The 104,729-nt window shown below is 41.5% G+C and overlaps 1 protein-coding gene across 1 annotated transcript; it reads right to left on the bottom strand.

The window, feature by feature from the left end:
* Nucleotides 1-3,393: 3,393 nt before the first annotated feature.
* On the bottom strand, nt 3,394-99,301 carry celsr3 (cadherin, EGF LAG seven-pass G-type receptor 3). The gene is made up of 37 exons (XM_061075260.1): nt 93,817-99,301; nt 73,810-74,153; nt 71,935-72,223; nt 58,211-58,433; nt 53,670-53,785; nt 52,802-52,890; nt 52,488-52,502; nt 51,943-52,100; nt 48,836-48,999; nt 48,239-48,364; nt 47,663-47,832; nt 46,041-46,226; nt 44,389-44,499; nt 44,023-44,191; nt 35,050-35,191; nt 33,472-33,592; nt 31,329-31,512; nt 30,271-30,372; nt 30,042-30,136; nt 29,126-29,335; nt 22,796-22,994; nt 19,775-19,963; nt 19,507-19,693; nt 18,402-18,569; nt 17,510-17,636; nt 16,643-16,849; nt 12,522-12,696; nt 11,555-11,667; nt 11,082-11,161; nt 10,466-10,592; nt 10,108-10,227; nt 8,772-8,863; nt 8,053-8,144; nt 7,583-7,756; nt 6,178-6,372; nt 3,859-4,903; nt 3,394-3,421 (listed from the first exon to the last, which is right to left on the bottom strand). The coding sequence occupies exons 1-37, from the start codon at nt 99,299-99,301 to the stop codon at nt 3,394-3,396; spliced, it is 11,817 nt and encodes a 3,938-aa protein (XP_060931243.1).
* Nucleotides 99,302-104,729: the final 5,428 nt, after the last annotated feature.

Here is a 104,729-nt window from a genome sequence, read left to right as displayed (position 1 = left end):
AGTTTTCTCTTATCTGCTTTGAGCCTCCAAAACGTCTGCTCTCATGAATATCAAACAGAACACAAACACACACTCACTCAGGAAAAATACAAACATACAGTCTTTGGAATAAGCGTTTTTTTTTAATGTCCAACATTTTTCTGCGGTCACAGGGTACAGCTGTTTCCTGCCATCGGCAAGGGGATGGCAGGATAGCGACATCCCATAAAGAACACACATGTCAACAAAGACAATCTCCCATCCCTCCTCCTCCTCCTCTCCCCGCTGTGCTCTCCCTCTGTTTCTTTCTTCTGTCACTTTCATTATTTCAGAGCACATCACAACCAGCTTGTCTCAGCTCAGTCTTAGTGTCTCCCCCACCTGTGACTCCTATTGGTCCAAACTATATTAACCTGAAGCTGCAGTGTTCACTGCCTGACGCGTGTGAAAGCAGGTAAGTAATTGGAATTTGTGCTTGTGAAGCTTCAGCCTTGGATCTATGAAAGTGAAGAGGAAGAAAAAAGGTTTGATTTGGGATAAAACGGCACCATTTACACCCAGAGTGAATCTGTCAGTACAGACGTGTTGACATTCAGTCTAGAGGACCAACAGGTGTTTCTAACAGCAGCCATTAAAGATGCTCCGCCCACTAATTAACTTCATTTGTTACCTGTAAAAAAGTTGCATAGTGTTGCTTTAATAAACATTTATTTTTTCGATGTTAAGGCCAATGTTTAAAAGCTCAGGGAGGATCTTATATCGCCACTGGTTTGTAAATCTGTGTGTAAATAGACACATTTTACCTTCACATTCTCCTCTTTTCTTGTCCTCAAACTCCAGATCCGGAGAAACATTAAATGTAAACAAAAGGAACATCTGAACAAAATAAATAACAAATACTTCTTCAACAACCGCCTCGTACAAAATGGCAACATAAATAATCAATACAATGTCAATAAATTATCGATAGATAAAATAAATCTCATGTCTGTACAAGTTAAAGGTTTGTCTGTTGGGAAAAAAAATGGATCGTGAAAAAACTAAAAGGAAATTAAAGAGTAAGAGGGAATGAATGTAGGATTTTTTTTTTAGGTGTGCTGATCATTTAAAGGACTAGTTGGCAGCGTTCCCCTGCAGGAGCACTTGGCAATAACACATTCACAAGAAGAGTCATCTGTCACATCCCAGAGGAATGGGAATGACAGATTTTCACTTCCTCTCTAGTTGCATTAGTGTTGTAACAAGTATTTTTTGACTGACACAACGCTCCCCTTTCGTTTAGACACAGGCAACACAATCTGACAGAGCCGAAACCACAATTTCCTTGAGTTTTAACCACCCACTGCATTTTTGTCTTTCATGAAAATATTTTCACGTTGTTCACAATCGCTAAATCCCTCTCAAGACTGGCGAGGACTGCCTGCCTGTCTCCTTTTGCTTACAAATGCCAGTGTAGTGTTACCTTCAGGCGTTTTCTCCATGCTCGCTCCAACAGCTGCAGCAGCTGCAGGTGGAGAGACCTGCATCTCAAAACCACTTAAGAGGCTTTTAGGGCTGACATTACTGACATCTCCTCTCCTCTCCTCTCCTTTCCTCTCTCCTCTCCTCTATCCTCTCCTCACTCCTCTCCTCTATCCTCTCCTCTCCTCACTGCAAACTGCTGCCGAGCTGCAGAAGCTGTCAGATCATGAGACCGGATCTTTGTGCACCGCCCTAAACAACGAAAGCTAATCTGTATTAATTTGTTCTGCTTGGGATCTCTTCATTGACGACATCTCATGTTGGAGGAGATCAAAATTAGCATTAGCTCTTATTCAACAAAATAAAGCCTGTGCCTATATTTTGAGAAATGTGTCAAATATAAAAGACATTCTGAATTAAATTCACAGCAGCCGTGTTCAGCCAAAAACATTCTGGGATGGCAGTCATGTGCTAGAGATGCGAGCTGATACTGTTACAGGTTGATACCATGCTGGATATGTACTGCAGGTCTCCGAACACATGAGCACACTGCGATTCATAATATCTTCCCTCGGAGCTGCTCTCCTCCACGTTGACTTTAGACATGTTTCAATGGTACAATTAATAAGAAATAAAAAAGGAAATCAAGATAGAAAACAAAACTGTGAATTACATCCATAACGTTCACACCCTGCACAGTTTCAGCTTCATCACAGAAAACTTAGGATGGTTGATGTTTTATAGTGATATTAAGCAGTTGTCCCTTTGGCTTGGATTTGCACAGAACCTCTGTTCGAGAAGCTTCTATAAATAAGTCTCCTGGATGCTGCTGGAGAGATTTGACGGGGCCTGCGGCTTCTCCTGAGGCAGGCGGAGTCGCGATGCATCCGAATGCAAAGATACCTTAAATGGTTGTTACGTGATACAGCCTCATGCAGAGAGGCAGAGAGATATCTACCTTCACCCGCCAGGTCCCCAGAACACCAGAGATATGTTGTTGTGATATCAGTCGACTGATATGGTCTGCTTCAGACAGCACCAGGCACAAACACGCACAGACAGGTGAAGAGGTCACATTCATATACAGTGGATCACAATACACAGCACAACCTTGTGAAAGAGCTGACACGTTGACACCTTTACAAGCTGAACTCTGAACCTTCACGTGTTGTTTTACCTTCTTCTGCCCATTTCATTCCATCAAATCTATTCTCTTATTATAATCCCTTCCTCTATTTACAATCACTTCTCACTACTTGATATTTTCCCTTCAACCACATTTCGTGGTTTAGATAATCTCATCAGATACTATTGCCGGGCCCCTGACGCTGTACACAAAGTTGACGTGTTTGAGGAAAGGTTTCTGAGGAAATGTGTTTTCGGGGGAAGAAATTTGGGGGGTTTTCTGCTTCCTTTTTTTTTCTTCAAGGGGGAAATCTCTCCCTCAGCCACAAACAAGACTGCACTCGCACTGACCTCAATCACAACCTCACATGGACACAATCATTTAAAAAAAAAGAAAACATCACAAGAGATTTTGTCTTCATCCCTAATGAAAAAGATACAAAATGTATAAAAAATGTTATTTACAGTCTTTTCTTTTTTTGTCCCTTTAGACCGATCTTGTCTGGAATAGGCTGAAGTTTGTGTCTGAGATCTGAGGAATTTGTGTTGGACAGTTTCAGGTAGTAGAGGTGGTTGACTCATCGTCCAAAGAAACGTCAGAGATTACTGTAGGCAGAATGACTCGAAAAACTTTTGTACAATCTGCCTACAAACGTCCTCTTATCCTCTCAGTCTTTCTATCCGTCTCTGTCTCCTCTGTCTTTAGCTTGTTTCCCATCCTCCGATGTCTCAATGAACCCCAGGTGTTCAGGACCATCCGTGACCTTTGAACTTGTCCCTGGTGAGCCGAGCTCAGTCGCAATGCATAAAGGGATACGGAGGCTGTCATCAAGACTGTCCTTCACTTCTGTTGGCTCTGAGGTGAAGAGAGGGAAAAATTACTCGTTGTTAAATTCATACAGCAGAGAGAGAAAATATCACAGCTAAATGGAAGTGAGCTCCTAAAGCCATAGGGACAACGAGAGAGGAGGGAGATGGTGCTGGAAAATAGAACAAAACAGACAAGGGACCTGACGATAAAGAAGCTGAGCAGGGAGTGGAACTAAGGGAGCTGAGGAAAGTTAAGATGAAAAGACAGAAACAGAAAGAGAGAAGAGGTAAATAGTTGGAGAGTGGACATGATGCTGCGGAAGAGGACGTCTAAACATAGAGGAAAAGGGAGCATACATAGGAAACTACAATTTATAAGGGTGTTTACAGAGGATCAAAGTTCAGTTACAGACAGATGTAAAATAGAGGGGGACAGATGGAGGGTGAGTCGATGTTGATTTATTTATTGCAATACAAACTTACTCAGAGTCTGGGGAGACTTCAGATATGCTGTGGGAGGTGGCAGACTGGGGGGGAGAGGGGGAGTGTCCGTGGGCAGAGCCATTGGGTCCCGGGTTAGAGACCCCGGGGGCCGGAGGGAGGACAGTGGAACCGAAGGACGCCAGGATGGAGGACAGAATATCCAGGTGTTCACTGGATTGCGGTCGACTCAGAGGGTTGATATTTGAACTCGCGACCTGGGGCACAGTCTGACCCTGATACCTACACGGAGGAGCTGAGTCCAGTCGTCCCCTGGCGTGAGGGAGCTGCTCGTGTGGAGGCTCCTCGGAGATCGGGGGAGGAGGGGAGGCCGAGGGAGGCTGGTCGGGGTGTGAGGGCTGACGGGGAGGCAGAGTGCGAAGCCACTCCCGACAGGGCTGAGCCGAGGATCCCCCGCCATTGGTGTCCAGCTCCTCCCTCGACCTACTGCTCATCGCCGACCCCGCCAGGTGCTCCCGGGATGAGGCCTGCCGCCGGGTCAGCGTGTTCAGCTGCGACCTCGACCCGCTGAGGTATCCCTCCATTCCAGCTCCACTCAAGTCCTCCCTTGAGGCGTGGACGCTGCCTCCGTGGTGGTTGTCCAGTCTGTCCCTGGATCCTGACAAATTTTCCCTGGATGATGAGACTCGCTGGTGCTCAAGCCCCAAGCCCCCTAACCCTGGTCCCTGCCCCAGGCCCAGCTCCCTCCTCCTGGGTAAGAGATCCAGGTTGTCTCTGGAGCCCCTGGAGTCCAGTCGGTCCCTCGACCCCCCAACCGTCTGCCTACCGAGTGGATCCCTGGATAGCTGCCTCCTGGCAAGTGAGTCCAGTTGCTCCCTGGAGGAGTAGCGAGAGGCTGGCTGGGACAGAGAGCCCGTCCCTCCTCCGGCACCAGCTGTGGCAGAGTACATGCGACCATAGGAGGCAGCAGGAACACCTCGATGGCCCAGGGTAGAGGTTCTGTACCAGTTGAGCTCACTGGGGACTCGGCCCACAGTGGACAGACCCTGGAGTGCTGGGGGACAGCCCATACGATTCTTCAGGATGCCTGGAAGTAGACAATATGAACATGAGAAAAAGAGAAAAGACGACAAGTGAAATAAAATGAGCAAGACATTTGAATTCATAAAAAACTAATGGGATTCTATAACCGGGGAGATTGGACAGAAGTGTACTAAAGGGGTTAAAGATGAGGGTGGAAAAGACGTTTGTCGAGTGAAAACGATGTCAGAAGAAGGGGAAGAAAAGAGACAGAAGTCACGGATGAAGAGGAGTAGGAGACAGAAGTGTTTTGGACTAATTTATGACTGAGGTTTATGTCTCCCTACATTCACTGTTTATATTTGATGAATCATAATACCATCTGAGTAATCTGAAAAATCCTGCTGACAGCTCCTTTTTCTGTGTGTGTGTGTGCGAGTGTGTGTGTCAATGAGTTGTATGTTTTTGTTTAGTATTACGTTCCCTAGAATGCCATTTCAGCTTCCAGGGTACTTGTGTGATCTCCTATCTTTCTTTTCTCACTCCCTCTGTGCGTGTCTTTGCATGTGTGCTGCACCTGAGCATACTGACTGCACAGTATATATAAAAGTGTCACCCACGGTTTTAGGGCCTGCGTTGTATAAGTTATGTTTTATGCAGACAGGCCACTCTGCTGATTCCAGAAATAGTCTGCTGTGTGGGGGATACACGCACTCCTGCACGGTTAGCACATGTATGTTGAGAGTGAGTCATGACATGCCAACCATCTTATTATATTCTGACTTTGACTTCAGACAAACATGCTCTGTTTTGCAGACCCCAGTAAGTGGGTGCCAGGTCAAATGGAGGGCGATCAGAAACAGTTAAAATCTATTGCCCCATTTCATCATTGCATCAGTCAGACATGATGTCTGGAGACCTTTTACAGGCCACAGTCTGATATTCTAAATGCACTTACAAAAAATTTGCCTTTGAAGACTCATATGTAACACAATCATAAAAGGGGGCACTGGTAGATATTTAACAACGTAAAAAAAGGGAAAACAACTAAAACTCAATGTGTTATTGGTAATTTTCTGTTCATTTTTATGAGCTACATGGTTTTCATAACAAAAATATCATGTCTGCTGTATCTTTGTTATCCAATTTTCCAAAGTAATTGTCATATCCACTACTCATGTGCCATTTAATTTAATGCAGAAGCAATGCCTTGGCAAACTACAAAAACAGAAACCTATGACTGATTTAAGAAGGATAAACTACAGATTAGAATATTTTAAAAGCAATTTCAAATTCAATGTGCTATGAGTATTTTTTTTTATTAATTTGAGTTTTTCTAACCCTTTCTGTGCCTGTGTGGCTGCGTGAGGCCGTTCTCATCCCCACTGGTCAGTGCTCCATCAAGCTGGTTGTTGTTGGCAGCATCCTTGCTGTAATCTGCTCCCAGGGGGCGCTCTGAGCCCCACTTTTGCAGCGTGTGCGTATCACACTCTTCCAAAGCTGGCCAATAGGACAGAAGGTCATTTCCATCTAGATCTGTCCAACACACACGCACACAAAACCACTTTCTGTTTACTGGAAGTTAAAAGGGGGAAATCTGTTCCCACACCAGGTACAACTGTATCGATCAATGACGTCTGATTAAAAGCTCATTAAGTCGAGGTAAAGAAAATAAAAAGCCGAAATTGTAAGAACTCACTATTACTGCTGCCATAGCTGAAAATATACACCAAAAATCTATCAATATGTTCTCTTGCCTGCTCATCTTTTTAATTTTACATTTACTATTAACAGATGCGTGTATCAAATACTGTAGCAGGTGTCAGCAGACAGATATCACATACTGTGTGTGCTGTACTGTATGTGTTGAGCATGTACAAAGTGATTTAAGAAAAAGGAGCTGATGAGGAGAGGTGTCTAGTCCAATAAGTGAATAAAAAACGTTTCATTATTGATTTTTCAGTGAGGTAAATAGATGGGCAAATATATTAAGGCTGTTACTTCCATTCCTTCCGTAATCAATGAATCTGTCAGAAATGCTCTCATGTGCTTTGGCCAATAACAAGTCTAATGGCCTCTTGAATAAAACCAAACTTCCCTCTATTAGTTTAACATGCAGATATGATCACTTGCTCAGTTGATGGCTCAACAGAATTGATGAGAGGGTTTCATGCTTTGTCACAACGAACAGGAAACTGGGACCCTTCAGTCAGAAGCCTGCTCTATTCTAACTCTTCACTTCGCCTGCACTGACCATCTGGATCCTGTCCTCCCCCATTTTGACAACATCAGTCAGCATTTCCCTCTAACTAGAGGTCATGTCATCCAGATGGCTTGATTAGCTCAGAATTGATTACTTATATGGATTTGTAGATTTCCATGTCTGGTCTTTTCTCACATTGAAACCTTACACAGACCCTGTGTATGCATGACATTTATATTACACACTTCCAGGTGCATTAGATATATATTCTCAATGACGTATTTCATTTTTGATAGAAGAACAACAGTTAATGACAAATTATTACTTGCACTGACATTTCCGCCTAATATATGTGTACACTGTTATTGTGCCCACACATGCTTCTACATATCTGAGATTCAAGATTGGACTTCTTCCTATAGCAGGAGACGACTGCTGTCTGGCAGGTTCATGCACGTTCTTATCAACTGCTCTCATCAAGTGCCTTCTACTCACAAAAAAAAGCCTTCAATCATCGGAATATCTAAGAAATTGCCTATCTACCTTTGGTGCCGTTGTGGGTGGGCTCGGTGAGCAGGCGCTCACTGTGATTAGAACGTTTGAATCGCCGCTGGATGCGTCCACGGAGCCGGACGTTGTCCTCGCTCTCAGAGGAAGGGATGGAGAGACTGCGCTCCTCCTCCATGGAGAGGTCAGAGTCTGAGTCTGAGTCCTCACCTGGAAGCAGGGAGGGAGAAGAAGGACAGAGAGAGAAGAAGACAGGTGAAAGGTGAGACGGAGACAAAGAATTATAAAACGAAAAGATAAGGATGATAAATTGGTCATGTCAGCTATAGCAATAGATTAAAAGAAAGAAGCAGAGGTGACGAAATTAAGAATGTGTTGTGACTGCTTGTCAAAAGTATTTTTTGTGTCCTATCTTATGGTGTGTGTGTGTGTGTGTGTGTGTGTGTGTGTGTGTGTGTGCGTGCGTGCGTGCGTGCGTGCGTGCGTGCGTGCGTGTGAGTGCTGACCTCCGTCTCTGTGGAACATGGCTACATCCAGGTCTGTCGCTCCGGTGTGGACAATGTTTTGTTCCAGAGTCTGACGAGCTAAAAGATTTTCTCTAAGGGGCAAAGACGAGAGCGGTGAGTGAACTCATGAACTCAACTACATGTGCATTTAAACACACTCATTCAGTGAGTTGTATGTGTACTAATACAGGCTGATACAAATTGAATAAAGAGAGCAGCCACATATACAATATCTACAACATGCGCCCACAAAACACACACACACACACACACACACACACACACACACACACACACAGAGTCACTGAGCCATATCAGCCCATCTTCGAGTATATTAGTGTTGCTCTACATACACTAAAGCACATTGTTCCATTCAATCTTCTTCATCTTTACCCCACTGACCCACAAAATACATGACATGATTTGTATTTGCAAGAGAGTTTCCTCCCTGAAGCATTCTCATCTCAGATCAGAGCCACAGAGAGACAATGAAACCGATTTCAGATTTCTATTTGAGGTTTGAGTCATCATTCACTCAAATATTCATTTGCCATTTTGATGCGATTGGTATTAAACCATTCACTCTTGAACTACTATGATGAAGCGTATTATTAATCTTCTCTTCCTGCCACAATGTGGAGGTTTACAACTCAAAAAGTTGCGATGGCTTCCTGTGTCTGTTTGAAGATTGTTGTGTTTCCGTGAGTTATATACTGTACCTGGCAGAGCTGACAGAGGAGATGGTGGAGGTGCCCAGGGTGATGCGATGCAGTCCGCTCTGCTCCAACAGAGATGCATTGTGATATGGATTCTGAGACAGGGACACATTGATTATTTATAGGAGGGAGAACCAAGAGTCTTTTTTGTCTATTGTTTTGAGCTGTTTTATGTAGATAATAAAATTGTCTTTTATTTAACATCACAAACCGCTTGTTACAAAGAGTCAAAATCCCAATTATATCATGGGCAAATCTTCCTCATTTATTTCTACATGAAGGACATCTTTATGACACTGGGGTTTTATGTATTTAGTATTTATATCAAATTATTGGGTGATAATAAAAAGTAATAGTTTGTGTTGGCATTTAAAAACTACAGCCCCCATTATATTTCAGTGTAGTTTCAAGAAAGGAAGCTTTTTTAAATGCTGGAAGCTGAAGAAAAAACAAACAGATGGAGGCATGACCTCAGCTTTCTCTGCTGTATAAGGCCACTTTATAAATAAGAAATGATACAGTATGAGTCAGATACTCAGATACAAAATGATGCTAATAGATGATCATGGTTTGCGAGTGAGTGTGTGTTGATGTGGTACAGTTATTTCACCCACTTGGGAAAGTTCTCTAATGGGTAGGAAGAGCATCGGAGGGAAAGGGTGTTAAAAGAGTAACAACTAACACACACGGATCTGCATGCATGTGCACATCTTACACACACACACACGTATAGGATACAGATAGAGAAGATAGAAGAAGGAAAGAAATGAAACCAGGGCAGGGTTACACGCACCCCCACACACACACACACACACACACACACACAAACACACACACACAAACACTCTCTCTCTCTGAGCACTGCACTTTGCTGTGGTTCAGTGTGGTAAAGGAGCGGACAGGGCTCCACTGGTCGGTATTCTGTTTTAACTGGGTCAGCAGAAAACCCTGAAGGCAGAAGGAGAGGAGAGAGGGAGGACGGGGAAGATGGATGGACGGAAGGAGGAATTGGGGGCAGAAGGACTTTTGTGCTGTCTAATAATGGACAGTGAGAATGTGCCTCCAGAAAAGACTACACTGTAGAAAAGATGCTAAATGCCTTTGGGATCCTGTAGTGAGTTGATTTAAAGCTTCATCAGGCTCTTAACCTTCAAATATGTATCATGTAATATGACAATTTCATTATAATATCATAACTCATGCAAATCATGACATTTGAATTATTTTGTATGGTATTTTTTACAAACTTAATGAAAGGTAGTTCAGGTCAAGATACAAAACCAGCTGAGAGCTTTTTGGGTTCAGAAGAGACGAGCTCCAGCGTGTGCGTGGGACTCACTGTGTTCTGAGGCGCTCTGGGTGGATCTTCTCCAGGACTCTTCTTACCGAGAACGGCGACTCTCCAGGCCTCCTGAACCTCTGAGTTAAACACTGTGAACACCAGCATCACCGACAGACCCTGGGTGAAGTGGAAGGATAGAGAGAGATGGTTTTAAGGTTTTAATCTACAAGACCCTTACACTACTAGGTCCTGCACTTCACAATCATGATACAATTACACATATAAAGTGAGCAATATTAACATGTGTCAAATTAACTGAAAGCAGTTACACAAAATATTGTTTGAATTACTACTTTTTTACTGTGAAATCTTATATTAGTTATTCCCTGACTACAAACATACACTGGGCTCATACCTGCACTAGGCAGAGGACATCAAATATGTAGTAGAAGGCAAGGATGCTGTTGTTCACAGCCATGAGACCACACAGCCAGGTGGCGGTGGCTACCAGCAGCAGAAGGACGGCATTACGGATAGTCGCACTGGATCCAGAGATAGAGAGACAGGGGAAACAAAGAGGGCAGTGGGGGAGTGCAAGGTTAAAATTGGATTTACCACGATGATGAAACACACTTCCTGTGAGCTGTGCTTGGATGACTGCAGAAACCAACAGAAAGTTAGATAAAGGATAAATTGTGAGACAGAAATGTGGCAGTGAGGAAAAGAGAGACAGACACCAAATAGCTTAGAGTCCCACTCCGTGAAAATCAGGTTTGGCCAACATGTCCGCCTGGTGCCTTTCATTTGGTAAAAGACACATTTTAAGTAAAATGGGAAGTCAACACCATGAATCATAACCTGCACCTTAACAGTGCAGTTTTGATAAAGAGTGTTAAAGGTGTAATAAGCAGCTGGACTGGGACCCTAAGTGATTTTCTTTTTTGCAGTTCTTGCAATTCTGATGAAAGCATGTGTCCACAGACTATTTCTATCTTCGTATCGTACTCTGATGCCAGTGGGTAAGAACTCACATGACAGGCAGCTTCTTGGTCTCCTTCTGTGATGGGTTGCATGACATCTTGGCAACAGTAGTGAAAATCCCTCCATTCACCTAGAAAGAATAGATCGATAGAGTCAGGCAACATTTTAATCCAATACTGCCACTAGAAACACAAGGCATGAAGATAAAAACATATATACATATGCAAAGATAAAGGAATAGTAAAGGCAAGTGTCAACTGATCATTTCAACAATACTAATCACTTGCACTGAAACTACTCATAAGCATCATAAAACCCGGCACACTTTTTTATCTAAGCAATGCTGTGATTTTGTGAAAGGACACTAGTTTGACGTGGGGAGCAATTCAAATTATGGTCCAGCAGTAATCAAAAGCAACATAAAGAAAAAATCACATCACTGATTAAGCAACATTACATTACTCAGGTTTTTGTGGACACGACATGAACTACAGCATATCAAGACAGTCAGAGAGACAGTTACCAATATGACGATGGCAATAGGTCCAGCGAAGCTCCAGATGAGTTTGTCATAGATGGAGATCCAACAAAAGTCTGGGTTCCCATAACCCTCTGGGTCTAATCCCACTGCCAGGCCTGCAGGGAGGAGACACAGGCACGACACAGATCAGACAAACAATCTACTCTAGAGATCTACCCAGAGAGACAGCAGTCAGAAAGGGTTTGACAATATAAGAGTTGTCATAATTGAAGAAATTACAAAGAATCAATGTTAGACATTAATCTTTTAATTCTTAGCACTTATTATACGATTAAGTAATAAATAGTGACAAAGCCACATGCTGGTTTATCACATGTTTTATCACAGCAACAACTTTTTGATAAATCCATCTCACATCGCACATCCACACCTCTCTTGAGCAGACCATTGACCAACTTCCATTAAGGTGCTGGCTGAGGTTGTAAGGAAATGTGTACATGAACATTTCCTGGTATGTCCTTGTTTGAACACTGTCATGGTTGTAACAGTAATTCATTAATATAGAATTAATTGAATTGCAAAAGTAAGAGAGTCACAAAAGACAAACACACCTCGGAGCCTGAGGAAAGAAACATACTGCCAGTGTGTGTGTGCGTGTGAGGTGTGTGTGTGTGTTTGTGCGAAAGACGGGAAGAAAGCAGACAGATATTACTTACTGAGTGTGTCAAGGAAGAAATTGCTTGCGTGTGTGTGGATGTGTGTCTGCGCTTTGCTATCGCTATATTAAAATGTCACTGAAACCGTCTTAATACAAGTGTCAATAGGACTCCTTATCTACACAACCAGACTCACTGGGAATGTGTGTGATGTGTTGGTGCATATACTGTATATACATAAATATATATGTTTTCCTATATGTTGTCATGGATGAGTAAATGTGGCAAGGAAAATGTTTTGACTCCGAGTATATAATGATGCATAGACACATTTGCCTGTGTGTGTGTGTTACCTGTGATAATGGCGGGCACGCCCCAACCGATGGCGTAGTAGAATCTCATGGCTCCATAGTTGATATTGCGCTGCTCAGTCTGCATGCGGTAGATATGAAGGCCCTCGACGAACATCCAGGCAAAGGTGGACATGAAGAAGTAATGGAGCAGGATGGCGACGACTGTACACAGAAACTGGAGGGAGAGGGAAATAAAAGTGAAGGAAAGGGAGAGGAATAGAAAGGGAAGGATAAGAAAGCAAGGGAAGGATCAGATAATTTGAGAGAGCAAAGGAACGAAAGATAGAAGGAGAAGGAGTCATAAAAAGAAGGAAAAAAAAGCAAGGAGGAAATAAGGGGACGGGCAGAGTGAGGCAGCAGGAAAGTGTCAAATAAAAAATTTGAAATAAGAAGGTGAGAGGAAAAAAATAACCTGATCCTTTATATTGATTTTGTGACAGTTGAGAGCAGACGTCTCGGCAAGAGACCAATACATCTTTATTACAGCACAGCAGGTGTCAGCCATGAAGGAACAGGCATGTATGATTTAATTAGCAACACGACTAATGAAGGGAATTTATGCGTGTTACAGTATATCTCCGGGAAATGCACAAAACAACTGATATGAATTCAAATGAATGTTGTTAATTTGCAGAATTATAGTAAAAACACTCAAGAGCCTGTTTAACTGTGATTATGGGCATGAAATTAAGCAGCATCAGAAGGAGAAAGCACAGAAAGTATGAATAAATGTCGAAATATAGAAATAAAGAAATGTTGAAATGTAATTACCCAGAAACAGAAAAAATGTATTAATGTAAAAATAAATAAATAAATTGAAATACGTACATACTGTAGGTTATTTAAATACTGAGTTATGAATTAACAAATGTATTATATTTTGTATTTTTGTATTCAAATTTTTTTGGGGGAATGCATTCATTCATTTATCTATTGATTTGTGTGTTAGTTTCAGAGTTTGGAAGTTACGGTCCTCCATATAAAAATATCATCTCACTGCATGTTTGCTTAAATTCATTGTGTTGTTTGAAATATTGATGAAACACTAGTGATACACATGGAGAACTTCGTCTTTTTTGTCATCGTCGTGATGCTGCTTGAATCCAGAGGACACGTCAAGTCATTGTTAAGTGATGCCGTAATCTGCTATAACTTGATATTCTGAGGTCATTCAATTGGTTTGACTGCACATCATCAGAGGTGACAATGACAATTACTGTTTTGTCAGGGCAGAGGAAACTTCCAAATAGCTTTTCTCAGTCAAGTTCTGCTGTTTGGTTTCGGCAGCAATGCTGAGCGTCCTCATGAATAATGCAGGAAATTAGCATTTAAGCTTTCTGTGAAATTACCCTCAGGCTGCCGTGAAGCCTGTTTGGAGAGGTTTATTCAGACTTCAGCCTTTGGTCTCTTCCCTTTGTTTGGCCTGTTGAGACGATGCCATTCAAACTCAAGTGGATCTGAAGTACAGCACCAATTTGTCTTGTCTGTGTTCGGCATTTTGGGTTCAAAGCCGAAATGATAATAACAGGCACTGTCTTCTATAACTGTGTTGTTGTTTGTCAGAAGGGAGAACAAAATACAAACCAACCACAGGGAATAACTTGAAAACACACAAGTTGAAGTAGACAGCTGCTGGCAACTATCAGCCTGTTTTAAAGGCAGAGTTTGAAGACTACGTACACTGTTACTTCCTGACTGCTTACCAGGCACAGATGGAAGCTTTAAAAGCCAAAGCAAACCACCCCAGAGAGACCACAATTAAAACTCTCCCTGTCTACCAGAATCTTCCATCCATCCACTATCTATATTGCTGATGCATAGAGGAAAATCAAACCCCAGCTGACATTGGGGGGGAGGTGGGGCACATCTCGGACAGCTGTGAACTCAGAACGTCTGCATTTATCACCAAAAGCTCTCTTGACGTCTTCGTCTGTGTCTTCAACGAGCTTCTCCTTAACTTTTTCATATTTTCAGTTTTGCCTCTGTCCCTTGTTAGAAACATCATCAACACGTCCACTCACTTGGGGAGAAACTTCCGAAGCACCTCCTGCTGTTTTGTCACATGAGCTCATAAAGACATTATCCAGAGTTTTAAAGGTTCAGTGTGTAGAATCTAGTGACATCTAGGGGTGAAGTGGCATGTTGCAGCTGAATACCCCTCCCCTCACTCTCCCCTTCCAAACATGAAAGAGAATCTGAGGTAGCCTTAAATTGTCGTAAAACTGAAAATGTGTTTAGTTTGTCCAGTCTGGGCTAGTGTAAAAAACATGGTGGCAACCATGTTTTTTTGTTGAAGAAATTCACCAATTTCTTCAACTAGATCCCTTTCACACTGGACCTCTAACAAGACGACTGGCAGGAGAAACTTCTGAGAAAGTCTGTAGTTTATCACCCGGACATTTGTGTTCTCACATACATTCCCTCTGGAGATTATCCAGAATTCACATTGTCCCCAGTCAACCTAACACCAATATGCATGGCTTTGTACTGTGGGATGAAGGTAGGGGAATCAGGAAGGAATCCGAACCATGGGAAATGTTCTTGCTGGGAGGACAGTGCTAACCATTCCACCACATATCAATTTATCAAAAATGTAATCTTGAATAATCTGACGAACAGGCATCTTGGGAATCATTTTGGGTTTATATAAGTTGCCTGGCTGCCAAACACAATAATTACCTGTTTGTACATAATAATTATAGAAATGCATCGAATTGAACTTTTCTATTCGCGCATAAGAAAACCACGGCAGCATCCCTGAGTTGTTGAAGGCATAAATGTTTCTGGATGAGAGCAGAGAGAACAATTGAAATGTAAGATACGTCTCTCAGCCTTCGTGGAGTCTTTGTGAAAAGAGAGAGACACTTCAGTCATTAAACACAACAGTTGAGCGATTTACATCTTTACGTTGCAGGAAAGAAATGTATAAGTCCCAGATTTTTAGGTTAAAAGGAGCTCAGAAGAAATTCCTGACAACACAGCCAAAGACGATACAGAAATAATTACAGCCTTGGCAGTGACAGAGCCAGACACTGAATTTCCCTCTCCCACTCACACAAACACTTTCACACATGAATATAACCACTTCAAGGTACACACACACAGATAGATAAGCTAAAATATGCACATTCACACGAAAACTAGTGTGCACACCAACACACACGGCCGCTGAGCACACTAACATGCTCTCCCAAGCATGATGAACACGAATTAGAGAACATATTGTTCAGCTAGAAGTAACCAGTTGCACTGAAAGAGCCATACAGTCGACTGTGTGGGGGTTCCAGCTTAATTAATTAGATTTCATGCTGAGTGAGGACATATTTGCACTTCTCTCTCTACAAGACTGCTCTGTAAACACACACACACAAACACATGCACACATTTGTGATGTAACCGAGACAGAAAGTGGTCAGAAGGACCGGGAAGGAAACAGGGAGAAGGATAACACGGGAAAGACAATGACACCAACCCAACTGTAAAGCAGCAAACATTTAATGATAAATATGAAAAAAATCGACTTTATCCCTAGAGCTGCACCAAAATTTATTATGTTTTATTGTTTGAGGAAATGCTCGAACGTGAGCACATGCATTGAACGGAAATTGAGGGGCTCTGTGTGAGAACGCAAATGTCCGCTGCTCCAGACCTTTTCCTGTCAGAGTGAGTGTGTTGATGACTTTTCTACCCTGAGATAGACGTTAAATTAAAAAATGTAAAAGATAAAAAGGTGAAAGTATGAAAGAGAAGTGCCAAACATGTAGATGAAGACTCAGACGAAGGTGTCGTCTTGGAAAGACAATGAAATTCGAGAGCTTTTGTTTTTTGCAGCCGTTTTCACATGGTCTACCCAGTCACCACCTCATGTCTAAATGTTCTGGATATTGTCATGTAATTGTGAGGCCGTCAGACCAAGACCATCTCCTGCTGTGTTCGTAACATGAGACAAAGTCTAGAAAATGTCCGTTTTTTTCCAGAGTTCATATCTAAAATGGCTTAAATCTGCACAATGACAGTCCCAAAGCAAATGTTGGCTCATTCAAAAAGCTGCAAGTTGGGAACCAGGGGACAGTGATGTGGCACAAAAAGAAAAAGACAGGAAAACTAAAGCCAAAACCTACCTGTTGTTCTGTCTGATTGACCCCGAGCAGGAACACCAGCTCCGACAAAAACATGGCCGCTGCAGTGTTTGAATGGATGCTCCTGGTGTTGGACTTGAGGCCTCGCAGGCAGGACAGCACCAGGACAGTTAGGAGGAGAGCCAGCATGGAGAGGCACAGAAAGGAGTATGTGACGAGCGCCAGCGTCTCCAGATCGCCCTCCAACTGCTGCTCGTAGGGAGATGAGAGAAGGGAAAAGGGTGGAGAGACGATATAAAGAGGTCAAGTCAAAGCTGTCAGAGGAAAGGAAGTAAAGAGAGTGAGCACGAGGTGAAATAAGGCAAAGAAAGAATCTAATGTACAGCATCATAAATGAGTAAAAATGTGGTACTTTTCTTATGATTCTGCCAGACTTATGATATTCAATAAATATTTTACAGAAGATCTAAATCCAGTATAAACCATGTACTTTCAGAGAAATGTACCACTTGAAAATCATCACAGCGAGGATTCCGACTCTACAAGGTTCCTATTCTCTCGTCGACAAACGTGAAGATCTGATACACATCGTTGCTCAGTATGCTGGTGTGCCATGGGCAGAGGGTTTAGCATTAAACCATGAAAATCTGCTACAGCTGTAACAAGACTTCCTTTAGCCTTCAAAATGTCATCAAATTTCTACACCGACTAAACCAAGAAATTACTAGTGAAGAGGGTTCACAAAAAAAATTAAGGAAAACCGAGGGCAGAAGTATTGATAGCAAATTTATAATGAATCCACTAAAACGCTTAATGTGATAAAGAGACCTACGAATGTAATAAAATGATTATAAGTGTGTGATTCTTATAGTAAAACTGTTAGTAGCTCTGCACTGAATGATCACTAACCTCTCTGTGTGAACTGTCCATCAGCACGCCGATGGTGCCCAGTCTGTGGCACTGACAGCGAACATGAGAGGTGTTCCTGTAAACCACCGTACAGTCCCTGACCGTCCAACAACCTCCTGCGTCATACCTGCAGAGAGAGAGAGAGAGAGAGAGAGAAGGGGCGGGGACCTTATGAGCAAAATGTCCACTGTGAACCATATCAGGCATTTAAGGTTTCTGTGTTACTATGTGTATGCAATATACACAATAATACTGTCTTAATAATTGAAATCAAATTATTCTGAACTGATTATTCAAATCATCTTATCAACAACCGGATACCATTTCTAAAGAGTAGAGGTCTACTTCAAAGTGTTTCCAAATATATATCAATTTTCACTGCTATACGAGATGCACAGATGTATTACATTGATAATGACTGTATTCCATGTAGGTGCCAGTGCTGGCTTACTGCAATAGCGTACTTGGATTTAAGAAACCGATCCATCATTATTATTACTATTAATTATAGTGTTGCTTTAGCTACTGTGTCAGGTCTGCAGAAAGGAAAGTGTATTATAAATGTGGCTGTACAGATATGTGCCTTTATTACACCGATGTATTTGATGAAGAGGACTTCATCAAATACATCGGACTAAAAACAAAAAGTGTCTCCATGTAGAGCCATAATATCTCCAATTATATATTGATTCATTCATAAATGCCATAAAACATAACAATACATAATAATATCAAATTTTATAGAATTATACCTGTATCAATACTTCAAGCTTCATACAATATCTCATGGTAGCAGATAATTCCAGGTCTGAAAATACAGCATACATATATGCGTGTCTCTGTGTGTGTATGTGTAATAGTAAATGAAAATCCACTGTATGTGTGTACTCACTGGCTGCTGTGGTTCCACTGTACACACAGTGGCTTACTGCGATTGGCCGTCTCCAGCAGCTTGAACTCCAGCAGGATGGGCTGGTCCAAGTGTCCGCCCACAAACGTCTGGTTGTTGTACACAGAGATAGTGACCACCGGGGAGTTCATTACCGGGTGTCTGGGCAGCCTGGAGGGGGGGGGGGGGGGGGGGGGAAGCAGAGTTACAGTACGTCTCCCACATCAGACGCTGGAAGAGTTTGAAATCCCTTTTAGGATGGTTAAAGATGAGCAGAGGGGAACAAGACTTGTGTACTTGATGAGACACAAATGACTGTTTATTGAACACCTATTGAAAACCGCGCAGTTTGTTACTCAGTAATTATGCCCCGAGGTGAGATGAGGAAGAGCAAGAGCAAGAGGGGAGAGAGATGGGAGGTGAGCGAGGGAGTAAGAGGGAGAGAGAGAGATAGAAACAGATGTCAAGCAAGGTGAAATGGGAATTAGTGCTGAAGTTATTACTCCATTGACCTACTGCTCAACTGACTGGCCTTAATTACCTTCAATTTGCATCATCAGTTAATCATGTTAGTCATTTATCAAGCAAAAAGGATAAACATGGTCAAGCTTTAAACAGAATATCTGTGAGTGCTGGGCCGGACAATGTCACCATTTACATTAATTACGTTCATGCCTAATTGCTGCTGAAGGATATTTGATCAGTCATTAAATCCAAGGTTTCATTTAGTAAAAGAGCTGAAGCAAATCTGAGCTCAAGCAGGTGCTATATGAGTGTGGAATCAACAAGTCCTGCTCTTAAACAACAAGACCACTCTCTTGAATAAAGATAGGGAAAAAAACATATTAGGTAAAGACATAAAACTTAGAATTATTGGTGTAGTTTACACTGTAATTATCTATACTAAAATCTGTACACATATAATCACCAATTGAAACAATGAATATTATATAACATATAGACATATAACAGAAAATGTGTTGTGCTGTTCAACACTGAATAAAAGACACGTTGCTAAGCCAGATTTCTTTCTTTCATAGAAAAACAAGAACGTTCTGAAAGCTGCTGTAAAAGCGTATTTATTGTTCTGAGTGTGACTGTTTCCCACCTCACTCCTCTACGGTCTGTGTGATACTTTGGAGGTAGAGCTTCACCCACACTTCTATAGATCAACATGATGATGATGGAGATGGGCGGCTCCGGCAGCGAAACGGTGCGTCTCGCTGCCGTGTATTCTCCCGTCTGATTGACTGAGGTACCAACATTGGCTGGAGCAGCGTTCTGAGGAGCTGAGGCTGAAATACAGAAGTGACTGTAAGTATATTCTCTTAGTCTCAGACACTTCAAGCCTTCATATCTACTTGTACATCTCTTACGTTCTTTCTCTGTCCGCTCCTTCTCCTTCCAGCTGTGTTGTTGCTGCCGCTGTGGCACCAAGGCAGCAGGGGGCAGTATCACATGGGTGTAGGGATCCCACAAAGCTTGACTACGAAACAGAGCGTTGTGGTAACGTGGGAAGCGCCGACGCACATGGGTGTGGTTCTCAACGCGGTCCAGATTCATGACTGAAGAACACAGAGAGATAAGCATATGTTTGGTTAAGTGTTTGTTTGTCTGCAGAATATTACTCCCACAAACTGGAAGTCAGTGCTGAGAGGAAGGGTAAACAATGACGCCACTAACATCCTGCATTCCAAAGCAGCGTTACACCATAATTAGCAATGTACAATTAACACACTCAACGCAGATTCATTCTTCATCAGAAGAAAATTAATTGTTGATGACACAGCCACGCCATTCATATAACAGAGTTAGTGCTAGCTTGCCGGTAGCCGACATAGGACAATCCGAAGTAGGGGCAGTATTGGCGTTTCAGAAAGACAATAGGCCTATTCTCTGAAGTTCTTTGCTGTTTGGTTTTAGGGTCATTATTAGTAAGTCCGGAATAATAAGTTATTATTTTTTGAAGCATAGTGGTGAAGTGCGGTATAACACACCATTTCCCTGTTGAAATAAGATTATATCTCACACAACACAACAGGTGTCATTATCAATTTTTCTCACCTCATATGCTTCCTATTGTCCTGTTCACTTTAAAAATTAGCCCCTGTTCCAAAAGAGAATATCATTCCTCATAAAAGGGAATTGTAATTGCGCCAAAAATTAAGATTAATGCGGATTGCGAAGAAAACAAATAAAATCATTTCTATTTTGGCGTGCAAAGATATCAAAGCCTCATGGGACCTGTAGTTGTTGAAACACAATAATAAATGTCTTATCTTTGTTTAAATGAGACTTTACAAGGAAGTTCATCAGTAAACACAGATTTAACTCACACAAAGGGCAGACTCTGTATAATGTCTCTGGTTTTGAGGAGGAATGATGAATCAAGTCGAGTTTCCGGAGAGCAATGAAACATCGTGGAACAGAATCTAACCCAGAAGTGAAGGAAGGGGATTTGATCCATTGTGTCCCAAGTGTGTCTGCGTTATTTTTGTCTGCTGTGGTTTTTTTCAAGTAAGGAGCTCAAGTAACAGAGCAACCAAATGTGAGAAATCCCTCTGCAACACTAAGTAATTCAGTGGGAAATTTGTCACTTTATATCATAATGTGGTTTGGGACAGCTGAACATGATTTGAACCCGGGTCCTTTTTACGTAAAACACTGATTCACTTTAATGTCTACTGCAGACACTTGCAGTACATCTGTGTGGTTCTTTTTCAGAAATACAAGATGAGCAAGTCGAATTCTTCATTGGCTTTTTAATAATCCTCTGACATTGTGAGAAATGTGAAAGGTTTTTCTCCATTTGGAACAAGATATGATTGACACATCAGCATCGGTTTGCTGATCAACGCCTTTATAAAAACTTTATATAACTAAAATAACCATGCATAAAGGATATGCATTTATGTTTACATGTTACATAAAAAGATCCTTTTTTAAATCAAGTTCTTTATATGTATAATAATACATATATAGAATATAATAATGAAGACTTCTCATTGGTTGGAATATCAACATGTTGCCAGGCTTTAAAACTGGTCTGACCCCACTGCAACATGGACTCTTGTTTTCTTTTAACTTTGATTGTAAAATTTTAATAGATAAACAAATAATTTAAAGAAATAAATTGCATTTTGAGGACTAACAAGAACCACAACAATTTAAAAAAAGAGAGATTTGAAACACAGTCAGTGTATGCGTGTCGGATCTATCAATATTCCTTTCAATGTTATCCATTCTATCCCATTTGGCTAAGAGCATTAACTGCCTGTTTGTGAGGGAGTGTGAAATTTAGTGTTGGCTGTGTTTCTTATTCCTTTTTCTCTCGCTGCTACTGCTGCATCTACACGCTCTGTCTGGGAATCTCCTTATAGCTGCTGCTTTTAGGTTATTTAACAGCATTCTAAATGAATTACAAAGAGGAAGCAAATATAGCTAACCACAGATGAGTTGAGAGTCACAGCGAAAAACATGAAAGAAGCCAATTCAGGTTGGCTAATACAGGCAAGGCTATTTTATCATTCATAATTTCCTTAGGTTTGAGATTAGCTGTGTTAACAAACCAAACAGGCAGAAGCTGGTGAGCCAACATACAGTAGCTGGTAACTTTGATGAGTTTCATGAGTTTTGGTATTTTACAAAACTTGAATCTGCGTGCGTAGCTAAGAGCATTAACTTAGTGTGAAATTCATTGTCTGGTTTCATCTCTGCAAGATCTGCTGCTGTTGCTATTTCAACACCTTGTGTTGTTGTATGTGGTGCAGATTATTTACCAGTATTTTCAACCCAGCTTAAGTGGGAGGGAATAAATTCAGGATGAAAGAAACTAAAGCTGTTTTCAGCCATGGTAAATATCTAGAAAATCGGGTCCAGAAGTTTTCCCGACTTCCCTTTTGGGCCTGAACCGTTTGCAGCACAGTACGCAAGTACTAGTGTCTTGAAGCGGATAAGGGCAGCCACTAAAGGTTACCAGTTACCATTTACAGGAAATGCTTAAATAAAATATCTGTAATGATAGGTGTTCAGTAATGTTATACTCCAATCTATGAGAGTTTGTGCGTGTGTGTGTGTGTTTGTGTGTGTGCTCGAGTCATCAGCTGCTCAGCGTGTGTGTGTGTATGTGTGTGGGAGTGTGAAATTCATCTCTGTGCAGCTGCCAGTGCTGGCTTAGCCGTAATCATTTGCATTAACACCGTTCATCTCCCGCTTTACACTGAGTCATTCTGCTTGATTTCATAGCAGTGTTTTGCTGCATTATAAAGAAAACCGCTGCAAATCGTCTGTTCAGATTAAAAGTTAATTAGTCTCTTCTCTTTTATTGCATCGACTAGTGATTAGCTATTGCACAATGCCTGAGTGTCTGTGACTGAGTGAAGTCATTTTGAACTCACCAATGTTTGGAGCAACCAGCGCCACAGGGTTGAGATATGTGAGCTTCATGTTTTGAGCCAGAATCTGAGTGTACTGCTCCAGCAGCCCAGTTAGCTCGGCCGGGCCGCCACCTGGGATGTGGTTCTGACTCTGAGCGAGCGCCCGCCAGAGGCCGGAGGTAGCAGGACCCAGCAGCACGCTGCAGCCTCGCAGGATGTTCTGGGAAGAGTAGAAAGTGGAAGCATTATTAAAAAAGGAAGGAGGGGAAAATGAACACTGGCAGGTTGCTGAGCTGGCAGAGAAGAAGCTGCTTCTGTTGAAAGCCCCAAAGGAGTCAGTGACCATATGTGATATTGTGTTTGAGAAAACAGAAGAGAAAACACACAAGATAAAAAATTTACAAATATTTAACCCAAGAGGATCAGGAAAGGGAAAACATGAGGGGAGGCGTTCTTTTCTTTTCCAAAGACTGGAGGAAAGATTTGACAACATTTAAACACAATACCCTTGACAGGGACATTTACAAGATTTCTTCAATTTTTTTCTTCAACACAGATTTAAAGCTCTAATGGCTGCTATTAATATTCCTCGGTTACAGCAGTGGTTCTAATCTCAGGAGAAATTACATCGATAACACATCTGAACATTTCTACAATCAGATCCTAATCCCGTTTGAATAAAGATAAAGGTACAGAGCAAAACTGTAGACACGTCACCGAGGACAAACAAGAGGCAGAAGAATATTGAGGCAGACGTGGAGTCAGAGTGGAGAGGAAGGAAACATGACAAGATTGAGAGCATCACCACAGAGGTAGAGTCAGATTTTCAGACTTAACAAAGCATCAGATCTGCGCACCATGTCAGGGAAGACAGAGAATATCAGGGAACTGACGAGGGGAGGAAAGGGAAGAAGACTTTTGATAGAGAGCCCGGGTTGGAGTTTGCCACGGAATGACTGATAATGCACTGAAGGCTTGTAAAATATTCTGAGTGCAGACGGTGAGGCCTGAGGGGCCCTTCAGATGTGGTGTCTTTTGTGTGCAGAAATTCATTAAATTCAACGGAGACGACAAAAGCTACACTGTCAGGGCACGTGTTTTTTCGAGGGAGTGGCTGGGTAAGAAGGATCGTAGCTGATTGTGGTTCGAGGTAGAAGAAATCTCCGCAAGGTAAAGGCTTCAGTCTAATTCCTCTGACAGGGACCTGAGAACATGGCAAAAATAATTGTGAAGAAGTGAATGTCATGTAGCCATTTGTGCACACTGCCTCCATTCCCTTGCTTTTCTCTGAGTATTTGTGATTCCGGATGGAAGCCTGTCTTAGAGTCTAGAATGAACAGAGTTAAAAAAATGTTGGGAACAAAGAGTCATATTGGGGATGGAGAGTGAGAAAGAAAGAGAGATACGGAGAGAGTGCTCAGTATAATTCTTTGCAGTCAGACTGCACCAGACCCAATAAAGCACTGCAGTCTCACATAAAGCTCTGGGGAGACAAACTCAGCTTCAGACAAACACGGCAAATATCATATAGAGCTGAATAGGAAGAATGTAGTGAATTGTTGAGGGAGACCAACGGAGAACGAGAAACACGAATTGTGGATCAGCGAGCGACAAAGAGAATAAATGAGAGAACAAGAGAGATATGAAGTCGTGGACGGAAAGCTTATGCTCAGCCCAGAGATACAGGAAAGAGAGAGGGAGGTGAAAAGTTGAAATGGGAAATGTGAGGGAATAAAGGCAGGAGATGGAAAAAAGGAACAAAATGGATGATGTGGCATCATTACGTTACTAAGTGTATTGTATATGACATCATATAACTGTTTTTAAAATTAATTAAGATGCTGAGCCGTGTTTAACTGTTGATGTCTATTTTTGTAAGATGACCTCTGTGGTGATGTAATACGAACAGTAAGAATGTGTCATCCGTTGAGCCCTATTTAAGAGACACTGCTGGGTGAATATATAATGAAGCCTGACAGAGATGAAAGTCATTGCTATGAATAAATTATTCTCTGTGAAAGCATGCGATCATGCTTGTTGTGTTATTAAAATGTGAACTGAAAATGCAGACTTGTGTGATCTCTTACCCTGCAGTGTCATTTAGAGAAAAATCTGGAGCTGCAAATGTTGAAATGTCAAATGTTACTACAATGGCTGAAAAATAAGGGGTATCTTATCTTCGGCTTTACACGTACAATATGCAACTTTGACAGATTCAACTTCGACTCAAGGAAAACTAAACAAAAAAACTATGATAATGGGAAGCAGCATGGGATCATGGGAATTGTTGCCTTCACCACCCATGCCGATGAAAATCTACCTGATGTGACTCAGGGGCAAATCATGTTCACAGATGAGGAAAGACTTTCATTCACTTATTCAGCAAATGGGAATGAATTGTCATGATCCATTACGAGTGATCAGTACAAACAGTGTCAGGAAACAACAGGCTTCGTCACTAAACTATGTTTTAGCAGAGATGGACAAAGCCACGAGTAAAGTGGATATGATGGAATTGAAAAGTGATCGAAATGAAATATCCCTTTACTTTAAATAAAATTGGTGATTTCTATGGGTTTGAACATTGTTGAAAACGTTTTGGATAATATAAGTACACAAGTCAACATAATATATAACTACTTGTTGTCTCGTTGTTGTAAATAAAGACTTGCCATATATTACATATTTGAAACCAAGTACACTCAAATAGTTTTTTAGCATCTTTTCTACATGTTATATTTCTAAATGTATCGGTAGTTGAACTATTTTTGCTTTGTCTACTTTCAATAACCCTTATCAACAAAGTAAATACCTGTTTAGAATTACAAATCTTGTTTTTAAAAATGTTAAGTGTTCTACTGTGAGAGCTCATGTGTTTATCTGTGGAAAAGAAAATGGATGAAAAACTGAAGCAGAAGTGAATTAAAGAGGCGGCAGGTGACGGGATGAGAGGGAAGATGAAGCTGGCATGAAGCTGCATGAACGACAGGTTGGAGCATAATACTCATCAGTACAGCAAACACGTGTGTCAATTATCACACTGGAGTTCTCGTTTTTTCTCCATCTCTCTCTTCTCAACCGTTCATTTGTGATGTGCAGATCCCACTATGAAAAACAATTACAGCAAGGCCTGTCAGGACCACTGTGCAGAAGATTGTGTCATCATGTCGATCCAGATGTTTAAGTATAGAAAGTATGATATTTGAGATTCTGTCCCTCACACCACAGACATTTACTGAATATATGATTATATGTGGACCCCGTCTGAAGGTGCAGATTTGATCACAGGTTGAACATGAAGGGTTTTACCTTTTTTCCTCCCTGCTGTCCTTCATTCCTATTGCAGCCGCTGGGCTCTGTCACCGCCGCTGTGTTACTATAGTAACTGTGGTCTACATTACCTGTGAGTCTGGACAAGTAGGTGCTTAAGTGAGGTGTCAGATATATGATATATATTTTGTATTGTTAAAGCCCTGTCTGCAGAGCTGCCTCACTGCTGCCAGATTAAACCAGAGCTGCTGCATTAATTCCAGATGATGGGATGGAGGCAGCATGACTGATTCAGAGCCTGAGGTTGAGTCCGACGAGTTGAGGTTGTAAGATGGATAATAAAAACTACTGCTGTGACACGACTATTGTGACAACATTCTCTGTAGCAGTTTCCTAACCCTTGTTGTATTATCTATTATTTAAAATCCTCATTTTAAAAGGAACTAAAGCGGTCAAATAAATGTAATGGAGTATAAAATACAACAATCTTTGGCACTGAAACTGTCGAGCCTGAAAAAGAGGAGTTATCATGTAAGTCTTGGGCTGCACATGTTGTTAAAATAGACTTGTTTAGTGTATATTAACTCAATAACAAGCAACTAGGGCCAACATTTGAATAACCTATAACCAGCTAAATCTAATAAGGTCCTACTTGAGTCCAAGTGAATATTGTTTTCACTCAGGGGGAGAGATTGCGTTCACGAGAATGTGACGGATGGACGGACGGACAACCCGAATACATAATGCCTCTGCATTATCATGGCAGAAGCATTGCGTGACTGGGCTATAGTGTGGCCACAGGTTATGCATGATGCTTCTCATTAATTTTGAAGTGATCCATCATTTGAGTTTATGGTTGTCTCACTTCCTACTCTAGTGTTTCCTGCTTGTGTGATCGCCTGCACCGCCGAGATTATTTTCACCTGCTCCTGATCTCTGCTCACCTGCTCTACATTCATCATCCCCCACTCACTATTTATACCTGTCTTTTGTCTTCTGTCAGGTGGTGTGTGTACGCTCCTGGTTATTTTCCTGTGGTAGTTCCTGAGTGTCTTCCTGTGGAATCTGCGTTAGTTCCTGTGATTCATCTACCCCCCGTTTGTTCCTGCTCATTTTCGCCAACTTGCTTCTACATCTCCATCTGCAATCCGCCCTTCTGCCTGCAACGCACTTTTCCTTCTTTATAAAGTAGCTTCACAGCACCTACCTGCCTCGGTGGATGTCTGCGTTTTGGTCCTGAATCCTAGACAAGTAAGTGGTAAATCTGATAAATGTGAGTGCATTTACATTTTATAGTTCACTTCTGAGCTAACGTTCTCGTCTCCTGCCTCCATCCACTGAATTTACAGCAAAGACAATAAATGTGTGAAATTCTTTCAAGATGCTATCAGAGGTTACCATAGCCACTCAGTTTCTATAGCAACTTGTCCATAGCTGTATAATGATGATATTATCACTGACTGTGGCTACTACTGCTCCAGTTTTCATCAGGTGGTGGAAGTCCTCCCTGTTAGCAGACAATATTGAAAACTTCCCCGTGTTGAATGTAAACAGAAAAATCATCCATTATCTGTACCACTTCTTCTTTGAGGGTTGAGGGGGGGGTGAGTTGGAGCCGATTCCAGCTGACATTGGGCGAGAGGTGGGGTAAACAACCCACCAGTGTATCACTGGGCAAAGAAAAACAACCGGTTCTTCATTTTTGCCATGGACTTTTGTGTGAGGCACTTTGCAACCTTGTTTAGATAAGTGCTATACAAATAAAGTTATATTTATTATTATTATTATTATTATTATTATTATTATTATTATTATTATTATTATTATTATTATTATTATTATTCCTAGAATTAGAATTATTATTATTAATATTATTATTTCCAGTAAGTATGTATATATTGGGGAATATAATCTAAAAACCCTCATCAAACCAGCTCAATTTAAATATTTGAATAGAAATGTCAACAATATCATGAGGACGTGGGGTATTAATTTCATATTCCCGCTTCCACAGCAGCAAGCAATATGTCAATTACTGATACACAAGCCTGTAAAATGAAACATTCTTTAAAAAAATGGAAAGATGGTTTTTAGCTTATAGCTTCTGCCACTTGGACATCTCATTTCCTGTCAGCTAAACGATGATGCATAAGATAAATATTTGTAGCGGAGGGACATACACATCTGTCTCTTGGAGCTTTTGTCAAAATGCCAACATGCTAAAATGATCCTGTGTGAGCTCGCCGTGTGCGTCCACAGCTGAAGCAGACGTATCAGGTGAAATGAGACTGTCAGTTAATATGTGGAGATGGCAATATTTCATCTTCATTTCAGCTCATGTTCCTCAATCACCATGGCAACATTACCTCCCATTTCAGAGGAAAGACATCTTGTTGTATTTGTGTTGTCACTGGGTCTGTATGTCATAATGGTAAAGGTATAGGAATCATATTTACTGCTCTAGATAACACCAGATGTTATGTCTTATGGCAGAGTCTGTGCAGATTTATAGATGCTACTAGCAGCAGTAGAGAGGATGTCTGGGTTTTAAACAACTTAAATCTTACTGATGGAGTGTAAAATAATTTGTGATTAGGATTCAAACATTATCACCCTCATCCTCATCCTGCAAAGATGAATGTTTAGGATTTCACACATTAGGATCCAGAGCACACACTGATAACTGACCTCTGGTCTGCCAACAACCTTTTATTCATTTATATTTTGAACATCATTTCCATTTCTTATGACTTTTATGTAATATGTTGAATACTTGTAACGATCAAAAGATCAATATTTCAACAAGTTTAGTGAGATAACCTGTAAAAAAAATATTTTTACTGGGGTTTTTTGATTAGAAAACTCTTGTCCCAGAGAAGTTTCTTGGATTAGAGCACCAGGTGAATAACAGCAGCCAATAAAATAACTTTGTTTCAGTTTATTCCAGTTCAAGCCACTGCAAGAATCTCTGAAGGCTTAAGCTGGACACCTGCCCCCCCACTCCTCACAGCTCTCACCCTTCTACTATCATGTATGTAAAATGTCAGGGGGTGTGAAAGAAAATGTTGTTCTCTTCTGTACCTCATTAAAGTGTGCGTCCTGGGTAGCGGTGAGTCCGAAGCCGCTCTGCTGGGTCTCAAAGGTCAGGAGGCGGGATAGCAGTCGTTCAGCGATCTGCAAGTCGTTCCCGTAGAGACGAGTGGTCGCCTCAGTGACGTCACGGAGCTGGTGGGCGAGCTTCTTCTCCATGATGGTGTTCAGCTCTGTCTCATTACGCTCCAGCGAATCAAGCTAAATGCATAAAGAGAGATGTAATTTCTGGAATTTAATGACAGAATTAATATGTAGTACAACACCATTGCATGTCTACAGAGAGGTATTTTACGCCTCGTTCATTCAAAGTTGCTTACGCATATAAAATATCTGCATATTTCTTGTCTGCATCCAACGGCAACAGCCAAATAATAATAAGATACTACAAAGGTGCTTTGTTCACCTCGTTTCCAGGTCAGATCTGACTTTACTAGCGCTTCCCTTCTATGCCTGAAGGAAGATAAATCCCACTTCTCCCCCAAAACTGTATTTCAATAAAACTATTGTAATTGTTTTGAATTTACATGTCCAGAACCAACTACTTTTTAATCAGTTGGGAGCTGGACATCCGCCAGAGACACAAGCAGAAAGTGTTGATACAAGATTCTGGCTACACTTTAACTTTGCCGAATATATGGACACAAACTGCACATTCAGTTTTGATGGGTGCTGGATTAACAAAATAAAACTGAATATTTCAAAATAAATTCTGAGTTTGAAGAAGAGCATTGTGGTCCAAACATCACTTCAGCAAATTAATCCTTTTACGTGTGTGGATTTTCTCCTTTTGTCAAACGTTCTGTAAATCACAGATTCATCCAGAATTAAAACATTTTTAGGTCAGGCACAAGTTGTGGGAGGACATGAGGTCGTGTTCAGTGGCAGTACACAATACTCTACTTACAGCAACATTGAGATCCACAAATGGAGGAGAGGTGCAGTTATAAAGATCTGGCTCCAGCCATCCTCTCTCTGCATCACAGTGTCTGATGGCAGCACCTGTACAGGGAAGAAACAGGAAATATTAAAAACAAATGATCAGGAATAAAGAATAAAACTGACATCAGGTCGCATGTGAGTACATTCATATCTGTGTGTTGAGTATTCATTTCATTGTGTATTATTGAACAGACCGACAGAGCCTTTGGGGCAGGGCACTGCAGCAGGCAGGTTGAACTTGGTCCGAGGCCACCAGATCCCCTGAGTGATGGTCTTGGGACAACCATCGTAAATGACTGCAGAGAGAAAACAGTGTTTTAAATTAGTCTTATCATTTAGACAAACTTTTCCATTAAAAAAATAACAAACAGTTACTGATAAAGTGGACATGTTTTTCTTTTGAAATTGGAAATTTATGTGAAAATAAAACACTAGCTAGTAATTAAAAGAGGTAATTACAAGCTGCGAAACCAGAAAGTGACAAAACAGCTCAGAAGAGTGACAGCAAGTCAAAATTAAATGGAAGATGTTAAATGGGAAATTAATGTTATTACAGTTCTCTGTTATCTCAGGCGTGGGTGCAAGTTTGATAAACCTGATCACTTTTTGAAAGACTAAAAGTATAAACTGAAATCCTGTGATTACACAGAGATGAATACAGGGGAAGCTCAGTGGTGCCTCGTTATTTCCATTCATGTGGGTCGATGGATAATTTACACAGTTTGAACACTGGTTTTAAATGCATCTGGGAAATTATACATCAACTTAAAACTTACACAACACAACTATTTTTCATCTGCAGATCTTTTTTGTCCATGATCACAAAAGAGCTTCAGGATGATGGCACATTTTTACTGATCAAAATCAAGTTGTTGTCATTTTTCCACAAAAGACAAATTCCCCAAGTCATTAACTATTACATTTTTGGTTTTAACAACAGATCTTAGCACCTCCTGCGATGCATGTTATCTTTTTTCTGGTAAGGACACAATGCAGTAAAATCCAATCTTCTGTGTCTGAGACGTGACGCTGAGCCAAGGACAAATGAATGAATAAATGATCAAGCCCCCATATTGGGGGAAACAAAGTGCTTTTGAAATACATCATTGAAAAACATGATTTTCCCCAAGTTTGATCAAAATGAAATGAAACAAAGAAAATACTGAAAGATACCAACAGCCAACAAACAGTTCACAGTCCCTGTCTGGTGAACAGCTGAGTGGAAGTAAATCTGACTGTCTTTCACTCTCACCTTCACAGCCAGAATTTGTGACCTCGGCAAAGGGGCTGTCACACGCGTTGCACTGGCGACCAATCACACCGGGCCGGCACTGACACTGGCCGGTCTCTGGGTCACATGAGCGTGAGAAGGAGCCGACAGGGTAGCAGTCACATGGCAGGCAGGTGTCAGAGCCCCGCGGGTGATAATGAAACTCCTGAATACACACAAACACACACACAGGTTTAATTCATAAGTGGGCATGCAGATCAAACTCAGTGAGACCATTTTAAATGTCATGGCGTCGAGAATAGTGTTCCCATGCATTACGGCAAGATTTACAGCATGAAACAAAGCAGACGCTGGTGTGAAAGACAGATGAGGAATTCATGAACAACGTGTTAATAATGATGCCAGTCAGTTATCTAGTTTGTCAAATTTGCATGAGAATATATGTGAAACGCTGCATTACTGAAAAAGTACGATAGGTGCTACACAAAGGAATGATGGTGCAGGAAACGCTGCCACCACCAACATAAAAGATTCCTTTAACAACAGTGCCAGGCTCCAGCGGGTTTTATGTTCTATTTTAGTAATCTGCTGCGACTTGCAGGAACAACAGTGTTTATAGAAATCGTGGCTTTATCACAACTTTATTATCATTATGAAAGATGCATTTTGCACCTAAAAGCAACACACTTTATTATAAATAAAACCTCTATGACAACACAAAGCCACTCTAAGATGTAAAGTGTACCACTTGATGCAGAGCTGGGTGTTTCAGCCTTGACCTGAGTGGCTCCATATAGACTAAATGAGAAAATGTTTACCTTGTGAGCACGACATACACGAAAAAAATCCATTTATTTCAATCTTCATTTCTAAGAAGGTACAGAACAAGAAGCCAAAGGCCAACAGAAATAATGTGTGTACGTCTTTTGCTGTAGGGCACGTTGGCTGCTTTAATTTTTCCACTTAAATCTTCTGTGACTGTACGATCATTCGATCAACAACCTCCATGTCTCATCTCTGAGCTCCAGGTGCCAGAGTAAAAATAACAGATTGTGGTTGTGTGTGCTAATATCAGTGGAAATCCCTCCGTTGTGTATTTAAAGTCTACACAAAAGTGTGTGTATCTTTATGTCAGGTTTAGATCTGAGGTCAGGATGAGAGCTTATAGATTAGGGTCAAAAGATCAGCTTATGGCCAGGATAATATAGGGTTCAACATGTCTACCACATGTAAGTGCACTCACACAATCGTACGAGGCAGAAATGGCAATATGAACTTAATGTGAAGGGATGATGATGCTATCATGGTTGGTGTAGTGTTTCTGGATTAGTAGCCTGTCAGACCATCCGACTGAGGTGATTACTGTGTGAGCGGGTTAAACTGATGCCAAAGCGAGCTCGAGAGTTATGATGAATTCAGAGTTTCCACATACACCAGGCCGCTTGGGCCCACTATGGTCCTCATGACAAATATGTCATCATCCACCCTTTGCTGCACTCAGACGAAAATACAGATGTCTATGTGACGCCTAAAATGTATAACTGGTTGTATAACTGGTTATAATATGGTTGTATTTCGTCCTCCTCTTCAGGCAAAAACAACAAACACACAAGCTCTGTCACACTTTCGTCATCAAGTCGCCATTTTCTTTTGTAAATGTACATGCTTCTGCTTCTTCTTCATTTGAAAGGTGTTGAAAAAAACAACCTCATTGCACATTAAGCCAGACTGAAACAACCCCTTCTATTAGTCTGAATGGAAGTGTGGGCGTGTGTGTTTGACTGGAACCAGTATGTAAATCTCAGCTGAGACGGAACGCTGAAAGTCTGGTCAAACCTTTAAACCACTGACATCCTTCTAATCCTAACAGTAATGCTTCATACCAAGAGATCTTAAAACATTAACATGAAATTTGAACCACTGTTTAATCAGCTGATTAAAATGACAAAAGGCTCAATAACACTGATAATCAGCCTGTGATGCTTTAATCCTCTAGTTCCTATCTGCTTTAATGTCATATTCTCTTTACTGATACATCAACTTCTTCACTTCTGTCAAGTGTTAATACCAAAAGATGTGTTTCTACATGTGATGTACAAAATAGCAACCTAACCATGAATGCCTCAAGCGTTGTGTGGTGCATGTGATTGTGTTTCCTGCTCACCTTGCAGTGACAGTGTCCGCTGGTCTTGTTACAATCAGGGTCAAAGCCTTTGTTGGTGTCACAGTGACACGGCCCACAGGTCGGAGACCCCCACCAGCCCCGGGGACACTGGTGATCAATCCTTCACACATACAAAAACAGAGAGATGGAGAAAAAAACTAATTTCATCTTTGCCTCTGATCTCTAACTAATAACTAACTAAATTATGAGCTGAGAAGAAAGAGATTAAACAAGAAGAGAGATGCAGTCAGTGAGAAGACTGTGAAAGAAAATATGAAAACTGACATTTATGGCACGGTTTCTTTCTCAGTCTAGGACATCATACAAGTTAGAATATATTCCAGGGACACCCTCATATATACGTCTATTGGAATAATTGTATTATTACCTGGTATCTTTACACGTCTACTTTGGTATGTAACAGACCAACACAAGAGAAATGTCTTTACATAAAGATTATATAGATATTTAAAAGGCATTGTAGTTTTTCACCATACCAACACTAAATACCCAGAGATCATAATTATTTAAGGGATGAATCTGGAAACTTTTTACAAACCCCTGCAATGTGCCATGGACCCCAGTTTTAAAACCACTGATTAATGGAATAAAACACTTTAGAGCTTTTTATTATATTTCCTTGGATTCATAAAAATTTAATCATCAATAACTCCATTTTGCTGGTCCAGCCTCAGAGTGAACAGTAATGTACTAAAGAAGAGCTCTTCTTCCTCCCATCAACAGCGGTTAATGGAGCTATTCATAATTGCTGTGTGAGAAGACTGTTTTGTGAAATGTCTGAATTTCCGCTCCTGAGAAACCCACCTCAGAATTGATCACTCTGGTTTATTTTACTTGTCACTCAGCTCTTTTATTCTCTTTGTTCACATCTCACTTAATGTGCTCTCTCTGTCTGTTGTCTGTGTTAAATGGATCACTGAGGAGATGAAGGCGGTTGATGCAGATTCTAGCGTCTCCTTATTGCTCTGCACGGGGAGTTTAAGAGAATTCAGATGTCAGTGATCTTAATGGAATAGTTAGATTTACTCGATTCCTCCAGAGACATTTTATGACATCTCCCAACTAAATTTCTTTTCTTAATAAAGTGCTCCTCCCTGCTGCGCAGGTTTGCTGCTTCTAGGGCTTAAAAGACAAATGTCTTGTCTTGACTAATGGAAGGAGGCTTGGCCTTCACATGAAGCCGCACCAGCTGTGTAAATATATCTTACAGGGTTTTTCCCCTCAGTTATAAAATAATTCAAACTGTCAGGTGATTTAATAATATTTATCATGTTAGTTTCTCAGCATTCTAGCAGTATTTTTTCTCATTTTTGAGATGCTGCTCATCTGAGCATAGCAACTGTTATACTTCTATTAATATATATGATGATTTTCTCTACAATGTAAAATGTCTTAGTCTGTGTGTGTGTTATTACTTGCTATTAACACACACACACACACACAAGCTAAAATGACCTGCAGGGATCATCAAAGAGCTTTACTCCATGTTGGCATCTCCATCAGGAACGTGTGTGTTTGTGTGTGTGAGTGTGTGTGTGTGTGTGTGTGAGTGTGTACCTGTGTTGGCAGTACTGCCCATAATGGTTGTCTCCACAGTCACAGGTGTATCCATGGGAGGAGCTGGGTTTCCTGTGGCACTGAGCCTCATTTTCACATGGATTCATATGGCAGGCGTCAGTGCAGCCTTTTCCGTAGTAACCTGGGATAAAGAATGAGGGAGTGAAGAATTAATGGACAATGTTTGAGGTACTTTTGGTGGATTTGTGCCACTGGTACCATCCCGTCAAAACATGCTTCCTAAAGTGAGTTCATAAATAAATAGTTGACATTGTCAAATACATGTTGGAAGAAACATAAGATTGTTATGTTTTTTACAATCTAGGTGTAACATCCTTGTAGTCAACTAATGGAGAGGCAGACGAGAGGAATGTTTATCAGTCTCACAATTCAAGTCATAAATCACATTTTAATACTCATAGTCCTTATGAAGCAGATTAGCTGAATTTTCAAAATGTAAACTTAAATCCTAATAAATTATAACCACAGATGTTATTTTTTCCATTCTTATGTTTTCAGTGCTTTTACCTAAAGGTGGCATAAAATCTGTTTAATAATATTAGAGTTATTAAGCCGTGAAAAATTTCCCTCGCATGTAACATCATGAAAGAAGAGCATAACACAACTATTTAAATCTAAATTATTATTATTACTATTATGATTATTTATATTTGGTACATAAATATCTAAATAACATTTAAAAGACGTGATATATTCGGCCTGGAAATAGTATTGGGTATCATATATATATATTTTTTACCTTTTCAAATATTTTATAGCTTAAACAATAAATAACACCAAATAAAAAATAACAACTGATTGTCACTAAATTAGTTATGACAAAAATCAACAGTTGCAGTCATATCATGACGCCTTTTTGATAATTCCTCTTTATAACAGCCATAATATAGAATTTTTCAGGAATACATTTGTGCAGCACCAGTGCAGGTGTGACCACCAGAAACCAATTTGCTTCCCCTCCAAATTAATGTTTGTGCCAAATATGTAGAAATTCCCTCAGGGTGATTGTTTTCACAAAAGTGGAATGGACAATCTGAACGTGTACTGGTCACAGTTGTCGCTGGTGTGGAAGCATTCGAAAGGAACAAAATCAGGTGGAGCCAAGAGAAACTGATGTTGAACGTGAATTGGAGCAAACACTTTAAATGCCTCTTCATCATAATAGCTCATAAATGTGCCTTGGTTAAAGCAAAGACGGCACCAACCAACAATGCTAATGGAGCCACTTCGACACAACAATGTACCGCACACACTCCCCCACTGTACACTCCAGTGTGTGTGCTGGTGCAGCATGGTGAACAAATCCATCATACACTTCAATGCAATCCCCAGACACTCCACACAAACACAGCAGCCTATGATATGGTAATCCAGGCCAGCTCACAATAGCCCTCTTTAGTCTAATGACTACAGTAGAGTGCTTCACTCACACTTTGAGGTGTATTTAACACAAATCAAGAAAACCTCTCACCCTGACCTGCTGTTTATCTAAAAAGAACATGTGTTGTATTTAGTCTTTAACGTTTCTGTATTACTGGTGGAATTAAAAAGTTACTGGACTGAGCTGTTACATTGACACCTCAATTAAAAGTCAGGATGCAAAGAAAAGCAACAAATATCCAATAACATCACATTTATAATGGATCTGAAAGACTGAGTTACACTTCTGGTTAATTATATCTTACCACTGTATTTTGAAGGTTCAAAATACATATACCAAGAATAAAAATGATGATTAAAAAAAACACAAGAAGACTTAATATACCTTATAACTAATATAACTATTAATATGTCTTACAATTTTTATGAGATGATCCATTTGAGAATTGCAAGATCAAGGTATTCTGAGGTTTTAACCAATGCTGTTGGTATCGAACCATAACATCATTTTAATTTGGAAATAAATAAAAATAAGCAAGTGGGCTTGTGGTTCGAATCCCAGTTCGGCCAGGTTCTAGGTCTGTGTGGACTTTTTGTGTTGTGTGTGCAGTTTGCATGTTATCACCATGTCGGTGGATCAGGTTAAGTGGAGATTCTAAATTGAAAATAGGTGTGAATGTGAATGGTTGTTTGCTTCTGTATGTTGACCCTGTGACACACTGATTGGCTACCTGTCCAGGGTGAACCCCGCCTCTCACCCAACATCAGCTGCCATTGGCTCCTGTGACCCTCAAAGGATAAGAGACATAGATAATGGATGGATTGATTGATTTAAATTGTTAGTAGCCATCTTTACAAAAAGGCTCTGTGCATAAAATAAACTCATACGTGAAAATATATATTAAGCATGAAAGCTTTAAATACAGGATCTCTTTCATTTTTGAGAAATATTCTTTCTCATGATTAAAAGCCCTAAAAACTCAGGGACAAAATACCAATATATGTTATTGTATCAAAATAAGTGACAAACAGAAAACAATATTTGCATTAATATATCACATGTTGCCCAAAGCGTTACACTGAACACTTTCACCAACAAGTACCTCTGCCTCACATATAATCACGCCCCCTCCCTCAGTGAGGGAGTTCTGCTTTCAGGCAACCTTTTTAATTTACAGCCTTGAATAGAAAATGTGTCCATAGATTGAAGTGTGACTTGAGTGTGTGCAGAAAAGGTCTGAATTGCTCCCTCTGGGTCTGGCAAGCGTGTGCGAGGTCTGCTCCTCTATAGAAGATACAGAAAGCACTCTGCATTCAAACCTGCGGCCTTGGCTCTGCAGATTTAGACACACACAAGCTTTCCAATGACACCTGTTCTTAAAGCACACACTCTCTCACACGGTTATTCTGTTCTTTGTGAAACTACTAATACATGCATACTGTAATGTGGCTACTGTGGCATACGTCTTTACCTTCAAACTGTCATACAAAGATTATTACATTTCATCTCAGTTTCTTTGTCTATGTCTTTCTGGAAAATATTTCAAGAACAATACAAACCGTCACAGCTATTGTTCACTATTTAATTATTTGTTTTTCACAGAGTCTTTTTTATATACACACACACGTGCACACACAGGTATGATGATGGGGTCACACACAAACAATGGCAGTGTTCTGTGTCTTTGTTTGTTTCATCAGGATCCTCGCCTTGGCTTCTCCACCTCTGATGTTTTCCTTTTCTGTTGCTCACTCACAAACAAACACACACACACTTGTCGCTCTATAGTTGTGAGGACACTCATTGACATAATCCGCTCCCTAGCCCCTTACCCTAAACTTAACCATCACAACCAAATGCCTAACCCTTACCCAAACCTAAATCTAACCACAAAACGTCACACAACCCTTAGGATTTTTGAAGACCAGCCAAAATGTCCTCACAATGATTGCATTGGACCAGAATTGTCCCTCGTAACTATAGAAAGACAAGCACACAAAATCCTTCTCTATCAGCCCTACACATCTTTACAATTTCATCATGGCAACTGACAGAGAGAGGCGACGGCGGCCTTGGCTGTTTTCAGACACTTGTAATGACGCTGGCCTTGTTACAACAATATGAGAGAGAGAGAAAGAGGGGGAGAGGGAGAGAGAGTTTGTAAGAACAAAGAGCTCTAAATCATGTGTGTGTATGGGGCATATTTTTGTCATTCACAGTCAGGGTCTACGCCTTATGCCTCTTGAGCTGTAAACACACACACACACACACACACACACACACAAAAGCACACACACACACACACACACACACACACACACACACACACACACACACACACACACACACACACACACACACACACACACACACACACACACACACACACACACACACACACACACACAGGGTGACTCACAGCTTCTGTAACACTTTACTGTAACATGACAGCTTGACTTCTCCACAAGACAACAATGAGTTAAAGACAGATGAGTCATCGGTTCACTGAACCATCCAACCGTTGGATGTCTATCCTTCTATTTCTTTCTGACAGTGAAAAGATTGTGGAAATCTGCAATTATCCAATAAAAATGTGCTTGTGACATTAAGTCCAACGACTGTGGTTCATCACCATGAGCCACGCCTGCACATAACACACAAAGTAGCTCTACAGGTCTTTGCAGCCTTTCTGACATATGGTTTTGGATTGGGAACACATTGACTGAATGGTTCTGTCTCATCAGTTTCATCAACCCCATTTCCAACAGCTGTTTTCAGCCAAATATTCTGTCATAAACGCACAGTCTGCTCCCAGTCCAGCACCAAACAGCAGACAAGTAAAGTTAAGTTGGGGGAGAGAATGGAACACCAAGCAGCCAGTGGGAAGGGACTTTTTCATCTGCTCCGACCCAACCATAAGTAGGACCGGACTGGTCAGTGTCTTTCAAAATTCTCAAAAATCACTGTTGAAATGAAGAAATATTAATAATGTGAGAACTCTATGGTTAAGTTAGTTTTTAGAATAAGTGGTTTGGGTTAGATAAGTAATTCCACGAGAAAGGACAAAGCCCAGATTACACGTAATTTAAAGGTTTGAATAGAAATGTATATATTGAATGTTGAGGAGAAATAAATGGACAGTGAGAGAAGTTTTTTTTTCTTTCTTTGTTCTTTTCTCTTTCTCCAGGGAAGGGAAATGGTGGGTTGAAGAATCTGAGTCCAACAGAGCGTGACGGGTTGACCGGGTTTTTGCCTTGACAGGTGATTAGAGGTGTGGTTAATGTGTGGCACTGCTCCTGAACCGGAGTTAACTAGTTAACATCATTTGTTAAGGCCGGGAGACCTGCATCGTCATGGTTACAGTGAAGTCATGATTTAAAAAGAAAATGTGCTCATTGGAAACAGGAAATTAACGGCAACTGACAAACAGCACATTTTTCACTTTCAACAAACCTAGTTCTATGTCCAACAGTGTCAAAGACCAGTCCTTCTAGTGTTGATATCAAGGCTGATCAATAAATGTCATTTCTCAGTGAAGCATGATTTGTCACAGAGAACAACTTTGCTCCATTTCTGCACCTTAAAGATACAGTGGCTACTGTAGGCTGGAACAAATGAGTAACAGCTTGAAGCTCATAAATCTCTCAATCCAAGCTTAATACACTGCAGCTGAACACCACACACATTAAAACCTTGTATTATGTACAGACTCCAGCTAAAGGACAAACATATATTTGTCATTTGTTGTTTTTAATCACTATTTTAGTATCTTGACAAAAACAGGAAACGCTGATAAATGATCAGAGTTCTGGTTCCCAAAACCTGAACACATTTTTTCTGCTTTTAATCATGTTGGTTTTTTAAACATGCTCCGGGAACTGGAGCGGACATAAATCAACATTGCTGTAATTTGTCTTATTAAATTCAAATTTTCACCCCGGTGAATTAGCCTGTAGCAACTGGCAGCAACTGTCACACATACACACAAACGCACACAGTCTTACTACATATTATATACTGAATTTGAAAACCACAGGCACGTGTGGTGAAGAGATGAGAGAACAGATGTCTCTGTGATTTGTCATGCACAATCTCGTCTTTGTGTGTGTGTGTGTGTGTGTGTTTTCTAGGATGCTGTATTTCACAAATCAGAGGCGCTGTCAGTTGGATGAGAGACCCGATAGGCTTGTTTCAGTACCAGCACAAACCACACACAAACACACACACACATGAAAGGGAATTATTCAGCGTGCACCTCTGTCTTTTTTTGTCCCGCTGCTTTAATTAAACTTTGATTTGACTCCGAGCAGCAGCAGTCATTGTGGAACAGTTTTCAATGCTCATTGTGCTGATGAAATATAATGATAATGAGAGGGAGAGTGTGTGTGTGTTTACAGTAAATATACATGTACATCTGGTGTGTGTGTGTGTGTGTGTGTGTGTGTGTGTGTGTGTGTGTGTGTGTGTGTGGGTGTGTACTCTCTCTGAGTCTCTGCTTCATGTTAATTAGCCAAAGTTCCTGTGTTAGCTCGCGGGCTGGTGCAGGATGCTACAGGGATAGCAGCTCCTCTCTGCTTCCGCTCCCACAGTGCCGACCCCGAGGCTCTCTCACTTTAACAAACTATATCTGTCACCTGACACAAACTCTTGCACCGTCTCACTTTCAATCCTTTCCACTCAACTTTCATCTCATTCTCCAGTTCTTTCTTGAACGAGTTGCTTTTAAAAAACAAATAACCAACAAGTACAATTCTTTTAAGATGCCACTTTGTTCAGCCACAATGAGTTGTGGTAAAAAATAAGTGGATTTAAAGCATTAACAGCCATAAGCTGTCTTCAGATGCCCATAGCAAACAGGAAACTAGTATGGTGAATAACTCCTAACCCTAAATTAATCAAGCTGCATCAAATCGCACACACTCATAGTCAAAAGTCCCTCAAATATGTCAAATTATATTTAATCAAATGAACAATTCACTGGGAAACGTGTGAAAATCAGTTTCACATCAACATTTAATCTCTTCTCTTCTGACATAACACACCATTTTACCAAGTTCGTGTTAATCCGTCCTCCAGTTTTTTTGTAATCTTACTTTCAAACAAAAAAACAAATAAAAAAACAAACATTTAAAGTCGCACACACAGATTCATCATCTTTCTTGTTTCTTTTCAGTTTTTTTGAAGACTTTAATTTTAGGTTCAGTGCTGTATTACCGCACTGCAGAGTTTATAACGTTTGAGAAGTAATAATGCACCGTTGCCATCGTTTCCTGCAGATAATAAAATTGGAACATCATCAAATGTTTTGCATAAAATCAGCGCCTGACTGAACATTATTTTGCACTTAATGAGGAGGAAATATCAGAGTTTCACAGGGGGAGAGGGAAGGTAGTTTTTAGAAAACGCTGATCAGAAGCCAGCTCGAGAGGCACAGACAGAAGGTGACTGATGGGGAGAGAAGAGGATCAATATCCAGACAAACCCAAGTGAAAAGGTGGGATTTCTCTGTCTCTCTCTCTGTCTCTCTCTCTCTCTCTCTCTCTGTCTCTCTCTCTCTCTCTCTCTCTCTCTCTCTCTCTCTCTCTCTCTCTCTCTCTCTCTCTCTCTCTCTCTCTCTCTCTCTCTCTCTCTCTCTCTCTCTCTCTCTCTCTCTCTCTCTCTCTCTCTCTCTCTCTCTCTCTCTCTCTCTCTCTCTCTCTCTCTCTCTCTCCTTTGTCTTTCATGTGGTTATTTTTCAGTTTATTTGCCATCCAATCGCTTGTCTCTCTTCTCCTTTCATTATAATATAATATGAATAATCTCTTTTAATCATCTCCGCTCAGAAGTGAACTGCAGCTGTTGCATCAGTGGCTGCTAATAATGCTCAAAACTCAAAAAAATGTGTGTGTCATGTTAATTTACTTGATTTGTGTGTGTATATGTACATATATACAACTGTTGTGTGGATCTTTTAACAATTGTTTCACCCGTGCTTTCAGGCTGTTTGATTTGACTTTCTCATGCCCTCTTTCTTCTCCTCTTTCTTTTTGCCCCAAAACTTTTGGTGTTTGTTTAACACTATTTCTGTCAGGCGCCTCTTTCTCCTCATTAATAATTAACGTTTTCAGCTCTCTGTTCATCCGCTGCCTCTTTTTTCATCTTCCTATTATTCTCTTTCTCCCTCCACTACTCTGGAAGCTGAAATTTGAATATGGTTTTCCTTCCTCTCTCCTCTCTTCCGCTCCTTCTCCACTCACACTCTCCTCTTTTAATCAGGCGTCTCCTCTCCACATTACTCCTGCTCCATTATATTCACCTGACTAAGGAGATTTTGGAAGTTTGCCCGAAGTCAGACTCTTTTTCTAGGTCTCAGGTGGAAAAGAACTCATTATGTGTTCCCAAATATCTGTTTAACCCAGTTTGAGCGCTGGAGACAACTACGAAGATATGCCCACATTATAATTATCAGGCTTATGTCCCCTCCTTCTCTCACTCCTATTTTCTTTCACATACAATATAGAGTGAAACATGATTGACCGCTTTCCTGCTTCAGAGGTTAAAGCATTAAATTATATGACTAATGTGGCTTCTGTGTTTCCTCCAAGTTCTTTTTACAATAATATCAAACAAAAAAAGTAGAAAATCCTCACAAATTAGAAGATGTCACAGCTGACTTTACACATGCCCACTGTTGCTTTGTGAAAAGAGCATGCACCAGAAATGACAACAATAACAGTTATGGATATATACCAGTTTCTCCAGCACTGCTACGTTTGCAGCTAAATTTAGAATCACTGCAACACATTTCAGGCATTCACATCCGTCTGCCTCACCCAGTATCATTAGGCTTTAAGGATTCTTCTCTGGTATCTGACAAATCGTTGAGGGAGAATTCAGTGTCACCTGGCCCGGCGTAATTACTTAAGCGCTTGTAGTCCTTTTGTGTTTTCTTTTGGATGAAGATCTTTTGTAAAATGAAGGTCGTGTGGATAAAGATTTTTTTTAAACAAAGGAGAAGATTTCCATCCCAAAAGTATCTGCAGCAGTTTAGACAAGGTCGACTTCATCAACCAAATGTTGCAGATTAATATTCTGTCAATTGAATAAGAGATTAATAACATTTTCACAGTAAATAATTATTCATGCAGTGTGTAGTTAACCACCCATGAATGAGGTGTTTTAAAAGGTAAAATCTGTAACAGAACTGTTTTGGACATGTATTTTTTATTATTAACTATTAAAATCTTTAATTTGTTTTATAGAAACTCGTCAGTTCTCAGTACCATTTTTCCAATGATGCTAGTTTTAAATTAAACAGTTTCTTATCAAAAGCTGTGATAAACCTCAATAATTGTTCTAGCTCACTCAGCAGTGAAGTAACATCCCTGCTTCTCTGTTGCTGTTATTATTCCACTGTGCAGTTTAATAAATGAGAACAAAGACCTTTCTTCAGGGAGGTAAAGTCAAACTGGCCGGACACTGGGTAGCGGCATGATGTCACATGTCAATTCACAAGAGGAAGATAATACATCCCGCCTCCTTCGTCAATTACACCAACTTCAACCAGCAGCATCATCGCTCTGTTTACTCACCAGATTCACAGTCGCAAGTGTGTTTCTCCCACTGGTCGGAACAGCGGCTGTGGGAGGGGCAGGGTGACGAGACGCAGGGGTTGCCAACGTTGCAGCCGATCTCCACTTTGACCGCTCTTGATGGGCGTGGCAGGGCGGGGGAGTCGGGCCGTACACCCAGCCGAACACCCTGCCGAGACAGAGGGAGGTTTACGTTGAAGATAGGGTTGAGAGAAAAAAACTGACAGCCTCATTAATTTATTGAAATCAGTGTGTCCCAGGCTCATGTCTTAGCACAATTCCATCTATTATTTGTAAACATTTCCAGCCTGCCTCCACTCACCCGTCAACAAACATTAAAAATTCCATCCATCCATCCCTCCTCACCTGTATGCAGCCTCTAATCCCGTTCTGAACCTCTCCGGAGCCCAGCACTCCTCCCACATGCAGATGTTTCACCTTCAAGCCATGAATCTCATTTCCCACTATCACTGTTCCCTAATGGGGAGAGAACGGGGGAGAGAGGTGTGGGACAGATGGAGGGCAAAGATTATCATTATTAATAGCTGTATGCCAAATGTTTACCTGCACAAAAATACAACCAATGCACATTGGAATACATTTATTTCACAACGTAGAAGAACTTGGGTTATTTACTTGATATGAAAAATGATCAGGCAGTCAGGATGAGAAACGTGTGTCACAGGGAAGGAAGATATCTGACACAAAGACTTTGTGCAATATGAGACAATGAAGGTTCATTTTTTATTAGTTTACGGAAGTGAAAGAGTCTTTCACATGGAGGGAAAATAGATTTTTCACAAACTGGAAGTCACTATTCTTCCATATTTTCATTTACCACGACATCTCTGAATAGTCAGTTTAATATAATGCTTACTTCAGAGAATGGAAGGGGGGGGGGGGGGAGCAGGTGGGATACTAGATTTAGAGCTGCAGAGTAAATGATGCACCTTTGTCAATAAAATAAAACAATAACATGCAGTCAGTGGTTAGAAGGTCAATGCTCAACTGATAACAGTGTTATGGACTATGACAATGTTGATGGACAACTTAGCTCGCACCAGCCATGAAAACTAAATCAATGAGCCCCATCTATCAGCATGTCAGCAGCAGCGGATCATGTGACTACACATTTCAAAGGTAATTACTGTTTAATTGGCAGTGATGATGTTTAATACTTTCATATTTAAAATGTGTTCTGTATCATTTACTCAGTGTGTTTCTTTTGGAAATAGCCTGGCGAAGGAACATATTGAAGATAGAACTCACTGCTAGTCGTTATAAGGTAAAAAATGTGATATTAGGAAAACTAGGATTACGTCCGAAAAAAGGGTTTATAAATCTGAGTAAATTGTGAACGTGTTGTGTTTTCACAGTGTGTGAAATTGTAAATGTCTTTGCACAGAAAAGGGAAATTGTGTGATGGGATAATACAGTTAAAGACTGAAGTAGACAAGTAGGTTAAACAAAATACAAATGGGAATCTCATTATGACATTGATTAGATTAAAACTGACTTTATTTAATTTAAATTGCCAAATGTCATTGTTTTCATGACACATTTTTTTGAAGAGCCAACAGAATTTAAGTTTCTGGGAGCACAAACGCTTCTAATTTGAGTTCTCTGTTGATAAGACTGAATAAATTGTCTCTAAGAGTATCAGCACATCACAGCCCCCCCCCCTACCTCTTTCTAACGGAACGTATTTCATTTAAAGTTGTGAATTTATTCTGGGAAGTGTTGGAACAAAAGAACACAAGGAAATTAACTATTATGATAAATGAGGTCTTTGATTTTGATTGATTTAGTGAAGCAGATGATGAAATCCTAGTTATTCATTTGTCATCTGTGCTTTCGGGGCAAATTAGACGTGTTAAAATACTGCGATTACTGTATTTAAGTTAAATTGACTGCACTTAAAGTTTCCGCTGTATCAGTCCACATGGCAAATTGAGGCCTAATCACTGGAACATTTGTCCTAAAAACCTTCCCTTCAAGATTTGTAACGCACACTTTACCTGATAAAGACCAAAGTCGAGCCGCAGGGTGGCAACATATCGCGTCTCGCGGCCGCTACGAACATCTCGCAGCTCCAGCTGGAGATCGTGCCACCGTCCATCTGCCACCTGAACCTGATCCAACCGCAAACGCACCGGCCTGGTTGAACCGCGGGTCACTGAGAACACCAGCTGACCATTTATCACCTGGAAGAGGAAGAGGTGCACAAACACAAACACAGAATCAGACAGAGAAAAAACACAAAGGAAAACACGAATACATGAAAACAGGTTAAACATGATGTAATCTGTTCAGTGTGTGTGTGTGTGTGTGTGTGTGTTTGTGTGTGTGTGTTTGTGTGTGTTTCTTGTCTTGGCAGGTTGAACTCAGATGGACATTACAAATTTAAACAACACATATTTTGAAGGAGATTTCCAGAACTTTAGATGTTTGTCTTATATAGATGTAGAAGAATATTTGGTATTAAAAACTAAACAATATCACATCAACCATGAGATATAATTCTCATAATCAACATGACCCCTGCTAACACATTAAGAATCCCACATAGCATTTTACACACGACAGTGCTACCTGAACAGATTTGGCTTAAAATGTGCAGCATTCAAATGAAGAACAATAATAGAAAAAAAGAGGACGAAGGTGCTCCCATTTATGTTTTGTAGCATTAGTGGAGCTAAAGCTTTCCGGGCTGTTGGTGACGGTGACAGGCAGAGATGTCATTAGCCAGAGAGGGAGAGAGGCAATGACAACAATCAAACAGGAATCAACAGGTTGATGAGAAGCTTGGCCTTGTTTTCAGACGCACCATTATCCCTGGTGTGATCCGACAGTTAGTTGATGATTATCTATGTCTAATTGGTTAATATACAAAACCCTCACCATTCATTTTGAACGTTATTGTGTATGTGTGTTGGCGGTTGGATGACTTCAACATGAACAGTAATGTGATGAAATCGAAGTTGACGGTGGTGATTACCCGACGCCGCCGACGTCGTCATGATGACCGATGGTTTGAAAATAACAGGAGAAGCAAATGCTTTACAACAAGCTTCACACAGAACTTGATGTCCGTTCTGACAACAGACAACTCATAGACGTCATTAGCACAGAATTGAACGACATGGCTGCAGTATGTCTCTCTATGTCATCCTTCAGTTTCCATTTGTCACTGACATATTGTGCAGTTGCTATAAATGTGGCACTCCATGGTGGACAATGTCAACAGGTCGGTTTTGAGAGACACAGAGAGACTCCAGCTTTCATTTCCCTGCTGGATGTTGATTGGTGTTTATAAGTATTCCAGTGTGCCAGGATTTTAACAAAACTGCATTTCTCTAGATTGTCTTTTCTCTGTTTCAGCCGACTGTTTGGTTGTGTTACTAACTGACTACTGTCGGATTTGGATCGTGTCTCAGCTACAGTCAGCAGATGCTTTTACAGATGAGTTTTCTGAGTTCTTGTGTGTGTTTGTCATAAGCACGTGATGTCGATGTCAAGCTGAAGTCATCATCACGGAGCAGGCACCTGCGTGTGTTTGTGCCTGTGTGTGTGTGTGTGTGTGTGTGTGTGTGTGTGTGTGTGTGTGTGTGTGTGTGTGTGTGTGTGTGTGTGTGTGTACCTGGAACAGCAGGCTGGTGTACTGGCCAGCCTGAGCCTGTAGCAGCGTCCCCTCTCGTGCTCTCGTTCTGAACACCAGACCCAGGTACCAGGGCGTGGAGATGGTCACGTCGTTCTTCAGATCCCACCAGAGGGCGCTGTTACCGAGGAAGCGGTGGGGGTGTGGCATCACTGAGGTGAAAGGTGAGAGGGAGGGTAAGTATAGAGCCGAACAATATCATGTTAATTATCAGTCTCTATATTTGTTGAATTTGCTTTTACATACAAATTTGTATTTCTGTCTTGCCCGTTTTGGACTATATTAGCTTTTGTCCTCGTAAATGTAAAAAAAAATTGTTATTGTGATAAATAGCTGAGAGACACAAGTGGCTTCTTGGTTCAAATCTGGTTTGGGACCTTTGTGGAGTTTGCAGGGATAAAAAAATCGAAATGCGTGGATAACAAAGAACCACTGAAGACTAGAGTAATGTCACTGAAGACTAGAGCAATTTCGCTGCACTCTCATCACCACAAATGATACCACAGCAGGAGAGTAGATGTGACCACAGGAAGAGAATGAACCCATGCAGCGTCTCACCGTGGCTGCAGTCCTTCCCTCCGTACCCCAGGGGACAGTCGCAGGAGAACGTCTCCCAGCTCACTGTGCAGACTCCTCCGTTCTGACAGGGGTTGGACTTGCAGAAGGGGAGCTTGGCACTGCAGCCTGTGAGGAGCAACAGAGACAGAAACATCATCAATGACCTTTTCAAAAATGTGTCACCATGATATGTGATAGCGGGAATACTAGATGATAAGTAAAGACACTGAAACCTTTCGGCCTTATAAAATGTTTCTTAGTTAACAATGTGCATATCAGAGCAACTGAATCTTGAATATTATCGCGTGACAATCTGTGGTTGTTTGTGTTTTTTTCTTTAAAATAGTACTTGAATTTTAAATATTTAAATAATATAGGTTCATCTGTGTAAAACAATAAACAAAGAGGACATTAAACGCTATCTTAAACAGTCATGTGTCATCAATGAAAATTCAAATTCAATAAATACAGAGGTTCTTCAACTGATTACAATAATTTGTATCTAATAACTTAATGGGCTAAAGAGTCAGTATGAAATTGATAAATGTTATTAATTTTTCATCCTTCATGTTTTTAAATATAATTTGCAGTGCTGACCAGGAACTGTTCCATTGTTAGCAATAAATCCGGCCAGGTCCAGCGGCTTGCTGTCAATGTGCAGCTCCTTCATGCAGCCGATGAACTCCCTGGTGGCGAAGGGGAAGTTGTCGGGCACGTTGGGGACTCCACCCAGAAACAACGGACCAGTCAGATCCAGAGACCTGAAAGGGGAGGAGATCAAGGAGAAGAAGAGTAAATAAGGTGCAGAGGATGAAGTAATGAAAAAAGGGAATAGAGGATTATCCCTCAATGATTGAGGGGAGGAGGGAGGAGAGGGACGCAAGGAGCCAGGAAAGGAAAAACATGAAAAGAGGGTATGAGAGAGGAAAAGGGATTAAGCTAACCCAGAGATTAAATATGTCACCCTAGGTAAATGTCACATTGAACAAGATTCAGTGAATAAAAGAGGATGTTGAAGAGATACGTGGTGATGATGATGATGATGATGATGATACTGTTGAGGATACAATTAGAAACAGCAGGAGAAAAAAGAGAAATTGAATAGATGCAAAAGGAAAGGAGACACACAGGAGATTAAATATGAATTACAGCAACTATCAGGAGAAAAGAGGAAAAGGTGGATGAGAAGGTAGAGGGAGAAATGAGAACGAAAGCCAGCGACAGGAGGAGGTAGGTGTGATGGAACGTCAGGGAAAGCAGTCGCAGACATTAAAATGAAGAGAAATGCAAGAAAAAAAATCCTGGCATCAACAAACAGGGAAATGTGGAGACAGCCAGAGAGGCAGATGAACAAACAAGAGATTAAGTGTGAGTTACAGCGAATATCAGGAGAGAGTGAGCGTAAAGGCGGATGACAAGACAGATGGAGGATGGGTGTAGAGAGAAAGAAACATGGGGAATATGAAGAAAATAACAGTTAAGGGACTGGAAGTGTGAGAAAAACCGAGGAGACAGAAGCAGTTGTCAGTGTTGTCATTCTGAAAGCATGATATGCTTTTTATTCACCACCGAGAGCTTAGGTATTTTTCTTCTATTTAGCTCAGTTTGGGGACACATGCATGTACCGAGCCAATGAGCTGCTGTGGAATATAAATCGAAGGAAGCTCAGGAGACAAAAGGCGCTGGAGTCAAACAAACAAGAGATTAACAGCGAGTTACAGCGAAAATCAACAGAAAGCGTCGACGAAAAGAGGATGTCGAGACTGAGCGAGAGGAGCTTCAGCTTTTAATGAGAGACGGAGGAGAGACGGAGGAGGAAAGTGTTGAGACGTTAGTTTTTGGCCTTCGTCTTTGATCTGTCTCCTCCTCTCTCAGCCTCACTTAGCGCTGACAGAACACGGCCGCCGTGATTATAGCTCACACAGACGAGGCCAAGTGTCAACGCTGTCACGACACCATGCTTTTTATGTGCATGTGTGTGAATGCAGTGTGTTATATCCATCTATATTTATAACACACTGAGTAGACTACAAAAGTTTTACAAGGTCAAATAGAACAGACACTTCAAAGTCGAGTCAGATCAATTTAAGTTATTTGTAAAGAAATGCTGTGGATTTCAACTGTCTGAGAAAAAGTAGCGGAGAGTAATGAAAATAAATTAAGATTAACACTCAGCAGAATTAGTTGCACGCCCATCAGAGAGATATAGGCAGAAGTAAAGGAGCATCAAGACGTCAAACATTCTCTCCGCCTTAAAGCCTCAGGTCCCCACAGATTTGCTCTAGCATCACCTCATCAGCCCGATCTGACATCTGCTGAAAATCCTTCGCAAAAGCAACAGCCAGAGTTTTAGCAGGAAGCAGATTAGACTCCGTAAATCTGTATTAAAATGTGTGCTGCACATACTTTCCATTTCAAAACAGCGATGAGCTTACAACCCCGTTTAACCTTACTGAATTAAAGAAATACTTAGTGTGCAAAACCGAGTTTTCTTCAGAAGAATTGCGTAGACATGGGCACAAACATTACATCCTAGTTGCTCTGTGTTAAAATACAATTACTTTTACAAAATAGCAAGCTAGAGCTATTATACATGTCTTCTTAAGGAGCCTGGAGCAGAAAAAAAAACATGGAGTTTCTCGGGAAAGAATCCTTCCAGGACAGAAGAAATACATAACATACAACTAAAGTGTGGAAATGTATTTGTACGAGTACAAGTGTATGTCTATAAAGTAATTTTTGGTGTTAAATAAATTGTGTTATTTCTAAAAGAGAAATCAGTCCACATATAAACTGCAAAGACACTAACAAAATCAGTTTTATGCTACAGACTTGTGTGCACTTCCACGTTTTTGTAAACAAGAAACTACATTTGGTGCAATTTGGACACAGAAAACGCTTAATACAATATGAAGAAACAAGCCAGCAGCGCTCTGTAGCGGCAGCGGCTGGGACTCATCAAAGAAAGTGACTGCAAAAACAAGTGGGGGGATCTGCATACTGAGTCAAGCTTCACCTTACTTTTTCGAACTCTTAATAAACAGGTGGACAGCTCCTTGTGCAGGAGCTTCAGGGTTCTGTGGAGTCCAGCAGCCTCAGTCTTCACCTGCCGCAGCTCAACTACTGCAGGTCTTTTTCACATGTTTCATGCCGAAAAGCTGCAATCAGCATCACCACAGGCCAAACACACAGCCCATTCCAAACAGGCTGAACTGCACTAGTACTTGTAATGCAGCAACCACGGGCTGCCTGTGCTGTGTGCTGCTCCTCGCACTGACACTGACCAGATCTATTGGTTTTCTACTCCGTTAAAACTGCCTCTGAATATCTGTTAAGCCTCTGCTCAGTCACAGATGATGTTTAATGAAACTTGTCTCTGCAAAGAACTTAGCACATCCTGTGCAAACACCACTCACAGCTCGGGGTCAATGATTACTCAGTCTGAGTCTTTCCGTTGCTGCCATGGTGGTGACAGAGATTTAACGCATTAATGTACTCCACAGAATCTAATTGAATACATTTCTTCCACTAAGCTTGCTTTGAGTCCGTTTTTTCATGGGCTAATCATTGACGTCAACCATTTCAGAGAAACACCCTTGTTGTTGGGGCAATTTCTCAGATGTGTTCCAGTCAACACAATTAAAAGAAAACACAGTGTAAAGACAAGACAGGAGATGAGAGAGGTGGAAGAAAGATTAACTCACTTCTTGTTGCTGGTCTGTTTGCCCTGCGCTGCACAGCTATAATTTCCGAGCTGTGTACCGAAGCGAAGCGACAAGGCGGTATCGCAGTCGTCAACGCTCACCACAGCAATCTTCTCATCCGACGGACCCTGGGCCTCACCACTCATACTGCGCTTAGGCTGCAGACACACACACACATTCAAGATTGAATACAGACTCAGAGAGAACAAGACACATTGTGACACCCGACAACATGCAAGAAATAGAATAGCCTTTACTATATCTAGAGTTTATAGGACTGCAGTCATTTACCAAGCAACATCAACACATCAGACAAAGATCAATATCTACACTGCCACTGCATATCTTGTTAGAAGGAAAAGGGGGGGAAATTGAGTTAGTAAGACAAGAAACAAAAGTAAATATATGCATGAAAAAGACTGACAACACACTCGCTCTTCACTAACTGACTGCTGGTGGGGAAATAAAGATAGAGGGAGAGAAAAAGAAAGAAAGAGGTGGATGGAAGGAGGTGTATGTGTACCCTGACACACACTCATACTCACATAGCGTGTAGCCGGCTGAGGAAAATGAAAGAACATGAAGAAAATTAAAGGAGATGTGTGGCGAATATGCATGAATAAAGTGTTGAAAAGCAAACGCCCACACAACGCCATGAACACACAAAGACCTCAGCTTAATTGAAACTGCTTTGTTGGTGTGAAGGCTGAGAAACGAATCCGCTGATGCATCAGAAGGAAAAATGATCACAACAAACTTCAAAGGATAACTGATCAAACAGACAGATCGGTAACACAAAATGTGAGATCAGAAATCAAAATGGTCTCAGACACACAAACAAATTGAGACGTAAACCCACCTTGTTGTAATAGTGGATGTGAACTGTGTGCCAGTTCCCATCGCTCACGCCCCCTGGGAGGAAGGGACTCACTTGAGTGGATGATTCACCTGCAGGGAGGACATTTGTGTCAAAACATCCGCAAGTAATAGTTACGCTGATGGAATGGATTTCTATTAAAATCCACTTATAGCGGCTCAAGTTTAATTCTATTTGTTTTTACAGACCACCGCATATAAAACACATTTAGATGGAGTATGAATAAACAGCCTATAGGTTAAATATATTATAATGATGATACTGCTGATCTCATATCCTCCCAGTTTTACAGCTTCAAGTGAGATTTTTAAAGCAGTACACCAGCTACTGCTATATTTGATGAAAACATAAAGAATGCTGGAAATATGGGGGGACAGATAAACCTGAAAGTACACGCTGTGTTGTACGGTACATTGTACATTCATCTTAAAGCACTGTATATGTTATGTTATTTAGTGTCCCAAGCTGGGTTTTTAATATTTAATATAATTTTGCTTAATCGGCAACCGTTACGCTAAAGATTGGCTTTCTCTATATGAAGACAGTATGGACCATGGGTGGCTGTGGCTCAGGAGCAGGTCGTCCATGGACCAGGTGGTCAGTGGTTGATCCCCAGCTCCTCTAGTCTGCATGTCTTGGCATTGAAATCTCAAAATGCAACCGACAGCTGTGCCTCATGTGATCTATATGTATAGAGGTGCTGTATGAATGTGTGTGTGTGAATGGGTGTATAAGAGTTGTACTGTTAAGCACTTCGATTGGTGATAAGAGTGCGATATAAGTACAGTCCATTAACCATTCCATTTTCTATAGGAGCACAAATACAATCACACACAAACAGATACCCTACCTGTGGAATATTTGAGCACCACTTGTCCTTCTTGTATCTCCAAGGCCATGAAGTCATGTTTCTCATTGAAGCGTCCATTATAGAAGAGCAGACCACTGTTCTCCAGGGTGGCGAAACTAAAGAATTAATTCACATAAAAAAGAATAAAATATTATTATAGTATTGATAAAAATACTGTCGGTAATATGAGATTCATCATATGTTAACTGTAGAGTACATTTTTACAGAATATTGTATGTCAATTTATTGGCTTAGTAGATACAAAGCTTGACCTTGGCGAAGCTTAAAATGAAAGAAAGAGGAATTCAAACTGCAGAAGAACTGATTAACCATGATGCTACAGCCCTCCACTCCCTCCAGCTGCTCAGAGTCATGCAATTATAATATGTTTATATTTTTATAAATAAATTTATAATGGAAAGCATCGGATGGGGCTAGAAATTCCTTAACTTTAAAAAGTACTGAAAACCGATTTCTTCTTCTGGCAATAGGAGAGGAGTCAAGCCCATTTGTATAGCAGGTTTACCCGTGTTAAAATACCTGCAGATTTGGATATAAAAGAGGTTTTCTTGAGAATATAAATGCTTTATTTGTGCACTGACTCTAAACAGTTACACTTGACACCTGCTGGTTCAGGAAATTGTTATTCTGGTTTAGCTCCGTCAATGATTGGATATAACCCACCCTGCTGGTCTACAGATGATAGAGGTCAGGTTCAGCTACAGAGGAGCAGCCCTGGAGCTGAAGGCTGCACAATGTTTTGCTCCGTTTTATTAACTGGTGGCTTAAGTCCAAGTCCTTGAAGAAATGTTCCAATTCATTCCTGTTTTGTTGATTTAAGAGTCTCTGCATTTTACATCCTTGGCTTAAAACATTCTGCAAAGATCACTGCGGCTGGTCAAAATAGATAAGTGGCTGCAATACAGCAGTGTGAGGAAATGTACTGGAGAAAAGGGCAAGTTATCGTCATTTCTATCGTGACAATGTTTTGCTGCTTATCTGAGAGTGCTGTTATTGATTAAAATAAACACTGGGTTATTCAACAGCTGACATGTGTCTTATTTGCATGGCTCCACTATGATTCAAACAACATGCTTTCCTATCTTGTAGTATGCAGATCTAATCTCTTCGAGCCGCCAGAAATAGCTGGAAAATAATGTAACCTTTGCCAGAGTAAATGGAGTCTGTGAGAGGAGTCAGTGAAGTGGAGATGCAGAGGGGCCATAAATAAAGAGTAAATAAATGCAATACAGCATATCTTATACATTATGTCTGTTGCAGTTAGTGGGCCCATTGTTTGTGAAATGAAATATGTGAAAGCACAGAACTGCAAATGAAAAAATAATATCAAGTGACAAGTTTTTCCTGAAAGCAATAAACTTAATGATGTTAAATCATGTATACACGCAGAGCCCCTTTAGCTGAGCAGCAAGAGACAATTTCAAACATAACTGAGGAAATGGAAGATTTCCATGATAAACAACACCGTCATACCAACACTCTCCGGTAAAGACATGACTATACTGTCATTGCTCTGCACAACAGAGCCTCACTACCCATCATACCTTCCCAGGCAGAGATATAACAGCAAAAACATCTGAATCAGATAAATTCAATGAAAGGAAATGAAACGCTGAGAGGAATAAAATGCTCTGGGAGGAAGTGAGTCACATGAGCAAAGATTAAGGCAAGGACAGTAAACAGGAAACTCCTTTAACACTGGTTTCAGGCGAAGAAGGACCCCAGTCTGTGAGAGTAACGCACATCTACAGTCAGACACAACTGAATTAGTGACAAGATAACATTAAAGTAGCTTTTCCCATTAACAGGATCAATGGTTAAAATGAAAAGTATTTCACTGCCTTTACAGACAACTCTCCCAACATGGAGCCCTAGAGCAAGACAGGACCTAATCTTTTGTGGAGCCAGTCGACTAAATGTGTCTGAACAAGTGGAGCAGTGCAGTCCTGTAAAATACTGTTCAGTATCTGCTCAGCTACATCCCTGTCCTCCCCAAGGACAACTGGATTATAGATGTTGAAAGAAAAGAGAACTTTATTTATTTTGTCGACCAAATATTCAAACCACTTTTGGGAATTTGAATAATCAGCTACCACCGCTGGCTTGCAATGCAACATTTGCCAAAAATAGTTTCAGTTTATATTCTATCTCTTAATCTTTTCTTTATGCATCCTGATTAAGCTCCTGCTTTTCTCATGACAGCAAGCGCTGTGCTGAGACAAAGTGCTTTTCATTAACTAACAGATACCTGTGTGTAAACTCTCCCTTCTTACTTATAAGATTATATTCTTACACGTGAATAGAATTTACCAGAAACCACCCCTAATGTAGATAGAGGCCCCGTTCAGACTTGGTTTCAGTTTTGTTCGAGATGTTCTTGGTCTGACTGCAGCTGACTTCATCTGCCTATGTGAACTACAGGCGGCTGCAGGGGTGGAGCTGTCAAATTGGACCCTTTCTACTCCTCATAGAATCAGTGAGCCGAGAACAACGGCCGTTCTGCGGCCTTGCCTTCGCTGTTTTTCGTTGGAGATAAAAGGATGCCCTGGGAATCAGGAAGAATGCAATGAACAACGAAGGTGACTAAGAACTTTCTTTTAGCTGAAAATTAACTATAGTTTATAGTGACCATGTGTAAATGCACAGACTAACTGTCACCCGACAGGGGCTTGGCATCTTGAGTGACAGCATAACAAACATGAGTCAACACTTTCTATGCGCACTATTCACGTGATCGCCAGTGACTGCTTGATCTCTTGTCTCCAACTTAACCTGCTAGGGAGCAGGTTGGCTGTTCAGCACAAGTTACCATGGTGATTTACCCTCATAAGGAGTGAATGAACTTAACCTGAAGTTAACCCGTTATCCCGTTAAGTGCAAAATCCATTGTAACATGTGTGCCAGGCCACCTCAAAATAGAGATCAGAGCTCAGGATACATTGAAGATGCATGTGGGTGTGTTCAGACATGAACTTAGCGCTGACCTTGCTCTGAAAGTACCGCATTGATGTGATCTTCTGTCTCCACTGCACAGTGAATAAAACTCCTCTGAACTAGCCACAGAATTTGACCTGAAGGTATTTGTATTCCTGTACCTTTAGGTTCCTTAACATTGCACAGAAACTCAGTCAGTTAGAATAACTTAACCACAGTGTCTCATGGCAACCACTACAAGGTGGCCACATAAGCCGAGCAACAGCCCCATGGGCAACATCACCCTGGCAACCATCATTAAATAACGTCACCCATGGCAACCATCCCATAGCTCTGCCTGACCACTCTTAAGAACCACTTCAGATCTCCCTTAGACGACCACTCGGTATGTCAAGGGGCAAAGAACATGATCACTGACCTCTGCAGGAACATGTGTATCACATTCATCTCCATGTACAAAATCTAAAGCTCCTTTCCCACTGGTCAAAAAAACGAATAACATGTGGCTTTTGTTTGCAATGGGAATGGATACAATCGACAGTCGACAGGTTTATATCAGCTCCAGCTCCAGTCAGAAGGGCTGAAAGCATGACACCAGGGTGAACACACTAATGAGTAAGACAGCGAGGTGAGCGAGCGCCTCAGTGCATTTGATGCATTTGAGACGTCCAATATGACGCCTGATGGGGGGGAAAACAGAAGCAAACTCCTCTATGGGAAATGGGATACGAGGCAATCACCTTTTTAGCAGATTAACCCATATTTAAAAAATCCCACATTTACCCAATAAATGTTGGTATAAAAGAGGACTCATCTAAAACAAAAAAATACTCTTTGAGACTGTTGTGCACCAAGTAATGATAAAAGGACCAAATGCAAAATAAAATCCATGCAAATCTGCTTTCAGTCACATATCTTTGCATGTAGTTCACATTTACATTTTAGGTAAAACAAATAGTATTTTCAGTTTGAATCTTCTGAATAGGTTAAAAGCAGATGTCTGATACCAAAACTGGTTTTAAATATATATTTTTTTCTAAATCAACTATTTCAGTGAAGATTTTTTAACATAAAGCTGCATTATATGTTTCATCTGAACTTACATTAATGCACTAACTAACCACAATAACATCAGTAATGTGATAACTTTTCTGTACACCTAAGTCAAATAGCAGAAATAACAAGGGTTCTGACCCTGTCAAAGAGAGAGCATGAGGTCACCAGAAATCGAATACTCGCTTCAGAGACTTTGTTGAAACAGGAGAGTACAAGCGTGATGAGATAAAAGAGGAGAGGAAAGAGCGAGAGCAGAGGAGACGTTAGAGAAACCAGTAAATTGGCAGATGAGGGAAGAGTGAGAGGAGAAACCAAGAATAATAAGATCAATCTCTGAGCCGGAGATGACATAAATTGATTAAAGAGGACTGAGAATCAAACAGGAGTGGTTATGGATTTCTGTCTATTTGTAGAGGGACAGGAACTCCAAGACAGGCGGGAGGGAGGGGTTATTGCAAAACTCAAAACCACAATATGAAGTTTCAAATAGAGAAACTTAGGAAGGAAATAACATTTTAAAATCTACTCACGTTAAAGAGAGGGAGAGGTGAAACCTCTGCCGGAGGCCCCTGAACATGACGAAGGATTTGGGTGGGAAGGATCGGGCAGTGACGGTGCAGTATGGACGCTCGTAGCCTCCTGCAGGGCACTCACAGCGGAAGCCTCCGCCTGAAAGCTCCCGACACGTTCCTCCATTACGACACACGCCTGGCACACATTTGCCCTGTCTCCGGTCAAACTCACATCGGTCACCTGGGGGTTTAGAGAAAGAAAGAAATGAGCATCAATAAGAACAGCAACAAAACTGAAAAGTCAAAAAGCTAATTTCAAAATAATCAGTGACATTGGAAACCCACATTAGAAATCAAGCCAGGTAACTGCTTGGAATTAGTTAGTGTTACGTGTCAAAAGACCCTCAATAAAGGAGCTGCAAGTTTATTCTTTCTCCACATTTAAATAATGGTCAAAACATACATGGCTATGGGTTTTTTTTTCTGAATCATTCAAATCTGAATCAGTGACCACATCTGATGATTTAACCACATATATCCAGTATTCATTTGAAAATATTATTATTATAATATTATACTATTATTTTAGTTTAAACATAACATTTAACATAAATAACTGCTGTATAAAGAAAAAGAAAACGCAACCAAATATGTAGAACTTGAGAACAACCATGCTATTTTTGTGTAGATCTTTTCTGCATTGTTTACTGTGTAAAATTGTGTATAATCTGTACATATCGGAAAGCAGATATTGATATGTCTGTGAAAAGCTCATATTGGCAAATTTTTCTCAACCAACCAATGCATCAGTGAAGCTCTACTTAGTTTGAAAAGTTATTTGCGCCTTCAGGAAAGCAGTCAGCTAATCAGCGTCACTGAGCTACCACCACGCTCAGGAAAGCTTGTGTTGTGTCTGTCACTCAGGAGCATTCTGGAGGTGTTAAACAAGGCTACTTCAGAACGCTGCTGGTTTCCTTCCCTATCAGGCAGTGAGCTGCATTCACCAGATGCTTCAGATGTAAATGAGTCTGTGATTAGACAATGGAGGCAGCAGGGTGCTGAGCCCTGTCAAGCAGGAGTAAGAGCTCCTGTTATAGAGGACCAACCTTTACCTTTCGACTTGACAGTGAAAATATACTCAGGGTACAGTATATGGAATCATATTGTTTTCCTGCTGAAAAACAACACAAATAAATCTGCAGACGAGAATAAATAGATTTAGCTGCCAGTCAAACAAGCGCCAGTCTGTAGTGTCTCATGAGGCAAAAACACCCACGCAACACACACACACACATACACACACACACACACACGAGAAAGATATGTAGAGGTGCACAATCACTCTGAACTTTCCTTAAGCATATTTGGACACACACATTGTCCGATATTTAGCAGCTGCACAAAAAATTACCCACACCCTGAGCTCTCCATGTAACGAGAGCAGACAGGGTTCGAAACTAGCCTCAAGACAAATGGCTCCTTATGGACCCACTTCAGAACCTGCTGACGGCTCCAAACACACACACACACACACACACAAACACACACAGAGAAATGAGAGAGAGAGAGAGAGAGAGAGAGAGAGAGAGAGAGAACAACTAAACACACAGCAAAACATCATACAACATAATACAGAAATGAAAAAAAGAATTCTCAAACAAAGACATGAACACACATTCTAAAGAGATGTATTTTTTTATTCCCTTCTCATCCCCTCTCCTTTTGCCTCTCTCATACACGCATTAGCATAATGCAGTCCCTAGACCCTTACCCTAACCAATAAATGCCTAACCCTAAGCCTTACCATTAACCTAACCTTAACCTAATTGTAACCCAAACCGTAAAGCCAAGTCTTAACCCCCAAACAGTCCATTAAAGGACGGGGTCACAATATGAGGACTGGCCAAAATGTCCTCACTTTCCTCAAATGTCCTCACTTTCCTCAAATGCCCTCACTCCGTAGGTTGTAGACTCAAACTGGTCCTCACTAAGATGGCTGTACAAGAGCACACACACACACACACACACACACACATGGATCATTGCCCCTGCCCTCGAGGCTGTTGGGTTTTAGCGTGTAGCTGTCTCTGTTCGCACTTTGTTTGTGCTGCTTTTAGATGCCAGAGTACCCACTGGCAGAGTCCTCACATCTTGACAGCCACAGACACACACACACAAACACAAACACAAACATACACACGCACACACTGCAGTTGTAAGTCAATAGAAGCCTTCACCTTTCCTCATGATTGTTTGGATACTGATATTGTTTGACACAAAGAAGACATGGACACACACAAACACACCTGAGGGCAAGTCATGACCACACACACAAATGCACGATTCATACACAGAGACACACCCCGAGGGAAAAGCTGCAAAAGCACATACAGGCATGTTTGATACACACTCTCATATCACACAACTAAGGTTGCAGCTAACAATTATTTTTTATTGATTATTAAATGTATTGTTTATTCAATTAGTCGATTATACATACAGTTTATTAATTATTTCCCCTAAGCCTCTGTCTGAGACACAAAAAGACGAAGGAAAATCAATGACATGTTTTGAAATCAAACAGAGGTCTATTAATGAAGCAATCTTTTCACAGTTTCACTCATTCATTCAATTATTTCATCCGTTAATTAAACTCATCCATCTATGAATAACCTCATCTAGTCCTGATTAATAACTCCCTTCCTTTGTCACTCAACTGGTTCATTTGTCCATCCTCGTCTTCATCACTCAGTTTTCCCACACCACCTCTCGCCTCATGAAAACAGCAGCTGATATCTGCCAGGTTGGGCTGACACACAACCTCTCTCACACCACCGATTCACCCCCAGGACACGGGCAGACACACAGTCACCCACTCAGCTCGATTACTGATGCCAAAGGACATTCAAATGATCACATCTGTGTGTCCTTGTTTAGCTTTTACTCATCCTCCCACCCCTCTCACATTAATCATATAGTTCTGTGTATTTGCACACAACAGGGAACCAATAAAATAAGGACACACACACAATCACACACTTCCTTTATCTGTTGCACCCATTCATCAGTGCAGACCCTCTCATTAATATTAAAATAAATAAATAGAGATTAATTCTCATGAATTATGCACATGGTGAGACTTAAACACACGAACCTACAAACACACACCCTGGTTTATTATGCACACCCAGTTGAGACAGATTGACAGACCGATAAACAAAAGAAACACAGCTATATGCACATATAGCAAAAATAAAACGTATAAAAAAACACACATACACACACACGCACACTAATTAGAGGAAGTGGAAGAGAGCAAACACGATGTCAGACTGACTCAACGATGGTCTTTTAATAGTTGTCTTTTCCCAGAAGGTCTGAAGGCGTACGTTTCACAGAGGCACTGGCGCCAATCAGCATTGATAGGAATAGGATGTGCTCGCCTGCACACAAACCCACACTCAAACAGAGTGAGAGAGGGTGCAATTCCTCCTTTTACTCAATGTTCTCTCACAGGAACACAATGGACTCAAGTGAACGAACTGTGCTTCATAGTAAGACACACACACACACACATACACACACATGGTTGTAAAAAAACTTATTATGTGAACGAAGCATCCCATAAACAATTGGCAACCAACATCTCCCAACCACCTTTCGCCTTGGATTTAACCCTGTTGCTTATATGGTGGTGCAATATATTGTCGTCTGTGTCATATAGTATGTGTGTAAGTGTTCACATAGTGAATTGTATAGCACCCAAACATATCGTAGTATTGTAACATTAGTGTGGGAAACATGGTTTAGTGCTTCGTTCCTGACAGACTCAACACGCAGCTGGTCTTCACTAACACTTCTCTCTCTTACAGAATATTATAATAGTCTGGTGTGAGTTTCATCTCTGTTAAAGCAGTTTTCACTGTCGTATTGGTGCTTTTAATATGGTAGGAAATCTAATATTTTACCACCAAAGCATCTTCACAGACGTGTCCTTTTATATAATCATGACTCAAATCACACTATGATAAACCACATAAACTTTGGAACAACTTCAAGTTATGTGCGAAATGTTTTTTTCTGCTTGCTCATTGCCTTGTTTTAATGCAAAGTACTTTCACTCTGCACCTTCATTTTTCTTCCTGTCCTCCCTCTTGCTTCCTTCCTTGCTTTCCTCTCCTCCCTCCACCTTACATCTCCATATATATAAAAAACATGCTTTGTTGTCTCTTCTTCCTCCCTTCATCTCTTTCCATGTCTTGCCATTTGTTTTTTCTCTTCTTCCCCTCTTCCCCTCTTCTTCCTCTCGGCCTGGGTTAATGCATTCACACCACCCCTTCATTCACGCGGATGTTTTATTCATCAAAGCCAGTATTCTTCAACCACCCCCCCAGCATCTTAGTTTGCTCCGCCCTAACTCCCACCCCATCACCCCAACACATGGTTCATCCCTAGAGGCCAATACACGCCCAGTTGCTTTCCTCTCCTCCTTCCTCTTGTCTTGCATCTGTAGGTCTCGCTCTCGCTCAGTTTCTCTGGTGCGTTTTTTTTCTTTTTCTGGTACAGCCCCGCAAGACGTGGGTTCCTTCAGGGGATCGTCTGATTTTTAGTTCTGGGACATATAATTTGTCTTTAATTGAGGACGGCAAAAGTACAGAGTTTCTTAGGAAACAGGTGATGCATTGTACCATTTCAATTTTTTTTTAAAAGTAGGTTAAAAGATAATTTGGGTTATTTAAATGTGAAGCTAGAGCCACTGTGGTTGAACGAAGCAAAGTGTAACACATACAGAATGTACAAAACGTAAATGAGAGACATGTATCATTTGTCCTAACCCAGCCCACAGTGTTTGACAAAATAAAAAACATTTGATGAGAATATTTAAATACAAAAAGGCAGTAAAGCATGTTAGATGGTGCATTAACGCCATGGTTGTACTTCTTTCAAAGATCAGTTAAGTTACATTGTTTATCTTTTCAGATTCTTAACTCCCAGCTGTTGTTCCAATTACTTAAATTTCAAAAGCCATACATAAATGTTCGCTCACTTCCTGTACCATTTTCAAAATAAAAGCTCTCCACCGTTTCTATAGCCTGAATCCATTCATTTTTTTGGCACATTGATCTGTTGACAAAAGCCTCTCTTGATTATTATTTTTATGAAAGGTAAAAAAAAGTGTTCTGCAACCTCAATAGTTAACGTTTTCCTGTGCCGTCAAAATCCCACTTCAGATGTTTTAAACCCTTCACTTATCTTGGCCAACACGGACACTAGACACACTTCCACTAGCATTTGCTAAAGTTTAAGGATTGGTGCTACCAGATATTACTCATAATTGATGATGTACTATGTACATTTTCCTGAAACTATCCAAGGGGCTAGATTTGTAAGAATGCAAATGTCAGAGTCAGTTGCTCTGTAAATGTTCCAGAACATTTCCTGCCAGTCCTGTAGAATAATGTCCAGAAAAGCTGATAACACAAGCAAATTGCAAAACTGAAAATCACAAAAGGAACACAAATATCTCAGGTGCCATACATAAGTGAAACTGATGAAGATGTCAACATGGAAAGGCAACAAGATTCAAGAGCATTTGATGACAAGGGCCAACACCAGGATCAAAACACAGGATTTCCGCAGCTGAATTATTACATCGTGTCCGGCCTCCTGCACGTTCTATCCTGACACCACCCCTTGTTTTAATGTTGTGGACATGTTCCTGTTGGGAACGTGTCTGACTTGGACAATCTCCTGCTCAATTCACATGCGAACGTCTGAAAATGTCCAGATGAAATTTTTACAGACATTTTCCAGAGTTCATGTCTGACAATGACTGCACTGTGGCCAAAGTACCACAAGAACATCTCATCCAAAGTCATTTAATTCTTCACATTACACGTACAACTCACTTAAACAATGCAGACGGGCCTGAGGTAGTGTTTTTCTTCACCCTGCTCTTTTTTCTTCCTGCCATGTTCACCGATTTGTCTCCACAAAACTAATTTTGTCTGCTCTTTCCTTCCTTTCAAACTGTAAAATGCATTTATCCCACTCAACTCAGCAAATCAGATTGCCTGCAGTGTATTTTTCATATATCGTGCACATTTACAAATGATGTCTAGTATCTATCTACGTTTCTTTTTCCTACATTGTCTTTGCTCGATCCTTGCTCGTTTCAAACCACATCCCCATAGTCATTCATTCTCTTTGTGTGTGCTGCACACTTGCTGTTACACACATAGACACACACACATACTGCCAACAACAATTTATTAATTTCCCCAAGGTAATTCATTGTACCTTTGCTTTACCATTTTATACTGTTGTATCTCTCCCTGCTTCACTCTCCAACCAGCTCGTTTTTGTCTTTTTTATCTTATCTATTGCATCCTCTCTCAGTTTCTCCCAGTCCTCTCATCCACTATTTTAACTCACATTTCTCTCATCCCCCACTTTCGGTCTATCTTTTCTCTTGCCTGATATATCTACACATCACAGACAGAATAAGAAAGTCCTTTTGCGTCTGTCACACAAACATTAATCCATCGGAGAATATGTAGCTCCAGATATCAATTTTCTTGGCTTCATGTGGGACTTGTAAGTTGTAAGAACATAATTAGCTCAGATTATCTTAATAATTAGCTTATATTTCATGGCTCAACTCTGCCAGTGGGCATATGCTGTGTTTAGTAGGCTGAAAATTACGTTCTGCTTTATCAAAGACTACTGGGTGTTCCACTGGGAGACTAATCCACGGATTTGCAGGTTTTGTGTGGTCAGATTTCAGTGGTGTCATAAAGTTAAAGTGTTATACTCAGTACCTTCACATCTCATGGCAAAATCCCTTGTGGAGCCATGAATGTTTTGATATTCCCTGTTGGACAAGTTCACGTTTCTGGACCTTTCTGTTCCAACATTCACCAAGTCTGGAGCCTAAATTATCTGGTATGTAGAACAGTGAGTAAATCAATAGGAGAGGGTAGTGGCCATTCATTCTATGGGCAACATTACAAGCAGTATTAGTTTGACTCAACCCAGTTCAGCTTCGTCATTAGAGAAGGTTTTAGAGTGAAGAACCAGAAGGAGAGTTCAAACCATTCTTGAATCTTGAGTCTGATGGTGATCCCCTGTTGATCAGCCGTCTACTTAACTGATAAATATTTGTAACTCTGCGACTAGGAGCCAAACTAGCCTCATGCATGAGTGATAGCCCCTGAGTGAAATGTCCCTGATATTTTGTATATTCAGTCCAACAATTCTGAAGAAATTAAACTGCTTTCAGAAATTCACTGAAGTCCCAACATTTTTCTGAAATAGTCCATAAGGGCTGGTTATGAGAAGGCAACCTTTCCTGGCATCTTCCTTATAAGATATCCAGAACATGTTGGAGTGAGCCCATGTGAGAATATTTGTCTGGAATATTCACAGCGAACAAGTGTGAGGTGCTGTGCATATAGAGGATGTCGATGAAGATTTCAATTTGGAAACCAGGTTTGAGAGATTTTGGCTGACACCAGGGTCGATGTGCTGTAAACACACACATATCATTTCTCAGCTTTTAGTAATGTCCTGCGTCCTGCATACTCTACTCAGACGCCACCCCTTGTCTGAATGTTCCTGACATTTTGATGGAGTTCCTCAAGATAGCTTAAATGTTTTAGTACCAGAACATCTACACATTTATATTTATCTATACATCCTCTTCACATTCCTTTTCTTTCATTGCCCTCAGGTTTTCTGTATTGATCCTTTTCTTTTATTCATGTCGCCTCTATTCCTCTTCTATACTTTCCACTTTATCTTACCACACATAATCTATTGGCCTCATCCTCTGTGTTCCTCACTCTTTCATCTCATCCCCCACACTAATTCACTCCTCACTTTGCCCTCTCTGTCTTCCTTAACCTAACTAATTCAGTCTCAGAGTCTAGACTTCAAACTCACATCAACCGGCTAAATAACTTCCCCCTCTCTTTCTCAGTTCCACTCTGCTCATTCTGTTCCTTTCTATGTCTAACTTTCAAGCCCAATGCCTCTTGAAAAGACTGAAGCTGAAATAATAGATAGCATGATTCTTCATATAATCTAAGCTATCTCAAGCTAATTTGTGGCGTGTAATCTGTTTACCCTCACTATCAACTGGATTTCATTTCTCAGAGTAACACATATATCTGCCTGATTAATCCGAAACTAATCTCACCTCTCTCTGCCTACCGCATTTCTTCTCTGTCTCTTTCCCCGACTCTCTTCCTCGATCGCAGCTTTCCTCAGTGTAAAATACTGATAGCTTCCTCTCACCAATTTTATCTTCTCACAAACTAAATTAGTCTGCATCCATCGCCTCTCTCTCTGTCTCTCATCTCCTCTTTCCATCTCTCAGCTCCAGAGCATCCATGGTATTATGTCTGCTATGATCTGAATAATGTGCGTCTCCATCATTTTATTTCCCTTTAGTTTGTGAGGAACGATTACATATCCTCTCTTTCTGTCTTCTGTTCTCTCCATCTTTCAGGTCTATTCTCTCCCTTGGGAACTTCTCTTTATACGTGTGCAGACTTTTTTCTTATTTTCAGGTTTAATGACTGTTGCACATTCCCATCAGCGCTGCCAGCTTAGCATGTTTTTAGAGAAGTGAGCCCTGGAGGTTAGAAATATTTAAATTTTTATGCAAAAAAAAGAGTGCCCAGCTTCAGCTGAGTTTAGCAACGTACCAGCAGGAGGTGGGATTACAATTTCCCTCCTAGATTTGATTAAGTCTATGAGGCTCCCTGGAAATAAACTTGTTTTAGACGCTAATTATCCCATATTTAATAGGAGAGTTTTCTCACTAGTCGTAAAATGATACCTAAATGATTCGCAAAGTCTAATTAAAGTATAATTTAAGAGCACAGGTTCACGATGTCAAGAATTATATGAGATAAACAAAGAAGAGCATTGATAGAAAAAAACAGCAGCCTAAATTAGCCTGGTGGCTTGACAGACACTTGAGAATTCTTATGAATGCTCAACAGGAGGCTGTCAGGTTCCTGGGATATATTGCAATTATTTTGAATATCAACAGCACATCAACACAGAAGCAAAAGATGTGGTGATGAAACGTTCAAGGTTGGGCATGGATCTTGCTTTTCAAACTGTTTATTTGACTATTTTTGTATTTCAGAAATATGGAGAAAGCTCAACATATATACATAAATGTGAATAATTAGTTTTTGCCTATTTCCTTTGCCACAGCACCAAACAGCTTTCTACTTATCTGGAACTTAAGTTTAAACTTTACCAGTGTTGAAAAGCCTTTAATGAGTCATATTCACAGAGGACATGTTTGACATGTCACAATAGAAAAGTGTAAATAATATAATTAAAATCATGACTGAATTTTATTTAACAGCCTTAGGTTCAGGGTGGTGATACTGAGCTTGAATAAAGCAGAGCGAGAGTAAATCTTTCTCAAAGTGAGCCTCAAGAATTACATTCATACATTTACTGATTTGAGAACTTCAAAGTCCTGTAACGCAATCAAACAAAAACTTTACTGTTTTTCATGCCAGGGTTAGTTTTCACTTCACTCTAGTTTTATTTCTACCTCGGGCTAACGCTGGGTACTGGGTGCTGAACGGTACATGACCCCTGTGTTTCACATTCATTTACTTGGCGCGATTTCTCTGGGGTTGGCACCATAAAAGGTAGAATTAACATCCCTCCACAGCAGGGTTTATTTTCTCATGGGTAAAAAGCCGTGGCAACTCTCTATCCCAGTGTGAAGCCTTACTTATCCCAGGGTTAAATGGGTGGTTCAGGGAAGGGTTAGCCTGAGGTTACATGTATTGTGAAAGCCTTTGTGCAGCTTTGCCTCAGCGGTGGAGGAGGTGAAGACGTTCAGTATTTCTTATACAGAGAGTCCAGTTTTACCTGGTTGGTTAGTTATACTGGCTGACTCAATAACATAAAATGTCTTCATTGTGTATACGTTGATCGTCACTCTTATCTAGATTTTACTTGCATATATATTACGATTTTACATGAATTGTCAATTTATTTGTTTCGTTGTACCTTATTTTACCATTGAAAACTTTAATTAAATTTTTGTGCTTTTATTAGTGTCATCTCAATTCGTTGTTCTGTCTTTTGAAAAGTGCACTACACTTTAGACATGGCGCTTCCTTAATAAAAAATGTTCAACACTTACCAAATCAATAAATGATAACTGGCCTTATCTTAACTCTTACTCAGGGTGGACTCGATACTCCTTTCATTCACAATTCATGGTTTAAACCTATGTGACTATTTTTACATTAAAAACTGCACATGTTTGCCCTAAAGAAATAGCAAACCAGTCACTCACAAATCACACTTGACCCAGGTCTTTTGGAAGCTACTTAAAAATACTTCTCATTTGGGTCAAACTGAAAGTTTCTACTCTCTAGCAAAAACCCCCAGCTTAACTCCTTCCTGTAATAGAAATCCATCGAGGTTCAGGGAAAAGCAATTCAAAGCCACAGAGAGCGCATGAGGGGACTGATACATGCAGGTTAGATGGAAAAGTAAAAAAATGGATGAGGGAGAGCCAGCGTAGTTTGGGGATGTCTGGAGATTTTTGTGTGATGCAGAATCAATTCGTCCCTGTTTATTCGTTCTCTCCTCCTCTTCCTCCGGCTAGCCCCGAGCATTGACAAGACACCGCAACACCCAACGCCTACGCAGGAAACGCACAACAGCCACTACCCAAAACCCATCTGATTTCCCTCGCTCTACCCTTACCTCTCAACTCCCCCCCCCGCCCCCTCTCTCATTCCATTTGCTCCTGGATATCTCTCACCCCATTTTCTCCCTGCAGCCTCCTTCCATGTTATTTGCTTTGAATTCATCCGTCACACCCTCATATTGCTGTCCTACCCATCTCTAATAATTCATCTCTCATGTTCTCATGTTTTCTCCCTCCGCCCTTTCACTTTTTTCTGTCCCTCCCATCTCACTCTTCTCCTTTGTTTCTCCTACTATCAATTATCCACTTTTCATCTCTCTGATCCTTCCTGTCTCCCACCTTGAGGCCTCTACGCACGATGACAGGGATCTTACAGGTTCATTGCATGTCACACTGTGCGAGACAAGGCCGATAAACTCTTTGTCACAATTATGTCAGACTCTTTGATGTCTATATTTTGAGGTTTGTCTGATCAGGTGTAGCGTTATGACACAGAGACAAATCACTTGTCATCCAAACTTAAGCCATTTATCACGGGCACAGGTGTTCTTTCTGCTCCTTAACCTGAAACAATGGATTCTACAATGTTGCAGTAGACTGAGTCATTCCATGATACAGTCTGATTGGTTGGTTTGTTGATCTGGGTTTCAGCATTGTGAGAATTTGGTCTTAAATTCCGAACACTGTCTGGGTTTTGTCAGCAGAAGTCCAAATCAGCAATTGGTGGCCATGTCACAAAGAGCAATCCAAGACTGATGACCAAAGACTTGTCTGCAACCGTCTCTCAATTATCTATTTTTTACTCGTCTCACCCAAAATCGAAGAGTATCTGGGTCTATCGTCAATCTATTTCTCCTTTCTCATTATTTTATTTCCCAGTCCCATTTTCCGTCTCTACCTCCCTCCATCCATCATTCACTTTCCTTTCGTCGTACTCTATTCTCTTTCTCTCTCTCCGACTCACAATTTGTCTCTTTTTTACTCAGTTTCTCCTTTGCTTATTTTCTGTTTCCCTCTCTTTATCCCTCTCTCTGTCTCTCACAGTGGGAGTTTGAAAAACACTCTGTCTCTCTCTTGAAAGAAAACTGCTACGTCCCTCTCCCAGCTCTGTTTTTGATGTGAAATAAAAGGCAACATCAGATACCCCCCTGACGCATTCACACACAGACACACACACACTTACATTCATAGCATTTCTCCTCTCCTGGCTCACAGACTGAAGCAGTACAGCAGAATGAAAGGGCAGGAGAGAGAGGGAGTCTGAAATGAGTCTGGTGTATTGGGAAAGGAAGGAGGAATTTTTTTGTGTGTGTGAGCGTGTATGTGTGTGAGCGTGCATGTGCAGCATGTGTGTGAGAGTGTGTGAGTGGGAATCAAATTAGTTTGGTGAGAGTTAAAAAGAGTGGGGGGGTTCATGGTGTCAGTGAGTAAAAGATTAAATATCAGGTGCTGCAGAGGACAAAGCTCTCCCTGGAGGCAGAGTGTGTTTTTCATGTTGTTCAGTTCGACACAATAAAAGAGTAAAAAACAAACTGATCAAAACGGAAGTCAGCAACAACAGAGTAGCGCAGTCAGCGTCAGTTTACCTGGATACAGATAAAGACCACACCAACACACAACAAAGACCCACAAAGCCATAACACTACACTCAATGCTTTCCACAGAATCACTGGAATTGTAGAATATAATGCAATATCCATTGGGTTTGTGTAAGACACTCATTATCACATCCAGGATCTGTCTGTTTCCTTCAGTATAAAAATACGACAGCATTCAAATATAGAAGAAGAAGATTTCATATGAGATATAGACATAATGATTAAAGAAAAATCTGATTGAAGCTCCTAAGCATACCTGACAAAATTTCACATCAAAATTATAGATGATTTATGATAAATTCAACCCATTTTAAGCAGGTTAAAACGTTCAACAAGGCCCAGTAAAAATGGTGTTTAAATGTAGGCCACATTGATTAACTTGGTTTTTCATGAGCTGACATTTTAAACTGCGTAATAACTCTGAAGTGTGTTTTAGTATTTAACAAAGACGAATGTGTTCCTGATGAAGGACATGTTATTGGGCGAGTGCTCACCTCCTGATTTGACTTTTAATTAAGGCTCATTGAACCAAGTGCAATGGAAAGGTCAACAACTTAAACCTGTGACATGTGGAAAGCTCCTGCAAGACAAATGTGTATGAATGTATGCTAAACTGAGTGAAACATCAATACCAGATAGACCTGAGTGATTACTATCAATCTAAGTATTTGTTCACGTTGTAATTGAATAGTAACTAGTTTGCGATATTGCAGTATATCAAATTTTCTGTTAAAACGTGGAAAAATGCAGATGAATCACCGCTTAATAAGAGATCGATGAATCAAATCAAATCAAATCAAAGTTTATAATCAAATTCTTGGGACATGGCAGGCAGCATCTATGCAGGCAGCATCTAGACGGGCTTTACAAAAATTAAAAAAATTGACATTCCATATAACATACAACATATAACGTATAATATATTAAAATGAAGCAGCAGTTTACAGGGTGAAAGAGTGGGGTATATTAAATTAAATAATATGAATATATGTGAGGTAAGTACCTATTAAGTCTGACCTGTGATCTTGTGACCTGGCAGGCAACATCTACTTAGTACAAAAGCAGCAGTTTACCGGGTGAAGGAGTGGGGAATATTAAATAAAAAAAATTAAAATATATGAATATATATGTAGTAAGTACGTAGTAAGTGGGACCTGTGATCTTGTGACCTGGCAGGCAAGGGCTTTACAAAATAAAAATAAAATAACATACCATATAACATATAACCATCATTGTACATCATTGAATCATTGTACCTAGTATTACTTCAATGCATAATCAACATGTGTACACCACCATCACTAGCACATAAACCCACCAGTGAGTGAGCCCCCCTGTCGACCAACACATAGCCAATAACATCTGCTGAATTTGTAAGAGCTTAACACACACACACATAAACACCCCCCCACCAGAGCACACACTCCAATCCCTGCACTCACCAGAGTAGTCTTCACGGCAGATACAGGTGTAGCCTCCCTCTCTGCGGGCACACACCCCTCCGTTCAGGCAGGGGTTGGAGTAACACAGGTTGATCTCCGTCTCGCAGTAATCGCCCGTGAAGCCCACCGGGCAGCGGCAGCGTAGGCCCGCGATGGGGTGGATGGGCCGGAACAAGATGGAGGGCGAGGAGATGAATGGGGCCGAGCTGTTGAAGCGCAGCACGGAGATGCACTTCATGTAGTTCTGACACGGCTCACGCAGACACACATTGTCATCAAACGGGAGAACCTGGCGTGGAAAGAAATGGGTCACTGTGAAGAACAATACCTATTCATCTTAATTCAGATCATAAACAGAACTAGTCACTGTTCAGTTTCCTTCGGACTTTCCAAACAGCAAAACTTGCAATACACACTTTTAACAGCGGAAATTTTGATTTGCTGTAGGTGGGGAACCATGTGTTTGACATCCAAAAGTTATGTTTGCTCTTTTTTCTATGCCTGGGGGCCAGTTGGGGATGAATAAATGTTTGTTATGTAAACTGAAACAAAATTGTGAACAAAATAAAAAAATCTGATAAACAAATGTATGTAATAATATCAGACATATTTACTTAAATATTGAGTGTAAAAGTTATATTTCTGCAGAAGAAATTGCTTCTATATTTAAAATATCATTTTATTGCAGTTGAGGAAATATTACAATCTGTTTTTGTTATTATGAGACGCAAACGTGCAGCATTTAATTGTGTCACAATCTCGCAGCTTGAGGTAAATCTACCTTAGATGATTACAATTTTATGGCTGATAGAATCTAAATCTCTATCAGAAACAGAATTTTCACTTCCTGAAAACTGTTGAGCTCTACTGCATCCAGACATATTGTTTTTTGTGCTCCTAATCTGTTTTGTAAAATCAGTGACTTTCAAGAAAATGGCTTACACAGTAACTTTACTGTTCTTTGACAGAAAGAAGGTATAGATCATGTGGCTGTTGATAGATGTTCACGTACACTCAGCCTTACACAGGGTATCACAGAGCTGTGGAAAACATTATGCTGTGTTCAGGTGTGTGTGATTCCATCCGTGAGAACATATAGTTCTCATCATCATATCAGTGCACTGTTCCATAAAGCCATATGGCTGCCATCACATCTGTATTACATTATTATCAGTTCACATGCAATATGCTCAGGTAATTGTCTTGAGATGCATATGTTTGCATTTACTTTTGCTTGGCCTGTATTATCACCCAGATTTGCAGCTGCAGAATCCATGTGCGTGACAGTATGGGCACATGACCACACAGTGTTGACTTGAAAAATGTCTAAACTTTGGTCATATGTCTATAAATGGACTGTATTTATATGTATATTAGTTTTACAGTGTTATTGACTACCTAACGGTCTTTACAGTACAAGTACAGCGCTGCTACATGCAGTACTTTTCACACATTACTGGCACAGCTGGCGAACCACTGAACAAGAACAAGAACAAGAACAAGACGAACAAGAAAAACAAGAAAAACAAGAAAAACAAGAAACCCTAATTCCAAAAACTCCCAGAATAATTAAATAAAACACAAGAGCTAAAACTGGATAATAACAGCATCTAAACTTGTGCTGGGTCTGCAATCAGTAATGGCTGTGAAGCATATGGTAAAATAAGCCCTTCATTTTAAAATCCTTATTTTTCAAAACTCTTCGTTCAAGCTTGTCAATATAAATCATAGCGTGTCATTATAAATATTGAGGATGGGCCTGAAAATTGTAGACTTGCGTGTAAGTTAAAATTTGCCTACTGTGTAACCTATGTTTTTGCACAAGCATTTCAAATTGTGCTATGTGTGCATTTACGATTGTGCACGTGGACTCACCTCCATCTGTGTGAGTGACGTCAGCCTCAGCCTGTTCAGGTACAGCTGCTCCTCCAGCGCGTCAGAAGGGAAAAAGTGTCCGCCAGGCAACGCAGCAGAGAAGCTGACGTTCAGGATCCCACCCGGCGCCGCATCCCGGTCCGGCTGGATGTTGAAGATGAAAACGTCCTCGACCGGCACTGAGAGCACCGCCGACACGCCCTCCAGGAAGTTAGTCAGCAGCGGTGACAGGAAATGCTCCTGGGACATGTTCTGGAGGCGCACGGTGACGCTGCTTCCCAGCATGTCCTCAGTGATGATGAGAACACGGAGCACGCACTGGGCTGAAATGCTGTTGGAGCCATCTGAACAAGAGGGAACAGAGAGAAAGAGGTTAAGTAGATGAATAAATAAAGGATGGACAGAGGGTTAGATGACGAAGGAGTAGGAGATAAAGGAAGCAAAGGACAGAGAGGGTTGGAAGAATACTGAAGGCGACATATAGGCGAGAACAGGAGAAAGAAGACAGAGATCGATGAAGAAGGGAGGCACGAGAGAGAGGAGGTCAGGGCCGGGAAAGGATAAACAGTAGAGAGAGGGAGGTTAAAGAGACAGAGATAAATAATTATTACCACAGAGGAAGGATTGCAAAGAGAAAGAGAAAAGGTGAGGAAGTCACATCAGGGCCATGAGACGTGCAGCTCAGGCAGCAAACATGAGACGCTAGCTCACTCATGTTATCACACATTACATACATTCACGCCTACACACAACACACACACATACTAGAAAAAACACCTGTTTTCTATCAAATGTGTATAAAGAGTTTTCAATAGTAAAACTATAATACAATGACTTACTTAAATGTATATCCCATTATCCCGTTCTAACTCGCGATCCCTGCGAGTTAGAACAGGCAGCCAACTGGAGCTGCGCTGCTCGAATCATGTGACATACACGACATGACAAACCTCACTCTCCACAACCATCTATAATACACACCCACCCTATCAGGTGGTCTATTTAGGCAAAGAAAATGTCCCATCACTCCTTTTGCTTGCCTGGTTGCTGCAGTATTACTGCCAGTTGGCCCCTCCACCACCCCAGAATCCACCTGTAGGCTCGCACTGGGGGGTTACAAATATTTGCTCATCACTCTCATCATATCTATGATATCATATCGGGGGGAGTGATTAACTTGGAGCCTAGACGCCACTAACACTAACATGTTCTACTGCTGCAATAAACATTTGAGAGTGAGTTGTCTGACTGAACTATTATTAAATGTAAATTATGTTAGGATTTATATGCTGTGAATTAAACGTAGAATATGTAACTTCTGCTGCTCAGGGTCTATATCAAAACAATAACAAAAGACCTAGTTTGCTGATGTTGTGAAGCAGCTTGGGATCATGGGAGTTCTTGTCTTCACCACCATTGCTGATGAAACTCTATCTGACGGGACTCAGGCACAAATCATGTTCAGGGATGAGGTATGAATCAAAGTTGTATTCACATTATGCAGCAAACAGCAGTGAATAAACACGATCAATTTTGAATAATATAAGTCCACAAAATATACAAAATATACCCAAACTGTGCTGTCCTGTATGGAACAGTTGGTGTCACACCCACAGCATGGCTCTATAGTGAAGGTCGAAGCACCACTTTGGTGCAGTCCAATGTATCTCAACAACTATAGGAAGGTAATGTCTCCCAGAGCGTAACAGGTTTGGTCATTATATGTAAACAGCAAATTCTCCAGTGGACCATCATGGCAGACAATTATGCTTCGCAAGGGGTTGTAAGACGGCAACAGCATTTATTTTAAGACTCACCGTTTCGAGCAAAGAAGTTGCCTTTTCTTTCATTTTGTGTTTAGACCCTTTTCCAGTGGTCAAAAAACCACTACAACCACTAACATCTGGCCTCTGTCTGCAATGGGAATGGATTCTATTGGTATTTATCGATTAGATCGTTTTTTATCGTCTCCAGCTCTAATCGGCAATGATAGAAACATGACACGACGGCTGAACGCATTAATTGGGCAAGACAGCAAGGTGAGAGAGTGCTTCAGTTTTAGGTGCAATCATGAAGAAGAACATAAAGCACTGCGGATACAACTGAAAGGCAAACTGTTCTTATGGCAATGTGGAGGGATTCAATCGATTCATTTCAGCAGGTTTACCCATGTTTAAAAAACTGTGTACCCAGTTTGGAGTCTCGTGAATGTGACTGAAAAATAAAAAGAGAGAGAGACTGAGATGGGTAATGCAGAGGTGCTCTCATGTAAAAAACATCATCCTCACCTCATCCAGTTTTCCTCACATTCAGGCCTGATTATAAATTCAACACAACGCTCTCGTTCTGTGAAACCCGTCGCAGCAGGTCACGACCCTCACAACCAGGACATGGACGTCTGCTTCAGCGACGGCAACGGGACCCAGCGCTCTGTTGTATATTGTAGAGCAATTTGGTGTGACAAGCACACTAATAAGATATAAAAGAATACAAATGCACATGACCACACCGGCATGTGGAGGCAATTTTCCTCAGTGGCACTGAGGCATTGTGGAGGTGTAACAGGGTGAAAGATTATAGACAAAGAGAAAGAGAAAGAATACAATACATGAGTGGTCTGGATGCAAAGAGAGCAGTGCAAGTGTAGGAAAAAAAACAACCAGCACAAGAGAACTAAAGTAAAAGAAAGAAAGGTGGTGGGGCAGTCTGTGGATGGATGGAGGGTGAGGGGTGAGAGAGAGAGAGAGTGTTGATGCGTGAAAGAACAGGGAGACCGCGAGGGAGCTGGAGGGTGAAGGGGACCAAGGTGGTTGATGAAAAACTACAGAAGCAAAGGAGACGATGGAGAAGAAGAAGAAAAGAAGAAAATAATAATAAGAAAAAAAAGGCAATAAGGAATAAGGGATGGACAGAAACAAATTATGACTCATAAGCAAGGGATTAATAGTAATTGATTGATTTCTGTAGCATGTATTTCTGATTTTTTAATTGGAAGGTATTTTTACAGAGATTAAAATAAATTGAAATTAATCAAAACATGTCCTTCACTGGGACCCAGTGAGGGTGAAAAGGGAGCCAAGTAATAGTGTCAGAATATGAACAAGACATTGATGTAGACAGAAATGTAGAGAGGGCGATATATAGAAAGAGAGGTGGAGAAAAGAGGAAGAGAGAGGTATGGAGGGATGGGGGTGGGGTCGGGTGGCAGCTGGTTTGATTACCGGATTATGAGGAGCCTCACTCCCCACTGACCTCCAACACACACACACACACACACACACACACCACACACACACACACACACACACACACACACACACACACACACACACACACACACACACACACACACACACACACACACACACACACACACACACACACACACACACACACACACACACACACACACACACACACACACACACACACACACACACACACACACACACACACACACACACACACACACACACAAACACACACACACACACACATACACTCGCTAAAATCCAGAACCCTCATAAATGAACAGCCAGAGGGAAGGGAAGCATTATGAAGGGATGGAGGAAGGAAACTCACTACAAAATCATCATGTTTAAATGGAATCATATGAAGAAAAGAAAAGAATAGAAAAGACAAGAAAATAAAAATAGATAGATAGATAGATAGATAGATAGATAGATAGATAGATAGATAGATAGATAGATAGATAGATAGATAGATAGATAGATAGATAGATAGATAGATAGATAGATAGATAGATAGATAGATAGATAGATAGATAGATAGATAGATAGATAGATAGATAGATAGATAGATAGATAGATAGATAGATAGATAGATAGATAGATAGATAGATAGATAGATAGATAGATAGATAGATAGATAGATAGATAGATGGGTTAAAAGCCAGCTTTTTTATAAAGCGTCTGGATCACGGTGCTAAGACTCAGCACTAATTGCAGCTGATCTACCATTGTCATTGAAATGAGACGGGGATCTATGAAAAGACCCGGGATAATCTGCTGGAGTAGGAACCCATCACACACACACACACACACTTACATTTACATTATAATTCCACGCGCGCATACAAGATTTTCACGTGTAAGGGCTTTCTTTGACATAAAGCATTCCCAAACCTCTTACCCATCACAACCTCCAGTCTTAACCTTCACCTCATTATAACATGGAACAGTCAACAGTCGATTCAGGAAATGCACTTACTCTCTTTCTTGTCAAGACTTAGATGGAACGATTGACATCCTCCTCTTCCCTGTATGTTGTACTGTTTTAACATATAAAGACTGGAAGCAGTGCAACACCGCTCACTTTTAGCGTCTGTACTGCTCATTAACTAACAAGTCACATCTCATTTACAAAACCCGTGAAGTAAAATCATGTTCATGGGTGTGGTTCCTGTAGAGATGGTTTTTACTTTTGAAAGTTTTTTTGTGTGGCAAATTCGCCAACATCTCAAATAATTTGTATAATAATAACGATAGAAAAAAACAGACACATTTGTTGTTTAAGCACACATTTTCTTTGGATGACACAATCAATTGATTTCTATGAAATTTTGTGGAGGGATGGGTCACAACCCCCCAATAACCCGTTATAATTTTGGTGCCCGGATTAGGGGGTAGATCCAGGATTCTTTTTCACTCCCTTAAACAATGAAAGATTTCCTTTATTTTTCACAGAATCCTGAGTGTCATTTACTTAATTTAATTTAATTTATTCAATCATCTTTTACCATTCTACTTTAAAGAGAAGATAAACCACTTGTTCCAAGTTAATTCCCATTGCTAGAAAGTGCTCTTTGCCTCAAACCATTCCATCTGCACCAAGTTGTTTAATTATCTTTGTCTACACTGTGTTTTCCACATGGTGCCATGTTAGCCCTCTGCAGAATGTGTGTCTGACTGATAAGGAAATAAATAAAAAACAATATATTGTTTCCTTCGCCAGACAAAATAACCCTTCAGTGGCCCACAGGGGACAGACAAAAATATTTAAAAACTCAACAAACCACGTAAGAGCCCACAACCTGTACTAACAAGTAATCCCAACGTCACAAGTATTAGCGTCTGTTTGCTCTGACCGTTTTTAACTTGATTGCGATTTTATCAGCCTTCAGAGGAATTCTTACCCCAAGCAGCCATTTATTTCTGACTGTAAACCTGACACACAGGCACAGTAAAATCTGTATTTCTTCACATGGGTAAAGCTCAGCTCATTTGGCCAAACTGATTCAAGGTAGTTTCACTTATCCAGCCACATAAGAAGCCATTTAGAGGCTTGAAATAAAAGGGAAAACAACAATTCAGTGTAAACGGCCTTTTAAGGAATTAAAACCAAGCTCTGTCCACTTAGTGTCACACGGTCAATAATAGATCCTCCTCCTTCTGCGGAGTTGGCTACTCAATTCACACACGCACATTCCCTGACATGCTAATTACACTCTGCTGAAATTAAAAAAGTCATGACACTTCAGCAGGAAAAAGAGATAAAGTAAATTTTTGACAGTTTCTTCGCAAGTTAGCCAACTGAGGATTGTTATTACAGAAGAGGAATCTCGCAAAAATATCTGCCACCAACAAGATCCCTAATTATAATGTCCCCTGCTGAGTTCAAAAGCACATCGTTTAATTTTTTTTATATCTTCAAAAGTTCAATAGGGAAAGGGTGATAACAAGTACATTAATGCAACAAAAAGTTTGCAGGGATTTCTGACTTTAACACAACTTTTACTTTAATGAACAATTTAGACAAGTGTTGTGCTTTCCCTTATACACATACAAGTGAAAATCTTTTGGAGATCCTCTAATGTATTTTTAGAGTCAGCTTTCCCTCTGTTTCTAGAAACCACCATCTGTTTGTCTACCACCAGGGGAATTCTAATTTCTGACAAAATGCCAGGAGACACAACTAAACACTCTGCTAAACTAATTGATCAGAAAACTGCTCCTTCCACATTGTTAGCCTTCAAAAATGAAATCATCATAGAAGTGTGGCCCTCAGTTAATAATTTGAACAAACTATATCAATTCCCACACAGTAATTATCTGATAAGACGTGCAGCCCTTGCTCAGCCTGTGGTGATGCTGGTTGCAGCTTTCTTTCTGAAACTGTAAAAGTGACCTGCAGTAAAGACCACTGCTGCTGCACAAAGAGATGTTCACGATCCAAATTTAGACTCAGTACACAGAGCCCTGAGCTGGCAAATCAGTTGTCGTTTCCATTGTCATGAATGTGCTGTGGTTGTGATCACCCGTGACGCTGCTGCTGCAGATGCTGGTCATCAGTTTATTCAAATTTGATCAATATGTAACTTATCACATGACCAAATTGCACCAAATTCGACAGTATATGCATTCCACATTCAGACATACTTTTAAGTAGATATACCACAGAACAGATGGATATAGATATCTCAAAATATAAAATTTTATTTAATTTATACCATGATTAGGCACCAGTTGATATGTTTGAAGTATAATCTGAGTAAAGAGCATTTCATAATCATTTCACAAGACTGATGAAGTTCTATGAAAAGGACTCACACTAATGATGCTCCTAAAACAGACACAATCCACTATTTAAACTTCACCTACGATTCTTTAGGTCCCATCCATCACTTATGGGACTCTGAGGTGTTATGTGACTTTGAGTTTGTTAATGCAATACTGTGTCATATCTATATAATACCGATGTTTGGAAGAGGACAACCCAAAGGCATCAGATCTATCTCAGTGGGATATTAGAACGATGGAGAAATTGTGAATTATGTATTAGAGGTGAGGAAAGGTGAGCTTGTCCATAACTTTCAAATAAGCCAGGAAGTAATAACTAATGCATCACCCTCTCTCCTTGCAACTCCATTTCAGCATGCATGCAAACAATGAAACATTAATAACCTCCAAACTCAAAAACCCACAAATGGAAGGTTATTTTGGCGTCTTTAGCACCACGGGAAAACAAAGCGTTTCGTAAATAACAACTCAAAGACACTTTCACAGCTCCTGCGGGCATCGAGCCAACGTTTTCCCCTTCGTGTGTCCGCACTTCAAAGACGGGGGGGGAGCTCGGAGCTAGCACGCCTTAAGCTTCTAAGAATAACCACACTGATCTGGAATCATCAGCGCGGTCCCACGGATGCGTGAACATCAATATGCAATGAGAGAGGCTGTCCTCCGATCAGCGGTGCAGCTCTAAGACTCTTTGTGGGTACACGGTCCCAGGGGTTTCAAAGGGTTGAGGGAGTTCAGTGCTATCTCTCTCCGCCAGGTAGCCTGACTAATAGCACACTCAAAGCTTCTTGAATGTCAGAGCATCCAGAGCTCGCTTCCTGGAAATCCGGACGGAAATAGTCTGCAAAGTAGTGTATAATAGGAGCCCACCGCTGGAGCTGAAAACAGACCCAGAAACATTTGTAAAAGCTGCGATGCAGGGCAGGGGGACAGGTCACAAGGAGGAGGCCCGGCGATTTCCTTTAATTTTAAGGTTACTACATTTTTTTGGTTTCAGAGTTAAGATAATAAACAGCCAAGAAGCTCCAAGTGGCACATCAGCAGCACAAATGGCTGCTGATACACAGAGGTGATTCACACTTTAAAATGACTAAATCAAGTGTACTCAAAACCTCTTGACAAAAATAAACACTTGATTTTCCATTATATTGTTTCAGAAGTGGGAAAGGAAAAAGAAGCTGCTCACAATCTGTAAAATGTGTTTCAGAAGAATCACAGATTTGTGTTTATTCATCAGAACTTCATGGCCTCAGAGGATCATCTTACTGTACAAGCAAAAGCTCAAACGATGCAATATTATTGATTCAAACTCCTCCCGCAGTTACTGTTGGAGGAAACGTCTGAATGTCTGAATGTCCATGTAGATCACATCCACTTCTCATTTCAATTTTTAAGGGTCCAAGGAAGTGCAGCGTCGAATTTGGTGTAATATGGACACGTGATACGTTCAATAATAACTTTAATAAACAGACGACCAGCACTGGGACTCATCAGAGTAAGTGCCAGTGTTGATCACAATGAAACTGATCAACAACAGCAACGACAACTGATTCTATAGTTTGGGTTTTGTGTACTGAGTCTAACTTCAACAAACCAAAGCCGGTCTTTGCTTTGCTGTGGCTCAATAACTGCAGGTCACTTTTACAGTTTCAGAAAGAAAAACTGCCTCTATTACCACAGGGCTAACCAACAGCCCATTCCAAACAGCCAGGTTTAGAGCACTAGTCTTACTATTCCCAGAGCATGTATTCTCCACAGATGTCCATTTATTCTGGCTATTTGTTGGTCAGTTTGTAAAGGTCCCAGCTGGAGTCAGTGGTTCAAATCCCTACACAGTTCAGTCGTTCACACATAACATTCACACTGCCATGGTTAAAGAGTCTTACTGTATGCATGCTGGCTACTAAAAGGAGTTGGGATTACGTTTTTTTTCCAAAGCTCAAAAGGGGAGACACATTACAACCAGCATGCAGACACCAAAAACAGTAAAATTGGATTTACACCGAACAAAAGCCGTAGGCTGCTGCTCTGAATTACACTACCCTCTGTCATGGTGCCTTCAGCCCATTAGTTCACAGTCAATGCACAATCACATGGGTTTAAATCCCATTTCACACTGTGCTGTCACATCCCTTTGTCTGGCCCTTTCCTGCTTCCACTCCACATTCAGTGTCCTACTAAACCCCTTATAAAATATGTGAATGTTCACATGTGAGGAGATTTGTGTTCTCCGCAGCACCAGATGCCCTCTGGTTGAAAAATAAAACAAGTACAGTAGCCACTGAGCAAACAACGACCTTTTTCAAATACAAACAAGTGAATAAAGAAGTGGAAAAATGAACATAAACACTGGAAGCTCCAGCGAGAGAGTAATAGGGTTGGATACCAAATTGGCACCGGTTCCTTTATGGCCAGCACCTACCGCAGCAAATCACAACACAGATTCCAGCACCTCATTGTGGTGCCTGAGCTACTGACTGACATAGTTTCCCTGCTTACAAGCAACATAAACATCACCAAACATGTCTAGTTAACATTACACTTTAGTCCGGTGCATGGCAACACAGGCTACATGGCTCCGGCATGAAATACTATTTCAAAAGTATCGATTTAGCATTGATAACAGAAAGAAAAAAAACGATACCAAACCCTAGAGTAACTGCAGGAACTGCCCAAGTGGAACTTACATACAAGTATGGACAAATAAATGGAGAAGGGTTAACAAAATTGTGTACGCATCATTACAAAACACGCACAGACACACACACACACACATAGAGAGGTTGAGCACTGGCCTGACAGCTGATTTTCTGCTGCTCTGTTTGTTTTTTAAAGCCTTTCTGCCCTGAGGTCTGGGCATTCGCTTTACTCAGTGCAAAATAGAACAGAGAAGACACACACACACACACACACACACACAAACAAACACACACCCAGTGGCAGCCTCACCAACATAATGCTTTAAACCATCCTTTTACAACAGAAGCACTAATCCTTTACATTAAACCAGATACACTTAACTTCCACAAATTCTGGCCACAAAAAGCCCTCTCACATGTAAAGACTCTGAGTCCATATCACACTCACGCACATGTCTATTGTACTTGTGAACAAATCCACAGAGTAACACCAATCCATCATGGCATCAGTTGGCAGCTGTTTGTTGCAGTGACCATCCTCCACCCTGCATCTGTCTTCTGTTTGTACTACTGCTGCAGCTTGTCTATTAAATGTGCAACAAATAAGTTTCTGTGGAAAACTTGAAAAAGAAGCTCATTTTCGCCATAGGCACTGCAAACATGTTTTCACCCTATCTGCTATGAGACATTGTTGATTTTGTGTTTGATCGGGGGGAATAACATGACAGGGTTGAGGATTCTCTCTTGTGCATCGCTCCAGCACCTGAGGCTGGGTGTGGCTGCAGCAGCTTTAACCGACTTTGTCACTGTGAGGACGTTCTGTTGCCTGAAAAGATCCCAAATTAAAATTTTCCAAACAATTGCTCCTGTGGGGCGGTAATGGTGCAGCAGTAATGGTCTGCTCAGTGCGGATGGTATATGAGCAGCCAAAACGACTCATGTGATGTTTACTTGTGTATGCTAATCAGTCAAACACACACACACACACACACACACACACACACACACACACACACAGACACAGTGTGCAAATACTGAACAAAATCTAAAATTAAATCGTTAACATTCAAAGTTATGAAAGATGAAAATTGAGGGGAAAATGCTCAGAGTGTTAAAGCTGTATAAGAAATTGGGGAATGAATCATTTGAATCATGTGACAGTATTGAGATAAAATTCCGCACCAATGCCTAATGACTCTTAGAACATGTGTAGAAAAACAACAGTAAAACTACTGTTCAAATAAGGTTGATATCTGCTCATTGTGCCATATTCGAGGTAAATAAGGGTCAAATGGCCCCAATTCAAAACAGATCCAATTGGAAAGAAAATAAACCTGATCATAAAGGTACCAAGCAACAGTAAGACCTTATTCCCCAAAAACCTAAGGATGTGGAGGTTGTTAAGCCTCCATTTACCTTTCTGCAGCAAACTGTGATAAACCAAAATCCCATTTAATTGCATTAATTTACCAGTTTTTGATGATGAGCTCACTGTCACACGATATTTTACGGGATTGCCAGTATGATCCATTTACCAAGTGACCAGGACACAGTAAACTGAGGGATACTGATGGATGCAAATGGTCCAAAAGTGGTGCAACCGTAACATTGAAAGACAGCTGTATCTACGTTAAGGGGGGAAACCTTAAAATATGACTTTCTACACCTCGTATTCACACATGTGGAATTTGCCAAGGCCCAACAGTCCCCTTAAATTCAATCAAGCTGCACCAAATCGCATACACTTATAGAAATCAGTTCCCTAAACACCTATCATCTGGCTGCACAACAAAATTGAATATTTGCATAATCCTGTGAACAAACAAACAATGATGAAAACATAACCTCCTTGGCAGAGGGACTAAACCCACGTTGTAACTAAAAAGCCACATTCTTCAAGATTTACAGCCGTGAACACAAACTTCTGACAAAATTAAACCGACTAATCAACTCCAGCCTGAAGTCTAACAGCTCAAATGCAGCGCAAAGGAATAAATACTGTCCTGATTTTGTTTGTTTACAATAATCATGGTAATACTGTGACGCTAATGTGGAAATTATTTATTGATGCTACAACGCTAAACATAGAGTAGAAGTTCCAGGCTGTAAATGATCTTTCCATATTTCCATTGCCTCCTGTAACTTCCTCTGGACTTTCTTCAGTCCAGAGCAAACAAATCATTAAAAGGTTATTATTGAAATACTTTAGTTTCCATTTACCATCCACCACTTGGCTCTTTGCTGTCTGAGAGGTGAAGAGACTTGACTCTTAGGTCATAAACTTTCACTCTACGTCTTGAAGTCTGTGATGCACTTTAGTTTCTCATACATTTTACATCTCGTTTCTTCCTTCTAATGACTGTAAAGCTAATGGCATACAAAAAATAAAATGTGCCTGCAGAGGAAGTTTTTGACTTATTATCCTGTTTTGTCAGTAACGATGAAATAAAGGATCAAAACTTTATTTTTAGTAAAAGGTGAACGGTGTCCTGGTGTCATTAGCTGGATCCCAGAGGCAGTTTGTCCTCCTCATTTGGTGCAGTTGTCTTGCTATTACTGTTGCCCTCTTTTCTTCCAGAAAACTCATCCAGCCATGTGAATATAATGGCTGAATGTCAGCCTTCCTAATTAAATAAACAGGCAAAGAGACAAGCATCCTGCACTCTGCTGGAGCGAGGCAAAAAAGAAGATGCACAGCGTTTCTCCAGTGCGTGACATTTAGCACAAACATTCATTATATTGTGATTCAACCTAAGTTTAAAGGTAGTTTGTGGTGAAACTTTCTGCTGTCGATAGTATGAACATTTTTTTCTTGTAATCCATAATGCAGGCGGAATACGCCATCAGAGTTAAAACCAGACTCTGCCTGCATAATACAACTGAGTGATACGTCGTCAGGCTACAGAGGAACAGCGTGGAGAACTTTGTGCTCTGGTGCTTCCTGGCGAGTCAAAGAGTCATAGGTAAAACTTTGACAGTCAGTAAAGAAAAAAAAATGAGGTTGTATGTGAGCATAAAGCCTGAACTACCAGTGTCAGTGGAGAAAATCTCAAATATGAGGTTGGAGCTTAAATTCACCACCACATGAGCTTAATGCAGGTCATATTTTTGGTAATTATCATTAATTGTCGGTAGGTTTTAAGTGTTCACATTTTTCATGTTAACTTGCTGAGTACGACTGTAGGCGACAAAGAGAAGAGGTGTGAGAAAGAAATTCAGGGCCAGGGGTTTCTCTCAGTGGGGACCATGCACATTTCTTCTGCAAATCTCTCAGCAGGGAACACAAATTTGTTATGCTCTCAAGTCCCTTGAAAACTTCTGTCATAATATTCAATGGTGGATGGCCCACCGTGCCTGGGTTCTCACTGCCACAGAAGTCCCCCATGCTGCCTTATTTATCACCCTGTGCCATGCAGCCCTCCTCTCACTCAAACCACCGCTCCCCGATGACGACAACTGCTCCACTGCCGCTTGGCATTTACAGTCAATGACACTCGAGTGAGGATCTAACAAAAATCCTTATCACTGAGTTTAACTGTCACTCCGATTTCTCACTATAACTGCTCACTTTAACCATTTGCACAACATTACAGAATCTATCTACTGAAGTTTTGAGGTTCACTTTGCCTTTAACACAAGCTTTTTCTTGTAGTAAGTACTCAACCGTGCCATGGCGCTGTATTGTCGGACAAATGGGGCTTCTCAGCATCATATCTCTGGTCTTCACTGAGCTACAACCCACTGAATAGCATCAGATTCATGTTCTTACAAACAGATTTAAACAGATACTGGATCTTTGACAGAAACACAGGCCACACTCATTACAATCTCATACAAAGCAGCAAGGGGCGCTGCTGCTAACAACACAACTAGTTGACAACCCCAACCAACCAACTGAATTTAAGTTTAAGAAATAAGCAGATTTGTGAGAGGGGACATATGTGTCAAACTCCACGGCTCTCTCAGCTCAGCCTGAACCATTTAGCTCCTGACAGGCGGCTGATGCATTGTGGTCCCAGACAGGTTTGAGATGTGGACTAATGGATTCTAGAGGGCTGGTGAAAGTTTCTTATAGTGAAGCTGCTACATGGTGGTTGGTCAGTAAAGTGGACAGTAAGTCACCGTGGCTGCTAAGTGAGCTGTAACAAGTGTTGTGGGTTTGTGTGTGTATGGTCTGTGTATACATGAATGTCTTATATATGTAAAACAACTGAGTAATGTAAGGTCTTTTCTCATTTTACATCTTGTCTTGTACTTATAAGATGGTGGTTGGCTGTGATATGGATATGCATATACACTTTTTTACATCAGTTATTATCACTAATTATCAAGTTATTATTTATATTTATTATTTATATTTGTGCTCCTGAAAGTGGTCGATTTAAATGACTAACACTTAATAAACAGCAAAACGTTTTACAAATCTGAGGAACAACAATTACATACATCATACCTCACTGTGCTTTCACAATACATAAACAGTATATCATTATATATTGAACTTTTGTCATATTTCTTATTAATAAAATTTATATTACGATAATTATTGTTATTTTCTCATTGCTCAACCCTAGTACTTTGTACTTGAAATGTAAATGTATTATGAGTTAAATTATAATGATGATTTAAAAATTGCATAATTCATAACATTTTACTCCCTTGGGTTTTGACCTTTCTCAGCTGACCCACATCTAAATGCTTTAGCTGCCTCACACATGAAGGAAGCATCAGTGTATTCGCCCGTGTACGTTCGCTGGTACGGTTTAACATCAGTGAGTTTAATTCATGGTGCACTGACCTGTGGCAATTAGCCATGACATACATCGAGTAAAGCAATATGTACATTTATCTGGCTTAATTTCCGTCTCTAACCTTTTTATTTGTGTGAACTCTGTTTATTTCTTTTAATTTGAACGTCATAGAGGAAAAAAGGAGGTCACAGTCGGGATTAAATGCAAATACGTACAACTCACAAATAAACTGCTAGTTTCACATAATGCCATATAGGAAAAATACACCAGTATGATAAATGTTAAAATCCTGTTAAGTCCTCTTTTAAAGTTTTTCTCAAGCTTGGTTAATCAATATTCTTGTTTATACCAAGTATCAGATGACATTGCCTAACATTTAACACATAATTATTACCAACTCTCCAGTTATTCTCAGCTGTTAAGCCTCTTGTATATGTTGTTCTTTCAACAAATTAAGATTACAAATTAACTTGGATTCAGGAGCAGGGCCAAGCCCAAACCACACCTCTAATCACGCTGCGTTTGATTCTGCAACCCACCCTCTCCCTTCCCTGGAAAATGACAAGAAAAGAAAAAAAAGAGAGAAGAGAAGAAAGAAAGAAAGAAAAAACTGCTTCACTCAATGTCCATTCATTTCTCCTCAACATCCAATCACATTCTACTCAAGCCTTTAATTCATATTGAAGACCCTTGCTTGTGAAAAGTTCTGATAAATCCACTCTATCCCTCAAACAGTAGCGACAACTAAAAGAATCCAACCCAAAATCTGTATTTAAAAATCCACCAGCTTAAAATTGTGAAACAGAGAGATATGTGCAACTACTAAATGTGAGGGAGGATGAGGAGCTGGTGTTTGACCCGTATAGTCAGTAGAAGACCTGAGGCTGGTGGTGATCCACAATGTCTCCATCTCTCAGGGTTCACATAACACACCCTCTGCTCTCGACTTCACTTGTGGATGTATATTTCTATGTAGATTTTTTGGGTCTACGGAGCAGAGCAGAGTTTCACGTTACTAGAAAGCATTATAAGATATGGTATAACAGCCTGGTGCTGTGATTTGACAGGTTGACCTAGTAACATAAGTACATGTTACTTTCTAGAAACGGTAAAGTGCATTTATCTGCCAAAGCCCAACAGTCCCCTTAAATTCGATCAAGCTCAACCAAATTGCACACACTCAAAGATATCAGTCCTCTACATATGCCTGATTTTTTTTTAGTCAAAGTCTTCTTAGCATTATGTCTTGACATATTTGCCTAAATGTAAATAAAAGTGCGAAAAGCAATTCCTGGATCCACCCACTTAATTTAATCTGCTCAAAATTGGATGGTTTCCTTCCTGGCCTATATCACATCCTTTCACCAAGTTTCAAGAAACTATATTTTTGCATAATCCTCGAAAAAAAGACAAGATAGCAAAACATGACCTCCTTTGCCGATGTAAAAACATCAATGATCCCTCAACAACACCACAACCCTGAAACTGAAGCATCTAAGTGGAATCCAGCCATCATTCATTGTATTGTATGATTTCCCACATGTCATGAAGACAGACTCACACCACAGAGTCGTTATTTCAACCTTCATCGACTAAGGGAAGTCTAGTGATGGACATGTTTTCTTTTCAATTCAAAAAGCTTCACACATTCACATCTTGGAGTTTGCCTCTATGACCACGATCTTTTCTGACGGACACTCAAGCAGCTTTGCTTTGCTCAAGGGCACCTTGAGCTGATGTTGTTGGGGTTGCCAAACTAAAATTACTTTTTTTTCATGACTTAACTCAACCAGCTGATCCTAAAGCCAGCGTCATATGTGTTTATGTGTGTGTGCTTTAACTCCTGGCAACACACTCTATGCTCCATAAATATGGGAATTATCCTGAGAACCAATAGCCTGGAACTAAAACCACCACAGAGAGAACAGAGAGAAAGAAGAGATGGAGAGTAGCAGAGAAGATGGGAAATGGGAGACAAAGAGAGGAAGCGAGGGAAGAAAATGTGAAAGAGTGAGGAAGCAAGAAAGCAAGAGAGACAGACAAAAAGGAAAAGCAGAGTCCCAGCACTCTCTGGCATGCATAGATATTATTCATTGAATAGACATGAATACACTCTTGAGTGCAATGCTTTGAACCACCTGAGATTGCACACACACAAACACACACACACACATTTATGAACACACATGACACAAGACCATGTGCAAGCACAAATCATGCACAGAGAAAATCTTTCTGCCATAAGGAAGTATTGTTCAAACACACACACACACAAGTCAGACGTGTGCACGTCTGCAGAAACACACACAAACACACAACACACTCGTGAATTCATACAGACACAAATAAGGACAAAAAGAAACCAGGAGAGGGGAAAGAAGGAAGGAGGAGCAGGGTTGAAAGGAACAGGCCATGGAAGAGAAACAGCCCATGAGAGTTTTGTGAGGAATACATGGAAGAACCATGTGAAGGGAAAGAGTTGGGGCAGAGAAGAATGGATTACTGAGTGTGGACAGAGTGAAAAGGGGGAGAAAAAGAAAGCGGACACATCATATGACTAAATAATATAAAGTGGCATGAGGTGAAGAGAAAGCAGGAGAAGGAGAAAAAAAAGAGGAAGGCAGATGGGAATAGAGAAGAAATGGAAAGCAGGATGAGGAAAAAGAAGAGAGAGAAATCCGAGGAATAAAAGAGAAATATTAATTCAGCCATCCATCCGAGCATCCACAGACGGGGGGGATAAAGGAGAGGAAGAAAGTGATGGTTAGAGGAGGGACGAGGAGTCCCAGATAACACACAGCACACAATGAAAGTGACAGCAGTGCTCCGAGCCTGACTCTGGCTGACTGTTGTTTCATTATAATCTCATAACTGTCAAATCCTGGAGCAGAGGAGAGAGAGAGAAGGGGGGACGAGCGAGTGGTTGAGAGAGAGAGAGACACAGAGAGAGGATGGAAGGAGAGGGTGAGAAAGAGAGAGAGAGAGAGGCTAAGAGTAAGAGTGAGAAAGGTGACAAAGTAGCACACACAATGATACATACATACAGTTAAATGTATGCACACAAATGCACACGTTCTCACTCACTCTCTTATTCACTCGCTCACTCACACAGTTTTTATTCTGGAACAGGTCTTAAAGAGGAAACAAAAACAAGTAATTCATTGTCCTAGCGTTTGTTGAGTTGATGCCCTCAGATTTTCTCAAAACTGTTTCTCAAAACCTGTCTTTAGACTAAAGTAGATTCCACTGTAGAAATAAGTGCACAGGTTGTGTTGATGTTGGACTGGAGTTTAAATTATGAATTTCATGTGCTTCTATTGTTCAGGCTCGTGGACTTTGACTTTTAAGCCCCTCTCCCTCTGGTCCAACTCCCAGGCTCACCACTTTCCTTCCCAAACCCTTACCCTTTACCCCCACCCCTCCTCTGTGCATGTTATTCAATGCAAAAAAGTAAATAATGTAAATGTAATGTAATTCTTATCAAATTATTTCATAACATATCATTTCATATCATGTTCTATTGTATCATTGAATAAATATAATTACGCATTACATCAGCCTGTTTCTGTCTGAATAAAGATACAGGATTCATGGCTCTGATCAATTAGTGGTTTGGTTTTTACTATATTGTTTATTATTGTATAGTTTCCACCCCTGTATGTGTGTTTGTGTGTGTGTGTGTGTGTGTAGAATCAGATAACATCTTGATATTGTTGTCTATGTACACATTGTCTTTGTCACTTACTCACTAACTTATTCATTTACTTATTTGGTAACTGACTTCACTCACTTGATGGGCACCTCACCGACTCGCTTGTTCACTCCCTCCTTCCCTCCCTCCCTCCCTCCCACCCTCCCACTGACTCCCTCACTCACCTACTCCCTGATTCCCTCCTTCCCTCACTGCCTCACTCAGTGTAAATAGGGTAGCAGGTCACACACAGTCCCATGCCAGCTCTCATCCATTACAGCTTCCTGACAGAATACAAGCCGCACTAACCACGCCTTCAAAGCGACAATGCTGCACTCGTTTTCTTTTCTTTTCCCTTATTTGTCTTCTAGAGCTTTGATCATTGACAGCAAAGAGGTCTGTGGAGCTTTTAAGACGCCTTTATCCTAAAGCTGAAGCCTGGAAATGCAAATAAATAAGCAGCAAAATAAATCTAAATAAATAAATTACAATAGAATTTATTCAAAAATGTCAAGGTACTGTTTCTTAAATAAACATAGTCCTACTCATTGGATGTGGAAAAAAAGAGATATGACTATTTCCTGGTGTTGTTGACATAGTCTCAAAACAACTTGTAATATGAATTTAACATTGAGCCATGAAATTCTTTTAATTAATTATTCAGTAATTACTCAGTTTATGACATGAACAGCACAACAGCTCGTCATTATGCTGTTGAAGCTTGCCAGTTAAGATAAGATGAAAACTTGAATTTTCTGGGTTAAATTAAATTTTTCCTGGAAATTCAATCTGTGTTCCTCTCCATAATGTGCCCTGAGTTTACACTGTCCCATTTCATTAGGAAATATGTCACATTTGCAAAGTAGAAGGGCACTCGGAGAGCACACACATCTGCCAAGGCTGAATGGCCACTTTATCATTATATTGCATATACGTGTATTGAGATAAGATTCAACTGGATCATTATTTGGATCCGTACCAAGTTTCCCCTGTTCATTGATATTATCATCCACACATGCTTGATTTGTTTCATAAAGATCTCTGCATTTTTTATTGAGAAATTATCAAAGATTTAGAAAAAACGGCCTTTCACAAAGTTAAAGAAAGGGAAAACATATTTCTGAATCCATCCCCTGAATCAGATCTGCTCCAAAAGTTAACAGGTTGTTCATTAGCTTGTACTACAACCTTTCAACAAGTTTCAAGCTCAGTAGTTTTTGTGTAATCCTGCTGAAAAAACAGTAATGAAAACATTACCTCCTTGGCAGAGGTAATAATGGTTGCTTATCTCTCTTGTTACTGCTGTTTAGTAGCATCGATATTGAATATTAACTGTTTTGTACACAAAAGTAACTGGGATTATTTGAGGTTTGCATCAGTAAGGACTTAGTTTAGATTTTAAGTTACTTTTGATGGGGTTAGAAAATATACATTTGACTTATCGTTAAGAATAAATACATCACAGAAGTACTGACACAATGGAATGAAACATCTAACAGCCTGTGACAACAGATATCTCAGAACAAACTGTTTTGCTCCTTGTTTCTCAATTTAATATGTATTTCTTAAACAATCCTTAATACTTTAGGCAACTTGGCCTGAACTCCACTCAGATCATCTTTCAATCAATCGATGTGACTGGTACTGGTACATCAGCAAATCTCATAAACTGGTATCATGCTGAATGATAATTTGTTTGAGAAAAATACTGTTTCAAACCTTCAAACTGAAACATGTATTAAATCTGTTTCTTCCTCTTACACATGTCCTCCCTTCTATCTACTGTCATCCTTCTCACACAAACATCCACAAATACACACTAAGCATTAACCTTTTTTTTCCTCGTCCTTTTTTCATACGCTCCTCACCTTTTCAGTGCTTTAAGATGTCAAGTCACCAATAACATAAATCTCCCAATTTTCTTCCATGTGCTTCCAAGTGAATCTCACGTAAGTAACAGGTCTGTCACTCTCACAGTCACAGGCTCACACTCCCATGAGCTCCTTACAGGACTGTGCAGGTAGTAGATTTACTACACACAGGTAACAATTATATTATTCTTCCTCTCTCTCCCTCCCCTCATTAACTCGTCTGTCTCTCACACACACAATCTGCAGAATGTGTTTCGAATTTAAAAAAACTCGTTCATGCACAAGTCAAGAGAAAGAGACAAACAAAATAAAAGGCAGAAGCAGAGCCCTGCACTAACTCAACCAAATATCATACAACCTTATCACTCTCCTTTCTCACTCACAAACAAACCTGTAGTGTCAGAGTCCTTATCTTCACAGTATTTGTTACAGTCAATAAAGCTACAGGCGAATCTAAACTGACTACACTCACTCACACCCACACACACCCTCTCATTTTCCCCCTCCATGGTCTCTTACCCGTGACAGTGATCAGCATGGGGGCCACCAGAGGTCTGTTGTTATCCAGTTTTCGGCTCAGTCGGATCTCTCCACTGGTGTGATTCAGGAGCAGCAGGTGAAGCTCGTTCCCCCGGTCGATGGTGTAGTACAGCCTGTCTGACACATCAGGGTCGTGGGCGGGCACCCTCCCAATCACCCCGCTGGGGAAACTATTGGACCGGTTCGACACGAAGTTGTTGAAAATGATTTGAAAGTCCTGTAGCGTGGGCTCGTTGTCATTCTGGTCCAACAGTCGGATCCGTACAGTGGCCCTGCTGACGAGAGGGGCTGAGGTGGCCTGGACCACGATGACGTACTCATTGCGGGTCTCGTAGTCAAGATCGATGAGTGAAGTGAGCTCCCCGGAAAAGATGTCCATCTGGAAGATTTCAGGGATGTTACCCTCCACAATCTGGTACATGATCTGAGCGTGTGCGCCCTCGTCCGGGTCGGTGGCTGTGATCTGGGCCACCACCGAGCCCACTGCACTGTTCTCCTTCACTAGAACTTCAAAGTCGTCAGCTGGGAAAACCGGGGCATTGTCGTTCACATCCAGAATCGTCACCTGGATGTGGACAGGGGTCCGCTGAGGTGGAATGCCGCGATCGACAGCGTAGGCGGTGAGTTCGTAGAAGGGCACACTCTCGCGGTCCAAACGCCGGACAGATCGCACGATCCCAGAAGTGGGTTCAATGGTGAAATCTCCATCTCCGTCCTCGCCGTTTTGGAAGGTGTACTGAACACGTCCGTTGGCGTGGGCGTCGCGGTCAGTGGCTGAGATTTGGAGGACACTGGTGAAAGGAGGGGCGTCCTCGCTCACTGTTCCCTGGTACCGGGGGCTGAGGAACTGAGGCGCGTTGTCGTTCACATCATTGACATTCACCTCAACATATGTAGTGTCAGATTTCTGTGGGATGCCATTGTCTTTAGCTGTTATGGCCAAAGTGTAGGTCATCTGGTCCTCATAATCGAGCTCCGCCTGGAGTGTTATGGCCCCTGTGGATGGGTCAATGCGGAATTGCGGGATATTATCCTCAAGAAAGTAGGTAATTCGAGCATTTTCGCCCACATCATCATCTGTGGCGCTGATCACAACCACAGTGCTTCCAGGGGGCCGGTCCTCATTCACACTAACAGAGTAGTGGGCGCTCTGGAATACAGGCCGGTGTGTATTGGCATCTGTGATGTTGATGTGCACTTGACAGGTGTCGTGCAGCGTGCGGTCTGAGGCGGTGACTGTCAGAACATAACGCCTCTCCTGTTTGTAGTCCAGCGGGAGGGCTAAAGTGAGAAGTCCAGACCCTCCCGCTGTGCTGATGGCAAAGCGGTTCCTGGTGTTTCCTCCTGTTATCTGATAAGTCACCGCACTGTTGACATCACGGTCCACAGCTGTGACTGTCCCTACACTGGTACCAACCACAGCGTCCTCATTCAGACGGGAATAGTACTCCTTCTGGACAAACTCAGGGCGGTTGTCGTTAACATCCATCACTGTAATTGTAACGCTTGCCGTAGCAGAAAGAGGTGGCATGCCATAATCCCTGGCCTCTACGCCAAAGAAATAGTGCTCTACTGATTCTCGGTCGAGGATGGAGCTGACAGTCACCCAGCCTGTTGCAGAGTTGATCGTGAATGGTGTGTCGGAGCTGGTGCCAGTTAACCTGTACTCCAGACGGGCGTTATCAGCAGAATCTGTATCGATGGCCTGGATGTGGAGGATAGAACTACCAACGGGGGCGCTCTCGAGCACAGACGCCTGGAATGGTGTCGAAACAAAGATTGGGGGGTTGTCATTGACATCTGTCACCTGGACACTCACAATCCCAGTGTTGTTGGAGAGAGGTGGCCGGCCATTGTCCTGTGCACGGACACGCAGGGTATACTCCCGTTCGGACTCGTAGTCTAGTGGGGCCACCACCTGGATCTCACCGGTGACACTGTCAATGGAAAACTGGCCGCGACTGTTACCACTGATGATATTATAGTGAACAGCAGCGTTACTGTCCTTGTCACGGTCTGTGGCGCTCACCCGGAGGATCTCAGTGTGAGGCCTCACATCCTCCTTCACTGCCACCACATAGCGCTTTTCACTGAACTGTGGCACATTGTCATTTTCATCCAGCACGGTGATGAACACTTTGACGTTGGCCGAGCGTGGGCCCGGGTCCTTCCCTTGGTCGCTGGCCTCCACCTGGAGAGTGTAGTGCTCATTTAATTCCCGGTCCACTGCCCCTCGGGTGGTGATGAGGCCAGAGCGGGGGTCAATCTCAAAGGCCGATCGTGCTATTACAACCTTGTCTCCAACAAACCGGTAACGAATATTGGCATTGGATGGGGAGTCTGAATCTGTGGCTCGAAGCTGTAGGATGGGATAGCCTTCCTCTACATTCTCCCTGATCGTCTCCCTGTACTCTGTCTGTTCAAATATAGGAGAATGGTCATTCCGATCCGAAACAGTAATGGCCACCATTGTGGTGCCGGAGAGGCGAGGGGAGCCCGAATCAGTCGCTGTGACCCGGAAGTAATGCAGATCCATGTGTTCTCTGTCAAGAATCTGAGTGCTGGTGATGAGACCTGTGTCTGGGTGTATGTGGAAATAGTCGGACGAGCGGCTGTTCATCAGCGGGGCGATTGCGTAGCTCACTCTGCCGGCATCTCCTGCATCCTGGTCTAAGGCGGTCATGACAATGACTGAGGTGCCGGGGGGCTGGTTCTCAGCCACTTGCACTTGGTAGTTGTACAGGGAGAAGTGGGGGTGTCTGTTGGCCGCGCGTCGGGACCGAGGCCACGGCACCGGCATCTTTCTCTGCCTCTCTCCCTGCGAGGTTTCATCGTCTGCTATTATTATCAGCCGTTCCAGACTCCTCTCTCCCCTGGAGCTGTGCCTCCCTTCATCCTCTCCCTCCCTCTCCACCTCTCCCCCTGCGTGGCTTTCATCCGCCTGGCTCTCTTTCTTCTCTCTCTCCCGATCTGGCTGTGTGATGCCGGTGGTGCTACTGCCCCTACCCTGACCCTTCCCTTCCTCTGCCTCTCTCTCCTCCTCTGCCTGGCTTGCCTTTGTTATTCCTCTCTCCCAACCCTCCTCCTCCTCCTCTCCCCCCAGATCTCTCCCTCCCATCAGCCGCGCCTCTCTCTCGCCCTCCCCCACCTGTAATTTCCCTCCCCCAGTAGCAGCAGCAACAGCAGCGGACCCCTCGGAGCCCTGTCCCTCCCACTCTCCATCCCTCTCCCCCTCGGCCCCCATCTGCTGCCTATCTGACTGTCTGACACTTTCAAGCTCTAATGGCACTTGCTTACCGGATTTTAATTGTACATGTGCCCGGTCCTTGCGCTCGGTGGATGAGCAGTCGGTGGAGAGGCTGTCGGTGCAGCCTGTTTGGACCCTCTCCCACGGGTCCTGCTGCTGGGCTTGACCATGCAACTGTGATGTTTCCATTTCGGACTCAAGATTGTTTCCATCTATCTCTCCATTGTTGTTGTTGTTGCTGTTGAATTTGCTCCAGGGAAACAGGCGCACAGAGTCTAAGGGAGCTGTCCAATGTGCTGAAATCACCTTCTGACTTTGAGAGTCATCGTGCCATGTGGTCAGATTTGCTTTGGTGAGAGGACGTGGTTTGATCGCAGCCGCAGAGCGAGACGTGGCTGACACAGCACTTTGAGATCGAATGGAAAACTCAGCAGGCGAGAAAAAGCCTGAGTCACCGGCAGGCTCTGTCTCAGAAGTTGCTGTCACTGTCTCAGCAGAAAGGTGAGGGGGTTGGGATAGTTTTGCACTTCCTGTATCATCACGAGTGGGTGTATCGGGAACAGGGACAGGGTATTTCGATGCACTATCCGGATATTGCCTGTGCGTCTCGGTGATGCTGCTGGGGGTAAATTGGATGTGGAGATTCCTCTGAGCTACGCCTCCCTCTGGGACCATAAACTCTGCTGAATATCCATCCCCCATTTCTATTCTGTCCAAACAAATGCTGCAACCACCGGGACAGCCCCGGCTCCCTCCCTGGGTTTGGCTGCCCTGCCCTCTTTCTGCTGCTGATTTCCCATGCCGAGGCTCATTATCAGCCCTACATAGGTTTGGGGGAAAATTTGGAAAAGCCAAATCATAAGAGGGATAATTAGATAAATGAATCTGTTTGTTGCCTTGGTTCATCCCTCCTCCACCCATCTCCTCTTTCTTATCATCCCTCCCCTCATCCCTAACACCGGCATATTTATATCCAGCCTTTACATCATGGAGAAGGGGCCCAAAACCCTCTGGGTGTCCCCTGGTACCGGGGTTAATCACTGCTCTACACCTGTTCCTCTCCTCCTCATCTCCCCCACTTCTCTCCTCCTTATCCCTCGTGCGCCCAGTCAAACAGATATCATCCCCCCCCTCTCTGTCGCTGCTGGGATCGATGACATTGTGCCTACCCAAATGAGTACAATCACCGGCCCTGCTGTCCACGCTGGCTGAGCCCCCATCACCGGCCTTGTTGTTGTTCCTGTAACCTGGACATGGCTCAACTTCCTGTGTGCAGCCGGTCTGAGAGGAATCACAAGCTGGAAGATGACCCACGTGGTCCAAATGTGCTCTCCCATTCCAGTCTGGATCCCTGGTGAAACAGGGATTACATGTAAAGGTGTAGTTTGAAGCCTCAGCATGTGGCCAGCTGTATCCAGAAAGAGGAGGAATGCAACAGGAGCAACCGGTTGATGGGGGGGGTCCAGGTGAGGGGCTGCTGGCAGAGAGGGGGGGCAGTGAGGACCAGAGGTGATGCTCAGGTGTCGGGGACCAGCACGTCACCTCAGGAGCCCTCTCCGACCCGGATCTCCGTCCGCCACTTCCGGGTCCCCCTTGCAGGCCAGGGGCGTGCACAAAGGCTCCTGCGGCGCCACGCGCAGCGAGGTGTGGCCTCGGCGCCGGCCCCCGCCACGCACGCGCTCCGGTCCTTTGTACTTCCCGTTGTGAGCCCCCCGGAACCGGCGACCGGGTGAGAGCAGGTGAAGCGAGGGGGGAAACCACGCCCTTCCTCCCCGGTCTCCCTCTCTCCACTGAGCCGACGCCATCTGAGCCACCTGGGTATGGAGGAGGTGGTGGTGGTGGTGGTGCTGATGCCGGTGGACCGTCTCCACCCCCCCAGAGCGTCCCGGCACGTTTCAGTCTCTCCCTCCTCGGCCCATCCTCCCGGTGGTACCCAGCCTGCGCTCCGGAGCAGCACTCGGTTCGCTCCACGGTGCACCTGCGCGGGCGGAGCTCCCAGCTGCCCCTCGGCGTCCCCCTCGCTCCCTCGCCCCGCTGCTGCTCCTCCTGGCTGACTTTACCGGCGTCTCGGTGGCACAGGCCGGGGGTCCGCGGGTTGGAAGCCCCTCCCGGGCTCCTCGTCCCCGGGGTGAGGGCGAACAAAGGGCCGAGGAGAAGCAGGTGGAGTGCCAGAGAGGAGAGCAGCAGCGGGGTGAAGCCCGGCAGCGGTGCAGCCATTTAGTCTCTTCCCTTTCTCTGTCTCGCTCTCTCTCCTCCTTTCTCCTTCTTTCCTCCTCCTCTGCCTAGTCTCTCTCTCCTGCTCGCCTTCCCTCCTCTGCCGTCACTTCTCTCTTCTCTCTCTCTCTCCCGCCGGCACCGCCCGACACCTTCCCCCAGGCTCCCCCGTCTCTCCGTCGGCCTGGAGAGTGAGCATCTACCCGCTGTGGTCCGTGGAGCTGGAGGTGTGAGCGCTAGGAGCGGAGCGGCAGCATCTCTCCTCCCGTTCATTCACATCCAACATGGCTCACACACTCACTCCGACTGGCTGGCGCACACGCTACCCTTCAGTGTGTGTGTGTGTGTGTGTGTGTGTGTGTGTAAGAGAGAGAGAGAGAGAGAGAGAGAGAGAGAGAGTGTGTGTCGGTTATGTGTGTGCGCTCCTCAGCACAGCCCGGTTGTACAGGCTACTATCCATCCACACACACACACACACGCACACACGCACACACACACACTCCCCTCCTCTCTCCCTTTTCACCCCTCCCCCTATTGCTTGCCTCTCTCTCTCTCTCTCTCTCTCTCTCTCTCTCTCGCTCTCTCTCTCTCTCTCTCTCTCTCTCTCTCTCTCTCTCTCTCTCTCTCTCTCTCTCTCTCTCTCTCTCTCATTATGGAAGGCTCCGGTGCACAGGGCTGTTACGCAGCACCCGCGGCGGCAGCCATATCCACAACTGGAATAGGACCTGGAAGATGGTGGGGGGGGGGGGGGGGGGGGGGGGCTATCCTGTACCTTACAAACTCACAGCGTCATCCCCATATCATCTGAAAACCCATCCCTTCAAACAGGCCCGCAGGTTTGTCACCCTTCATGAGGGTTATACACACAAACAGCACTGCTGCTGATTCCTAGAAATTACACCCACACATCTGGAAGAAAATGAAACGATCCTGCAGTGGGATATGGGAAAAATGCAACAAAACATTAAAAAAATAAATTCCTGGAAACTTTTCTCAGAGTCAATTGTGACAAAGCATCACAATCTATTTTGCCAGACTATTTTTTTATTTATTTCTTCTTTTATAAGCTCCAGTTCATCAGCATCACTAAGGGCTGTGGATGTATTCGTTATCGTGATATCATCTGATGTCAAGCTGCAGCGTCCATGTTCCAGTCAGTGTGAGGTAAAAGTCAATGACGTCATCTCCCGTAGTATCACCGATGAGTAATTCACAGAGAGAGAGAGAGAGAGAGAGAGAGAGAGAGAGAGAGAGAGAGAGAGAGAGAGAGAGAGAGAGTGCGAGAGAGAGAGAGAGAGAGAGAGATACTTCATCGTAAATAATGTTTTTCTATGGCAGGATAAAACAGCCTATAGGCTTAATAGTTCCATGGGGATTCATATATTTGCTGTAGGAGCCATATAGCCATCCCACTAAAATCTATTATGGGATTACTGTGATTCACTTCACTGTAAAGCACATGCGCGCAATCCGGCAATCATCCCAATTTAACACTAATTTGCGCATGGCTAAATGGGAAGATCCATTTCCTGATACTTGTTGCAAAAAAAGAAAAAAATCACATTATGCAAAGTAGGCTAAAAATTCCTTTCTCCTTTTCAACAGGGTGGTGCAGTTTTTCTAATGACACGCCTGGAATTGAGTGTGATTTCCTCCCGTGGCTGATGGGTGGAGATACACAACAAGGCGTGTCAGCCTGAAGAGCTGAGGAGGTAGTCACAGACCTCCGCGTGACCGTGCGCGTGACCGTGCGCAAACACCCCCCTCTCCATGGGCTCGTGCTTTTCCCTCTGTCTCTGCTGAGTGCGTGCGTTTTTGTGCGTGTATGATTTGTATGGCTCCAGGGGAACAAATGTCCTCAGCGATAGAAGGAGGGGGAATCCTCCTCACAGAGAACATCATTTCATTCTCATTTCCTCTAAAGGGGCTGATTAAGGCTTTATGTGACTAACTTAAAATTATAGGACCAACCTTAAGCTGCAGGGTTAAGGCTAAGGTCAGTGTTGGGAGCAGGGGTGGAGGAGGTCCTCTGACATTTTACTTAAGAAAAGGTTAAAATAAATAGACAAAATGTTCTCAAGTAAAAGTAAAAATACCATATTTGCTTTTCTACTTGACTAAAAGTAAGTATTTGCTTTTAATTATACGCACAAGATTAAAACCTGCGCAGTGTTTGCTATTCCCTATAACGCTTCTGCATCATTCAGGCCGAGTGTTGGTGGTGGTGTTTCTTCACCAGTGATACTGCTGCTGCAGGAGGCGGGGTCTAATTACCAGCTGTGATTGGGTCAGTGGATCAATCCCCCCCCTCTAGTGATTCGTTTAAAATAAAATGTTATAATAGTAAGTAACACAATGCCATGTGAAATGTAGTGGAGCAGACAGATATGTCATGGAGTAAAAGTGAAATGTACCTGAAAAAAATCTACTGAAATTAAGTACACAAGAAAAATGTACTTATGACAGTAACAAAGTACTTTAAAATACCTCACCACTGCCTATTTGTATGTAGTGGGATGACGTCCAAGTTTCTAAACCTGACAGGTTCAGAGAGATGGCAAAATGTCTAATTAAACAAATAATTTTGATTGCATTTTTCACGACATTCGTTTATTATTATTATTTACTAAAGCAATGAACATAGAACACATAACAATGTTGAGAAATTGCTGCTAGAAGCTGTTTGAATTGAATGTTTGTTGTGGACTGATCACTGTAAGTTGCTGCTCACTCAAATGTCCTTTGATCCGTCTTGCTGCCCAAAATCAAGACCTCAGTGAACACGAGACTATTGTTGCCTTTACTTCAGTTTGGATGTGAAATTAAAACTGTCTCACAAAATGAGAAATTAATGTTGTGACCAACACTTTAAAAAATTGGTTGTGTGAAAATATGTATGTGTGTGTGTGTCCCAGTCAGTTTGGATCCCTGTCTCTCTCTCTTTTTCTCAGAGCTGCTAAACCCTTGGATCAGAGAGCAATATGGGATTCCAAAATGCATATCCTCTTTTTCCAAATAATATTTGAATGAGCAGTAAAAAAACACGGGCTCCCTCCCTCCCTCCTCTCTCTGGTTCTCAGTTGTCTCCCCTTAGCCATCAGGCGCTGTCACCAGGATCCGCAGCAGATTTACTGTGTCGGCTCCGACGCTCCTCACGCCTGCACTCAGTCGGTGTGATCACTGTGGAATGTAGGTTGTTGTGTGACGCAGGCTGGCAGCAGAGTTAACAGGATTTGGGATGGGGTGCGTGTCGGGGGAAGCACGAGGGATGTCTAGACAAGTAGTGATGCAGCAGCGTAAGAGACAGTGTGACAGGTATTGTTCAAGATTTCCCAGTCAGCAGTAATGGTTTAGATGTAATGATGCTCTTATCCGCTTAGAAGGATCTTTTTCTTTACCACCCAGATGTGAGGGGTCAAAGTGACTCCATGCAGCCGAGGACGTCACTGGAGCAGGATGTTTTCTGCTGGCTCCCACAGAAGCTTTGATGTCCTTCTTGCTGCTCTGCCCCATGGAAACCCCTGAATTCCAAATTGAAATTGTATATTGTTTCAATAGTCCTCATTGGGAAATGAACACACTAAGGCTATTATAGTTTCAGTTTCAGTGATTATACCAGTCACCAGTAATTAAATACCATTATTAATATGCTTCCCTCTATAGTTACGCAAAAGCTGTAATATATATACTTCCCATGTTAAGTTGTTGAATGGGCATATTAGTTTATTGTTTGTGGGTTTGCCAGATTCATTTCCTGTTAATTGTTTTCTCCACCACCAGTTAATAGCTGATTAGTGACCCTCTAACACAACCAAGTTTAGTTTTATACTTATAAATTTGTAAATAACACTCTCTTTGCCTTGTAGTAATACAGTCTATTGTAAAAAGATATTATATTAAGGGATGATCATCCAAAAGGAGATGGGGTGCTTGTCACATTTGCACATTCTCATGTTATTAGAGTTTGCATTCAATATAATTAACCATCCATCTTCCAGAATATGAATCAAAATTACTCCATGCCAGATATTTTTTGTTTTTGTTTTCACAGCTCAACTTAACAGACAAGGACAGTGCACTGCAGTCTCTAACTTGTTTTCATTAAGAATTGATATTTGGGCAGCAGCTCAAAGGAAATTTGGTCCAGGAAAAATACATAGTTGAATTATTTTTAACAAATTTTTCTCACCTATGTTATTGTTATATTTTATCCACTCATGCATACAATTGTTTATTTTATGGTTCACACAACTCTTCTCAAACTGAGAAGAATTTACTCTTTGAGGTGCGAGATATTGTTTTAACTTTTTGTTTAACTGAAACCTGACACAAGCATTGATGATCAAAGTTGTTTGTTCTAAGCGCTGAGTAAACTGAGAATGTTTGTTCTTCTAAGGCTAGAGAGGACACATTTGGAATAGAGCACATAACATTACAGAATAAATTCACACTTTGATGGAATAAATACTGTATGCACAATAGACATTTTATACAGAATACATCTAATACTAACTGGACACGCAGATACACACATGCACACACAGCATAACAGGAGGGGATTACACAGCATATTTCACAAAAATATTCCCAATCCACATTGCAAAGTGTGAAAACTGGTTTAATCCTCGTACGCCTTTGAAAGTCTTTGAGGTATTAATAGGCTCCGGTCTATCAGGACGAGACAGCAGTGAGTGCACCAGGGGAACATTTCTGGCATGAAGTAATTTTGATTCCTACTCTGGAAGATGGACGTTTAATTACACAGAATGGAAACTCTAATAGCGTGCGGATGTGAAAACGTGATGAACACTCCCGCTCCTTTTGGATTTTTCTTTCCCAAACCAAGTGTGTTTTCATTCCCAATAAAGGGAGTTTCATCTGTAAATTTGAAGAAGAATTGGTTGTGATAGAAGATCAGTGTGGGCTATTCTACTATTAACTGCTAGTAGACAGAGAAATAAAGAGGAAATAATCCGGCAAACCCTCAAACAATAGGCACAGCAACAACTGAACAACACACACATCTACATCCGCAGCTAAGGATGTAAATTGTCAGTGACAACTGTAAGTGTCTCAAGGCCTACATATATTTTTTTTGATTGGCGTTTTGAAAGACTAGCAGCAGATTACATCACAGACCTTGAGACCTTGAAGAATCCCAAATGTACCCTTGAATTATAAATAGCTCTGCCTGTCAAACCAAATAAAAATCTGACACAAAATCAACTGGGACTGCTTGTCTGTGTTGCTCCAATTAAGTGCGCAACATGATTCAGCATGCCTAATTAAACAGACACAAATAAGTATTAGTAAATAAGTATGGGACCTATTCATGTTTTTGTTATCTATTGACAAGAGGCGAATAGGAGTTTAGATTCAGGATAAAACAGCTTCATGTCCACCTCAATTTTTTATTCCGGGCAACTGGTCA

Source organism: Limanda limanda, chromosome 7, assembly GCF_963576545.1.
Source record: "Limanda limanda chromosome 7, fLimLim1.1, whole genome shotgun sequence".
NCBI lineage: Eukaryota > Metazoa > Chordata > Actinopteri > Pleuronectiformes > Pleuronectidae > Limanda > Limanda limanda.
This window is presented reverse-complemented; position numbering and strand designations above follow the sequence as displayed.

Coding starts and splice junctions, on each gene's coding strand:
- celsr3 (XM_061075260.1), bottom strand. CDS start 99,301: ATGGCTGCACCGCTGCCGGGCTTCACCCCGCTGCTGCTCTCCTCTCTG. Junction 46,227..47,662: donor ACACCAGCCTGCTGTTCCAG/GTACACACACAC, acceptor TTCCTCTTCCAG/GTGATAAATGGTCAGCTGGT. Junction 10,593..11,081: donor ACCAAGAAGCTGCCTGTCAT/GTGAGTTCTTAC, acceptor CTCTGGATCCAG/TGCGACTATCCGTAATGCCG.